Raw genomic sequence first — 144179 nt, 5'->3', positions numbered from 1 at the left:
GATGAATTAAAAACTCTACATAAGAACACATGCAAATCTACCTCAAAGTCGCATGCTAAGAATAAGGATTATTTCCAACTCATGACAAAACTTAAACACAATGGCACTGTGGTTATTAACAATTCAGACAAATGGGGGAACCTTGTTTTATGGGATAAACAAATGTATAGGACAGAAGCATTTCACCATCTTAACAACCAACACTGTTATGAAATGTGCGATGCAGCGTATGTCAGAAAAATTAACACAGAGTATAAAAATTACCTCCTGCTTTGGCAAAGAGGAGTACTCATCTCTAAAGATGAGTACAAATATCTATTCAAAGAGTATCCAACTTTGCCCACATTTTATCTCATCCTTAAGGTACACATAGGTATTGACCCTATGCCGGGAAGGCCAATTATCTCGGCAATTAACAGTACATTTGAGTGCACCTCTAAATACGTTGATTTTTATCTCCAAGAACATGTTATGAATCTGCCGTCCTTTTTACGGGATTCGAGAGACTTTTTATTGAAACTGAATACATTCAAATGGACAAAGGAGTATCGGTTTTTAACACTTGATATTGCTGCTCTGTATACTAGCCTCAAACATTCTGATGGATTGAATGCTGTGGATTTTTATTTAAAGCGCAGCAGTATCTCTATGTATAGACATAACCAAATGCTTAACCCCTTCCATGCTCATGATGAGCTCAGCTCGTCATGCAGCACAGTGCTCGTGTGCTTATGACGAGCTGAGCTTGTCATGACCACACCTGTTTTTATTGCTGTCCAGTACAGCAGGGGAAACTATCAAGCAGCGATGAGGTTAAAAAGATGATACATTGGTGCCTCCACAATAATGTTTTTATGTTTGATGGTAAATATTACAGACAAAAACAAGGTGTGGCGATGGGGATATGCTTCTCCCCCAGCTATGCATGTTTACATGTAGGCTGGTGTGAGGAGTATGTCCGCAAGTTGGACAACAAGGCAATATATGACAAACATGTAGTGGAAATATGGCGTTATATTGATGATCTTTTTATTGTGTGGAAAGGGACTCAGGAGGAAGCTAATAGTTTTGTTGATCTTATCAATAGAAACCATTTTAGCCTAAATTTTACTGCACACATTGACCCTATTAGCACCCACTTTTTTGACATCTCAGTTTTTATAGACAAAGGTAATGTGGAAACTGGCCTATTTAGAAAACCTACGGTGGGCAACACGTTATTACATGCCTCAAGTTTCATCCTCGCCATACTATTGCCAGGTTGGCATATGGCGAATTTTTGAGAATTCGCAGATCATGCTGTTCCAGTTCAACCATGGATGCAGCACAACAGGCGACCAAAGTGAGACTTATTGAGCGAAGGTATGATCCTATTAAGTTAGAGGCTGCCCTAAAGAAAACAAACCGTAGGGACAGACTGGAACTGTTGAAACCTGCATCAAGGCCCATTATCGAGGGACCTTCTACACTGGTCAATTTTGCTGATGCAATGGGTGAGAATAGATCAGGGACCGAAGTGTGCAGATTTATTTCCACATATAGCAGACAATCCAACAATATCAAGAAAATCATTAACACACAATGGCCCATAGTCCTTACTGACTTGATTCTCCAGCAAATTCTCCCCAGTAAACCGAATTTTACTTACCGCAAAGGACACTCTATGCGCAGCGCTTTAGTGAAAACTAGTCCGGAACTTTCCATCAAAAGCAGTTGGCTTTCCCCCAAAAAAGGCTTTCTTTAAGTGTAGCACGTGTTGGGCGTGCAAGTTTGGGGTCAATACCTCTTCATACACCACTGCTTTTTCCGATGTGCCCATCAAATTGACAGGGCATTTCACTTGTTGCACTGATTACGCAGTGTATGTCCTTCAATGTGTATGCGGACTCCGATACGTAGGGAGTACTAAACACCAATTATGGTAACCAGGTTTAGAGTTGGGAGCACTACTATTAGTTCGGGCAAGTTACCATACAAGTCAAAAACCAGTGCTACAAAAGGGATGTAGAGGTTGGTTACCTGACAACCTCACAATACCCACTACGTGGGTACCACACAAACTCAAAAATATTCCTCCTTGTGCACTCTTAAAATAACAAACATCAAACATCATCATACAATAATATATTTGGTTATTAGTCTATACATTTCCAATATAGGTACAGCTGTATTTACAGTTACACAACAAGTCCTTCTTAGCGAATCATATTTCAAATTGTAGATAAGTCCGACAGAAATTCTTCTTCCAATTGAAATATATAAGGTGTTTTCAGAAAAAATAGTTCATCCAGTAAAGATAAATTCGGAAAATTCCAGAGTGTAGTCAAATAATCGAAAAGCGCAGCCAACGTGTTTCGTCATGCACAAGTTAGTGCATCAATGACTTCATCAGGGCTGTTCTGGTTGATAGGAATCAAAATTTCTTTCACTGTTTATCCTACAAACACATAACCACCAGTACTCATAATCCAAAGTTCGTCCTGTCACAGCTACAATAACCTAATAGGTTCCCAACCTCACGAGTACGTGATCATCTCTGACGTGTTCATCTCCTTGACAGTATCGAATTCAGCTCGCGTGAAAGGAATTGTCAATTGAGCTCTTGAGCTCTGAAAGGGCAAACAACGCTCTCCCCCACCATCCAGTTGTAATGCCTTGTTGACGCTCGCATTCCTGACTTTCATTCAATATCTACCATGTCTGACGCGTTTCAAGGCTGTTCTGCCCCTTATCCATGGACAGAGGTATATGAAAACTCACAGCTGCTTACTTTGGCTGCAAAGCTTGGCTACGGCATGGCAAGACCTCTCTGCACCATCGGTCCAACAATGGCTCGCTCTTCTAATGGCTGTTTATCATAAGGAAGTGGCAGTATGTGCAAAAAAAAGACGAGGGGCTAGGAGGAAAGGGTCAAGGGTGTGGGCACCTCTGACGGGTGGGTGGCTACACTTGAAGAGGGATAGTAGAGCATCTTTCTATTCTCTATAAGATGTGGGAATGGTGGTCAGTTGGGTACATTTTTCCGCAGGTGTCTTCTACGTGGGAAAGATAGGAATATATGTATAAATGTTTGATCAGTTTATAAGACGTGACATGAATTAATCTTAAGAATGGACTGTCCACTTGGAGAGGTACGTTAAAACGTAAGCTATAACATGTGCAATAAAGAGATGTTTAAAAGGAAAACATCAAGTCATTTTCAAAGCTGTTGCAAAGGTAACCCATGAACCTTAGAAGAGGGGCTGTGAACTGTGCTTGGTAGAACCAAAGACCTATTTGAGGAATTATTAGCGTCAGCTTTTTGAGATTGGAAGTAAACCAGTTTTGCTCTTAGAATAATTGATTTACAACCACTGCAATGTATATGACAAGTGCTTCTGGCAAAGGGTATATTTTTAAGGTTTTTCTCTCAGTGTGGGTTCTCTCATGTCGAAAGACATCCATTCTACAACTCAAGTGTTTCTGACATTCAGAACAGTGATATGGATTTGGCACAGGACGCGTTCTTTCATTTTAAAAGAAATTAATTTATGAATAAAGCTTTTCTGGCATTCAGAACACTGATAAACACTTTTTCTTTATAACATGGATCTTTCAACTGAATCTTTACATGCCTTCATAACACTCATACATTTATTTTAGCTAGTGTGGGCTTTTACATGTGGAGTGAGAATTATTTTATAACTAAAACGTCTCTGGAATTCAAAGAACCGAAGAGGTTCTTCCCCCATTGTGTGTTCTCTCATGAACAGTAAGGTGACTTTTCACACTGAAGCTTTTCTGGCATTCCAGGCACTGATAAGGTCTTTCCCCAGTGTGAGTTCTCTGATGTATAATAAGACTGTATTTATAACTGAACATTTTTAGGCATTCAGAGCACTGATAAGGTTTTTGCCCAGTATGTGTTTGTTCATGGTGTGTGAGATTAGCTCTTTCACTAAAGTTTTTGTGACATTCAGAGCACTTATATGGTTTCTCCCCAGTGTGAGTTCTCTCATGAAATTTAAGACCACTTTTCAGGAAATAGCTTTTCTGGCATTCAGAGCAGTGATATGGTTTTTCCCCGGTGTGGGTTCTCTCATGTTGAGTCAGAAGGTATTTACGATTAAAGTTTTTTGGGCATTCAGAGCACTGATGGGATTTCTGCCCAGTATGGGTTAACTCATGCTGGGTGAGAAATATTTTCCGACTGAAGGTTTTCTGGCATTCAGAGCACTTATGAGATTTTTGCCCAGTATGTGTTCTCTCATGTTGAGTGAGATCTGTTTTAAATCGGTAACTATTTAGGCATTCAGAGCACTGATATGGTTTCTCTCCAGTGTGAGTTCTCTCATGGCGACTGAGATCGTTTTTTTGAGTGAACCTTTTGTGACATTCAGTGCACTGATAAGGTTTCTCTCCAGTGTGAGTTCTCTCGTGTTCAGTAAGTCTGAATTTATACAGGAAACCTTTGTGGCATTCAGAGCACTTATGAGGTTTTTCCCCAGTGTGAGTTCTCACATGTCGAGTCAGATAGTGTTTGCGAGTGAAGCGTTTCTGGCATTCAGAGCACTGATGACGTTTTTCCCCAGTGTGAATTTTCTCATGCTGACTGAGACTAGATCGCCTACTAAAGCTCTTCTCACATTCAGAGCATGTATGAAACTTCTTTTCGGTGCTAATATCTCCAAGTTCGGTTTTATCTTGTATACATTCCATTACGAGAAGATTTCTTTCTGAAGTTAATATCTCCAAGTTGGGATTTTGTAGCAGACACACCATAAGACAAGACTAAATCTTATTCAGCATGTGTTTAGCATCACTCACTCAAATGTGCTGCACTTATTCGACTTAACACTTGGACATTTATTTAGCCAAAGATCACTTCTTTGTAGAGTTCACAGTTTATAACCTCTGTAGGCAACTTAATTCACCCTACAACCTTAATATCAGCAGCCCCTGGTACTTATGGGGAAGCCTCTCATGGGATTATTGCATCTTTATTACATCCATGTGGATTATCTAACCTTTTCTCATACATATTTGTTCATGAGTTAATGAAGCACTGATTAGGTCTTTGGTTGGTGTTCTGTATTTCAAAGCTATGTACATATTCATATAATGTATTGGCATGAACATTCAGAATACTCTTGTGTATCAGTAGCAGCACATTGTTTCTTGTCACCCTTCTTACAGATGTCTCCTATGTCTGTATATAAGACTACAATGAGGATATTAAGGATTGTGCAGGTCTTGCCCAGTAACAAATACCTGAGGTCACTTCTAATGGGTAAGAATGGTAGTGGACATGTGGACCCGGGCTACAAGGAATAGGTCATTGGTCACAGAGGTGCATTTATTTTCCCTCATTCTACTTCCCTTGGTCCCAGATCGCTAGATCGTAACTAGCAGATATCTTAGTCCTAACCTGACTACCTGGTCTTCATTAACACTGTATAATTGATGAACAGATATTTGTTTTTGATTTAAAGACAATTCACTGTATATGATGCTCAAGTATTCTATTTGCTGAGGTCTGTTAAAAACTCCTCAAGGCCCACTTGTTCTGTGTGTATTATCTTCTCTTGGATCGGATAGAACTTTAGACTGATGCGTGTCCTCTCTGGTTCAGACAGATGGTTTTCCTGCCCTGGGTTAACATCTCCAGGGTATTCTTCATATACCATTACAGCAGCAGGAAATCTATTTAGAAAAACTGCTTTCACGTTCTTTATTTTACTCTAATCCAAGTTTCTCACCACATCTTTTCGTTAGATACTTTTCTCTTCTTGAAGCTCTGAAGCAACTTAACTTCTTTAGTATCGGTCCTTTAATAGTCTTCAATTACTTGCTTATTATTGATCACCATTTTGTCTTCTATGCCAACACTTCAATCACCTGTGGATTTAAAGCCAGAGATTGTTAAAGAATGGAAACTGGAACAAAGAAAAAACATGTATTAGCTAATACAGACATCCAGAGTCTGAGTTCCTCTTGAGAGAGGGATGAGAGGGCTCTAGGCATTCTCGGGATAGAAAGCTCGAGAACACTGGAACACTAGGTTGAGGAGGTCTAAAGATAGAAATTCTGATGTACAGTTTTGTGCACATCAGTAATCATCAGTAAGCTATTCAAGTGCCTGATCAAAACTTTCTCCCACTCACTGTGCGGTATACCTCTTTGCACAACTCCCCATCCAGGCAAGCAATATCTCAAAGAACATGCATGCCCACCCTCATAAGAGTCTCCCCTTCCCAGCACCACAAACAATGCTACTTCTCCCGGGCAAGCATGCGTTAACAACTTAGAGTCGACAATAGACAAGACAAGAATTATGGAATATCATGGACCCCTTATCTTTGTTTCTGCTGCCCGTTTGCGGAGTGTGCTGCTGCCTATCCCAGGAAAGCCTACCTCTCGCCGGACCCGCTCCGCGGGTCCCGCATCGCCGTCTGGAGACAGGACTGCGCCGGGGGAACGTGGTTGGAGTTACAGGGCGCTGGTCAAGCTTGCAGGGCTGCGAGCAGCGTGGTCAGGGACTCCATATCCCAGGAGTCCCTGATAGCCCGGCAGAGAACACCTGGGCCGCTCTCCCTGCAAGCTCCGCCCCCTCACCAACGGACCTAAAAGCCCTCGCCTCTACAGTCTCACTGGGACCCCTTATCTTTGTTTCTGCTGCCCGTTTGCGGAGTGTGCTGCTGCCTATCCCAGGAAAGCCTACCTCTCGCCGGACCCGCTCCGCGGTTCCCGCATCGCCGTCTGGAGACAGGACTGCGCCGGGGGAACGTGGTTGGAGTTACAGGGCGCTGGTCAAGCTTGCAGGGCTGCGAGCAGCGTGGTCAGGGACTCCATATCCCAGGAGTCCCTGATAGCCCGGCAGAGAACACCTGGGCCGCTCTCCCTGCAAGCTCCGCCCCCTCACCAACGGACCTAAAAGCCCTCGCCTCTACAGTCTCACTGGGACCCCTTATCTTTGTTTCTGCTGCCCGTTTGCGGAGTGTGCTGCTGCCTATCCCAGGAAAGCCTACCTCTCGCCGGACCCGCTCCGCGGGTCCCGCATCGCCGTCTGGAGACAGGACTGCGCCGGGGGAACGTGGTTGGAGTTACAGGGCGCTGGTCAAGCTTGCAGGGCTGCGAGCAGCGTGGTCAGGGACTCCATATCCCAGGAGTCCCTGATAGCCCGGCAGAGAACACCTGGGCCGCTCTCCCTGCAAGCTCCGCCCCCTCACCTATTTCCACCCCTATATACCAACGCTTACTCCTCGCTGCGCGGGAGCGCGCGGGAGCGCCGGGAGAAGCCCGGGACAAGGGCGGGACCGTCTGTGGCCATCCAGGGCCGCTGGAGGCCGGGCTGGGCCACCCTACTAACATTCTCAGCTCAGGTACTGTCCCATTGTTGGATATACTTATTGATTTGTGACTTGTGGTTTTAGTGTGGGGCTGAAGGAGGGTTTTCCACTCTATGGCTTCCGTAACAGGCACTTCTACGTTGCTGCCTTTAATGACAGAGACAGAACCGGCTGTCATGGGCCCTCTTGATTCTTATTTCAAACGCTTGCCACAGGATATTGACAAAGAGATTGCCCTGGCGGAAAGACGAGCTGGGCGTAGGCTCTCGATTGAGCTTTTGAAAAATCCGCCTGAAAAAAACCAAGGTTTGAACTTTCCTGCGCTGGTTACACCATTGTCATCTATTGTTCTACCAGTTACCCAGGACCCCCTCTTTGATATACCCCCTCATATCGAGCTAGTTGACACTTTTTCGCCAGTTACTGTGGGAACTGGTTTGTCTGTTGAGCATTCTGGTGGGTTGAGTCAATCATCTAACAAAAATGGAGTTTTAGTAAAACCATGCGTGCATTTGGAAGTGCCTAAATCCAAGCCTGGTGTTAAAAGGAAATGGGGAGTTACTACTAAAAAAGCACAACCACAAAAACCTGTGAGAAAGCATAGGAAGTTGGGTTCCAAATCACTTTTAACCCATGTCCCTGTAACGAATGATGTTGTAACGCCGATGGGGGAGGATATAGCAGTCCAATTAGAAGTGGACTCATTAACTTTGGCGCCCCCTATAACATTGGCAGTCACAGCCAACGATTCAACTCCTATAGAACTCCCGGGTTCACCCTCTCCAAACCATGACTTCCTGATAGAAGTGGGAAAAATAATGCGCTCCCTTCTGCACCCCATAGAGCTTAGAATGCAAAAGCTAGCTGAACAACTTGACCATCTCGAACAAGCTAGCTTAGATAATTTTTTTATTATTAAATCCTTAATCAAGTCTAGCAATAGATTGGGAGATAACGGGAAGCAAACGCAGATAGCTAATAAAGACCAGGGAGTTGTGTTGGTAGATTTGCAATCCCCGCCTGTAAGCATTACCCCTGTCCAGGAATCTAAAGGGAAGAACAGCATGAATGTATCTAATTTAATTTGCCCTAAAACTATTAGTACCAGTGGGAACACCAATTCCGTTAACAACACTAATAGGGGTTGTAAGGTTAGTGTAAAAAATCCACCAACAATAACTACCACAATTACCACACCTTTGCCGATTGGGCAGGGGATACCTATGGCCAAAAGGCCAGGAAATGATAAAATCCCTCCTAGTAATGTTCCTGGGAATAAGGTGGGGCCTATGACAAATATAGTAGTGGGTGGTGGTCCCACGAGGGATGCCCCTAGTAATGGGAAAGGGACCAATACTGTTGTGGCAGTGAAAAACATCCTCACACATTGCCGTGTTCCCCCAGACCAAGCACCCACAAAATCACATATAACCAAAGCTCCGACTAGGATCCCTCCAGTACAGCTCACCCCGGACTCCTACCCATATGTGGCCATACTTACCAATGTCCCACCCCTAATGGAGGGCCAAAGAGAAACTTTTGACATGCTAAAAAACAAGGCCATGCATTGGCTTGGTGTCAATAGACCTCTGCCAGGGGGAGTGGACGGCCTGATAATTGGGGCAAGAAGAGTCAATTGGATAGGGAATACCCTAAAAAAGCAGGGGGGTGAGTGCATTATAATCAACTTTCAGGATCCAAGGGTGGTGGGGCTGATAACGGGATCTGGTTGGAATATTAGTATTGGAGGGATTGGGGTTGTGGACCTAACCTTCTTCTATCCGAGACCTGTTACTCAGCTAGGGGGCTGCAGGGAACTATTGAGATCTAGTCTCTGTACTGGGGTAGAGGCTGGTCCCACTGCTGTGTCCACCGTAGGAACAAACAATTGTTATACACCGGCATTCTTCCCGCAGAATGGGCAGGGTCAGATGAGGTGGGGATATTGACAGAGTTCCGACGTGCAACTCCATCGGGAGGGGGAAATGGTTGGGGGAGGTAACCCTGTTGGAAAAGTGCTAAATAATGAGGATGAAACGAGTTTAACATCGCTAACAGTGAACGTGAGTGATGGGAGTATTATTGCAAGCCCTGTGGGTTTTGTGGGCGAACTAGCTACCCCAACCTCTATTTGCAGCAAGGAGGGAATAATTGTTAATTGCATAAACACTGTTCTAGGAGAGGATTGTGATTGTAGGACGCTGGAAGATTTGTTGCCCATGGTATCTATTGAAATGGGGACTTGTAGTGAAAATACCCCGGAGAGATTTTTGTCATGGAATGTGGCGGGGCTGGGGGCTAGATTATTGTCACAGCAATGGATTGATTTCGTAAGTGGGTTCGAAATGTGCCTATTCCAAGAGACGTGGGCTTGCGACCCAATATATTTCCCAGGTTACTTAAATTTTTGTATACCAGCAACGAGAGGCCCCAGGGGTAGACCCATGGGAGGCCTCACAATTTGGATCAAGCAAAATTCAAAGGTTAAAATAAAAATGATTGATCTAGGGTGCAAGGATATACAATTATTAAGATTATCTGTGGGAAAGGGTGGCATGATAGACATTTATAATATATATGCTAGGGGCACGAGTCTTGGTAATTCGGCTACCCTAGAGGTCTTATCCGCCTCCCTCGAATCCCAGTCACTTGGTAACAGAGTAATTTTGGCTGGTGATCTGAATAGGACATTTGAGCCTCTAGAAAATACAGCATATCCAATAGGAATGGAGGAAGATGCCCTTTGGGGCATCCCAAAGCTAAACCTTGTACCTGTGAAGCGGTGGTCAAAAGATATTCTATTGTTGAATGCGATATGTCTAGAGTATGGTTTGAGGGCTCTCAATGGCAGGACAAAAAGCGACCATGGTGGCAATTGTACATTCGATAATGGACATAACAAAAGTAGGATTGATTACGTCATCTGTAGTCTTGAGTTATGGTGTGGTGTGGGTGACATGGAAATTGTGGGGAGATTAGAAAGTGACCATAACCCCCTCTGTGTCTCCCACTCATGGTGGAGGGCCGCACGAACTAACTTAGTACCGGGTAGTGGTAGCATACCTGTTATGAGTAACGACTTAAGACGGGTGAGATGGCCATACGTTTTGGCCAATTTGTCCACTTTAGAGTCCATTAAATTGGAGACAGACAATGCTATCGATGCCATGATAAGAGCTGAGCCGGTAACACCGGACTCTGTTCAACTAACAGATATACACGACACCTTCTTCACTGTGATAAAACCGTACTTTACCAAGCCATTAAAGTCTAATAGAAAAGCACCAATCACTATGGCGACTTGGTTTAATAAACAGTGCAGGGCTGCCAGACTGGAGTTGGGCAGAGCACTCAAAAGCAGGGTTAAGGCCTCGATTAGCGCCTGTAGGAAACACTATAATGACAGTATCCGTATGGCCAAGAAGTTGTGGGAAGAGGAATACTGGGAGGAGCTACTCGAGGCCTCAGGGCAAAAGGATTCCAGATCATTCTGGAAAATTGTGAAATGGGGAAGAGGGGGCGCCCCCAACAAACCCGACAACTATGTCGATGAGGCATTGTGGGTCGAGTATTTTAAACCCCAGTATGCTGAGAGTAGGGATGTAATGGCCACAGAACCAATCCCTATGGTATTCTGCAAGGGTGATTTATTCTCATGCAAGGACACGGAAGTCGTAATAGCAAGTTTGCAGGGGGGGAAAGCCCCGGGGCTAGATGGAATTCCCTCAGATATTTTCAAACACGAAAAGGCCCAGTGGGCAAAATATGCGACCTTGTTGGGAAATGGTCTAGCGAAAGGGGCTAAAATCCCAAATATATGGAAGGGGGCAATAATAATACCGATCTTCAAGAAAGGCGATCGGTCACTCCCGGCAAATTATAGACCAATAAGTTTGTTGGCCACCATGCAGAAAGTGGTGGGGAAGATGCTGGTTGACAAACTTATGGCTTGGGTAGATGATAACAATGCTTTATCCCCCTTCCAGGCAGGATTCAGACGTGCAACTAGTACGGTCGACCAAATTTTTCGCTTCACCATGCTGCGGTGGGGGACTGTACTCCTGGGCAAAGGCAGGCTCTATGTAGCATTTGTAGATCTCAGGGCCGCCTTTGATCTGGTGCCCAGGAGCACGCTGTGGGAGGTCCTCTACAAAATAGGGGTCCCTCCTGATTTGCTCACGCTGATAATGCGTCTGCATGAAAGTAACTACGCAAAGGTCCAGTGGGGGAGGAATGGGGAATCCACCATTAACTTCCCAGTTGAGCGGGGGGTCCGGCAGGGATGTGCTATGGCACCCCTGCTGTTCTCCCTGTTCATTAATGGCATTGTAGAAAGGATATTGGACGCACCGGTCGATGCACCTTCGTTAGCGGGCATCAGAGTCCCAATTCTGATGTTCGCTGACGACACCTTGATCGTGTCTAAAACCCCGTCAGGCCTCCAGCGAGCCTTGAATATTTTTGACTCCTTCTGCAAAGAACGGGGTCTCGAGGTTAATGTAAACAAAACCAAGTTGATGGCCTTTGGGCAAAAGTGTCACTCTCGCCCCAATGTATCTTTGAACAAAATCAACCTAGAGTTGGTAAATGTTTTTACGTATCTTGGGGTCGAGATATCAAGTAAACAGGGTTGGTCACGACACATAGAGAAGGCGGTGTTGAAACACCAGCAGATCTCTGGAGCACTCAGGGTCGAGCAAGCAAAATCCAAAACCAGGCCCATAAAACCTGTTCTCATGGTTTATGACGCAAAAGCCCTGGGCGCAACCCTTTACGGGGCTGAAGTCTGGGGCTTTGAGAGTCTTACTACCCTTCAAAGATCTGAGAACAGGTTTGTGAGAGGGATAACTAGTCTTCCCCAAAGTACCCCACTTATACCGCTTGGTCTAGATCTAGGAAGAAGATCGCTCGGCGACCGTGCCCGACTGAGGCCTATCCTTTATTGGAGACGTCTATGGACAACCGTGGAAATAAGACACTATGCCGAGGGGTTTTTAGCACTAGTCAAACTTGATGTTTTTCACAAAATCACATGGCTAAAAACGTTAAGGGATGCCCTTGTAGAGCTTGGGCTCTCCAAATTGTGGGAAAACCCCCTTGGGGAAGTATTCCCTAGCAAATCCAGTATCAAAGAACTATACTGGAACCACATTGACCAAAAACTTTGGAGGAGCGTAACCTCGGAATCCTTGGGGGGTAGATTCATGGAAATTAAACAAAAACCATCCTTAGAAAAGTATTGGGACAGTATAACTGTCCCAATGGATAGGAAATTATTTTTCCAGCTAAGGGCAGGCTCCCTCCCCTTGAAGTGTATGACGTCCAGGTGGAAAACTGGAGGTAGCGCGTGTTGTCCGTCATGTGGGGCCCTCAATGAAAGCATTGCACATTTTCTTTTTGTATGTGTGGCTTATACAAACCCAAGGAAATCTTGGTTGGCTCCAGTTTGTAGGAATCTCGGTGTCCTAAGTGGTGTTGAGGGGCTAAGAATAATTTGTTCCTCCACTGAAATGTCCATTGTAGTCGGAACTGCCAAATATTTGGGGTGGGCATGGTCCTTAAGGAGGAGGGCTCTATCTACTAAGGTGTTTTGAATTTTACATTCTTCTAATATCCTATGTACGATTTCTTCTTGCAGATAGCAACTGGGAGACTTATATGAATTTTAACTTCAAAATGTGGTTAACATGTATGGCATGAGTTTTTTATTGTGTAAATTTGGGAATGGTCCGTAACGCGGAGGTTTCTACATTGTAACATGCATTTAGTTACCGCACATTATGAAAAAGCTTATTTTAATTTTTATTGATAAATGATTTTTATGTTTGTGTATCATGTATTTTTAACTACAAATTAATTGTCACAGAATGTTTGATGTTTTTAAGCAATGTATGTAATCTATATGTGTCTGCTTTTATGAGTGTATAACTCGAATAAAGCTTTTTCTACTACCGGAATATCATGGCCAACCTTAAGCTGGGAGTCGAAACAACTACGGCTCAGGAAACTAGGAGACCGCATAGATCTCCAACCACCACAAACACACAGTATCAAGCACACCTAGACGGATCTCTATGCCTTTGCCAAACACAACTATATGCCTCAACAGGACAACAAACCAGATGTTAGAGGTGGACATTGATGACCTTTGCCAATCTTACATAACATACCCTCACCACTCAGAAACAACATATAAAATATACACTATAGCTATAAATACTTCTCTCAAGCAATGAATCACAGCTTCTACTAGGAACCTCTCAAAAGTAAGACAGATCGCCTTCATCCCAGGTAATCAAGACAGAAAAAGAGAGCCTAAAAAGACACTGAAAATCTTACTGCACAACTGCAATCAGCATATAAATATGCCAAAGATATAGACAACCCCATCCTGTCACATAATCTAGACCAGGTGTGTGGTATTTACTAAAATATCTACTTGTCCAAGGGGCAGGTTGCTTCATAAATCTACTGGGCCTGTAACACAATCCACTTGTCCATATGTGCCATGAAGTGTGGCAACAAATTATGGCAGCAATCGCCTAATATAAGAGCTCTGATTATGCCAGGGCTCATACCATAGTAGTGTTTGAATACTTGCGGTCCCCTTATGTTGCCACATTTCTGTAGATCTATGTACTGGGGCTGAAGGTAGTGGTAAACAATAGTTCTAGGGTTAGAATGACCTTTTGAGTCTGTGCAAACCTATTAACTTGCATAGTTTATGGGTTTTCAACAACTCTTCTCTGATCTTTTCCCATACTGAGAAATGTTGGAAATTTACTCCTTACAATGGCAGAAGTAAACCTTCTTCCAGAGTTGGGGAAAAAAGTGGTTGGAGGGAAAGTGTACTTGCAAACACTTAGATGTTTACATGAGCAAAGATACACATGCATATTTGCTCATGATAAAATGCAGTTGACAAGTATTTTCTAGAGGTACTATTTTTTGTCCTACTTCTGTAAATTCTTGGGAATTCATGAAAGCCGCATAGCTGCACTCAATGCAAAGGAGATAGACATCCTTTAATAATTGAGCCCTTAATTTGGTCTACTGTTGACCATGACGCTTCGCATTTATTAAAATGTTTTCTCTCTCTCTTTATCGGCTGGCTTCACTGTGAGTGACCGCATTCTGCTTTCACAAGGAGCATATCAGCACACAGTATGTTGCTCAATGCCAGTAACTACTGTGGCAGTGTATGCTATTTGAGACCAAAAACAATTGTTGCTTTTGCCAAAGTTTGTTATAATGGTGAGGTGCCCGGTAGCTCCCACACCAATAAGGTTTTAAAAAACCATGCCAAAACAATTCGCACATTGACAAAACTAAAAAGCTGACCAGGAATTTCAGACCTACTGGCTTTGCCGTTGATTGTTTATTTTTGTTTCCCATAATCTTACTGAAACTGGTTACACTGATTTCCCATAATGAATATTTTTGGGAAATACTAGCATGCACTAACACATTACTAAATGATGGTGCAGCTGCAAAGAAATGGTACCTGAAATCTTAACAATAGTTTAACTAAATGTTTTTTTTCTGCTTTCATTTTTTTTTATGTAGATTTTATTTTGAAAGCAAATGTAGGACTTGGCCTTTTTGGCTAAAGTTCCCTAAACTTTGCTTTCCCTCTAGACCGTTTTCCTGACAAAGTGTTGCCAATTTAGATGCTTTGTGTACTTTGCCACTGCTGATCAGTGTCAAAGTACAAGTGTTCCCTGTGTAAAGTGGAATGGTAATTGGTGTGCCATGATTCAAATGTTTGCCTTACTAGTAAAGTCCCTAGTGATGTGCACTGTGTGTGGCAGGGCTAGTAATGCAAAGGTGCGCGGAGAAGAGAACTCAGGCTGGCAGTGTAGGGCCTGCGTGCAGTTTGCTAAGTTAGCATGTTGTACTGACAAGTGCAACCACTTATCAGACCTCATTTTCCTTTTTGCGTACACAGTGGGCACCCCTGTGGTAGGTCCCGGGTAACCCCTGAGCAGGGTGCAGTGTAAGTAAAAGGCAGGACATATACTGAGGTGTGTGCTATGTCCTGACAGGGAAAAACACTCCATTTAATTTTTCACTGGTGAAAGGCCATCCTGCCCATAGGACAGAATGGGGGAGGCTGGGTATTGTGTTTGTTAGCCTATTTTCCCATAGGTTTAAAATGGAGAGGTGAAGTGTAGTATGTACGAACTCACAGTGTCATAATACATCTTTCTATGAAAGTGGTTTTGACACTTTGTGTTCAGAAGCCACTCTTTTAGAAGTGGCTGAGTGTTGTGCTTTAAGCATTTCTGTGGGTCTCTGCTGAATGTGGACTGTCTGGATCTGAGAGGTGAGAGGAGCTGGGAGAGGCCTTGACCCAGGGAGGGGTTAAGATGGCACCAGCTGTCCTGCATCTGGGGAGTAGGGGGAGGAGAATCCCAGGAGGTGAAAAGGCCTGGGTTGCTGCTCTAAAATAATTGACCCATCTCCTGCTGAGTGATTAAGGATCCAGACCCCCAGTATCAAAGGGAGAAAGGTAACACTGGGAGGGAGACACCTAGAACTGATTTAGGCAGGGGTCAGGAACCCCTGAGCACAACGAACTTCAAAGACATTTAGGGGTATAACTATGAGAGCTGAGACCTCTGAAAGTTGGAATAGAAATGGATTGAGAGTGAAATGCTTGGACTCATTTGTGGTCAAAAGGAACCTCTGCTAAGGAGGGAACAACTGAAGAGACTGCTGGGAAGGACCAACCCCTGCTTTGTGATCTGGGGCTGGTTTGCAGTTTGCTGTTTTAACCAAGGAGGAGGCTGTTGGGACTGTGCTTTGTGGGCTGGGTCCCCCTGCTTGAAGAAGACTGTGCTTTGCCTTGTTACCCCAAGGGCCTGAGGTGAGCTGGGTCCCTGTTTGGAAACACAGGAACATGTGGTGTTATGAGACCCTCAGAAGGTATGTTCTGTGATCTTGGACACACGGAGGAGAAGCGAGACTCAAACACGCTGGGTGCATGTCGTGGTGCACAGAAAGCATTGGTGAAGAGCGCCTGGTCGACGTGTGCATCGAACGTGAAGTGAGTCTCGCACACGTATCTCCAATGAGTTGCAATGTAGGCGTTCCCAGTGGTAAGGTAGATGTTCCTATCACAATATAACATGGAAGAGACCCCCATAAAGAGAGAGTAGGTTTTCGTGTTCTTTCTTTCAAAATGCAAACCAAGTTTGATTTGGCAGGACGTGAGCCTCGGCTCTCACCCTGCCATAGGAAACAGCAGTGTTCAAAAAATCTTCCGGTAAGACAGCAAATGATTTTGAAGTCCATTATCACCATTTTAGTTGTACTTTGCTGCTGTTAAAGCAGCGATAATTGTAACGCTGTCCTCGTAAATATGCCCCTAAGTTTTGTAATGTCGACATTCCTGTGTGCCATTTAAATAGTGAAGTGCACACTGTGAATCGTGAAGCAACACTGTCTAATTGTCATCAACGAAGAATTGCTGGAGTACAGAGAAGGTACATTGTACATGGGGTTTTGTAACGTCAGTGGCTATTACTCCAGCCCTGTCTTGAGGTTAAATCGAAGAGTTGTATACTTCGTTTGCTTGTAATGTACATAGGGGCAAAATTTCAAGTTCCTTGCGCCACTATAGCGTCACTTTTAACATGGGACAAGTGACGCGAAAGTGGCACAACGGGCTTCTAAATCTGCTCCACAGTGTTCTGTTGTCTTAGTTTGCTTTCCCAGGTCATATAGAGGATCCTGGGTAAATATAACGGTTTTTGTACAGCCAGTACCTTTCAACTCTACCCCCAAACTGCTTACTGCCTGTTACCATAGTAACAGTTCATGGAACACTTAAGTGAGCACACAGGTCATACGTTCACCAACAATATTGGTAATCCAAACTGTAACTGTACTGGACTTTTTAACATGTTCCATAGGAACCGTTAATCACAGCTACAGACTCTGATAAAGAGGTGGTAAAGAGTGAGCCTCAGTATTATACTTCTTTTTATAAACATAATTTCTACTTTAATTGTTAAATTTTCTGTAATCATACGATTATCGCATTAAATAATAGTGAAATGTGGTTATTCGGGTATACTGTCGAATTTGGTACTAGAAATCAGTGTTCGAGGCTCGGAGTCGCATCCACATCTTGTTATTGTAGAGAAATGACGTAATCTATGCGAGCCTGAAAATGTACAGTAAATAGGGTGCTCATGTAATTTGCTAATATAGTTTTAAGTTGACTTCGCGCTATATAAATACGCTAAAAAAAAATTTAAAACACAATAAATAGCACACACTTATAAAATGATTATACAGTTTGTTTGCAGTATTGTAATGATCCACTTTGTACGTTTGTATTTTTAGAATGAGCGAGAGAAAGTTATATAATAGAGTTTTTGTTACTGCAGAGGTAAGATGGTTGCATACGTTGTTTACAGCACAATATAATGTGGTAGGGTGAAGGAGCTGCATTTTACAAACATAATAAATACACAGACACAGATAGATAGTTGAAGTGGGAACGGGCACATGCGCTCGACTCCATTTTTTCACGTTGCTGTTGGTAACAAGTAGAATAGTAATCATGATATCATACACAGATATTCAATCGTTTATGACTTCTGCTGTACAAAGAAAGGAGCACTACATGTGAAATAATACACAGAAGATTCTATTGTAAAGGGTTCATGAGTTGTGGTGCATTAAGATAGGGTTGGTTTGTGTGGTATCTGCGATGATGTGTGGTTCAGGCAGACCGCACTGGTAAGAATGTGTTCTGACCATTGAATTTTGCCTTAACAAGGGCATGTGGCGATTATTTACGGTGTACTGAGTTAGTGATATGTCTGGTGTTTAGCGTGTGCTCACCCTGCAATGATGCGTGGTCTGAACAGGCTGCACTCAAACCATTCACTGTTGCATACTGTGGACTGTATGAACTTTGAGGGGGGAAAAAAACCTATCATCGATGGTTATCAATTACTGCGCAAACTAGGTGTACTGATTGCTCCCCATAACAAATTAAATGTTTGCACTTCCCACAGTGCATTCTAACTTTCCCAAATTGGGGACGTATGTCTGGTGGAGATGTTGAAGGTGATACCCCAAAGGTATTTGGTATTGCCAGTGGTAGAGGTACATTTTGGCGCTATCTTCTACATTTCTTTGGGACCATAGTTCACAGGGTGCAGCGATTGAAGGTGCTTGTGCATACTAGCAGTGCGACAGCACTATTTTCTGTCTCAGTGTAGATCCAAAGCGGAAGTCAAGTTGTGAACCCTACTGTCCACAGTGTACATCGAAGCCAGTAGTCAGTACAGTTATAGAACAATGCTTTTCTTCACTTATTTCAACTAAATCTGAATACATACAGTATAATTGTCTCTGTATTGTATTACATAAATCAAGGCTGAATTCTTTACTTCTATCGTGTAGATGCAAAGCTGAATTCAAGTTGTAAACCCTGCTGTCCGCAGTGTAGATCTTATGGTGGACTGCATCATCTGTAATCATGATTGAAGTGAAAGATAGAACATATATGCAGCGTGAATTTTATTATTCAACTAAATCTATAAGTGATATAGAAGAAGTTTTTAAACGAAGCATACTAAAGGGATATTGTATAGGGGTTGATAGGTGTTATACTTAGTTTGGTTTGCACTGAGTTAGTGGTATCTGAAACAACAAGGTTATGTAGAGCCTGCGATGATGTGTGGTCCGGGCAGGCCGTACTGATAGTAATGTTTTTTGTCTTGTGAATTCTGCCTTAGTAAGGCCATGTGGTGATTTTGTGTAGATTTGAGGGACGGTACTTGTTTGGTACTGCACTCTATAAATAATGAATAAAGAATCAGTTGAACTCTGCCTGAATACGGCCATGTGGTGATGAATTATGGTGCACTGAGTTAGTAGTACCTTTTGGACTGAGCGTGTACATAACCTGCGATGATGCGTGGTTCGGGCAGACTAAACTGGTAAAAATGTGTTTAGACTATTGAATTTTGCCTTAACAAGGGCACGTGGCGATTATTTACAGTGCACTGAGTAAGTGGTACGTCTGGTGTTTACCGTGTGCTCACCCTGTGATGATGCGTGGTCTGAACGGGCTGAACTCAAAGCATTAAGTGTTGCATACTGGGCTGTATGTACTTTGAGGGGGAAAAAAAGTACCATGGATGGTTATCAATTCTTCAGCAACAAAATGATCAGAATCAGATTCTTCTAGTGGTGTAGACATTTTTGTCTCCAAAAAAGCATTTCAGGTTTCCAATGAAGAAAAAGTGAGGTTCAAATTGTGACCCTATGCTGTCCGCAGTGTAGAATGACAGTAAGTGTGCTTTTGCACTTGCAGCGGGAATTTTGTTATTCAACTAAATCTATAAGTGATATAAAAGAAGCTCTTAAAGGAAGCATACTAAAGGGATATTGTATTGGGTTTGATGGGGTTGGGGTTCAGGGGTGTGGGGGTAGGAGGGGTGGGCTTTTTGGGGTGGGAAAGGGTGGGGAGGGGGGTCGGGGTGAAAAATGGAAAAAAGAGGGAATGGTGCAATATTGGTCAAGGACAAATAGAGTTAACGAATATAAAAATATGTTAACAGCTTCCTGTTGTAGGTGGTCTTGCTCAATTAAATGACGAACATTAGAATCTGCACAATGAATGTGGGGGGCTTGAATGACTGGAAGAAAAGGCAGAGATTGGCATATGTGGTGAAGCACAACAGAATAGATGTCCTCTGTCTTCAGGAGACCCATCTCCCTTGGGCTAAGAGAAGTCTGTTGTTCTTAAAAGGCTTTGAGCTGGTGGCTTGCTCAACAGAAACCTCAACCTTCAGGAGAGTTGCCATTTTAGTAAGAACGGCTCTGGGAAAGGACAGAAATGTGAAAACTGATAATAATGGTAGATGGGTGATAGCCGAAATGGAACTGGGTATTACAATTTGTGGGATATATGGCTCGAATGATGACGATCCCAAAATCTTTGATTTCCTAGAAGTAGAGTTAGCAAACTGGCCTACCCCCTTAGTAATTGCGGGTGATCTAAATATCAACTCTGACTGGGGAAATGGAACATGCTATGTGGGTCGGAAAACCAGAGTCTTCAGATCAGTTCAGGCGCTTATTAGCTCGCACGGACTGCAGGATGTATGGCGAACTAAAGAGCCCCAGAATCCGGGTTTTACGTACTTCTCAAACCCTGCTCAGAAGTACTCAAAATTAGACTACTTTTTTATTTCCTCTCCGGAAATGGGTAAAGTTGAGATTATTAAACTCCCAAGAGTAATCTCAGATCATAACCCGTTGCTGCTAATGTATGATCTGGGAAGGGTGGAAAGGTTAAAGTCACATTGGACATTTGAAAGGAGATTGTTGGCAGACAACAGATTTGTAGATCATTTGAATAAATGGGTAGGAGAGTTTTTTGCAACAAATAGGTATAGTACGTCCCGTAACGGGGTCTGGGAGGCCTTCAAAGCCGCTTTAAGAGGAGAGACGATTAGCTGTTCTGCCAGGCTTAGAAAAGAGGATAGGGAGGAGGTAGAGAAACTAATGTGCCTGTTGGTTACTGCGGAGGAACAGCATATCAGGGACATTGTCTCTGGTGGAGATGGTAAGGAAAGCCATAATGTATTGCTGGCAGTCAAAGCGACATTACAGAAGGAGGTAACACAGAAGGCAATCAGGGATTTTCAATCTTCAAGGGCAAAAAGATATGAAACAGGAGAGCAAGCTGGTAGAGCTCTCGCCCTTCGGCTAAGGCAGGAAAAATCTAAGAATCTGATTACCTGCATTGAGGAGGATGGAATTGTTTTTACTGAAGTAAAGGATATACTGAGTGTGTTTGAAATTTTTTATCATAAACTGTATGATGTCGGGGACACTGAGAGTAACCAGGGGGAGGATTATCTGGATAGGGGTCCCCGCATGGATGATGTAACCAGAGCGGACCTTGACAAAGATATATCGCAAGCCGAGGTCCTGGCTGCATTGCGGGAGTTAGCGCCCGGAAAAGTCGCCGGCCCAGACGGGATCCCCCTGGAGGTGTACAAAGCAATGGAACATGAGATTGTCCCATTGTTGGTCGATCTATTCAATGGGATTGTGTACTCAGGGGCGGTCCCGGACTCATGGAAGTAAATCAATATTATAATCTTCCACAAGAAGGGGAAACCAGCAGAGAAACCAGGGTCCTACCGGCCGATTTCTCTGATTAATGCCGACACAAAGCTCTATTCAAAGATCTGGGCTAAGAGGTTGGGCAGGATCATTGGCGGTCTGGTCTCCCCTTGGCAGCATGGGTTTGTTCCTGGGCGGGGCACAACAGATCATACACGCAGAGCTATACCACTGTTTGATGCCCAGGATGCTGGGGGGGGGGGGAGGTGGAGATCGCCATGATCCTGCTCGACGCAGAGAAAGCGTTTGATCGTGTTGTTTGGAGCTTTCTCTGGGGTATATTGGCAGGGAGGGGTTTCGGGGAGAAAGTAATCAGAGCACTCAAAGCCATGTATGTGGATCCGGCTGCTGGAGTCACGGTTATGGGGGAGAAGTCGGATAAATTTAATATAAAGAGAGGGACGCGCCAGGGTTGCCCCTGCTCCCCTATACTCTTTTCTCTGTATATTGATCCCCTTATTCAGAGAATATTAGAGTGTCCCAGTATCCCTCCGGTGATTTTTAACGGCTATGTCAATAAGATATTAGCGTATGCTGATGATCTGGCTGTTCTCACGACGAGCCCCCAGCAGGCACTTCCGGCTTTGGCACAGATGGCGAAGGTCTTTGGTCAGGGCTCTGGATACCTTCTAAATGAATCCAAAACACAGATAATCGGTTTAAAAAATATTGTGAAATCTGACTCTAGATTTGTGGACTCAGCTGTCTATTTAGGGGTAAAAATGAATGCTTCAGTGGGTAGAATAATAGAAAAGAATTATCCCTCTCTAATTAAATCCATAGGGACGGAACTGAAAAGAATAGATCTGTTGCATCTTTCTTTGGTAGGCAGGGTTAATGCTCTAAAGATGTTAATGTTCCCTAGAGTTCTGTACCTCTTTAGGGCTATACCCCTTTTTTATTGAGGAAAAAATGAAACAGCTTGAGTTCGTTTTTATAAGGTTTATATGGCAATATGGCACGGTCAGACGTTCCACTAGCCTTATGTCATTGCCGAGGGAAAGGGGTGGTATGGCACTCCCTAATCTTAGATTGTACCACTGGTCATGCCTCCTGACTCAAATGTCTATTCTTTTTCAATTTGATGTCGGACATGCTGGGGAAAATTCAAACTCAGGCACCCAGGGGCCTCCCCCAATCTTTGAGATGTTGTTGGGGGGGAAAGCAGGCCTGTTGCTGTGCGAAGTGGAACGTAGGTTTTATAAGAAGGCCCGCTTAAAGACTTTACACGGGGCATGGTTGGTTTGGAAAGCTATTTTGAAATTTTTTAATGCCCCAAAGGTTAACTCTTATCTACATTTGGAAAACCCAAGTCTTCTTCCTCAGTTGAAGGCTGATAGGAATCTCCAGGTGTGGAAGAGAATGGGGGTTAAGACCTTTGGAGATGTTATGGAGGGAGATAAGATCATAGGGTTTGAGGACCTGCAAATGCGTTTTGGCATTCCCGCCAACCAGTGGCTTGTGTATGGACAAATTGCACACACCCTAAGGGCCTTAAGACTTAAACTGAAGCCTTCGGTAGATATTCCTGTGGTCGAGGCCCTAGCTAGAGGGTGTAGAAAGATTAAGTGGTTTACGATATTTTGGTGGTGAGGATTCAGGACGATATTGAAAAAATGGAAAGCGCCTGGGCTTCTAAACTGGAAAACCCGGATGTTGATCTGGATCTTGCACTTGGTTTAAATAAAAAGCTTTTTCGGGCCACTAACCTACGGGCTCAGCACTATAAAACAGTTTTTAATCTGTACCATACTCCGGCCAAATTATTTGCGTGGGGTGTCAGGACTGATGATTGCTGCCCGAGGTGTAATTCAGGTCAAGCCAACCTAGGACATATGTTTGTTACCTGTGACTGGTTGGGCCCACTTTTGGATGAGATCATGAAATTCTGGGAGGGGCTGCTAGGTCACAAGATCGATCTATCCCCTACATTGGTGTTAATGGGTACAGACTCAAAACTGGCCCTGACAGAGGATGAGGAAGCCCTAGTTTTTATGTCGGTAGCTTTGCTTCGAATCTTGATTTCAGCTGGCTGGAAAGATGTTATTGCATCCTCCTTCCAGATGTGGCTCTCGAGACTCTTGGGCATCCATAATATTGAGTCTTGTCTATATGAATTTTAAGGAGCTAAAAAACGGGAGCTGGGAAGACGATTCTGGGCCCCGGTTATGAAGTGGAGGGATGCCAGAATGTGATCTGGAATCAGTATTTTATTGGCATATTTATTTGATTGTATTGTATTTTATCCCCACATCATGAATTGTGCATTTATCTATTTATATTTCGAGTGTCATGCCCCCGTTAGTGCTTTTGTGTCAAATTTGATGCTTTGTTCATGTTAATCTAATTGTTAACTCCTGTTATTGCATCATATCCTTCAATAAAATAAAAATAAAATTTTAAAAAGGAAATACCGTTAAATCCACAGTTGACGGCCTACACTCAATGAGGGATGCCAAAGGGAGACCTCCCACTTGTTGGGCTGTGAAACCCCTTTTATGTTCTTAAGAAGACCCGCCATGACACCCTAATAACGCCTAATCAGGGTCGAAACGTCGACGATTAAACATGGTTCAGCGCTATCAAGTCTCTGGGTCTAAACCAATAAGCAAATGTGCCATCTACCAGAGATAATGTTTATTTTATCATCCTGACCATATTCCAGTTCTCTGTGTACATATTTGTATATAATGTCACTTTGTATATATGCACTGGACCAGCAACACTGAGCACTCAATGTCACTGTACCACATATCACTTTATCAGTATAATTTGTATTGGCAGCCCTTTGATTACTTGTATATATTGATATAAGCTTCAATCTATATAAAATAATGATTGATAGCTTTATTTCGATATGCGTATATCATAAAAGCATTACACAAAATATAAAAAACGACATATCAAAACTCATTGACTGTACAAACATCATAGTAAAAACAGAATAAATAGATAACTTTGTTAAGAAAAGCATTAAATCGATAAGGACAGTCTTCTGAGACGTATCAACCAAGCCCATTTTAAAAATTTAGACACAGCACAAACAATAGGGGGGGCAGTATTAGTCAATAAAATGCGTAGGGCCTCAGAATGCTTTGCGAATACCCAACTCGTTGCAGAGGGGTTTAAGCCAAACAGATCTTGGGCGCGCATAATCTGGACAATCAAGGAGAAAGTGCGCCACAGTTTCGCAACAATCAGAGCAGAGCGCACAGAAGCATGACACCTGATTTTGCAAGTTCCATCTAGAAACAAGGTCAGCTAGAGGTAGAGTTCCTAGTCTGAACTTGATGTACAGAGCCCGATCCATTGGGATGGTGATAATGTCCAAAAAGGGTTCAAAGGCAGTGACATCTTTAATCCTTAAATATGCTGTGGTGGAATTGCAGTGGTGATGGTTGCTCATAAGCTTAGTGGACACCCAACCCCAGTATATTTTTTTCAGGATCTCCTTTGGGGGGGCTGAGTGAGTAAGCCAACAATTGTCCAAACCTAGTTCCCCAAGCAGGTATTTAATGTCCCTGAGCCACTTAATCTTTGACCAACCAACCGAATGCATTATCTCTGCCAGCCCATCTGCATAGGATTTAAGTTCCGGGACTCTCCAAAATTATATATATAAAATAATAATTCTTTGTCAGCAAAAAAAAATAAAAAAAAATTGTATAGGGTTTGATAAATGTTATACTTAGTTTGGGATTGTACTCTGCAAATAATGAATCAACAGTCTACTTAATTGTGAGCTCTGATGATCGCAGTGTAGGCAGGAGGCAGCGGTTAGCAAGAGCCCACGGCCACGTGGCGTTGAGTAGAGCTGCACAGTGTTGGTAATTTAGTGTGTGTGCAGCCAGCGATGATAAGTGGTGCACAGAGTTAGTGGCAAATGAAGCAACAAGGTTCTGTGAAGCCTGCGATGATGCATAGTCCGAAAAGGACACACTGGTAGCAAAGTCTTTAAAATCAAGTTTTCTTAAATACTGGTTGTCCTTTTACGGGAGTAAGTTGCAGTAGATCTCTAAAAACTATGATATGTTTTCTTCCAAATAAGACATCTGTCTCAATACGGTCATGTGGCGATGAATTATGGTGCACTGAGTTAGTAGTAGCTTTGGCACGGAGTGTACGTAACCTGTGATGATGCGTGGTCCGGGCAGGCCGCAGTGGGAGAATTGTTTTTTGCCTAGTGAATTCTGCCTTAATAAGGCCACGGGGAGATAACTTGTGGTGCAGTGAGTTAGTGGTACCTGAAGAACTCAGCTTGTGCGCACCCTGCGATGATTCGTGGTTCGGGCGGGTCGCACTGGTACAATGTCTCTTGCCTACTGGAATGCGTCATGTACAATTGCCATTTCACCTGAATTGTGAAGCCCTCACATTGTAGATCGAAGGCAGTAGTCAGCACAAACATCAAGAAATTATTTTTGTCATAACCTTTAACAAAATCTGAGGACATAAAGTACAATTATCTCTACCTTAAATAAATCAAGGCTAAATTTCATGCTGTCCGTAGTATAGATTCAAAGCTGAATTGAAGTTGTGAACCCTGCTGTCCACACTGTAGATGCAAGGCAGTAGTCAGCACAGATAGACAAATGATTTTTGTCACTTATTTAAAAAAAAATCTGAACACATATAGTAGAATTGTCTCTGCAATAAATAAATGAAGGGTGAGTTCCCTACTGTCCGTAATGTAGATGTCAAGTTGAATTCAAGTTGTGAACCCTGCTGTCCGCAGTGTACATCGAAGGCAGTAGTCGACACAAACATCGACAAATGCTTTTTTGTTACATACATTAACAAAATCTGAGGACACTGTACAAATGTCTCTGCCTTAAATAAATCGAGAATGAATTTAATGTTGTCTCTAGTGCTTATGCGCTTCTGGTATCAACTAGTGAACTCTGTTGATCGCAGTGTACATTTGAAGGCAATACTCAGTACAGATATTGAGGAATGTTTTTTGTTGTATCATTTAACAAAATTTTCTCTGCCTTTCATAAATCAAGGCTAACTTCAATGCTGTCCATAATATAGATGCAAAGCTGAATTAAAGTTGTGAACCCTGTTGTCCACAGTGTAGATCGAAGGCAGTAGTTGACACAGACATCAAGGAATGCTTTTTTGTTACATACTTTAACAAAGTTCGAGAACATAGTATAATGGTCTGTGCCTTAAATAAATCGAGACTGAATTCCATGTTTTCTGTAGTGCTGATGCGCAACTGGTATCAAGTTGTAAACTCTACTGACCGCACTGTAGATCGAAGGCAGTAGTCAGCACAAATATCGACAAAGAATTTTTGTCACTTATTTTAACAAAGTCTGAGGTCATAGAGTATAATGGTCTTTGCCTTACACAAATCAAGGCTAACTTCAATGCTGTCCGTAGTGTAGATCCAAAGCTGAATTTAAGTTGTGAACCCTGCTGACCGCAGTGTAGATCGAAGGCTGTAGTCAATTCAGACACAAGTCTGCAGTGCTGTGGTGCTGAGTTCGCCATGGGCCTGTATGGAGGAGGCACGTGGTCATGGCGTTAGCCACGTGGCAGGGTGCGGACCTTCGCTGTGGCGGAGTCTCTTCTCTTTGCAGAAGTGAAACACGCCCAAGGTATAGGCTAATTATTTATAGTCTTACGCTGACGTTGTGTACGTTGGACTAGCCCACTCTGCTTCTGCTTCAAGAGGGGGGTGGGGGAGGACAACACAGCTACATGACCGAAATAGTCCCCAGTGTCTGAGATAATATGGTTGCGTCCACTGTGCAGTACACTGCATTAATAGTACATCTACACACAGAAATGTTTCTGGTTGCTATAGTGAGTTATGTATAGCATTTCACTGGTAGTCTTGGCATTGTGTAGATTATTGTTGATGTGCGAGTTCCTTCCCATTTACATAGTTGGTTGCCATATCTCTGAACATTGAGCTAGTGTGCTGTTGAGGGGATGTATTATTTTGGGAAGGTCCATTGTCCTGTTTTGCGCTGACTCGGAGGTAGAGGAAGAGCCTTAGATGTACAACCTTTATACTTTCTAGGGCCCGTGCCTACCAAATCCACATTCAAATTGATATAGAAACCCCTACACATGATAAGCGGGAGTGGCCCCAAGGATAACTCTGCGTTTAACCACACAAACAGCGCTGGGTAATCTAAGACTGACCCATATACTGAACAAAGTGTAAAACCCTCTTTGGGGAACTGACACTGAGCGATGACCCAGCGTCCATATTTGTCTGCCTGAACCCTTGGGAACATGCCCCCGCCACTCCAAAATTGCCACCCCCATTTACGTGCTCCTTGTGATGTACTACCTACTACTTGGCACCCTAAAGACTCTAACAGTGTCTTCCTAGGCCCCTCAATGGGTGTGTCTTGCACACATGATGCTTGCCTTGAGATAAAGCATATCAAGGGCTACCCTAAGCCTTTTCATGGGGTCATTTAACCCATAAATGTTAATAGTTGCAATCTGCAAATTACTCATTCATAATGTGTGAAAAGGGAATTGTCACCCCCCTTGTGCATGACTGTCCCTGTCTACTTTTATGACCTCCCCTGCACCTACCCCTCCCCAACCCACCCTACAGCACTCACCCCCTCACCAAGCTCACAACAAACAAGCAAATAGGTCAGATCTGACCCTGTTGATGCCAGCCACGTCACCTTCCCCGAAGTGCCCCAGGCTCCAACCCTCATGTAAAAACCAGGGCAGAAAAAAAGACAAACGAAGGAAAAGAAAAATACAGTTGTAAAGATCATATAAGTAAGAAGAAGAAAAAAAGAAAAGAAAAAAGAGCCCCCTTCTTAAAGTCCATAGAATGCCGGCTGCAGAAATCCTTACAGAGTTAATATTATGGTAAAAGTTTCTTTCTAATCCTGGCACCCTGGACCCTCCTTTGATCTCCTTCAGATACTCTTGAGCCTTCATTTTAGACGTAAAAATCTGCACCCTCCCATTGGAGATGACTTTAAGATGGGCAGAATTTAATAGACATGTCTCACTACCTAGTCCCTGAAAGGATGAAATCAGCTGGCGGAGTCGCCATCGCCTTTCCACAATAGTGTGGCAAAAGTCTGGGTGAACAAAGAACGTATGTACCTCATAGGTGCCCTTACCTTATGCTTGTTGAATATGGCTTACCGGACTAGGAAGTTACCCAAGAAAAATAAAAGTGCCCGAGGCCATTCAGGTCGTCCTGCCACTTTGTTTTTTCTTTGCGTCATCGGAAAAAGATGAGTTCGCTGCACCTCAGCGTCCCAGTTCCACTGAGGTAAGTCAAGAAAAACTCCCTTAGAAGTCCCGCCATAATACATCTGATATCACTCTCCTCAATGTTTTCATTGACCCAGAAACCTAAGATGGTTACGGTGCTGTTGGCTCTCAAATTCCTCAAGTTTCCACATTACATCCGTCATTTGCGAATAAATGTGCCTCCTTATGCTTTTAGAGTTTCCTGCCTTCCCCCTCTGTTACTCCAGCCCTTACCTCCAAGAGGGTCACTCTATCCTTGATTTCTGAGCAAGTTTTACTGATTTTCCAAATTGACCCTTGCGATTTTTTGCGGGTTAGTGAGCTGTGGAAAAGTAAATTTTGCCATGTTCTGTGTCCCTACGCCTCATCCATCATATGTTATGTGTGCATGACCAATATGTATATGTTATTCCCCATGTCCGATTAATGACGCAATTCCAGTTGTGTCCACCTCTAGTATGCTATTTTCCAGTCTTCGTGAATATTACGAATATCAGGCCTATGTAAAGTAATGTTGCCACGTTTCTTAGTGTGCACGTTATTCCATTATAAAGTCCCCGTTTCTAGGCCTCAAAAGGGCCCGGACCCTGGATTCAGCTCCTGTCTCCTGAAAGCCTCGCTAAGGAGCGATACAGCCCCCACCTGTATCCTCGACCCTTCACTTACTTCCTGCCTCGCAGTGCCCGGTGCAGCTTGGCTCTGCCTCTGAGTCTGCCAAAAGTATGTTATAGTTCCAGTTATCAGTTCAGTCCTCCTTCTGCATTCCTAAGCTACTGAACTGCATCAATAGTTTCCGTCATTGTCTAGCCTTCTCGTCTCCATGTTAGAGAAATACTGTATTTAATGGTCATTTAATATTCTTCATCACGCACTACATGTAGAATAATGCATGGTCCAGTCTTAGAATCAAGTTAGCTTTTCCCCTCATGACTTCTAGTTTATATCAACATGTTCCCTAAACATCAGATACCAGATAGGGTTTAGGTACATGTCGCTCCGACCCTTCAGACTCTAGTCTCTGCTCCTAGCACAGAGTTCATAGCCCCCAGTTTCTCCTAGTAACACGTCATTGCCAGTTTTCGCGCACCATTAGGTTAGAGGTCCCGGCTCCTTAGGTAGCCCCCTCCAAAGTTTCCGCCCATTCATGACATATTCTGTTACGTTTGCACCACATGTCTATGTATACGCCCAGTTACACCTACTTTTACTGTTATCTCTCGCGACTGCTACGCGTCACGCCTTCTGCTCCACCCACTGCTACGCCTACTGCAATGTAATGCTATGTGTTTGCGCTATGTATATATGCCTGTGTTTTGTTATTGAATGTTAGCGCGCTCATCCCAGATCAAGCCCCGGCAGCTGCTGGGTCATCCTATGCAGGTTGTCCTGATCCTGTCCTTATGCTGTAATAAACCTGCAGAAACTCCTACTACCTCGAATCTTGACTCTTATTTTATTGAGCTATCTGTTATTCATTCATTCATTAAAAAATAGATCCGGTATTATTTATTTATATACCACATAATGGCGCCCGAATAGGGACTTGCCCTTTCCCCACGCGTCGGTGAAGCCACGCCGACCCCCTGACCCTCTGCAGTCGTGACGGAACCATACCGTGCACTGGCAGATATTTCTGCTCCAAGTATCCCTCAGGCCCACGGAGGAGACGGAGGAGGCGGTCCAGCATCCAAACGAGACGGTGGAGGAACGCGGCGAGTCCCGACCAGAGCCCAAGCCGAGAGTCCAAGGTCCGAGGTATCCGGAGGCCCACCCGTAACTGAAGTCCGAAGTCCGTCGTAGTCCAGTCCCGTCCGAGGCTTTCCGTTCCGTACTGCCCGGTGAGTACCATTGCTGGGGTAGTATCTAGACAGGGTCAGTCTAAATTGACTCCTGGTCCGTGGGTTGGTGGTACCCAAGCCCACAAACGAAGTGTTCACCTAGGTGGATACGGGTCTTGATGCGTTCCTTTATGGGACCGGTATGTTCCGTACTGTTACAGCAGTGCATCCAGTAACTCTAGTCTGTTCCGTTCTCGAGAAAATCTGTTCTATTTCTGTTCTCAGTATTCCAGGTAATATTCTGTTCGAACTGTTATTTATAATGTTCTTCATGTATTTTACTGTTGTGGTATGAGTGCGATGTGATTTCGTGTTTTTATTGTGTATTGTATTGTGTCCAGATTACAGTTCAGTCATGCCTATATTTTCCAAGTTACGTCAGTTAAAAACTAGAAAGGGTCTGTTAGAGGAAGCAGTTCCTGTCCCGCCTAGGGACAGTCCAGGTCATTTTATGTATCAGAAACATGGCATAAGCGCCATAATGTATCTAGATTTATGGGTAGAGTATACCAAACAGTTAGAAGAAAAGTATAGATGGCCCGTATCGGGTACATGGGATGCCGAATGTATCATGCGAGTAGAAGAAGCATTATGGAAAAAGAAAGCCAGACAGTCACAGAAAGATGCCATCGAGTTATGGCGTAAAGAAGCGCATAGAAGAACGGAAAAGGAAGTCAGAAAGTCAGAGTTAAGTAGAGAATCCCAAGAACGAGCCCAAGAAAGAGAATTAATCGAGATAGGTGAACAAGTCAAAGCCGAACAGTCAGACAGACAGAGGCATGCCCTTATTAGGGGTATGTATCCTCTTCTTGCCGAAGGAGTGCCAAAAGCGACCCCAGAGGCATCTAGTAATTTCCCGCCACCATTAATTCCGACCAAGCTACGTCACAAACCGACCGCAGCTGATATTTTTATTTCGTCCTATCTGGACGACACAGTCCCCGAATATGCAAATCCTGTCCGCGCTCCGCCAGTCCCTGTAAACCAGGTAATTCATGCTTCTCCAGACACCGGAGTACCTGTTACGGTACCCCCGGTCCAGCCTACAGTTCCATTTCCCACTCTGCCAGGACGTAGAGCCTCAGTAGACGACTCTAGTCTAGGGGCCGCAGGAGGTCTTCCTCAAACCCCGCCGCCACACAAGCGTTTATCAGCACTCGAATTACATGCTCAAGCATCACAGCGTACTCCTAAAAGTAATAAGTCTGTTACAGAAATCAGGCAAGCCCTTAACGAATGTGTCTATGATCCAGTTCCAGGCGAATATACTATGGTTTTATATTCCTTACGTGTAAGGAGAGTGACCGAGTATCTAGTCACCTTGCCGAATATGAAAGAAGATCTAGACAGAATATATCGTTTCATCCGTACAGGGGATGATCCAGAAAGTATTGGCGAAATTATGTCTCAAAGGAAAGCCGAGATTCAGCTCATGATATTAAAGTTCCTGATCAATTGTTTAATAAGAGAACAAGATTACCCGTCTAAAGATCCCGCCGAAATGAGAATCCTGACAAGGTGGAGTGATAATATAGCCGAGGGTAAGCACAAGACCGTCAGTGCCATGGAGAGTATGTACAAGAAAATTCGTAAAGAAATAATAAGGTTACACGACCAGCGTAAAGCAGCACAAGTAAGCGAGAAAGAAAGTATCTCTGATCCTGAAGAGGAAGAGAACGAGAATCCCGCCAGAATAGCGTATGTAGGAAAATCCAGATTTCCAGATCGCCATTTACGTCCAGAACCCAAGTCTATTTTTCAACATCTAGCACCAGAACAAGGTTCCCTAGAACAAGTATTTCAAGCTACCGATCACATTCTGAAATCACGAGTCGGTTATAGTGAGTTAAGTACCATGCATGAACAAGAACTAGCCCGATCAGCAGTCCGATGGATTACTGATTCTACCACTTTTCCAGACGAAATAGTGGCACAAATGTTTCTGAAACTGCCCCCAGCCGAGCAGCGACTGGTGGGTATGTATATGATCCAGCACCTCATTACTCTGTACGAGGGTCAACATTCTGATCCAGGCCCGTTGCACGATATCCTGAACGAGTTACTCCAGTATAGATGGAGAGGTCTAGGTACCGATTTAATTAGTGTCATTCTAGAACAGCGTCACAAATATAGAACGTTTCTGAACCCGCATTTTGTTCATGTCTCACCCCCAGAAAGTAAATCATTTTACATAGACAGACAGAATCCGTTACGAGAAGTCCACCCAGTCCAAGGGGCGGGTGGCGTAATGCAACGAGTGTTTGTATACACTCCAATATCAAAGATGGAACTTCTTGAGATGAAGAAATTAATTCCCTGTCATGACAAAGATCCAGCAGGGTTCCATAGAGAATTAAAAGACATGCTCCGTATGGGAGAATACACTTACCCAGATATCATTAAAATGTTAAAGGTCCTGTTACCCGCAGGGGTGTATGAAAAGTTAAAGGAAAAAGAATGGGAGGTGGGAGAGAAAAAGATCGATTGGGCAGCTCTAGAAGCTGAAGACAAGGCACGAGTACCAGGTACCGGTCTTGGAGATAAATGTAAAGATTTACCAGAATTATTGATTCAAGTTTTACCCAGATTATTGACAACTAGGAAAGAAGACTGGGATGCAATCTCAGCCTGTAAACAGAAGCAAGACGAGGATATTAGTGATTTTTATTCTAGATTTGAAAAATGTTTCAGTATTAACAGTGGTCTTAAGACAAGTAGTGAGTCATACCCTCACCTTTTCGTTACCAAATTAGTCGAGAATTCAAGTCCACAAATTAAAAACCGAGTTTTGAAAGTCGAAAGCACCTGGCAAGCTAATACTCCGTCCCAGATGCTCCAGATGCTCCAGTATCACCAGAATAGAATCAGGGAAGAGCAAGAACACGAGAGAAAACGTATGAAAGACACGAAAATGAAAGTGCTAGTTGCACAATCTATTCCTCAAGACAGTCAGAAGAGGGGTCCGAATCAAGCCAGTCATCCTGCAGCTCCCGTTAAAGGGAACTGCAATTATTGTAAACAGCCAGGTCATTTTATAAACGAGTGTGCAGTTCTGAAACACAACATAGCTACTGGTAAGACTAAAGAAAGACCACGTCCGCCGAGACAAGAACAAGTTTCACAGATTCCTCAGCTACAGAATACACAACAGACAGTTTCCGTACCGCAGCCTATTGCTGCAACACAGCACGTTACATCACAGATGTACCAGTATGCACAGTCCGAGTATCCAGAGTACCAGTCATATTCATGAAATAGCCTAGAGAGGGAGGTAGGCTTGCCTCTCATCGAGATACCTGTAGATCAAGAAGGTCCCTATGTCCACAGTCAAGTATTGGGGAAAGACAGAAAGTTTTTGATCGATACAGGGGCAAGTAGGACCACAATTAGTCATGCCGAAGTACCAGGGGCTCCGCTCTCAGGCTCAAGAAATGTTTCCCTTGGATTTTCAGGAAAACCCATCGTTAATGAGATATCTAAGCCAGTTACTCTAGAAGTAGGTCCATTGTCCCGTACTACTGATCTGTTACTTACTAAGTCATGTCCAGAAAATCTATTAGGTATTAAGACACTGAAAGAATTAGGTGCAGTTATTTGCTGTTCCCCAGAGGGAATACGTCTGTTCCTACGTGACTTTAAGGGTCACTATGTGTTACGAGATTTTGATTCAAGATTGTCTAATGTTCCACAGCATTTATGGGCGCAAGGTCCAACTGATGTAGGTTACATGCAAATCACACCCCATCGTGTGACTCTCAAACCAGGTGTAGTGTTACCCCGAATCAGACAGTACAGATTGCCACCTGAGGCTGTAGCAGCCTTATCCAAAATTATTGACGAGCTCATGGCTCAAGGAGTAGTTGTAGAAACTGACTCCAATGTATGCAATTCTCCGATCATTCCAGTCATGAAACGTACTGATCCAAATGCACCCCCAGTATATCGATTAGTGATTGATTTACGAGAGCTTAATAAATGTATCATTCCTCAGTACCCAGTTGTTCCAGACATCTCTTCCCTGTTAACAGCCATTGATTCCGAAGCCATGTTTTTCACTGTCATAGACCTCAAGAATGCATTTTTTAGTGTTCCAATTCATCCAGACAGCCAGTTTCTTTTCGGATTTTGTTTAAATGGAAGGAGCTATATGTTCACACGCGCTCCTCAAGGTTTCACAGAAAGCCCTAGTATTTACAGTCAAGCACTCAAGAGACAACTAGACAATATTCACATGCCAACTGACACTGCCCTGCTCCAGTATGTTGATGATCTACTGATCACAGCCCGTTCTGAACGTGCTTGCGAGCGAGCATCACTTACAGTTCTGTATTTTCTAGCCGAGATGGGGCACAAGGTGTCACCTTCGAAGCTTCAATTCTGTGTCCAGCAAGTGGTATACTTAGGACACTTGCTGTCCAAGAGGGGTAGGCAGTTGACACCCGACCGTATTCAGTTAATAGCGAGTCTTCCCCAGCCCAGAACCCAGAAGGAGGTACGTGCTTTTATCGGCCTTACTTCTTATTGTAGACAATGGATTCCCCAGTATGCATTTCTAGCCAAGCCACTGATACAGTTAACGACACAGGAGGCAGCCGTATCGACTGTCCTCCCTTGGACATCTGACCATACACTTAGTTTTAATGAGTTAAAGAAAGCCCTATGTCAAGCTCCAGTTCTAGCTACACCGAACTACAGTAAGCCTTTTACACTTTTCGTTACTGAACGGGAAGGTACAGCATTATCTGTTCTCACACAAGATCAAGCAGGTCAATACAAGCCCTGTGCTTATTTTTCGAGCACATTAGATCCAGTCGCCCAGGCGTTGCCTGCGTGCCTCAAGTCAGTTGCAGCCACAGCACTAGCTATCAGACAAAGTGATTCCATAGTTTTAGGACACTCCCTGACAGTACAAGTCCCACATTCAGTAGAAGTTCTTTTAAACCGAACACAAACTCAGCACTTGACAATTGCACGTTTAACAGGCTATGAATTGACACTGTTCCAGCCACACATAGAAATCAGACGCTGCAACGTTCTGAATCCTGCTACACTGTTACCATCAGTTAGTTTAAATCCAGACCCACATGATTGTGTGGAAGTAGTTAACATTACGACAAAGCCAAGACAAGACCTGACAGACATTCCGTTACCAGATCCTGACCTGACACTTTATGTGGATGGTTCATGTATGAGAACTAGTACAGGAGAACTAGTCGCCGCGTATGCAGTGACTACCGACACTGAAGTTATTGAAACACACCGTATTGATACCCTGTCCGCTCAAGCAGCAGAGCTAGTCGCTCTGACACAAGCCTGTATACATGCCAAGAACCTGAAAGTTAATGTTTACACAGATTCACGTTACGCATTCGGAGTTGTACACGACTTCGGAGTGCTCTGGCAGGAGAGAGGTTTCATGACTTCTCATGGAACCAAGATTCAGCATGGTCTCCTTATTCAAGCCCTGTTAGATGCCATACATTTACCGACATCTATTGCTATCATGAAATGCAAAGCACATACGAAAGTCACTGACATTATTTCCCAAGGTAATGATCTAGCAGACCGCACAGCCAAGCTTACAGCACAGACTCCAGACATTCCAGTTAATATGACACATACTCCAGATCCGATTACATGCATGACAGTTAAGGACCCTACACAAGATGTCATAGATATACAGTTACATGCTACCTCCGATGAAATCAAGAAATGGTCTGAACAAGGAGGGGTCCAGACAGATCAAGGATGGTTAACGAAGGGTAGAGCCACATGGTTTCTCCCCGATTCTATGGTTCAAGTCATTATCAATACCGCACATAGTCCAGCACATTTAGGAGAAAAAGCTATGTTAGACAGTATCCAGAACATTTGGTTCAACAAGCATTTACGAGCTGCAGCCAAGCAGAAAGTCCGTACCTGTATGATATGTTGTCAGTTTAATCCAGGTAAAAGTGTCCCGGTGGAACAAGGTGGTTTCCAGCCCCCTGACCACCCTTTTGAGGTCCTCCAGATGGATTATATTCAGATGGAGCGATGTCGAGGTTTCAAGTATGTCCTTGTAGTTGTATGCGCTTTGTCCAGGTGGACAGAAGCATATCCAGTCCCAGATTACACAGCCGCGACCACTGCCAAGCAGTTGGTTCGTGAATTTTTCCCTAGATACGGACTCCCTAGAGTCGTATATTCTGATAACGGCCAGCCATTCTCATCTGAACTCATGAAACACGTTTCCCTGTTGTTAGGGTACCAGTGGAAGTTTCATTGTGTACGCCATCCAGAAGCAGCTGGACTAGTCGAAAGGCATAATCAGACTCTGAAAATCCGCATTGCAAAAGTCTGTAAGGACAAAGGTGTGGACTGGTTAATAGCTCTGCCAGTCGCTTTATTTTATATGCGTATGGTCGCACATTCCAGATCAGGTCTGTCCCCGTATGAGGTCGTATTCGGCCGCCCCCCTAACATGTGGGGTACTCCTAGACCCCGAAGTATTACCGATGTTTCATGTAATATGCTGACAGATTACCTAGCTTCCTTGATGTCTGCCCTCAACTCATGTCGTTCACAGGTTGCCGCCGCATTTCCAGACAATACCGAGGTGGCACCGCACGAGATCGTTCCAGGCTCCCTTGTGATGATCAGAAATTTTGACAGATCAAGTCCGCTGGAACCACGTTGGAAGGAGCCACGTCAGGTCCTCTTGACCACCCGAACTGCCGTCAAGTTGGAAGGCAGGAAGGGGTGGGTCCACCTTTCTCATGTAAAACTTTTCAAAGGATTGAAACCAGCGTCTAAAAACATTTTCCAGGATTCGAAAGACTGCCAAAATATTGCTCTTAAGGACTGTCCCGCACAAGACATTATTACAACCCCTCCCTTGTTAGAGAAAACTCCGCAGCAGGAGTATAAGTTAAAGCTCAGGTCTAGTAAAATAAGTCAGTCAGTTTGATTGTATAAGTCCTCCCCTAGGTGAAACGGTTAAATTGTTTCTGACATGTATAAAATAGACCCCCATAGTGAGAGAGTCAGTCGAAGTTCACTTCAATGTATCGTTTTTCTGAGTTTCATATTATTTCTCAGCATAATGATTTCCTGCACCAGCTACGCACTTTTCCTGTGTTTTCCAGTTCCTCATGTAAATATGTCTGCTAATGCTACAGTAGAGCACACGTTTAGTGATCTGCCTCCTCACGAATATTCTTACCGCCTCGCTATGCGCAACAACACATTTATCCGTATGTTACATTATTCACACCAGACCAGCAATGCTACTAATTGTTGGGTGTGTGGTCGACTCCCCCCTTTTCAGACACCGAAGGGAGTTCTGCCACTCTTTCCTTATCCATTCTCACACAATGGTTCGTGTGGAGCATGGTCCACGTTAACGTCATCCTCAACAGATATGTCTTTTCTTAACAGTACATGTTTTCCAGACAAGCAAGGTCTCCCCCACAGAACAGGTTTAGATCTAGAAAATGAAGTTTATAATTTAGGTAATTATTCGTCGAATTTCATGGTCCTGAATGTTCAGTCTGATGCTACTCCAGACTTACCTGCTATTTCAGTACTACCTGTCAAAGGCGAATTATGTGTCCGAAGTTATGGTTCTATACACATAGGTCATAGTGAATGTACTACTGTTATCAAGTATAGTGACAGTGGGAAATCAGTTTTCAAAGCTTCACGTCATTCTTATTTTGTTTGTGGTCAAACCGCATATGTCCGTCTGCCCCTCGATTGGGAGGGAACCTGTTACATTGCTTTCCTACTGCCACCTGTTTTCCTAGCCCCATCTGATTATCACAGAAACACACATCTAGTACACATTAGACATAGAAGGGAGTCCCCAATTGTCGATTATACTGAAACTACTCTAGAACAGTATACAGATTTCAATAAAGGTTTCTTCTTCTTTGTAGGACCTGTCCAGAATAGTAAACTGATCCGTAGGTTAACAAGAACCCTTGAAGCTGTAGTTAATGAGACTGCCTCTGCTCTAGGTAACCTAACCGAAGAACAATCTGCTATGAGATTTGTCGTTTTGCAAAATCGTCTCGTCCTTGACGTCATACTGGCCGATAGGGGCGGGGCCTGTAGAGTCATCGGATCTAGTTGCTGCATTTTCATTCCAAATAACGCGCCGTCTGTTTATTCAGCTATAACCAGACTTCATAAAATTGCCCATCTGTTACACCAAGATCCAGGCACCTGGACATGGTCCGGTTGGTTCTGGAATATAATTTCCGCATGGGGATGGAAAGTCCTGTCCTTTCTAGGTATTGCAGTAGCGATCATATTTAGCTGCTGCCTCTGTATACAATGTGGCCCTGCGATTTGCAGCATGTGTGCTACCTCTTGTATTCCTAGTCCCAAGCCCCGTTCTAAATCCCGTTCCAAGACAATTCGAGACGAGCAAATGGTACTGTATGAAATGATAGATGGTATCATGAAAATTAATGTTTCCTGATGGAAACGTAGTGACAAGGAGGGAATGTGGAAAAGTAAATTTTGCCATGTTCTGTGTCCCTACGCCTCATCCATCATATGTTATGTGTGCATGACCAATATGTATATGTTATTCCCCATGTCCGATTAATGACGCAATTCCAGTTGTGTCCACCTCTAGTATGCTATTTTCCAGTCTTCGTGAATATTACGAATATCAGGCCTATGTAAAGTAATGTTGCCACGTTTCTTAGTGTGCACGTTATTCCATTATAAAGTCCCCGTTTCTAGGCCTCAAAAGGGCCCGGACCCTGGATTCAGCTCCTGTCTCCTGAAAGCCTCGCTAAGGAGCGATACAGCCCCCACCTGTATCCTCGACCCTTCACTTACTTCCTGCCTCGCAGTGCCCGGTGCAGCTTGGCTCTGCCTCTGAGTCTGCCAAAAGTATGTTATAGTTCCAGTTATCAGTTCAGTCCTCCTTCTGCATTCCTAAGCTACTGAACTGCATCAATAGTTTCCGTCATTGTCTAGCCTTCTCGTCTCCATGTTAGAGAAATACTGTATTTAATGGTCATTTAATATTCTTCATCACGCACTACATGTAGAATAATGCATGGTCCAGTCTTAGAATCAAGTTAGCTTTTCCCCTCATGACTTCTAGTTTATATCAACATGTTCCCTAAACATCAGATACCAGATAGGGTTTAGGTACATGTCGCTCCGACCCTTCAGACTCTAGTCTCTGCTCCTAGCACAGAGTTCATAGCCCCCAGTTTCTCCTAGTAACACGTCATTGCCAGTTTTCGCGCACCATTAGGTTAGAGGTCCCGGCTCCTTAGGTAGCCCCCTCCAAAGTTTCCGCCCATTCATGACATATTCTGTTACGTTTGCACCACATGTCTATGTATACGCCCAGTTACACCTACTTTTACTGTTATCTCTCGCGACTGCTACGCGTCACGCCTTCTGCTCCACCCACTGCTACGCCTACTGCAATGTAATGCTATGTGTTTGCGCTATGTATATATGCCTGTGTTTTGTTATTGAATGTTAGCGCGCTCATCCCAGATCAAGCCCCGGCAGCTGCTGGGTCATCCTATGCAGGTTGTCCTGATCCTGTCCTTATGCTGTAATAAACCTGCAGAAACTCCTACTACCTCGAATCTTGACTCTTATTTTATTGAGCTATCTGTTATTCATTCATTCATTAAAAAATAGATCCGGTATTATTTATTTATATACCACAGAGCCCAACAATTTTCCAACCAGGCCTACCCTTGCATTGGCTTTAAGGTTGAGTAAATAACTTCAATAGGCGGAGGTCTTTTGGATCAGGGAAGTTGCCAGAGCCGACATCAGTTAAGCTTTTTCCTCCCCCGTCCTCACTGTAAACCTGATAGGTAGTAGAATAGTCCCATCTTAGTTTGCCGTCAGTGCTAGTATCCGTATCTTGACCAGTTCAGCATTTTATGGTCTTCTTTCTCCATTTTTGAGTAGCAATTTTGTCGGGGACTACCCCCAGGGATGACTGATGAGCCTCAGTCCTTAATTTTTCAGCTCCACATAAAGTTTATGCAGGGCTAGACAATTATTTTTATTTCCCTAGATCTTTTGCAGGGTAGCCGAATAGAGAAATATCCCATGGTCACGTCAGACCATCACCCTTTGGTACTAGAGGTCCTTCATCTGGATTAGTTGGGTCAGTTGCGGGGTTGGTCTTTTGAACGTGCTCCGTTACTGGATGATGCATACCTCCATTATATGCAGGACAGGATTCCAGCTTTATGTAAAAAAACATGGGTACTGCTCCTGTTGGGACAATCTGGGATGCCTTAAAAGAAGGGGTTCGAGGCGAGACGGACCAGTACAACTGGGCCTGTCAAAAAAGAGAGAGACTTTCTGGGTAACCTATAAAATGCTGTCACTCGCAGAAGCTATGGTGAAGGGAAACAGTGGACTTGGGTATGGAGACTCAGACGGCACAGCTGAAAGTGGCTGTGGCTAAAGCAGCAACAGTGAGTCTTTGGACAAAGCAGGCCGCAGACAAATTTCTGGCACAGAAATATACATTTTAGGAATACAGAGAGGGGTGGGTAATCTCTTGGCAGTGCAGACTAGGCAGCAAATAGCCCAGTCCCATATTCGGGAAGTTCAAGATCCTTTGTTAGAATTGTCTCAGATCGAGAAGGAATAAGGGCTGCCTTTTAGAGATTTTACCAAAGGTATATACCGAGGATGTGGGAGAGGAGTCTGAGGACTTGATAAGATATCTGAACTCAGTGATGATGGGGAATATAGGAGAGGAAGACCAGGAATATTTAGGTCAATCAATCACTGTAGAGGAAATTGAGTTAGCAACCTCCGCCCTCGCAGCTGGAACAGATCTCATTCAGGGAGAGTTCTATAAGATTTTGTCCTCCTGCCTCAATAAGTACCTGCTGCAACTTTTGCTGATAGTACAAGGAGGGGAGGCGCCCCATGGGTCTTGGGCCTTAATAAAAATTGTGGTATTCCCAAAATAAGGGAAGTCTCCATTAGAACTAGGCACATACCAGCCGATTACCCTAATGAACAGTGACTCTAAAATCTACTCCAAGATCTTGGCTACAAGGCTGTCTGGAACAATCAGAAAAATCGTGTCTTCTTGGCAACACAGATTTGTTCCGGGTCGAGGAACAACTGACCACATCAGGCGAGTAATCACACTTCGACACAGCAGCAGTAAAGGGAGACTCTATGGCTTCAATACTCTTGGATGTTGAAAAAGCATTTGACAGAGTCTCCTGGCACTGTCTCAGGTTTTTGATCAAGCAGATTGGATAGGGGCCAGGTCATATATGGTCTTGAAAGCATCTTATCAGCAGCTCAAAGCTAGGATTTCCATGATGTAAGGCCAGCCGGAACTTATAAAAATACAGTGAGGTACTTGACAGGGATGTCCCTTTTCTCCCTTGTTATTTACCTTGTATATTGATCCTATGATAAGGAGGATAGTAAAAAAATATGTTTATTCAGCATATTAGGTCACATGATTGGGAAACAAAAATACTGGCCTACGCCGATGACTTTGCAGCAGTTACTACAGATCCCAGGGAAGCAGTAAGAGAAATAAAAGAGGCTAGGCAGTTAAGCAGATTTTCGGGATATCCATTAAATCAGGATAAGAACTAAATTGTTAAAAACATAGAAGTGAAGGGGAAGATTGGCGAGTGGTAGAGGGGGCTACCTATTTAGGGGAAAAAATCAAAGTTGACTTAGATAAAATGATACAGACAAATTTGGATCCATTAATAAAAAGTACAAGGGTAGAAATTGGCAGAATAAAAACTTACAAATGTCTTTAATAGGTAGAATCAATTTGATCAAGTTTTTTTTGCCATCCCTCTTGAAGTGGGGAACCAATGGTTTAAGGATATTGATGGGGCTTTTTCTGGCCTTATACTTGGCCTAGAAGGGTGCTGAAATATCTGACACTCCTTAGGGAGCTCAGGGGGTTAGCGGTACCTAATATACCAATCTACTACTGGGCCACTGCCCTGCAACAGATGTCTATTTTATTGGGGATAAAATGAGAGGCTTATCAAAGTCCTAATCCTGAACAAGCTTCTGATAGGGAATGCGGCATGGGATGTACTTTGGAGCAGCTTTAGTATGGATACTATAAAAGAGTTTGATTTAAGACCCTCAGTTGTTTGTTCAAAATATGGGCCGTGGTCCGGAAGAAAGTAGGGCTGGGTTGGCTTAACATTTACACTGTTTTACATAAAAACTCTGTTTACCTGGTAACTTTTTGGGACTCCTATATGAATTGTTTGAGACCCTTCTGCACAGGTTTAACCTAGGGCATTACAAGCTTTTAAAAATATCTTCAGCTCCATGATTTGTTACTGAAGAAAGCAGGAGGGGCAAAGGCATTTCTAGGGTTGAACTGGTTGATAGAGTCTTGATTAGCAAACCCCCCATCAGGAAGCTTTATCAGTTGTTAAATAAGCTCATGCCTGATGATATAGAAAAGCAGTTAAAGTGGTGGGAAGAGAAGGTGCAAGCAGTTTCGTAGTCCTGAAATCTGGCACACACCATCCTAATTTTTGCCTTTCTGCAAGTACCTCTATAAAAATGTACCTTAAGGGTGTATTCAAATACTTATTCAATTTTTTAATCAAGTCATAAATATGAACAAAGAAATTTATTTCAACAGGGTCATATTCAAAAAAAGGTGTATTTATAGAATGAATTTAAATCAATCGACTACCTAGCAACACTGTCACTACTAAATCCATGTCACAGTTACTTACTGTAACACCCTGTTGCAAAAATAGCTAACTCACAGTTCACAAGTATTTTTCAATCAGAAACCTTTTTATAGTTTTGACAAATATATACAAAACCAGTGTCAGAAAATCTGACAAACATATACAAAATGGGTGAAAGGAAGTCGACGTTTCGGTCTTTAGTAGGCCAAACAGATCCATAAGACCATCCTCAGGACACAGCGTTGCTTAGTATCCAACCATTCTTGTACAGAATAAAAACACTAGACACAACAATGAATATCCCCTGGGTTCTAAAAGTGTTGTCTGCTCACACTTCAATGACTGACCCACCAAGCATGCCTAATTAGAAAGACAAGCCTCCAGATACTACAACTAAAACCAATTGAAAACACCCAATGTGCCCATAGTGTACAAGCCTGTGACCAACACCGCAACATAGAATCCTTACTCTATATTTCCAATTGCATTTCCATCCTGCCTTCTCAAACAGGTCTCTAAAGCAATGAATAAGGTCAATATTAAAATTCAGAATTGTAACTCATATCATCGTAGGATGCCAAAATCAATCAAAGGCCAACGCAGCAGTCATTCTTACCTGTGTCAACAACAACAATTTCGTAGCTGTAGAAAGGGAAGAAAAGAAAAATCAAACTAATCTAATCACTGCCGACTTCATCTATCCATATACTCTCCTACAAACCAGAAAACTAATACTGCACTCACATTTCGTATTATGCATGAAGAATCAATCTCGAAGCCCGCTTGAAACCGCCAGCCTCACGCTGAACTTTAACCCTTTTTACGTGAGAGACGGCGCAGCGTGACCGCCATCTTGGAAGTATTAACCCCTTCCATGCTGATGACGAAATCAGCTCGTCATGAGGTACACCTCTCGTACGCTCATGACGAGCTGAGCTCGTCATGAACCACGGGATTCCGCGATTCTCAGCGCACAGCGGGAAAACGCGTAGCGCGCATGTGGTTAATAGACTATTAAGGCAGATGACTGAAGCATTGCACTCATAAGTGCAGAGGATCGGGACAGTAAAAAGTCATGGATTACATAATCAGTCAAATACAACGGGAGAATAAGCCATCCCCCTTCAGGACAGATCAGCATTTAGGATATAAATTAGTCAGTGGCTCGATTCAACCAAAACTAAATATGTTTTTCACCTCTTGTGTAGATTTCCCAATGTAAAATAATAGGCACGGGCATTGGATACAGTAAATTACATTTCTCGACAAACAGAATGATGTTTCAACACCCATTGCTTATCGTTCAGAATGCATGATTTTACCACTAAAATGGTAGCACAGGTGGCACAGTGCCCACATGGGTAATGACCCACCACTGGCATAAGGCCCCACATATCCTGTAACGTGGTAGTTTTAGGTTCACTGTATGCCCTAACTAGAAGATCTCTAAGATTTCCCCCACATTTGAACGCAAAACGTGGGTTCTCTAATTGTGAGTCAACCTTGCTAATCAAATGCCAGTTCTTAAGAACAATCTTTCTGATATCATTGGATTCTGTGCCAAAAGTCGTCACACACGTAATCGCATTGTGATAAGCATTCTGTCCTTCTTTAACCTGTAACAGTGCCTCTCTATCATAATACCAGGCCTCTCGGAGTCCAGAAATCTTACACAGATAATCTTGATTTCTGCCTCTCTGCAAGTACAGCATTTTAAAACAGATTACAAGTTGTACTACACTCTGGGGAAAATAGCTAAATGGGGTGGAACCAGAAATCAGCACAGTTCTAGATGCCATTCATACGGGGCGCATTTGATACGCTGTTTGCAACCTGCCCAGACCAAGGTGGTCTCATTGGGGACATTACTGAGTTCCTGGAGGGAGGACTGGGACTAAGTATAGTACAGAGCCCGCAACTTATATTACAGGAGATTAGTAATGAATCAATCCCTAGCCAGGCACAGGCATTTGTTTTTATTGTAATGACAGATTTTCGGCTACGCTTGGCTACGGCATGGCAAGACCTCTCAGCACCATTGGTCCAACAATGGCTCACTCGTCTAATGGCTATTTATCATACGGAAGTGGCAGTATATGCAAAAAAAGGCAAAGGGGCTAGGAGGAAAGGGTCAAGGGTGTGGGCACCCTTGACGGGTGGGTGGCTACACTTGAAGAGGGATAGTAGAGTATCTTTCTAGTCTCTACAAGATGTGGGAATGGGCGCCAATTTGGTACATTTTTCCACAGGTGTCTTCTACGTGGGAAAAATAGGAATATATGTATAAATGTTTGATCTGTGTATAAGACGTGACATGAATTAATCTTAAGAATGGACTGTCCACTTGGAGGGGTGTGTTAAAAACGTAAACTATAAAATATACAATAAAGATATGTTTAAAAGAAAAAAGGAACACATCAAGTCATTCTCAAAGCTGTTGCGAAGGTAACCTATGAAACTTAGAAGAGGGGCCTGTGAACTGTACTTGGTAGACCCAAAGACCTATTTGAGGAATTATCGGCATCAGTTTTTTTAGATTGGAAGTAAACCAGTTTTGCTATTAGTATAGAAGCTGTACAACCACTGCAATGGATATGAAAAGTGCTATTGGCAAAGGGTATATTTTTAAGGTTTTTCACTGAGTGTGGGTTTTCTCATGTCGAGAGGCTTCCATTTTACCACTCAAGTGTTTGACATTCAGAAGAGTGATAAGGATTTGGCAAAGGACGCATTCTTTCATGTTCATTGAATTTTCTGAATAAAGCTTTTCTGTCATTCAGAACACTACTAACACTTTTCTTTTATTACATGGATCTTCCAACTGAATCTTTACATGCCTTCATAACACTCATACCTTTATTTTAGTTAGTATAGGCTTTTATATGTGGAGTGAGAATTATTTTATAACTAAAGCTTCTCTGGAATTCAGAGCACTGAAAAGGTTCCCCCATTGTGTGTGCTCTCATGAACAGTAAGGTGGCTTTTCATACTAAAGGTTTTCTGGCATTCAGAGTACTGATGAGGCGTTTCGCCAGTGTGAGTTCTCTCATGTACAGTTAGACTGAGTTTATAACTGAAGCTTTTCTGGCGTTCATAGCACTGATATGGTTTCTCCCCGGTGTGAGTTCTCTCATGGATTTTAAGACCACTTTTCAGCCAATATCTTTTCTGGCATTGGGAGCAGTGATATGGTCTTTCCCCGGTGTGGGTTCTCTCATGTTGAGTGAGAAGGTATTTACGACTAAAGTTTTTTGGGCATTCAGAGCACTGATGGGATTTCTGCCCAGTATGGGTTAACTCATGCCGGGTGAGAATGGTTTTCCGACTGAAGGTTTTCTGGCATGCAGAGCACTTATGAGGTTTTTGCCCAGTATGCGATCTCTCATGTCGAGTGAGATCTGATTTACATTGGTAACTATTTAGGCATTCAGAGCACTGATGCAGCTTCTGTCTAGTGTGAGTGCTCTCATGTTGACGGAGATAGCCTTTTTGAGTGAACCTTTTGTGACATTCAGGGCACTGATAAGGTTTCTCTCCAGTGTGAGTTCTCTCATGTTTAATGAGAATGGTTTTACAATTGAAGCTTCTCAGACATTCAGAGCACTGAAAAGGTTTTTCTCCTGTATGTATTCTCTGATGTTGAGTAAGGCTGAATTTACATCGGAAACCTTTGTGGCATTCAGAGCACATATGAGTTTTTTCCCCAGTGTGAGTTCTCACATGTCGAGTCAGGTGGTGTTTGCGAGTGAAGCGTTTCTGGCATTCAGAGCACTGATGAAGTTTTTCCCCAGTGTGAATTTTCTGATGCTGACTGAGACTGGATAGACAACTTAAGCTCTTCTCACATTCAGAGCATGTACGAGACTTCTTTTTGGTGCTAATATCTCCAAGTTCGGTTTTGGCTTGTATACATTCCATTATGAGATAAGATTTCTTTCTGAAGTTAATAACTCCAAGTTGGGATTTTGCTAGCAGACACACCATAAGACAATACTAAATCTTGTTCAGCATGTGTTTAGCATCACCCACTCAAATGTGCTGCACTTATTCGACTTAACACTTGGACATTTATTTAGCCAAAGATCACTTCTCTGTGGAGTTCACAGTTTATAACCTCTGTAGGCAACGTAATTCACCCGACAACATTAATATCAGCAGCCTCTGGTACTAATGGGGAAGCCTCTCATGGGATTATTGCCTCTTCATTACATCCATGTGAAGTCTCTAACCCATTTCTCATATTTATTTATTTATGAATTAATGAAGCACTGATTAGGTCTTTGGTTGGTTTTCGATGGTACTATTGGGTCTTGTGGAAGAAATATCCCCATCTGTTGGCTCAGCCCTTAACAGATTACCCATTTTACTCCTTTCGGCCTGACATTCGTGCCCTCCAGGATCTCCCTGGAGGGTTACTTTAACATCTCTATTATTCATTTTACATTCCCCTTCGTTAATACTAAAACTCTCTGGGGACATGGGGACTACACAGTTAGTAGCTGTCTTTCCTTCACACGGTACAATTTCTTCATTATTCGACTTAATTAAATCACTGTCCTGTGGTGTAGGGTACATAAAAATAACAGCATTGTCCCTAGGAAGTCAGTCCACCAGTTCAAGGCCTGAAAGTAAGTCAAACCGATTATATATTAGTATATTATAACTACCTGGTACAAGACCTGTGCTGCCACCGAAATGGTTGTTTTCTAATCGAGGATGTACAGATCACAGGTATGGTGCTCTGGGGTAGAAATCACCTAATTCCCAGGTTACTATAGAGCTATCTCCTATTTGGGGTTGCCAGCTTCGGAGGTAAGGGATAACATGTTTGTCCCTAAAATTTACTATGATCAAGTCACCTGCTATATCTTTTGGCATGTGTCCTAGCCATCCCACCCTTCTGGCATTCAAAATTCTCCCATCAATGTTAGCTGGCAGAGGTCTGTTTTTACTTAACCAAAAGGCTACTTTATTTTTTAATTCCTGTTGTCCTTCAGTTTTCCCATTTATGAGCTCAGGAACCCCCGAGAGGATACTCACATAAGGTTCCGCCTCCGGAGGTAAATCAATACAGTTTATTCTTCTGTTTACCCTGCCCTGATTACCACCCGTCCCATCTAGGTTGATACTTGTTTTAATCTGCCCTACCATAGGTGCAACATTCTTGGTTATTGTAGGTTTTTGGATTGATTTTGAATCCTGGGTATCTAGGGAAGATGTTTCCAGGGCTACCAGTTGATTTGAAGCAATATTCCCTGGTCCCATGCTTTTGGCCACAGTGGTTTCAATTGGCTTCTTAGTTTGCTTGTTTCCTATCATTTTCGTAATGAGTATGGCGTTTGCCTTTGTGATTTCCTCTATACTCCCCACCTTTTCCCCTATTCTCTTCACCCGTTCTACCAATGGTAGTATTAAAGATTTAACCAAATGTTCAATCTGGGCGAGTAGGTCTGATGGTGGGGTAGATACGGGGACTCGTGGTATTGGACAAACATTTGGTGATGTAAGGGGGCTGTTTGTTGCCGTTGGGGGACTTGAATACAATTTTTGTTGTTTCGCTAATCTCCCCCTATGTTTGGCACCTTTACGCTTCCTTTTAGCTAAAGGAACCTGAGCATGTGTAGAAGATTTTGTATTGCCTTTAGTAGGTGAGTTGAGAGCAGTACTCGGAAGACATAAGTCTGATATAAATTGTACATTGGGCTCAGCCCCTGTGTTTCCCGTGGTTAACTCACAACTTAGATCCCTGGTTGGCCCATAGTCTCGTTCTAGTGGGGTACATGAAATATTGCTAATCTCATTTCCATCCCCTAATGCAGATGGAGGTTGTGAAGATTCGATTAACACCAGGGAAGATCGTTTATTAGATGTACTTTCTACAGATAGGCGTTGTTCGGCTCTCACTATTTCACGTTCAATAGCAGATGTTGCCTTGTTAAGTAGTGGTCTATTGTCCCCTTGAGCGATCCCCCCTCGGAGATGATAGTTTTAGGGACCCCTTTAGTAGTCATAATACGAGTGATGTTTCTATATATGGCCAAGTAACAGAACAGGACACACAGAAAACCCACCTAGCCGGTGCGTAGTCCAGTAAGCAAGAACCACACAATAAGCTATCGTGTCCATATATAATTAAGTTACTCAGTTTTTCTCAATGTCCACAGTCAAATGGGGTGGCCCAGCCAGGCCTCTTTTGGCCTCTGAGGGCCATAGAGGGCCCGCCCTTTGCCCGGGCTTAGCCCGGCTAGTCCCGCGCGCGTCCCGCGAGGCGGGAGTCGTTCCTCAGCTTTCAAGCGCTCCGGGCGCTGCGATGACGTCAGGCGTGCGCCGTGGCCGCCGGAGCACCTGGGGATTGTAGTCCCTGCCCTCGCGGCGTTCATCTGGCCGGTTGCACTGCCGTTCTGTTTTGCAGATGAAACGGGCACTGGGAAGGCAGTCCGGTCCCCCCACAACAGTAGTCACCCAAGGAGCGTCGTGGAATTCAGCCAGCTAGCCAGGTAAGGTTCCCAATGAACACTCGGCGCTCCTCAGCTTTCAAGCGCTCCGGGCGCTGAGATGATGTCAGGCGTGCGCCGTGGCCGCCGGAGCACCTGGGGATTGTAGTCCCTGCCCACGCGGCGTTCGTCTGGCCGGTTGCACTGCCGTTCCGTTTTGCAGATGAAACGGGCACTGGAAAGGCAGTCCGGTCCCCCCACAACAGTATTTACCCAAGGAGCCTCGTGGAATTCAGCCAGCTAACCAGGTAAGGTTCCCAATGAGCGCTCGGCGCTCCTCAGCTTTCAAGCGCTCCGGGCGCTGCGATGACGTCAGGCGTGCGCCGTGGCCGCCGGGGCACCTGGGGATTGTAGTCCCTGCCCTCGCGGCGTTCGTCTGGCCGGTTGCACTGCCGTTCCGTTTTGCAGATGAAACGGGCACTGTGAAGGCAGTCCGGTCCCCCCACAACAGTATTCACCCAAGGAGCCTTGTGGAATTCCGCCAGCTAACCAGGTAAGGTTCCCAATGAGCGCTCGGCGCTCCTCAACTTTCAAGCGCTCCTGGCGCTGCGATGACGTCAGGCGTGCGCCGTGGCCGCCGGGGCACCTGGGGATTGTAGTCCCTGCCCTCGCGACGTTCGTCTGGCCAGTTGCACTGCCGTTCCGTTTTGCAGATGAAACGGGCACTGGGAAGGCAGTCCGGTCCCCCCACAACAGTATTCACCCAAGGAGCCTCGTGGATTCAGCCAGCTAACCAGGTAAGGTTCTACGCTTGTCACTTCTGGAGCAGAATGACGTCGACACTGAGCTGCATGATATCTTCTACTGCGTGCAGCAGGACTGCTTTAAGGTTTGAGGATCCAGTCTGGCGTGTTGGGAATATTCACACGGTAAGGAATCTGCAGGTAAAGGAGTATCCACCAGAAAGAGCATTATCGAAGGCAAGTAACTGGTTTGTTATGTTTTCCTGCTGTCGTATATTATCTCATTCTGGGTGGTGAACTCTGCTCGCGGTGTTATCCGTACTCCTTGGAGCTCGCATAGTTCCTAAAAACTCTGCTCCAAGGAGCGTAGCGAGGTTTTTTTCTACGCTCGCGCTCTTCAACGTCATGTGCCTGAGCAGGGAAAATCCACCTCCTAATGAGATTTTTCCTTGCTTGCGCTCGCCGTAGTCTAGTTGGTGAGGAAAATCAACCTCCTGGGGCGATTTCTCAAAGCAGGTCGTCGGATTTCTCAATGCAAGTGGTCGCGGCAGGTCACAACCACTCGCGTTGAGAAAACTTCTTTCGCATTGAAGAAGCAGCTGCACCCTCTTGTGCTGAACATGGTGCCATTCGCGATTATTTTTACAGGGCGGGACAAACACCAGGAGATCAAAATCAAATCAAATTATTCTTGTGATTTTTTTGGCAATTATTTGATTTTTGCAAGCACTAATACTTCTCTGTGTAAAGTAAAGACCTTGAGAGTTTTGTAACTTTCAGATATTCAAATTGTGGATTTAATTGCAATTAAAAATATTTCCAGGCCTGAAATTGTTTGGGGAGGTTGCATGAGGGCAGCCTAAGTTATCCTGCAAGAGTTTCTTGATTAAACCTATTGCAACTACAATATGTGCTCTCTCATGTAAAGTTAGGTTGTGAGAAGCTTTTCTGCAACTCAAGCTACGCGTTACTTTTCACCTGGTGTGGATGCATTTCTCATGTGTAGTGAGATCTCCTTTCTCAGTAAAATGTTTCTGGCTTTCCCCTCCTGTATATGGCTTTAGTCCAGTGTGAATTCTCTCATGTGAAATGACATTGTATTCGAGACTAAACCTTATCTGACATTCAGAACACACATAAGGCATTTTTCCCCCGTGTGAGTTCGCTCATGACAAATGAGAAGTAGTTTGTAACCAAAACTTTGCTTGCATTTCGAGCACTCATAAGGTTTTTCCCCTGAGTGGGATTTCTCATGAAGCATAACACTGTCTTTCAGATACAAGCTTTTATGACATAAGGATTTTCTTCAGTGTGGAGTTTCTCAAGGTGAGATCACGTTTTTCTCTGCAGCTTTTCTGGAATTCAGAGCACTCATAAGGGTTTTCATCAGTATGGAGTCGCTTAGTGAGGCTGTGCCTATCAAATAGGAATTTCTGGCATTAACAGCATTGGTAATGTTCTTTCCCTGTGTGCGTCTGCTCATGTAGATTGAGATTGTGTTTAAAATTGATGCTTTTCTGGCATTCGTAGCACTGAATTATTTTTGATGGTGTGTTTTCTTATGGTGCTTGTAACCATCTCTACCTCTGAATCTTTTCTAACATTTAGAACACTGATAATGTTTTTTTTCCAGTGTGGATTCTCACATGTTCAGTGAGATGAGATTTAAGGCTGAAACATTTTTGCCATTCGGAGCACTGATAAGGTTTTTCCCCAGTGTGGGTTCTCACATGTTCAGTGAGATTAGAGTTTTGGCTGAAACATTTTTGGCATTTGGAGCACTGATAAGGCTTTTCCCCAGTGTGGATTCTCACATGTTCATTGAGATTAGATTTTTGGCTAAAACATTTTTGGCATTCGGAGCACTGATAAGGTTTTTCCCCAGTGTGGGTTCTTATATGCATAGTGAGACTGCTTTTTACACTGAAACATATCTGTCATTCGGAGCACTGATAAGGGTTTTCTCCAGTGTGGGTTCTTATATGCATAGTGAGACTGCTTTTATTACTGAAACATATCTGGCATTCAGAGCACTGATAAGGGTTTTCTCCAGTGTGGGTTCTTATATGCTGAGTGAGACTGCTTTTTTCACTGAAAGATTTGTGGCATTCTGAGCACTGATAAGGTTTTTCCCCAGTGTGGGTTCTTATATGCTGAGTGAGACTGCTTTTCTTTTTGAAATATCTCTGACAATCAGAGCATGGATAAGGTTTTTCCCCAGTGTGGGTTTTAATATGCAGTGTGAGATGGATTTTTTCACTGAAACATTCCTGGCATTCAGAGCACTGATAAGGTTTTTCCCCAGTGTGGGTTCTTATATGCTGAGTGAGACAGCCTTTTTGACTGAAACATTTCTGGCATTCAGAGCACTGATAAGGTTTTTCCCCAGTGTGGATTCTTATGTGCTGTGTGAGACTACTTTTTCTACTGAAACAGCTCTGGCATTCAGAGCACTGATAAGGTTTTTCCCCTGTGTGGAATCTCACATGTGCAGTCAGAAGTGATTTAAGTTTGAAAATGTTTTGGGCATTCAGAGCACTGATAAGGTTTTTCCCCAGTGTGGGTCCTTGTATGTTCAGTGAGTCTGCTTTTGAAACTGAAACATTTCTGGCATTCAGAGCACTGAAAAGGTTTATCCCCAGTGTGGGTTCTTCTATGCTGAGTGAGACTGTTTTTGTATATGAAACATTTCTGGCATTCTGTGCACTGATGAGGTTTTTCCCCAGTGTGGGTTCTTGTATGCAGAGTGAGAGTGCTTTGATCACTGAAACATTTCTGGCATTCAGAGCACTGATAACGTTTTTCCTTAGCCTTAGAGTGGTATCTTGTATGCTGAGTGAGACTGCTTTTGTCTTTGAAACATTTCTGGCATTCCAGGCACTGATAAGGTTTGTCCACAGAGTGGGTTATTGTATGTCGAGATAGACTCCATTTGTTACAAAACCTTTTCTGGCATTCAGAGCACTGATAAGGGTTTTCCCCAGAGTGGATTCTCATATGTTCAGTTAAATAAGATTTTTGGTTGAAACTTTTCGAGCATTCAGAGCACTGGTAAGGTTTGTCCACAGAGTGGGTTATTGAATGTCGAGATAGACTCCGTTTGTTACAAAACCTTTTCTGGCATTCAGAGCACTGATAAGGGTTTGCCTCAGAGTGGATTCTCATATGTTCAGTTAAATAAGATTTAAGGTTGAAACTTTTCGGGCATTCAGCGCACTGGTAAGGTTTTTCCACAGAGTGGGTTATTGCATGTCGGTATAGACTCAGTTTGATTCTAAACCTTTTCTGACATTCAGAGCACTGAAAAGGTTTTCCCCCAGTGTGGATTCTCATATGCTCAGTGAGATAAGACTTACGCCTGAAACTTTTGTGGCATACTTTGCACGGAGAGTGGTTTCCCCCAGTGTGGATTCTCATATGCTCAGTGAGATAAGATTTACGCCTGAAACTTTTTTGGCATACTTTGCACTGAGAGTGGTTTCCCCCTATGTGCATTCTGTCAAATTCTGTGAGATAAGATTTATGGCTGTATCTTTTTGGGCACAGGTAACTTTTTTCCCCAACTTCGGGCTTGTTTAGATAATGTTCAGCACTTATCTCTAAAAATTGTGTGTAATCTTCTTAACACTTGAATTGAGCAAACTATGTCTGGAAGCAGTCCTGTAACACCTGTTGAAAATTTTCTAGCAGATAATAGTCTTTAGCCTCTCCGGCAGCAACTTAATTTGTGACTGAAGTTTTTCTCAAATCTATTTGTATAGGTTCTTAGCAATGCAGTAATAAGGTGTTGGTTTGATATTTAATGATTAAACTGATAAGGTACGTTTTGTACTGACGTAATGGCAGTAACTGAGGGCGTTTGAACGTGCAGAGTACTATTGTGGATCATTAGTCGCAGAATATCAGTTCCTTCTACCCTTTCTATGTTTGGTGTAAGGTTAAGGTTTGTAGTCCTGAAGACGAGGCTTTATTTACATTAGCTATAGCGCAACGGTGCTCCTTTAATCCATTTTTATATTTAACAGTTTTACATATGACTCCTGCACAACAGATAATGTTGAGGCGATTTACATAGAATTACAGAACAGTACACAATAAAAAGGAAACAATCTGAGATGGTCATGAAAACAATAAAGTGGTGAATTTTTAAGGTTTTCGCCAGAGTGAGTAGAGTGGGTCGAGGTGTCATATCTCGAGGCAGTTAGTCTCAAACTTGCGTAACTGGTTAAAAACGGTTGTTGAACAAAGGTGATTTTCTAATCTTTTGGTTGTTAACGTGTCAGCTTCGGAGTCTTCTTTCAGCGTCTTTTCTTTGATGGTATCCAGAAGAAACCTTTAGTTGTAAAAAAAAATGTATGCAGTGTGTGCTTCCTCTCTAGAATTACATGGTGCTTTAGATGAACGTTATTCTGTCATGCTGAGGCGATTTGTCTTTCTGATAATATTTCAGATGAGGATGCTGAAGTGGTCTTTCTACATTATTTCTGATGCTGTGTGCACAGATATGGCTTTGCTGTGGGTTAATGAAATGCTAAATTAGAAACTTCACTTACAGGTGTAGTACTTTCCTCGCCACACTTAGATTTTTCGAAATTGTTTAAACGTAGAATGCTGGATGTCCTTCAGTTTTTCAAAATATTCCTTCTTATGGTGCCGACATTCAGTTGCTTAGTGCTAAATCTTGCTTTCTTCGTCCGTAATTTCAATCACCTATAGTATTAAAATTAAATAGTTGAACCATGTACATTTCCAAAAATATAATTTACAAGCCAAATCAATGCAGAATTTTGAAAATGTTGAGCTGTCTTTCAGACAGAGCAGAGTGTAGAATGGTAGCATTAGAGTACTTGGATGGAAGAGTGGGGATTTCTAGAATTTTCAACATTTTATTAAGTTCACCAAGGATACATGTACCCTATGAAGTTGTAACATAGAATCCCAAAGGCAGATATTAAAGTCATAGGGACTGGCACCAAACAGATATTAAAAAAATATATACTATTAATTAATTTGTAATGTAGATTTCTAGGACGGTAATTACTCGTCCACGGGCAACAGGTGTTTCCCCTGCCCTGAGTTACCACCTACTTGTATCTGGTATCCTGACTTGAGATTTGCCCTCTGCCTCAAGCAAATCTATTGTGTGCTGCGAGGACTATGCCTAGACCAATCCCTCAACTATGGTCCAGAGTGTGAATGCAGGGCAATGAAATGAAGGCGGACTTTCATGTGTTCATTCTATTCCACCTGGTTATCAGTTGCTAGGTTTTTCTGCACCTGGACCAGGACACAATTTTTTTCCGGACAGAAAAATTAGACTGCAAAGATGCATAAGACGCTGGGTGCAGCAGAAGCAGCCAAGACTTATGCTGTTTTTTTTTACTAACTGGGGGAAACACGCAATTCTTCCCTCTGTTGGTGTTCACAGTTGTTGTTGGCCTGTGATTCAGCATTGAGTGCAGAGCATACCGAGTAGAGCTGAGGGGCCGAGCCGATGAGGAGTTGACGAGCAAGCGGAGCAGAGCCTGGGACGACTGCCCCGGTTTGTTTTGTGACCAGTTCCCGCTCCCGAAGGTTTCTCCCGCTTCACCCGCGTCCTGTTATACGGGCGCTTTAAGTTCTACAGATCTGCTGTGGGGGCAGGAATGGCCGCTGCCGGCAACGCGGTGCTAAGGCACTGCTGGTGCTGCTCGTGCGGCGGCTGCTGCAGGGGTCAAAGGAGCCTTGGCCTGCGGTGCTGCTGGTGTGGCGGCTGCAGCAGGGCACAGAGGCACAGAGGAGAACAGAGGAGCACAGAGGGCACAGAGGAGCCTTGGCCTGCCGCCTGATTTTACTTATTTACTAAGCATTGAGCAGAGCAGAGCTGAGCCGAGGAGTGGAGGGAAGTGCCTACATCTGCCATCTGTAGTGGGACTGGCTCTGGATCCCGCTCTTGCTCCTGAACGATTGCCAGCATTCTCCCTTGTACTCTTGACAGCGATGAATAGCAACGAACAAGCAATGAACAGTGAGTGGTGAGTGACAAGTGGCAAGAGGTGTGTAGCGTGTGGCGGGTAGCTAAGGTTGATCGGTCCTTAAGTCGCTGAGCCATTTCAGTCTGTAATAAGTCTGTAATACAAAATCTGAGAAATTATGCAAAGGGAAAAGTGACAATAGACTTTGACCCTCTTGAAGCACCCCTCGACCCCTGAATTACTCTGCATGCCTAGACTACAGCCCTACCCGGACCCCGGATATTAATTAATTGGTTAATTAAATAATTAAGTAACCAGCAGTACCGGCGGATTCTGTACCGAGGTGTGCTTTGGGGGTGTTTTTCCTTGGAGGTGTTGGGAGGTGTTTTTGTCCTATCAAAGCACCGTTTGGTCTTGTCACTGGCCCGTTTGATTCTCTGAAAGAAGCAAGACTTCTTCACCTTAGAGGGTGTATTATGAGGTCAGAAAAGGAGCTGCCACCTTTCCCTCCTATCAAAAGGAAAAGAAAAATACAACACACACTAATACTAGATACATTTAAAATAAAACAGGCAGGTGACATATAGTCCTTTAAATCATCTAAGGTCCATACATTTGGGAAACTGGGAAAGTCGCTGTCAAAGTTTGATTTTATGAAAGATCCAACTGGTGCTATGCTAACATTGCTAACTAACCCATGTGATCTCCAAACTCCAATTAAACCACTGAGTTGAACAAATATTATATCCCCTAAGCAAGGAGTAAGTGAACCAGGCCACCCTGAGTCTGACGCTTAAGTCGAGCGAATGTCAAATTCAACTATGGACCAAGTCAACCATTGGGGTCAAATAACGGACCTAGAGATGTTAACTATTCCACTTACTGGTCGTTCACAACAAGATAACCCAAAATTCACAAATCCAACAATGGGAGATACTCAGCAATTACTACCAACTAGGCAGCCAATGCCAATAGAAGTGAAAGTAAAAATCAGAAAAGCTAACGGGATAGGGGAACCATCTAATTTGGGCCAAATAAATCAACGAGAGCAAGAAGCTCCAAATGAACTAAATGGTGGGGTGAAAATCATAAGGGAAGCCAATACCTCACTGAAATCGGATCCTACTCTGTCTAAAATAAATTCAGTTAAAAAACTGGACTAGCCGAAATCTAATCAATATAACGGATCTCAAATTAATAAGGACGAATACAACAGCAACCCAGAAGCTCTGCAGCATTGGAGTACTCCGTATGTATAAGACGTTTTGAATAGTAGTCCACAATTCATTAATTCTTTTGACGAGGGACATTATTTTCAAGGAACCACAAACAGAGGAGTATAAGGACCTATCATTCATAAATGGGCAACACCATAGCTCAGGTACTCAGGTACCAGGAAGTGGGAACGGGGGAGCAATTTGGGATTTATTCTTCAAAACCTCGCAATTAACTCTGGAAGCTTTAACATATAAGTCCAACAAAAAGGAGGTCCAAATAGATCTCTTGAGCAATACGGCATCCTCTGTTGCCGGAACTGAGCAGAAGATAACAACGCAAAATAATCTAATTGTAAGGGCACAATCTCAGCCAATATCTACGTATGCCGAGTGTAGTTGTGCCCCACTAATTAACAAATTGGCTACCATTCAGGATATTTTAAAAACAATAATTGACGATGTAAAAGGGAATTTTCCTAATGTGGGAATTCAACCCATCAAGACCAACTGCCCCTCTAAAGATACAATAAAATGTAAAGACAATACTGTTGTTGTTAAAGAAAAAATAGATGATAAAACAAAAGATCAAGAATTGATAAACCAATGCTCAACACAATCAACAATGACAGGCGCAGCTCCGGAAGTTTAACTATCAAAAAGACAGAGGAAAAAACAACGGAAAGCAAGAAATAAAGCTTCTTAAAGTATAAACAAAATACAAATGCATCAGATATAGTGAGATTGAACACTGGAAACAACCATGACCAAATATCATATTGTTAAGGTGAGAGTAAACAAATGTCTCCAACAAAACGCTTTTACCCTTTATTTAATAAAGATCTATTGGCGGTACAAGCAGTTATGAAAAATAAATGCCTAAACAAGCAAGCTGATAGTATAAAAATGATAGAGTATGGGAAAATTCAGTTCTTAGAAATGCTGCAAGTGGAGGAATGTAATAAACAGGTGGAGAATAAGCCATCACAATTGGAAACAAATAGAGCAAAGAGTGAGAGTATCAGAGGGGATGAAACGAATAGAGGTTTGTTAAAAACCTGGAAGGATATTAAAATACCACAAGATCTGGGAACCGAAACGAAGCAGTTACATAAATAATGACAATCTTGGTCTCAAACTGTTAGTAATCATAATGGAAGGTTAATTGAACATGCTCAAGGTGAAAATAGCCTGCAACAAATTAAATTAAATAACCCAGATCAAAAAGGAGTGGTGCAGGTAATTTCTACGCTGGAATATAAATCTAGGGGTAATAATGACATCTTGACTCGTGGGAACATATTAAAATTGTGCAATGCAGTACCCTTATTAAAGAAAATTAAATGTACCGACATAGAATCAATTGAATTCCACACTTCAAGAATAATAATCGCAAATCAACATTAGTAATTTGGACATCTTCTACTGCCGCCAGCCTTATTATGGACGAACATAATCTCTTTCAGGACTGGGGAATACAAATAACAACTCCCCTGCAACCTTCCTATCCAAGCCCTTTTGTTTCAACAAAATTACTAAATCATAACCAATGAGAACCGAGAATAATAAGAAATACTCAATATTAAAAAACCCACAGGTATGACCAACGGGCATCTTTTCAAATCATTAGAGGAAAAAATAGCGGACCTATTATTTGACACTGTCAAATTAGGTTGGCTAACAGCAGCCCTCCATATTGTCAGGTAGGATTGACATCTACAATCTGAAGTTCCTTTAAGAGGGCCAACAATTATGAATGAAAGTGTCAGATTATGTTTGTGGAATATAAATGGTGTTCAAGCAAAGATTCAGAATAACCAACTAGCTACTTTGTGCTGTTTTCAAATCATTTGTTTACAAGAGACTTGGGCTTTAGTTCCTTTTAGATTGGAAGGGTATAGGGTTATTACTCATTAGCTAAGAGAACAAGTAACTATGGCAGACCTTGTGGGGGTTTGGCTATTTTTATATCAACTGAGCTAAAAATGGAAAGTGAAATGGACGTCCCAAGTCAAAAGGATTATCTAATTGTCAAAATATGATACAAAGAACAAAAGTTAATTAAATCTCTTGTAGTAATCAACGTATAGAATTACGAAGAACAATGGCGACCAATTTGATAATTATGATATTGCAGCAACTTGACAATGACATCCAACCTGAGATTATTATTACCGGTGATTATAACATGAATATGCTATGGTCTTACGATAGAGATGTTGAAATACAATGGCAAAATTACTTATGGTCAATTCCATAAGTAATTTTGCCATATCCAATGTTGATTTTCATCAACAATGGATATGTTATGTTATGTTATGTTATTTGGATTTTTTGAGCGCACAGCTGCCCCAGCTAAGGGGCGTCCCGGCGCTGTCTCTAGAACAGATAACACAACCAATAACACAGAAAAAAGTAGGGAACGATTAATAAGACAAAGGGAAGAGATGAGTTTTGACAGCTCTTCTGAAAGCAAGAAGGTCCTCCAAAGAACGAATGTGGGCCGGGAGTGCATTCCATAGTTTGGAGGCCAAAACCGTAAATGAACGGCCACCCAATCTACATTTTTGGAAGCGGGGAACAAGTGCCAAATTTTGGCCGGCAGATCGAAGGCTGCGCGAAGGAGTGTACAGAGACAAAAGGCGCTGAAGTATGATGGGGGTATTAAACTTAAGAATTTTAAATGCAAAGCAGAGGGCCTTGAACTCTATACGTCTGGTTACTGGCAGCCAGTGCAAGTTGGAAATTGTGCTACGGACTGAGCAGAAACGCGGCAGACCCACCAGGGCCCTAGCTGCTGCGTTCTGCACTCGTTGGAGTCGCAGGACTTCCGCCTGGTTGGCGCCCAAGAACAGTGAGCTCGCGTAATCGAGCCTCGATAGTACGCTAGCTTGGATCACCATCTGGCGGGTGGGAGCATCGAAAAATTTGAGGATAGGCCTCAACCCACGCAAAATGCCGAAGCACATGGATGCCACCTTCTTAGTATGGAACGAGAAGGTTAGTTTGGAATCCAACCAGACGCCAAGATTTTTAAGTTCGGAGACAGGTTTTGGGGGGGGTCCCAGCTCCTTAGGCCACCAGCTGGCACCCCACAGATCAGGATGTTTCCCCAACACCATCACCTCAGTTTTGAGGGCGTTGAGTTGTAAACAGTTGGCCGTAGGCCAGCTAGCAACAGCCCTCAAACCATCCGCAAAGTTCGATGCCAGTTGGTCAGAGTCCCCATTAAGAGCCACCGCCAACTGGGTATCATCGGCGTAAGATACCATAGTGAGACCCCAACTCTTCGCAACCTCCGCCAAAGGTTGGACGTATAGGTTAAAAAGAGTGGGGCTCAACGCCGAGCCTTGCGGGACACCTTGAGTGATAGCGTGGGGCTTGGATCTGAACGGTGGCACCACCACCTGAAAAGATCGTTCCGAAAGGAACGATTGAAACCAATCTAACGCCCTGCCTGAGATGCCTGCCTCACTAAGCCTTCGAATAAGAATGGTGTGAGATACAGTGTCAAAGGCGGCACTAAGGTCCAAAAGGACCAGTGCCGCCGTTTGACCTGCATCTAGTACAGAGCGGAGGTGTTCAACCATGAATAGGAGTGCCGTCTCTGTACTATGATAAGAACACAAGGGAACCACATTTCGATTCCCATCAAGCTGCACAACCATTATTTCAAAACGAATCCAATGAATTAAATCCATAAGTCGCTTATTCCACAATTTTATCCTTTTATGTTTATCCTTTATACTTCTTTGTTTCCTTCAATTCATTTTACTCATTTCTGCTGTGTTTCATGATTCTTCAAAAAAGCACAAGAACGCAGCATGCTTCCACGTGTCACGCTTTATTTCAAAAACACCCAATGCATTTCGGGTATAAAACCCTTCTTCGGGGGTATCTATAAAAATAGAAAATATACATCACCAATAATTACAATTATCACGCTCATACTACAATCTGAAAACTACATGCACTCAACTTTAGTACTCTAAGCACTTATGTTCACTTTCTGAATGTGTTTGATGCTACTGTCGACATAATTAGCATCGTCCTTTATTTGTCCCTTTCTCCCCAGAAGCCCATTATCTAAAGTCTGTACAGCGAAGTTGTGCTCTATGATTTATTGCCTCTCCAGCCAGTGCTTGCTGTTTAATAATAACATTCTTTGCCGAAAGCTTACTGTGACACATGTTCCTTTCTCTTTAAAATAAACATTTTCAGAGGTTTCGTGTTTCTTAAATCACTCAGCTCCCTTCTCACTCGCGGCAAAAAACGCGAAATACTCCCGCTTAGTCCGTTGATATCAAACAGCCTAACTTGCAGTAACTGCCACCCACTTAAATGTGCTCTGCTATCCCCAGGTGAATGATCACGTGCGTTTAACTCTGCACCTACTGTCCACGCATGCTCATGAGCTTGCTCTGTAGTTCCAGTTTTTTGCAGAACTCAATTACCCTTGATGCACCTTTAAAACCTTGGCACAGCGCTCCCGGCTCAATTAACACAACCCTCCCAGTCTCTTCATATCGTAGTGTGTAAGCTCAAATGACAATGCCAAAAACGGCTCACAATAGCTTCTGCATATAAACTGTTTTTCACGAGTGCATGATAATCACTTAAAATCCCGTTGCTGATAAAGATACTATTCCACAATTACAATTATGCATGGCAGGGAAACAAACATTCTTGTGCAATATCTTGATGTTAATGTCCAAAAGTTTTAAACTTATTCATTTTATCCATTGTCCTTTTTCGGGTGCAAACTCTCCTTTAGGACAGAAAGTTCATTCAAATATGGATACAGAATGGTGAGTTGCACACCTATATAATCACATTTCTCCAAGTAAACCGTATTTCATGTACTCTGTACATGAAATACGGTTTACTTGGAGAAATGTGATTATATAGGTGTGCAACTCACCATTCTGTATCCATATTTGAAGTCTCTGTACTATGTCCACATCTAAAACCATTCTGTGTCGGGTCCAAAAGATGTGCAGATGCCAGATGGTTTGTTAAGATGTTGTTAACATGGGCCTCTGTAATCTTTGCCACCCAAGGAAGGAGGGAGATAGGTCGATAACTCTCCGGCTTCAATGGATCCAATCCAGGCTTTTTTATGATAGGCATGACACAGGCAGCCTTCCAACTAGGTGGAACTGAACCGATGGTAAGGGATTGCTCCACCAGATGACGAATAGGAGGAAGGCAGAGGGACGCCGAGTCCAAAAACTGGGCAGGTCTCAAAGGGTCATCCGGAGAGCCAGACTTGACCTTGGCCGCTAGGAGGTTAAACTCCTGCTCCGATGGTATGGAGAGAGAGGCCAAACACTGTGGAGTTCGCAATGTCAAGGCCGTACTGTCAGGGTCAACTTTCGGAAAAGAGCGATAGATGGCATTTACCTTTTCCACAAAGAAGCTGGCTATCGACTCACAGTGGGCAAGGGAACCGATCTCCGTAATGGGAAGTCTGTTCACTGTGAGCTCCTTCAAGATTTTAGAAACCAGTTTGGACGGGTTAGAGCTCGCCTGGAACTCCCGTGCATAGTAATCAGCACGGGCCCGGCAGACAGCTCTATGGTATAGTTTTACCTTGGCCAGATAACATACTTTCAGATCTTTATCGTAGTTCTTCCTCCACGCTCTTTCGGCTTGTCGGCAGGTAGCTTTAATACACCTGAGCGCCTCTGTGTACCAGGGATTAGGCTGAGAATGTCGATTCCTACTCCAGCCGGCTGGGATTAATGCGTCAAGGGCTTTAACAATCCAAGCGCAAAAGATGGTATAGCCGGTTGCAACGTCATCTGTATGAGCCAGCGGTGTAGTGATCAGGAGACGGTGGAAATCCTCTAATTTGAGCTTTTTCCAGGGCCGCCTGAAAGATGTTTTACCAGGCTTCCCAATAGATTGTGTCACCATTGTGACAGAAAGCTCAATGAGGTGATGATCACTCCATCCCATGGGTCTAGGGGGTGAGACCTCGACCAGTTGCAAGTTAGTAAAGACCGGATCGAGGCTATGGCCTCCCTCATGGGTCGGATGACGGACCAGTTGGAGTAGCTGTACTGCTTCAAGATCGTCCAGCAGACCTCTAACCGCTGGTAACTCCATGGCATCAAAGTGTATATTGAGATCGCCGACGATGGTAATGTTGGAGGAGAACAACGAAAGAGAGCTTACCAGCTCAGGGAGGGCTTTCCTGAAGGCACTATCACTCCCTGGAGGGCGGTAGATCAAAAGATCTGACAATGTATGATGTTGACTGAAACCGATGGAAAAATGGGCACACTCCGCACCGGCCAAATTCATGGGCTTCCAGGTGCAGGTGAAGCAGGTTTTAAAAGCCACGGCTATGCCTCCACCTCTCCCCTTACGATTTAATGTATAGATTGCATAACGCCGGAGGGAGGGCCAGATTAATAATGGCCGTATCCTCATCACCCAGCCAGGTCTCCGTCATAAAGAAAACATCGGGGCTTTCCAAGGAGATAAGTTCATACATATCTCGATGATGTTTCGACAGCGATCGAATATTGAGATGCCACATTTTGGCAGCACTGGGGGGGGGAGGTTCCTTCTTACAATGCAATAGTACCTGGCTAGGGGCCATCGTTGGTGCCGATAGTTCCCACCAACCACATGAACAGGTATGAGGACCGCACAGCGGATGCCGAGCCGAGTGCGAGCAAGGGGGCAAACATCGTCTGATCAGATGAAGAGCCTGGCTGGAATATTGACGGATCATACATGCGGCACGATAGAGTCCCGCCACGTCCTGCGTCTCCCTTGCGCGGACGAGCGCAGACGGGCAGGACTCTGGCACGACTCAGGCACAGCGAAGGCGTCCTAACTGCGCGTCCCGCTGAGCGGGAGGGGACGACTTTAAATAGGCGCTCCCCGGAAGCAAACGAGCGTAAGAACGCTCCAAGATGGCGCCCGCCGATCTTGCCAGAGCCCAAAGCAAGATGGTGCTGGAAAACGGAGCCCCGAACCTCCCAAGGGACCCAGGACCCACCAAACGGTGGTGCAAACTCCTTTATATGCGGTGAGTGGAGGGGGGAGATAAAGCCCAGCCCGGTCCGCTAAAAGCAAGGAAAACGCACAAATGAAGTAAACACAAATAATAAAACAGGGAAATTTAAAAATAGCAAAGCGCCAGCAGCAGCGCGCTATCAGCAATGCAATACCTGTATGAGAACGCAGGCATCAAAGGGTCCGCCTTAAATAGGCGCTCCCCGGAAGCAAACAAGCGTAAGAACGCTCCAAGATGGCGCCCGCCGATCTTGCCAGAGCCCAAAGCAAGATGGCACTGGAAAACGGAGCCCCGAACCTCCCAAGGGACCCAGGACCCACCAAACGGTGGTGCAAACTCCTTTATATGCGGTGAGTGGAGGGGGGAGATAAAGCCCAGCCCGGTCCGCTAAAAGCAAGGGAAACGCACAAATGAAGTAAACACAAATAATAAAACAGGGAAATTTAAAAATAGCAAAGCGCCAGCAGCAGCGCGCTATCAGCAATGCAATACCTGTATGAGGGATCATCTATCAAAAAGATAGAGGAAAAAACAACGGAAAGCAAGAAATAAAGCTTCTAAAAGTATAAAAAATACAAATGCATCAGGTATAGTGAGATTGAACACTGGAAACAATCATGACCAAATATCATATTGTGAAGGTGAGGGTAAACAAATATCTCCAACAAAACCCTTTTACCCTCTATTTAATAAGGATCTATCGGAGGTACAAGCAGTTATGAAAAATAATTGCCTAAACAATCAAGCTGCTAATATAAAAATGATAGAGAATGGGAAAATTCAGTCCTTAGAAATGCTGCAAGTGGAAATAAGCCATCACAATTGGAAACAAATAGAGCAAAGAGGGAGAGTATCAGAGGGGATGAAACGAATAGAGATTTGTTAAAAACCTGGAAGGATATTAAATTACCACAAGATCTGGGAACCGAAACGAAGCAGTTACATAAACATCGACAATCATTGTCTCAAACTGTTAGTAAGCATAATGGAAGGTTAATTGAGCATGCTCAAGGTGAAAATAGCCTGCAACAAATTAAATTAAGTAACCCAGATCAAAAAGAAGGAGTGATACAGGTAATTTTTGCGATGAAATATAAATCTAGGGGTAATAATGAAACAACTTGCAAACATCCGGACCCAACACAAGATGGCAGGAGTATGCAAAGCATGTGCATCTACAGCATACATGCCTGAGGATTAATGGCCCCAAATCCCTGCCGTGGTATCTTGTCATGTTGTGGGTGAGTGTGCCATGTGATGTGGCAGGCTATAGTGCTTGGTGTGATTTGGTCATTTTTGACCAGGTGGAGTGCTGAATGGTTAGGCAAATTTTGATTTTCTTTGTTTTTGGGATCGTGTGATATAGTGCAGTACCTACCGTATGATGTAAATAAATTACATTGCTAATATACCATAAGGATGTGGGGTGAGAGCTATTAGGGCCGAAGCCTTGCTGATTATATGCAGAATAACAGGTCTGGGAGGTCACTACTGACTAGAGCAGGTTAGAAGCTGCACAGGTCTTGGGCATTGATCCTATTGAGGATATTATGTGACGGGCACTGGTGACTGGAGCTGGCTAGCAATAACGCTAGCCTCTGTTATTTATTACAAGCAGTGTAACAAACATGTCAATATTGACTGAAATTGGTTGGCAGTAGAGTTAACCTCTGGTTATGAATATTTGCAGGATTTAAGGTACAGGGGTCACTACTGACTGGAGTTACTTAGCAGGATAATAGGTCTCAGGGAGCCAATACTGACTGAAGCTGGTTAGTATGATCACTAGTCCCAAGGTGCTACTAAAGACTCAAGTTGGCTAGAATGATAACAGGTCCCAGGGGCCAGTACTAACAGGAGCTGGCTAGTAGGCTTACATACAGGTCCAAGGGGCCACTACTGACTGGAGCTAGCTAAAAGAATAACAGGCCCAAGGGTGGTGGGGTGCGAGTGGCACCAGTGACCGGAGTTGGCTAGAAGCATTGACGACCTTTGGTATTGATTAAATACAGGATTCCAGGTCACAGGAGGCACTGCTAAACACAGCTGGATAGCAGCAGTGGTGGCCTCTAGGAAGAAGGAATTGAGAAAACATAACTGGATATACTGGTTTCTTTAATACCGATAATTGTTTACACATCATACACATCAATGCCACAACCTGCATTGATATATTACATTACCAAATTACAATCTTCTTATATTAATTTGATGTGTCTGTTCGCCTTAATATGCCTGCAAAGTTATATGATTCTATTAGGGCCCAGAACCATTTTATTTAGTGATGTCCATCTGCATACTTTCCTGCATCTTGTAGTAAATTGAATATTGACAAACGGAAGTGTTATTTCCAGAAACAGTGAATTCTGCAGGTTGTCTGTGTATCTTTTATCTGCACCTCACGGACTCCTCACATTCCTCTCGAGAGAAGATCCTGCCTCCTACTCATTAGTGTTGTTTCAGTAACTGTTTCTATCACGTGTTCACGTTTCATTGACTTGTATTAGGAAAAAAGTGTATAAAATACATTGTGTAGCATTAGCTTTATATACTCCAACTTGCTTTAAGGTGGATGCTGTCGTCCATTGCAACGACAATTGTCACTTCTTAGTTTGCTTGGCCTTTTGCTATTTTTGCATTAAATGTATGATAGATGTCTTCGCCTCCAGGTGTGTTGTGTTTCATTTTACATATCATAAGAGATGATGAGAAAAATGGCAGTCCAGAATACACATTCTTCATATAAATCAACTCACAGAATACTGTTCTGGAGGTTCAGTCCCACAGACATTATCTCTAACTGAACGCTGGCACCCTAGGAAGCATGTGCTTTTCAAACCAGGTGCCGTCTGATGCGGCGTCTTCGCTATTGGATAAGTCAACATGTCCTGAATTTTAGGAGGGTTACCGTATCTAGTGCACTCTGTTAGACAGTGCTCACCTGTGGTAGTAAGATGTTAATAGCCACTTTATCACCTATGCACGGTGCAGGGCTTTGAGTTACAGAGCTCCTCACGCTGTGGAGAAGATTAGGTCACATTTACCCATTTTCCCATATTTGGTCCTGATGAAATGCCAACAGATTGCTCCATGACCACACAAGGCATGAAAAACGTTGACCTGAAGTATAGACCCCAGCTTACCAGCAGGTCCATAGGTGATTGACACTTTCACACAGTGATAGGGGCCATTAGTTCCTCAATTTCTCTGCCACCGTTTTTAATCTCAACATACACCAGGAAGATCACATTAACCGCATCGATGCTGATGACGGAACCGCTCCGTCATCAGCCGCGGTGTCGCTGTGCTGATGACGGAGCGGTTCCGTCATGGCCCGCCGGACGCGCCTGCGCGGAGCTTATTTCGCACCTGCACGGCGCGTTCTATTGAGCGGGCGGAGCCATGACGGAACCGCTCCGTCATCAGCACAGCTCACCCGAGGCTGCTGACGGAGGGCTTCCGTCACCAGCGTGTGGGCGCTGAGCGCCCCCCCCGCCCCCTTAGCGCTGCGGCGGAATAGCTGCCGCAGCAAAGGGGTTAAGTATATTGTGGCAACTGGTCGATAGTTGATCTTATATTCAGACTTCACCAATCTCACATCTTTTGACACAACATCCTCTGTCCTACTATGCTCATCCGGCGTACTTAATAAAAGATGTGCGACAGAGTGCCCTCTAGGGGTGCCCGCCAGGATTTGTAGTGCCAGCCTGGTGAGGAGTATAAACCAATGATGAGGCATGTCACCTTCAGGTGAGTGAACGCAACTTGTCTTAAAAGCACATGCTTCCTAGGGTGTCTGCGTTCAGTTACAGATAATGTCGCTGGGACTGAACCTCCGAAAACAGTATACAGTGATTTGACTGTTTTATGTTGCTGCTACAAGCTCCTTACCTGTGCGAGTTATCTGGAACGATGCAGGGGCCGACCCAAACCAGCCACATGGTGAGATCAATGACAAATACTGAAGATTTAACAGAGCTTCCAAGCTGGAGACCATTACTTAATTGACCTTCAAAATAAAAGACACGTTTTTAGTATTCTGGTGACTCATGACCATAAAAAACAAAGATTATAAATTCAATATTATGTCAAATACTTAAAAATGGAACTGGATGTGATGAATCGGATTCTGTCCCAGGTCATGCGTGACACCTTCCACGACTATAGCCTTATAGCCCGCCGTAGCGGGCTATACCGGCTATTAAAGGCCCGCTGAATCGTTAAATGCCCGAGCCGTAGGCGAGGGACTTTAACGAAACAGCGGGACTTTAATTGCCGGTATAGCCCTGCTACGAAGGGCTATAAGGCTATTAGAACATTCTGCCACTAGAGGGCAGAATGTTCTAACAAATTAAACAAAGGGTTCTCGAAGCTCGAGGGGATATGTATCCCCTTGAACTTCGAGAAGCCTTTGTAGAACATTGGAATGTTGCTCTGCGGGCCTTTACCGGCCCGTAGTAGCAGGGAGCACTCCATTGTCTGCAATGGAGCTCCCAACATTCCAATGTTCTAATATTGCTTATGGGACTTCTAGTTTTGTTTTTCCCATTAAAGGATGGGCTCTAAAGTCCCAGTGTTCTAAGCGATGTTGGTCAAAATCAGAGGCCTGATGGAGGATGAAGCATGACACTGCTCTGCTTAGCAGTGAGATGACTGACAGTTCCCCAGCCCTTCCATTCTTTGACAGACAGAGGCTCGTTGGCGATTCATATTTTTTTGCAATGAAAAAGAAACTTTTATTGCAGCTTGAGTCAACTGAAGGGATAAAACCCCTGGGCGTGTTTCATTAACTACTGACAAACATGAACAATCAAGAACATGAGTTTCTGGAAAACTATCAAGCACCCAATCAGAATCAGCCGCCCTTCACACCCAGGAATTCTTGAGGCTTTGGAGAGGATGAATTGCACGTGGTATAAGAGGAACACTACATCGACTCAAAGCTCACTTTTCAGGGATGTACTGAACTGCCAGCCTCATGGCACACTTAGCCAGCTCTTCACCTCCTCTTCCTCAAACTGTTGACCAGCTATCAGGGCAAATGAGCCTGCAGCAAAGCATCGCTGGCTTGTTTCCACACCGGACCAGGCAAGGTGGTCAACTCCATACTCCTCCAAGTCAGCAAGCACTCTGGTCGAGCCAGTCCTAACCCCACATGAATGTTCCCCATCACAACTATTTTATGGGTACTAGGTTATGTTTCTACCAAATGATTGAGTCAAAAATTGAAAGGTTTTACTATGAAGTGACGAAAGAGAAATCATGAAGTTTTTCAATATTTCAGAGTCTGCCACAGTACACAGGACCATTATTTCTTACCAGCAGCAAATCATGTATGTGACCTGTAGAAAGCACGTTTGAATGAAAAATGGAATGCATTGCAGCCAACAATCTATCCAACATCATAGCAGAGTGCAAGATAACTTGTGTTATTATTCCAGCAGAACGAAATGCCATTCCTAATGTGTACGTCGTTTTAAAGACAAACCCAGGAAAATGTATGGTCAGTGTTGTTTTTCTGCCAGTTAAAAGACAATCTCCATTAATGTGTCAGGAAATAAAATACTATGAGAAATCCTACTTATACATACATACTCCAGGGTGCTGCCAGCTATCGGGTCTGCACACAGCAGTCTGGAGCCACTCAGGAAGGAGGTAAGCTCTTCATTTCATCTTAAGCCCTTAGGTTACATTCACAGCCTGATGGGTCCGGAGAACTTTATCCTCGCTCTAACTGCGCCGAGCAGATAGACGTAGCCCATCATAGGCTGTGTTGTGTGCTGGCATCTTATTATCGTTGGCGGGAGAATGAAGCTCTGATAGGAGCTACTACAAGAAGAGCAGAGAAACAGGACCACAGATCGCCACAGAGCAACAACTGCCCAGAAGCTGAAGAAAGAACTCTGGAACAGCAAAACTCCTCCACCCTGGAGATTCTCCAGGATAAGCAAATGATGGTAATGAAATGCAAACTGCAGCATTAAGGTCACACGCTACAACATCTTTCCCTTTAAACAGAATATAACAGCCTACAATAAAAACTAACCAAAAAGCAAGAAAATAAGAAAATGCATTTCCAAATGCTGCAAAAGAGAAACAGTTAATACAAATGAATAATATTAAACTTTGTTGGTACCTTAGTAATGTGCTTACTTCTTGACTTCACTCCATCTGCAGCAATAACGCTCTGAAAGGAGAAATTACTGCTGTGAGTCTCAGAGTCTTCAGTATTACTGGTCTCAGTCACGAAGACTGCGGTGTCGGAAGATAACTTTCTCTTATTTGGCTTCATTGTTCCACCAGTCACGCCATCGCTTTTAGCAGACACGCTACTGTCAGCAGCATCATAACTTCAGGCAGACCTGCAATGCGGATATCACCACTCACATTGGGTGAACAGACTCGTCACTGCTACATACATCCACTCTGTTCTCAAATCTACTTGGGACTGTCAAAATGCAAAGAGCTGCAATACATTAGCAACACTTTCCTGACTACCTTGTTTTTAAAAGTTGTGACATTCAAGCGTGATTCTTGGTTTGTCTCCAAGCTGAATTTTTTTAGAGGTTCTATTGCCACACAATACTCATCCCATATTCCAGTTTGTCCACAGGGTGCTTCAACCCTGGTAGGTTATCAACTGCCTGTTTTGCAGATAATTTCAGATAGTTTCTGTAAGAAACTGAATTATTATTTGAGGTAGATGAGGAACAATCACAGCCGTTGTCAGAGCGAACTTTCAAAGCCATTCAATTAACCTAGGATCCACCCCCTGGTACCTAAGCACCGAACAGGCAGGCTTAACTTAAGGTAATATGCAAAACATTTATGCAGAAACCAAAAAAGTTCAAGTCAAAATGCAAAAAAATAAAAAACCGAAACTGAAATAGAAAAATTAAAGTAAAATGTATTGAACACAATGACACTAAAATGACAAAATCCAATAAGGGGAATGAGATATGAACTGTAACGCTGTAAGAATCACAAGGTGCCAATGGATGAGGGGTCCGGGCATGGATTAGTCTCTCTGGAGCTGACTGCCAAGTCAGAGGAAACCGGAGACCAGGGCCTGCAAGCACATAGTGCAGGAATTAGACGCAGTGGTCCAAGAAGACATCTAGTGCTCCAGGCTCAGATAGGGCTGCTAGCCTACAGGGAGATTCGCGGCAGGTTCGGGCACAAAGTGCTTAGAGTATTGAGAACAAGCAGCAGATGACCAGCAGGGCTATAGCAGACGATCGAAGGCAGCAAGGCCCGGATGAGACTGATAGGGAGTGACACCTAGGGCCCTCACCATCATGCAACAGCGTAGTGGAGCTCAGCGGGAGGACAACCCGGTGACAGCCACCCACTGGGGCTCCCCACGACAAGGCAGGCCGGTCTGGTGATGTGGTAAGAGATATAGCAGCCATGTCCTCAGCGAGAAGCAAGAAGGATCAGAATTGGGGGGCGTGGCCAAGGCAGCCAGCATGGCGGACGCGGCTTGAGTGAGCTCCGTCCCGCCGTTTCAAAATCCGACTGATTCTCCTGCTCCTCCCCTACCCTGACCTGTCCCGACGGAGTGCCCTGTTGTCCCGATCGGTCGGTGAACCCAGTGGCGGATTGGGGGGGTTTGGAGCACCGGACAAGGTGGAGCAGAGTCTGGACCGGCGGGGCCTAACCCGCCCCGAGAAGCCGGGTCCTTGAGTGCTGGGTAGCTGGGCAGCGGAGTGGTGCGGCTGCACGGACCTTGGACAACGCCGCTGGAGACTCGGGCCTCCGCCGATGCAAGACGGCCACTGGCGACAACGGACGAGCAGCGCAGGAGGCAGGGAGGCGGTGCGGCCTGGAGGACAGGACACAGCCGGGGCCTCGATTGGGCGGCTGAGACGCCTTCCATCAGGCGTGGCTTGGGCCATCTGGATTTCCCTCACGAGGTGAGCGGGCCGAGAGGAGAGAGGAGAGAGACCTAGTAAGCCAGCGGCCTGAGCGGGGTGGGCAATAGTTTGTCGGTGATAACATCGGCCCGCGCTGGTGCTGTGGGGCGAGCGCTCCGCTTCTTCCCCCCCCGTGTACAGCTGGGTGCTCTGACTGCGCGACCCCCCCTACATGGTATCACAGGTGACACAGCAGCCTGGGGGGGACGTTGCGCTGAGACGCCCTGAGAGCGTGGCTTGCCGGGGCTGGTGGCGCCCTTCACTCGGCGGTTAAGTCGGACCGCAGCGCGGGCCCGGGCGGACTTCTACTTGGTGGGCCTACCTGGGCCGCCGACATCCGAGATAGGGCGATAACAGTAGCTGCCGCTGCAAAGCCCGCCAGTCTTGAGCATGGGGGAATACAAGCTCCCCATTTGATATTTGTGGACACAGGCCTCAACTGGCGCTAGATCATTGGGATAAGACATTTCATGACTGCAATGCCAGTTTGTGATCGCAGAGGGGGACCTGTTGTGGTTCTGGAAATCCGGACCCTGTCATTATCCCGATATCGAGGTCCAATACCCGTGTCACAAAACGTCAACATACCATGACGAATTTAGTATCGACGAACCGATAATGACTAGGACATCATCCCTATGCATTTGCGTCATGATCGGAGGTTGCCAACACCCCTAAATCATAGTTTCCGTTCCGACCCTTTAAACTCCATTTTGTAAGCGGCATCCATCTTGTGCCTTGCCCTCATGATAAGTCAATTAAAGGTCGAGCTTGATCCAAAAGGACACGTCCACCTTCCCTGACTTCCCCCTGACCTGTCCCAACTGACTCCACTGCCTTCAGCCAGACCTGTTTGGGCAGCTCCTCGCCCAGTGGCCGAATACGATAGCATCAATGCATAACATTCCACAAACCATTCACTACATACAGACCATGCTTTCTGCAAACATGCACCTGTCCACGTTCCTTGTTTATGGCCAGTTTTATGACTAGGAGGTGCCCTTCTTTATTGAGGTTTCATCGATATCTGATGGGAGTTCCGGGTCTAACTGGGTAATCTATCACCGAACTGGACATCTAAAATGTGGGCTTGCTTACATGACTTCGCTCTTTGTATTATTGTAGAAATATGTGTATAGCCATATCATAAACTCAAGAATTCTTGCTCGAAGCCATTATTTTTGTATATAAGGAGAAGGCTGGTTCTGTAAAAATGAACAGTCTCCCGAGAACCTACTATCCGTGTGGTGTACTTCTGGGACACGTGTTACTTGGTAGCTACCAATAAAACTTGATCTTTGACTGCGACTAGAAGACTCCGTGTTTCTGTGGTCCGGAACAAGGGAGAACTCAGAGGTCTACGGGTGTTATCCCCTGGCACCACCGGGTTCCTAAAAACCCGGCACCTCAGTTGGCGCCCAACTCGGGGCGATATCAAGCGGCGACGGTCCAAGCCAGATGTTCGTGAGGAGCTTCGTGTGAAAATTCCGGAGGACGGCCAGCCACTTCAGCGACCCCTGTATGTCGACCTGGTTCCGAAGGTCTTTGCTGCGAGGTTCCCCGCGTTCCGACGGCTACGAAGGACTGCTGCCCTGACTATCGCCTTGTTTTGGACCCAGTGATCCTTGGTAGAGCGAAACGATAGACGAGTCTTCTAGCGACGTCATCGATCTTCAAATACTTCAGTTAAGTATAAGTGGAGCGTCTCCCAGTCCTTAGTTTGTCCTTAGTTTTTGGTATCCTTGAGATACGCTTTGATTTGGTACTTGCAAGCCCCAAACCCGAAGGACTCGTGTATTCACGAGAAGTATCGTAATAGATCATCCTTTGAAGTTTGAAGCTAGACTAGTGAGCAAAGATGCCTGGTTTTAGCAGACTTGGAAACTTGTTTTGTCTTGGTTGTAGTAAGGACTCCCGATTAGAGGATTCTTGTCCGGTTCCTCCAATTGGAACTCCAACGTATGAGCTCTATGTAAAGCACGGCGTAGGTCCTATCACATATAATGAAGCATGGATAAAATACACCCGCAAGGATGGTGTTTTAAAATGGCCCCAATATGGTAGTTTTGACTCAGAGATATTAGATAACCTAGAGGTCAAATTGTTCAAGAAGAAAGCCCGGCCGGCGATGTTTGACTCTTTTCGCTTATGGCGCAAAGAAGCCAAACAGAAAGAAATAAAATTAGCAAAAAAGAATAAAAGAGGAATGTCGATGGTACAAGCTGCCATTGCATACAGAGATAACGAGGAAGAGCAGGAAAGCGAACAAACACTAAGGAGAAAGAAACTAGCAGTAGATAAATGTTACCCGATGCTACCAAATAAGGGACAAGGTCAAGAGGAAAGATCCGAGAAAGATCCATTAATGTCCCACTTATTGAATTCGCCACCACCCTATGCACAAAATGCCACAGCACCTCCGCAACCTTTAGTTGCGCCTCTGGTAGCTGTTATACCGGCTCCTTCACAACACCCACCAGCTGTTCTTCAGCTGGCTCCTGTTTCTCTGGTGCAGCCTTCTCAAGGCTCACCGATCACATCTACTTCTCCTACTGTTCCTTCTACAACTTCGCCTAGCGCACCTTCTATTTTTTCTGATACTAGTTCTACGAATGTTTCTGTTTCTGCTCTGCGTGACTCTGTTCTACCACTAGTTATTCCTCCACTTTCGCCTTCCGTCTGGCATAAAATGGCCAGCATTATTACTCACTTTCCTTCACCACTTTTTCGGTCGCCTAAAACGACCCCTAATACGGAACGAAGACAATTACGAAGCCAAATGCCTGATTATCAGGAAAGGGAGTCATTGAATAAATTAGCACGGAATTGGGCTATGGATACAGCGAGATATGATGTAGAGTCTGTCATGAACGTTTTCCGTCAATGGGATGAACCAACGCAAAGATACGTCTTTGAGCAGATGTGTGTTTTTCTGTGTGAGGATTTGGAAGATAATGGTCAGAAGGGCAACCAGCAAGAATTGTGTAGTGTACGATTTAAATTCGTGGAGGGTATGATTGTAGGTCCCGATGTTGAAAAAGCAGTTGAGATATTATTATCACATCGAAGTATGGGTGGTAATTCTGGGTCATCATCTGAATGTGGTGCATCTAGTAGGAAAAGAGCGAGACAGTACCCCATGAGAGAGGTTCCTCCGGTTTGGAGGGAAGGCGATGCGAATGCAGTACCGCCAATTCCGCCTCATTTCCAGCGTGTATGGGTACATGTCCCCTGGAAAAGATCCGAAGTTTTAGCACCCAAGCAGACACTACCCGATCCTCGTAAAAACCCGACTGGGTATTATAAGGAGTTGTCGCAAACTGCAAGCTCATGTATAATGAATTTAGCGGATATAGACATGTTGTTTGGGAACGTTGTTCCACATCCTTTATGGAGTAAAATACGTCATACGGATCATGACCAAGAATTAGGTGACTCATGGGCAAACATTGCAACTACAGATGCTAGACAAGTCGGTGGTTTTAAACCTGAGCCGTTAATAGCTGAACTTCCCGGTAGAATTATAGCGTACATGAAGACAATAATGCCTGAAGTACGCGTCAACTGGGACAAGCTCTTTGCGTGCAAGCAAAAGAAAGATGAGAATGTGTCTGACTTTTTCACGAGATTTGAGGAAACTTTCACCGACCATAGTGGTCAGGATATGGCTACCGAGGGTGGCCAAAGATTGTTCGTAGACAAATTTGTACATAATTTGCTCCCTGAACTATGTACTAAACTAAAAGATTCAGAAAGTGCTTGGGCTGTCTCTACGTCAGCGCAGATTTTAGCAACAGCCCAGTACTATGAAAATAGGCGCAAAGACGAACTAGATAAAGTAGACAAAAAGACGAAAGATTTAAAAACTAAAGTTCTTCTCCAGCAGGCCTATCCGCCTCGTATGGCTAGTCAGCCCAATTATCAGCAACAACAGCAGTATTCGAGAAACGCGCAAGGAAATGAGTTTTCCCATCAGCGTGTTCCATATGGCCCGAATCAATGCGCGTATTGCAAGGAAGAGGGTCACTTCAAAAGTAATTGTCCGGCTCTTGCGCGACGCTTAAACGGTGTCTCAGGTGTAAGGGGAAGAGGTGTTCAACATGCCCCTAGAGGTAGGGGCCGTGGAAATTTCTCCCAGAACACAGCTTCTTTTCCGCCTCAGAATTCCATGAATAGCTTTGACCAACAGAATAATGCATCGTCTAAATCAGCTCAGTACTATGCTGACGACTATTACACCGAATACGAAAATGACGGTAACGATTGCTAGGACAGCCATGGACAAAGAGAGGGAGTTGTTTCAGTTCCAGTAGATCAGAATGGACCTTATGTCGAGGTAATTACATCAGGAGTGTCAGAGCCATTTCTGCTGGATACTGGTGCTACAAAAAGTTCTATTATGCACTCGAAACTTCCTGGCGCACCTTTGTCTGGCGAAATGAATGTCTCAGTAGGTTTCTCTGGCGCCCATGTTAGAAACCCGATCTCTAGTCCTATATTACTTTCTGTTGGCCCATGCGAGTTGGAAGCACCCCTCATTCTTACGACAGGTTGCGGTGAAAATTTGTTAGGTTTGGATTTGCTAAAAAGATTATATGCGACTCTATACTGTTCCCCCTAGGGAGTACAACTTACTTTAGGTAAGAAAGTCATTTCTCCAATGTATTTGTCAAAGGAAAATATTCCAACTGAATTGCTATCACTTCCTGATATACTTTGGGCTAATGGTTCTAATGATGTAGGTCGTTTGGAGATAGCACCGTATGTCATAACTTTGAAAGCCAACGTTAGGTTGCCATGTATTCCCCAATACAAAATATCTAGCGAATGCGAAAAGGCGTTGTTGACGATCGTTTATGATCTGATCGATAAAGATGTTATCGAAGAAACAACAGGTAACGTTTGTAACAGTCCAGTTTTGCCAGTCTTAAAACGTACTGATCCTTCACAGCCCCCTGTGTATAGGTTTGTGATTGACCTGAGAGAAGTAAATAAGGTAGTTATCCCACAGTTTCCAGTTGTCCCCGACATTACTGCTTTATTGACAATGGTTCCAGCTTCAGCAGCTTGGTTCTCGGTGATTGACCTGAAGAACGCTTTCTTCAGCATCCCGATTGCTGAAGAGAGTAGAGACCTTTTCGGCTTCAATTTAGGAGGACGAAGCTTCCGCTTCAAGTGCGCTCCTCAAGGCTACTGCGAAAGCCCATCAATATTCAGTCAGGCTCTGAAAACACAACTAGACACAATTGTGCTGCCAGATGGGTCAACTTTGATTCAGTACGTAGACGATCTGCTGATCGCTGCAGACACTGAAGAAATTTGCAAGCAAGCCACGTTGTCATTATTGCATCACTTATGTGACATGAAGCACAAAGTCTCTCTTTCCAAACTACAATTTTGTCGACAAGACGTAACCTACTTAGGTCACATCTTATCGAAGGAGGGAAGGAGACTGACACCAGAAAGAATACAGGCAGTCGCGGAACTAAGTGCCCCAAGAACACAGAGAGAGGTTCGAGCCTTCTTGGGCATTACATCGTACTGTAGACAATGGATACCGAATTTCTCATTACTAGCTAAACCCTTGCTGACACTACTCTGTAAGGACACGCCCAATCCTATGCCCTGGTCTGAAGATTGTCAGACGAGTTTCCTCGAGTTGCGTAATGCATTATGTTCGGCTCCTGTGTTGGGAAACCCCAACTACAGTAAGCCTTTTACATTATATGTCCACGAAAAGGAAGGTTGTGCATTATCAGTCCTAACACAATACTTTGGGGACAAACAGCGCCCATGCGCGTATTTTTCGGCAACTCTAGATCCTGTGGCTAAAGCCTTACCAAGTTGTCTGAGAGCAACCGCCGCAGCAGCTGTCTGCATTCGACAGTCTGCTGGATTAGTCATGAATAATACTCTGATCGTTATGGTCCCGCATGCAGTAGACATTTTGCTAAATAGGACAAAGACACAACACCTCACTAGCGCTCGACTATCCAGTTACGAACTTACACTGCTAGCGAGTCACATCCACATAAAGAGGTGTGATACACTCAACCCAGCTACGCTAGTTCCCATCCCGACAGAAACAGACACAGACAAGATTGATAACCATGACTGCTGCTTTAGGACAGAAGAAGAGACAAAAGGGAGAGTAGACTTACAGGACACTCCCCTTCCCGAATGCAACAATACTTTATGGGTTGATGGTTCATGCTTCAAGTTGCCGAATGGTGATGCGACTACAGCATATGCCGTAACGACATTACACACCATTATAAAAACCGCGCGCATTTCCCACAATTCTGCACAAGCTGCAGAACTTATTGCACTTACCAGAGCATGTGTGTTGGCGAAAGGAAAGCGAGTGAATGTGTACACTGACAGCCAATACGCCTTCGGTGTGGCTCACAGTTTTGGGAGATTGTGGCGTGAACGTGGATTCTTTACGTCACATGGTACAAAAATACAACATGGTCAGCTAGTTAATGAGCTCCTTGAGTCACTGACCTTGCCACTACAAGTCGCCATTATAAAATGCAGTGCACACAAAAAGATTCAGGATGATGTTGGCCGCGGGAATGCATTTGCAGACGAGGTTGCGAAAGAAACTGCAAGGAACACAATAAGTCGAATGTATGTTGTGGGTCCCGCTAGATGGATTACTGACGTGGGAATGTGTGAGGACACCATTGAAAGCGTGAAATCGATACAAGCCGAGGCCACTGAGAACGAGGTGAATGAATGGAGAGAAAGCACAGGTAGATTAGATGCGAATGGTTGTTGGGTCGAACTATCAGAACACCAGCGATGGATATTACCTAATGCATACGTACTTGCAGTAGTAACGATGGCTCACGGAATTGCGCACATCAGTTCGAAAGGAATATGTAAACTATTGGCCCCAGTATGGCAGAATAGTAATATCCCAAAATATGCAGAGAATGTGGTCAGAAAGTGTATGGTGTGTTTGAAGTACAATCCCGGTAGGGGAACCCCAACTCCAGCTGGTCATTTTGCGCCTCCAACGTACCCGTTCGAGGTTTTGCAGCTCGATTTCATCCACATGGAGAGGTGCAACAATCTGAAGTATGTGCTCGTCGTTGTTTACGCCTTCTCCAGGTGGGTGGAAGCGTACCCCCTAAAGGACAATACCGCCTTATCAACTGCCAAAGCCCTTGTCAAAGAGTTCTTCCCGAGGTTTGGTATGCCTAGAATTGTCTGGAGTGATAACGGAAGTGAATTCGTAGGATGCGTGATGAAGAGAGTGTGTGAGTGTCTAGGCATACACCAGAAATTCCGCGCTGCAAATCACCCCCCATCAGCTGGATTAGTAGAGTGCTACAATGGCACTTTAAAACTCAAACTAGCCAAGATCCAAGCCAGTACAGGTCTTAAATGGCCCGACGCCTTACCTCTAGCACTCTTGTCAACCAGAATGACCGTGCATTCCAGATTAGGACTTAGCCCCCACGAAATAGTGTTTGGCCGCCCAGCCAACGTCTGGGGCGTGCCAAGACCAAAAAAACTCCGCGAAATAGAACACCCCGTACTGCTTGACTATTTGTGCGAATTAACAACTAAATTACGTGTGTTACACCAACAGGTTCACAGTTCCTCTCCGCCAGCCTCTGACGATCCAGGCCACCTCATCGAACCCGGCACGTGGGTCCTGGTGCGGAACTTCCAGCGCAACAACAACGGACAGCCGCGGTGGACCGGACCGCACCTGGTACTTCTTTCCACAAGATCGACTGTTCGGGTGGAAGGCAAAAAGAACAGGGTACATGGGACCCATTGTAAACGGGTCCCTCTACCCCTTCCATACGACCGGTGGGTCAGTAAAGGACTTGCCGGCTCCGAGACGGAATCCGTACCTCATTTCATCCCTTTCAGCGATGCACGTTTGAAAGAAACTAGTACCGAAAAGGAGAGTGATCATATTTTGCAAGGACTTGTGTCACCGTCTATGCAATTGGACACTACCGAACGTGAGACATTATTTGAAGACCACACCGTACCTGGGAAACGACGGTACAACTTTAGGTCTAGACAAAGAGACTAATACAGCTAATATGAATTTCTTTTTCCCCTAAGAACTATTTTTGACTTTTCAGCTCTCTCGTCCCAGGGAACTTGCTCATTTTTGATTTTCGAACCGCCATCCGGTTCTGCTGCTAGGGTCGCGGTTGAAGTCTGGGGAGTGCAACTGGGAAGTTTTAGGTCCACGGTTCTGGTTGGTCCACAGGAGTTACCCCGGACTGAACGGAGCGCGCTCCCTGGCAGAATCGACCTACCACCGCGGGCCGCAACTAGAGGATGGAGTTTCCTAGGGTAGAGAGACCTATCAGACTCACGAACTTCGAAAAACAGTTATGCACGATACTGTCCAAAAGAAGATTCCTGATAATATGTGTTTTAATGTTATGTAGCATAATTGTGTTTTTGACTGGTTATACTCTATTCGTATTTAAAGTTACCTTTTCGAATGACACCCAGCCACCACCTCCTCCTACTATTTCTCCACACTACTTTCACCCTCTACCTGAACACGAGTCTGCCCGAAGACTCGAATTTGTAAATAACTCTTTCATTCAACTTCTACATCAACACCAGTCCATAATGAACACCTCGAACTGTTGGATATGCGGACTCATGCCACACACAACCGATAAGGGGATCCCATACTTCATTCTGCCATTCAGTTATTACGGTTCTCTGTGGGCTTTCCAGACCATGTTCCTATTCGCCCTAGAACCATACCCGACCCGTTCCACTGAGAGCGACTCCAGTAACAAGGCACTAATTGCAGGGATAAGAAATATGAGTAGGGATATCGACACATATCTGACAATCCCCAAAGATGAACTCAGTCCCTACACCCGTTGGAACGTGACCAAACATGGGGTTTACTTGATCAAGAGCCAGGCAGCAAAGAAATCTCGTCCAGTTTGGGTAGTGCCCCACCGAGGTCATCTATGTCTACAGGGTATTGGTAGAGATCCCACAGCACAGTTAGGAAAGAGCATTTGCACAGAAACATATGTGTTCGCTTCCCGAACTTCCCCTATACTCTTAGCAGCCAAAGGCACGTATTTCGTCTGCCACGACCAAGCCTACACATGGTTGCCTCCTGACTTCTCAGGTACATGTTTCCTCTCATTCCTGCTGCCTCCCACCTACACGGCCAGAGCAGATTACCATCGGACAAGGATAGCTAGGGGTGTCGTGAGTAAAGACGACACCGCGAGTCAGGAATTCGCTGACTTCGCCAAAGGTTTTCTGCCATTTTGGGGTCCTATGGTAAACAGCAGGAATATTCGTCAGTTATCGAGGATAGTTGAATCCACCGTGATTACAACGGCCGAAGCCCTTGGCAATTTGACAACCGAGCTTCAGTCGGATCGACTTATGACCCTTCAGAACCAAATTGCCCTAGATATCATACTCGCCGATCGTGGTGGTGTGTGTAGAGTCATCCAATCCAGTTGTTGTATATTCATCCCTGATAATGCGCCGACAGTATACCAAGCCATCTCTAAACTACATGAAATATCTGGTTCCCTTCACGTTGAGAAAGGTGATTGGTCCTTGCTGGGGTGGTTCTGGGAACTGGTCACCGGCTGGGGATGGAAAACACTGATCTTCATTGGGATGATCTTAGCACTTCTGTTTATGTTCTGCCTATGTGTACAGTGCGCTCCTGCACTATGTGGCCTCTGTGCTACTTCGTGTGTACGAAAGCCTGTGTCAAGGGAGGAACGGAGTAACAGAATGATGTTACAGCAGCATCTCCACGAATTTCTCCATACCGACTTGGACTCAGATTAACGTGAGTTATTGCCTTACATAAGGGCAAAAGGAGGGTCTGTGGTTCTGGAAATCCGGACCCTGTCATTATCCCGATATCGAGGTCCAATACCCGTGTCACAAAATGTCAACATACCATGACAAATTTAGTATCGACGAACCGATAATGACTAGGACATCATCCCTATGCATTTGCGTCATGATCGGAGGTTGCCAACACCCCTAAATCATAGTTTCCGTTCCGACCCTTTAAACTCCATTTTGTAAGCGGCATCCATCTTGTGCCTTGCCCTCATGATAAGTCAATTAAAGGTCGAGCTTGATCCAAAAGGACACGTCCGCCTTCCCTGGTTTCCCCCTGACCCGTCCCAACTGACTCCACTGCCTTCGGCCAGACCTGTTTGGGCAGCTCCTCGCCCAGTGGCCGAATACGATAGCATCAATGCATAACATTCCACAAACCATTCACTACATACAGACCATGCTTTCTGCAAACATGCACCTGTCCACGTTCCTTGTTTATGGCCAGTTTTATGACTAGGAGGTGCCCTTCTTTATTGAGGTTTCATCGATATCTGATGGGAGTTCCGGGCCTAACTGGGTAATCTATCACCGAACTGGACATCTAAAATGTGGGCTTGCTTACGTGACTTCGCTCTTTGTATTATTGTAGAAATATGTGTATAGCCATATCATAAACTCAAGAATTCTTGCTCGAAGCCATTATTTTTGTATATAAGGAGAAGGCTGGTTCTGTAAAAACGAACAGTCTCCCGAGAACCTACTATCCGTGTGGTGTACTTCTGGGACACGTGTTACTTGGTAGCTACCAATAAAACTTGATCTTTGACTGCGACTAGAAGACTCCGTGTTTCTGTGGTCCGGAACAAGGGAGAACTCAGAGGTCTACGGGTGTTATCCCCTGGCACCACCGGGTTCCTAAAAACCCGGCACCTCACTGTGTGGCGCTGAAGGTGTTGTCGGCTGACATTAGCGATGGAATATGGAGGCAGCGAGCCTTGAGTGTGACTCGGATGGCGAGATAAGGCCACCCTTGGAGCCTACAAACAGAGTAATAATTTTGGGACGTGGCTCCCCTCCAACGATACAGCAGAAACCGAGTGTTGCGCCCCGGGAGGCCGGGGCAGGGATACCCGACCGTGTCCAGCCATGACCAGAGGAGGGAATGGCGGTGGGGCTTCGAAACAGGGGCCCATGGACAAGTTTGCAGGCCCGAGTGGGGGATCGGGAGCATACGGAGGCCCCCAGACATCGGGCCAGACAATGCGGCTCTTATGTCGGCAATTACGCAATACAGAGATATGCAGGATGCAAAGATTGGGGCGGTGGGGGCTGACGTCACCCTCTTACGCCAAGACCTACGGAATGCTGTGACCCGCATTACTAAAGCCGAATCCAGACTTTCGGAGGTGGAGGATGGCGTAGCGACCTTGAAGAAAAAGGTGGACAGTATGGAGGGGATTAAAAAAGGGCCTCGTGCACCGAGCCGAAGATGCAGAAGGGCGGGCTCGGCGCAACAACTTGCGATTCGTTGGCTTTCCAGAGGGCTGCGAGAAGGACAACATGGAGGCCTTCCTGAACCAGTGGTTGGAGGGGTGGATGTCGACGGACTCCCTCTCACGCTGCTTCATAGTCGAGCGGGCACATAGAGCGCTCATCAAGAAGCCACCGGTTGGCGCCCGCCCAAGACCTGTGATAGCTCGGCTGCTTAACTATCATGATCGGGACACTATCCTGCGGCAAGCACGAGTGAAAGAACCCCTCCTATACGTCAATCAGAAGATCCTAATATTTACGGACTATACTAAACAGGTACAACAGCAGCGGCAGTCCTTTACAGCAGCCAAGGCACGGCTGCGAGACCTGAAGATTCAATACGCCTTGCTCTTCCCGGCCCGCTTACGAGTGGTGTTTCAGTCCCGTACCCTTTTCTTCTACACACCGGAGGAGGTGTTCACCTGGACCGACGAAACTGTTAGAGTTCGAGTACACACTCCACCGGGACACGACTCGGATTCATCCTCTACGGCAGCGCAGAGGCAACCTTCCCGGAGATCGCGGAGTACAAGCAACTGGAGATCCCGGCCCAAAAAATGTTCTCCTTCTGAAGATGTGCTAGACGAGGGGCCTGATACACCAGGCACTCTGAAACCAGATCCAGAGGTCACTTTCTACGCTCAATTACATGTGGTGGGCACGAGATGTTGAGTTACTCTTACTGGAGACGACGGAAGGACTGGAGGTTCCATTTGATGCTGAACTGTTCCTGACAAACTGAGAGGTGATGGGGTGGGTATGGGGGGGCAACGGTCTGACGGGCGGACAGGTTCCTCAAGTTCAGAGACGTTTATTGCCCCCAGGGGGTAAGTTGGGGGCTGGGTGAGTAGTTCATGGGGATCCACTGGAGTGGGTGATCACCGGCCTCCCGTTGGGGGTCGGGGCACACCTACACTGTGACAGGTACTTCAACGTTGCTGAGGTATGGGGGGAGGTTGGGAGTTGAGGGGTTGTTGGGCTGGGGGTTGTTGGGGGTGGGGGGTGGGGGGAGGCAAGGGTTTGGGGGGTGGGGCAGTTCTCTACGGCACGATGGTTCATCAGGTTCTACTATGGACATGTCTACGGTTGCAATCCCTGACACCCAGGCACTTGGTGTTTCAACCAATAGATGGCGGTTAAGATCCCGAGCCAGTGCTCCCCAGGGTGTCGCTGCGAATAGTGAGCTGGAATGTAAGGGATATGCTGGACAAAATAAAGAGGGGCGCTGTTCTGCAACAGGGGAAGACAGAGAGGGCAGATATCCTGCTGCTACAGGAGACACACCTCCTGGGAACTAAAACCCTTAGTCTGCAGCGCTATGGATATCACCAGGTGTACCATGCCAGTTTCGTTAGGGGCTCCCGGGGAGTGGCTGTTTTGATCCACTGCAGGGTGTCCTATGTCCCCTCGACACAATGGGTGGATGCTCAGGGCAGATATATATTTGCAAAGGAATGATTGGAGACGAACCTGTGGTTTTCGGAAGTGTGTATGCCCCTCCCCCGCTGCAGTGGTCGGTTGTTGAAAAACTGTTTACCATATGGGCTGAGATCCCAGATGTGATGGCTGTGATTGGGGGTGACTGGAATGATATTATGAACAGTCGGATGGATCGCCACAGGCCTGGGGGTGAGCAAACGGCAGACGCCCCTACCAAGTTGAGTGATATGGTGAGAGGAATGAGCTGGATAGAAGCATGGCGCTATCAACACACGCACCGCCTGTGTTGGACCCGGCCGCCTGGCGTGGTCCTACCCCTCCCGCATGGCGGGCCCAGGACGACATCGGGCCTCCACCGAGCCTCGAGCAGCCCTTTCGCCCGACCCTGCACGCCCCAACACTACCGGTCCGGCTACCATCCCGGACCCCCACTACCGGCCTGGCTCCATCTTGGGCCAATCACGTCATGAGCACGAGGCCTCGCCCGACTCCATCTTGGGCCCAGCACGCCACGACCACGTGGCCTCGGCCCCGGCCCAGGCCCCAGCGAAGCCCAGACATCGAGGCACCATGATCCACCCAGGTGGTCGAGTGGCCACTCGACAGATCCCGGAGGAAGGGGAGTTTCGATGGCCCTCCAGCCATCCCCGGACGCCTGGTATCGATCGCCCTCCGGCCTCCCTGAGCGCTGGCTCCACCCCCCTGCTGGGTGTCTGGACACCATCATCCCGGCCCCTCTGGCCCCCAGGCGCGAGGGTCCGGACATCAAGGGACCCCAGTCCTATAGCTGGGCCAGCCCCGGAGTAGGACGGCAGTTGTATCCTGGACTGGAAGCCCTGCTGACGCTGTCGCGGCCGACACCAGACGAACTCATCTTTCCTGTAACCAGAAGCTACCTTGAGATCCTGCTGGCGCTGCCGCGGCCCACCTTTGCTGAACCATCTTGGGAGCCTGCCGGCGCTGCCGCGGCCCACCTTTGCTGAACCATCTTGGGAGCCTGCTGGCGCTGCCGCGGCCCACCTTTGCTGAACCATCTTGGGAGCCTGCTGGCGCTGCCGCGGCCCATCTTTGCTGAACCATCTTGGGAGCCTGCTGGCGCTGCCGCGGCCCACCTTTGCTGAACCATCTCGAGAGCCTGCTGGCGCTGCCGCGGCCTCCCCTCCGACACCGACCACCTGTCGAGTCCTGCTGGCGCTGCCGTGACTCGACCCCTCGGAACCCCCGGCTCGAGGATTGAGAGCTGTGCGCAAGGTATCACTTCTGGCACCCCTACCGAGACTCTCCCGCTACCCTGACCCTTTTACGAGACTCTACAGGTCCCTCGATCTGCTTGTACATATCGCTGAGAACCAGCAACCTTTATTTCCTGATAAAGCTTACGAACTTAACCTCTGGTGTGGTGTCCATTTGTAGTGTTGTGATCTCGCTGCTGTATGATCCTGGGAGAGGACCCTCACCCAGGAGGCCTCTCGGCAACGCTCGGCTACTTCTTGACGGAGAGGTGGGCCTAGGGGTGGCCAGTCAGACATCTTCTGCCTCCCCCGGGGTTGCCTTTCTAACATTGGTGGCAAGCGACGGGATCCGAGCCGACGCAGATCGTACAGAGAGTGATTCACGCACTACCGAGAAAAACACACTACGACCATGTCTACGCAGGAGACTAGACCAACTACGGAATTCCAGAAAGAAAAAATGGAAGATTACAGCCACAAAGAATTAAAACAATTCTGCAAGGACCTAGGCATCGCTACCACGGGCCTCAACACAAAAGAGGACTTTAAATCGGCCCTGCAAGCATGGGTGGACGCCGATGACGCGCCACCCCAGAATGAAGACAACCCGGGCCCGAACGGACGCCCGGAGACCGTCGAGAACCCAGCGGGGGAAAGACCCGCAAACCCAGACACGGGCCTCTCCCACGAAGACGCCCGAGAACGAGAGAGGAACCGGCTCCACGAGTTGGAGCTCGCCCGACTCAGACAAGAAGGAGAGATACAGCTGGCAGAAAGGAAGTTAGCCCTCGAGCAACTACGGCTAGAAGGAGACCTAGAAGAAAGGCGAAGACAAAGAGACCTCGAAGAAAAGAAACTCATGCTCGAGCATGAGCGCGGCCTCAGAGAACTAGAAATCAAGGCCAAGACAAACGAGACCGGCACCTCCGGAGGCAAGACCTCACCCCCTCCGGTGGACACGAAGGTGCACATACCCAAGGATGTCGTCAAAGAGTACTATAAGAACGACGACATCCAGCAGTGGTTCAAAGCCTACGAGGTCGCCATGACCGCCCATCGAGTACCCCTCAAGGACTGTGGCGCCGGCCTATGGGGGAAGTTCATCAACGAGGGGAGAGACACCCTGCTAGAGCTCCCCGACGCCGAGATGACCTCGTACGAGCACATGAAGACCACCCTCCTCACTCGCTACGGACTGACCCCCGAAATGTACCAGCAGCGATTCCGAGACTGTAAAAAAATCCCCGGTACCACATGGGTGGAATACGTGAACTTTTATAGCAGAGCATTCGAGGGGTGGATCAGAGGTCGCCAGGCCACCACCTACCAGCAGTTGGTCGACCTCATTCTATGGGAACATCTTTCCAATAACTGCTTCATCGAACTCCGGCAACACCTCCTCGACAGCAAACTGACTGAGCCACGAAAACTCGCTGTCGAGGCTGATAGATGGGTGAGCACCCGAGTTCCCCGGAGTCCGATGGGAGACTACGGCCGGGGATCCCTGGGGAACCACCGACCACGAGGCGGCGGAGGAGGCCAGAGCAGGGGCCGAGACGCCCCCACGGGGTCCTCCCCGGCCTCCACGTCACCATCCCTGGGCCGAAGAGGGGGCCCCCCAGCCAGACCCGGGCCCCGCCCGAATGTTACGTGCCACAGATGCCAGCGACAGGGCCATTACGCGAACGACCCTCTCTGCCCAATGAACCAGCGACCCGGCACCACCGGTCCCCCGAACCGCCAGATCGCGGCCGCCGCCCTGGGGGAAGAAAGAGGCGAGGAAGAAGATGACGACCACGAGCAGGCCGAGTGGGAGCCCGCCGCTATGATCTTAGCATGCCTGGGTGAACGAGACATGATCCCCCGAGACCCGATCCCAGGCAACACCCAGAAATACCGCCAATGGGTCACCATCAATGGACCCCGGGCCGAAGCCCTCCGTGACACTGGAGCCAGCGTGACGGCGGTCCGCTGCCACTTGGTGACCCCCGAACAAATTCTTCCCAACGTTTTGTGCCCAGTACGGTCGGCGGACAACTCTGAGAGTTTGTGCCAGATGGCCCGCATCCCCTTCGAATGGGGAGGGGTGTCGGGCATGCTGAAAGTGACTGTCCGAGACGATGCCCCCGTGGACTGCCTCCTCGGGAACAACCTGGAAAGTTCCCCCTGGGCCAGCGTAGAGCGGAGAGAGCATCTGGGGATGCTAGGCCTTCCCGAGTGGGTCTGTGCGACCACCCGCTCCATGTCCGCACAGGCCTCCCCCCCAACGGAGGAAGCCCCGACCGAGGAGCCGGAGTGGCCCGCACCTCCGCCGCCCGCCGTCCCCGAGGACGCCGACCCTGAACCCGGCCCCCAGGGGCCCAGCCATGAAGATCTCTCCGAGCTCGGCCACCTTCCACAACTAGCTCAATGGCGCCAAGAAGGTGGCCCCACCCGCAAGCAATTCCGGCAGGAACAAGAACACCTGTCCCTCCCTCGAGGGAATCCGACGACAAGCCTCCACTCAAGCCACTGGGGACCCTGCGGGGTCCCACTGGATCTATTGGGACAACGACCTCCTCTACAGTGAGCAGAAGATTGCCGAACTAGGGGCCAGCCGGGTGCTGGTCGTTCCCCTCCGATTCAGAGACTTCCTCTTGAACTTAGCACACGATGTGCCCCTCGCCGGGCACCTGGGGCAGGACAAAACTTACAACCGCCTGGTGACCCGTTTCTACTGGCCGAAAATGCGCCACGGTGTGCATCATCACTGCAGAACCTGCCCGACCTGTCAAGCCAGCGGGAAGAGCAGGGGGAAAGTCAAAGCCCCGCTCCAACCTTTTCCGGTGGTGACCACCCCCTTCGAGCGAGTGGGGATAGACATTGTGGGGCCCCTGGACCCCCGCACCTCTCAAGGGCACTGCTTCATCCTCGTTCTGGTGGACCATGCCACCCGCTATCCTGAAGCCATCCCCCTCCGAACCATCACGGCCCCGGTCGTAGGCCGAGCCCTAATGGGGATCTTCTCCAGAGTCGGCTTCCCCCGAGAAGTCGTGAGTGATCGGGGCACAAACTTTATCTCCAAGTATATGCGATCCCTGTGGCAACAGTGTGGGGTCACATATAAGTTCACCACCCCGTATCACCCCCAAGGAAATGGACTGGTGGAACGGTTTAACCGAACACTAAAGGGGATGATCAAGGGCCTAGAAGAACCGCTACGACGTAAATGGGATGTCCTGCTGCCTTTCCTCCTGTTTGCATATCGCGAAGTACCCCAGAAGTCCCTGGGGTTCAGCCCCTTCGAACTATTGTATGGGCACCCGGTCCGAGGCCCCCTCAGCCTGGTCAAAGAAGGCTGGGAGACGGCTGTCCGAGGGGCTCCCCCAGATGTCTACCAGTACCTCCTGACCCTCCGCAACCAAACTCGGAAGTTCCGGGAACTAGCCGAAGCCAACCTGGAGGCTAGTCAGGAGGAGATGAAGCGCTGGTATGACCAGAACGCCTCATCCATCGAATTCGAGCCGGGCCAGCGGGTCTGGGTCATGTCCCCGGTTGAACTCTGCGCCCTCCAGGACAAATGGACAGGGCCCTTTAAGGTGGTGGAGCGCAAGAGCCCCATCACTTACTTGGTGGACATAGAGTCCCCCAGGAACCCCCTCCGGGTTCTACACGCTAACCGGCTCCAGCCGCACTTTGCCCACACTGAACTAAGTCTGCTGCTAGCGACCGATGACGGAGCTGAAGACGACTCCGAACCTCTACCAGATCTCCTGAGCACTACTGAGAAAGACGGCTCCGTCAAAGGGGTCACGCTCTCATCTACCCTGACCCCAGAACAGCACCAAGACTGCCGGAAGCTGCTGGGACAGTTCGCAGACCTATTTTCCCTCACTCCCGGGGGGCACCCGATGGTGCGTCCACAATGTAGACACCGGAGACAACCCACCTGTAAGGCACAGAGCTTTCTGAGTGCACGACCGAGTGCGGGCCTGCATCCAGTCCGAGGTGGCCAAGATGCTGGCGCTGGGGGTGATCGAACCCTCCGACAGTCCGTGGGCCAGTCCAGTTGTCCTGGTCCCTAAAGCCGCTCCCCCCGGCACACCCCCGGAGCTCCGGTTCTGTGTTGACTACCGGGGGCTGAATGCAGTCACCAGGACCGACGCCCATCCCATCCCCCGGGCGGATGAACTGATCGATCGCCTGGGGGCTGCAAAGTATCTCAGCACCTTGGACCTCACGGCTGAGTATTGGCAGATCGGCCTCACCCCTGGAGCGCAAGAGCGATCGGCCTTCTCGACCCCTGATGGCCACTACCATTTCAAGGTGATGCCCTTCGGCATGAAAAACGCCCCGGCCACCTTCCAGAGACTCGTGAATAGGGTGCTGGCCGGTCTAGAAGAGTTCAGCGCCGCCTACCTAGACGACATTGCGGTGTACAGCCTCCACTGGGATGCACACCTGACCCACCTCCGGGAGGTCCTGACGGCCCTCCGCCGGGCCGGACTGACAATAAAAGCCAGCAAGTGCCAGATAGGCCAAGGGTCCGTGACCTATCTGGGACACCAAGTAGGGAGCGGCCAGGTGGCTCCCCTCCAGCCAAAAATTGACGCTATCCAGGCCTGGGAGCCCCCGGCCACCCAGACCGCCGTCCGAGCCTTCCTGGGGCTCACTGGATATTATCGGCGCTTCATCAAAAACTATGGGAGCATTGTGGGGCCCCTCACAGAACTGACCTCGAAGAAACTACCACCAAAGGTGCGCTGGACCCCCGAGTGCCAAGCCGCCTTCAAAACACTGAAGACTGCCATGTGCACCGCCCCTGTGCTCCAAGCCCCCGACTACAGCCGAGAGTTTGTGGTCCAAACCGACGCCTCGGAGCACGGCATTGGGGCGGTCCTCTCCCAAGTGAACCCTGAGGGGGCCGACCTTCCCGTTGCCTTCATCAGCCGGCGGCTGCTGGCCAGAGAACAACGATGGAGCACCATCGAGAGAGAAGCCTTCGCCGTCGTGTGGGCCCTAAAGAAGCTCCGGCCCTACCTCTTCGGCACCCACTTTCGGGTCCAGACCGACCACCGGCCCCTGCGGTGGTTGATGCAGATGCGGGGAGAAAACCCGAAACTGTTGCGATGGTCCATCTCCCTGCACGGGATGGACTTCACTGTGGAGCATCGCCCCGGCAACGACCACGCCAATGCTGACGGCCTGTCCCGATTCTTCCGCCTCGGCGAGGAGAATCCCCAAGAAGATGGGTGACTCTCCCCTGCCTTCAGCTGGGGGGACGCGTGTTGGACCCGGCCGCCTGGCGTGGTCCTACCCCTCCCGCATGGCGGGCCCAGGACGACATCGGGCTTCCACCGAGCCTCGAGCAGCCCTTTCGCCCGACCCTGCACGCCCCAACACTATCGGTCCCGGACTCCCACTACCGGCCTGGCTCCATCTTGGGCCCATCACGTCCTGAGCACGAGGCCTTGCCCGACTCCATCTTGGGCCCACCACGCCACGACCACGTGGCCTCGGCCCCGGCCCAGGCCCCAGCGAAGCCCAGACATCTAGGCACCAAGATCCACCCAGGTGGTCGAGTGGCCACTCGACAGATCCCGGAGGAAGGGGAGTTTCGATGGCCCTCCAGCCGTCCCCGGACGCCTGGTATCGATCGCCCTCCGGCCTCCCTGAGCGCTGGCTCCACCCCCCTGCTGGGTGTCTGGACACCATCATCCCGGCCCCTCTGGCCCCCAGGCGCGAGGGTCCGGACATCAAAGGACCCCAGTCCTATATCTGGGCCAGCCGCAGAGTAGGACGGCAGTTGTATCCTGGACTGGAAGCCCTGCTGACACTGTCGCGGCCGACACCAGACGAACTCATCTTTCCTGTAACCCGAAGCTACCTTGAGAGCCTGCTGGCGCTGCCGCGGCCCACCTTTGCTGAACCATCTTGGGAGCCTGCTGGCGCTGCCGCGGCCCACCTTTGCTGAACCATCTTGGGAGCCTGCTGGCGCTGCCGCGGCCCACCTTTGCTGAACCATCTTGGGAGCCTGCTGGCGCTGCCGTGGCCCACCTTTGCTGAACCATCTTGGGAGCCTGCTGGCGCTGACGTGGCCCACCTTTACTGAACCATCTCGAGAGCCTGCTGGCGCTGCCGCGGCCTCCCCTCCGACACCGACCACCTGTCGAGTCCTGCTGGCGCTGCCGCGACTCAACCTCTCGGAACCCCCGGCTCGAGGATTGAGAGCTGTGCGCAAGGTATCCCTTCTGGCACCCCTATCGAGACTGTCCCGCTACCCTGACCCTTTTACGAGACTCTACAGGTCCCTCGATCTGCTTGTACATATCGCTGAGAACCAGCAACCTTTATTTCCTGATAAAGCTTACGAACTTAACCTCTGGTGTGGTGTCCATTTGTAGTGTTGTGATCTCTCTGCTGTATGATCCTGGGAGAGGACCCTCACCCAGGAGGCCTCTCGGCAACGCTCGGCTACTTCTTGACGGAGAGGTGGGCCTAGGGGTGGCCAGTCAGACATCTTCTGCCTCCCCAGGGGTCGCCTTTCTAACAGCCGGGAATACACATATGTCTCTGCGGTACACAAATCCTTCTTAAGGTTAGACTACCTATTTGTTCCCCACGCTCGGATTGGGAGAGTGGACTTGACGTCTATACTGCCATGAGGTCTCTCAGACCACTCCCCAATTACTATTGTCCTTCTCCTAGATAGGAGGCGGCAACCGTGGAGGCGGCAACCGTTTCGATGGCGTCTCTCCACATGGCACCTACAACAAGACGACTACCAGTCTCACATGAGGGAGGCCATAGCCCACTATTGGGAGGACAATGATGGGTCAGAGACAGACGACGTGACCCTCTGGGAGGCTCTGAAGCCCACACTCTGAGGAGTGGATATAGCCTAGTGTGCGGCGGCCCGTAGGGCGCGTAGGGAGGGCCTGGAGAAGGCGGCGGATCAGGTCCATACCTCAGAGGAGCAGTGCACGGCGACCGGGGATGACGGCGACGTGCGACGGCTACTACAGACGCAGCAGGCTTCTGCGTCTTTACACCTTGATGAGTCACAGCAGGTATGGCTAGCTACACAGAGCAGAATATACCAGTGGGGGGATAAGTCCAGCACACTGCTATATAGGCTCTGCCAGAGCACGTTCCAGGCGCAGCCCCTGCCAGGTCTTTGAAATGAGACCGGAGATTCCTTGTCAGCCCCCCGAGGAGCTAGCAGACAGCTTTGCGCGCTATTATGCAGCACAGTATGCCCCTCGGAATCCCTCCCAGCAGATGCTATTGATAAATTTCTTGCAGACCGCCCGCCACGGCCTATATCGGAAGAGGGGCGGGATCGTCTCGAACTCCCGTTATCAGCAGAGGAATTGGGAACGGCCCTTGGGGAATTGAAGGCAGGGAAGGCCCCCCGACCCAACGGGTTCCCGTGCGAGTTCTTTAGGAAATATCACCTCCAGTTGGGGGCGTATTATAAGAGAGCGCTAGAGGCAGCCAGGGAGTGTGGCCGCTTGCCGGCAGATTGGAGACATGCTGAAATCATGGTCTTTTGTAAGCCCGGGAGGCCCCCCGAACGTCACGAATCATATAGACCCATATCGCTTCTAAATGTAGAGGCGAAGATATTAGCTAAGGCACTCGCCAATCGCCTTCTTCCATACATCACCGACTTGGTCCATCCGGACCAAGTGGGATTTATGCCTCACAGAGCGACGAGACACAACATTAGGCGTGCTCAGGTGGCGGTGGAGATGATGCGGGCCAAAGGAACCCAGGCGGCACTTCTGCTGTCCGACATCGATAGAGCTTTTGACTCGCTGAGTTGTGTTTACTTGCATGCGCTCCTGCCTCGCCTGAATCTTGGACCCCTGTTTTTATCATACTTAAAGTTGCTGTATACCGATCTGACGGCCTCTGTGAGAGTGGCTGGGGCTCTGTCCGGCGCCTTTACTTTTGGACGGGGCACTCGACAGGGGTGTCCCCTCTCGCCGTACCTGTTCGCCCTTGCCATGGAACCCTTGGCGGCGTGGGTTTGAATAGACGCACAGATGCGGGGCTTCAAATGGGAGGCGGGACCAACAGACAGAATCACGCTATATGCCGACGATGTTCTTTTCTTCCTCATGGAACTCAAAAGGTCAGGACCGAGGGTTCTAGAAATTATGCGGGTGTTCGGGGAGGTATCGGGGCTCAATCTAAATTTGCGGAAGTCCACACTGTGGGCACTGGGAGACCGTACGGAGCTGGGGGCCTGGGCGTTAGCATTGCAGGGGGCGACGAGAGGCCTTAAGTATCTTGGGGTGTTTCTGACGGACATACCTGGGGTCTCGTGGGAGCTCAATGTCGTTCCTGTCTGGGACCGGGTCCGGTCGGAGATGAAAACATGGTCGCGTATGCCCCTGAACCTCTATGGCCCCTCGGCCATTTTCAAGATGGTGGCCCTCCCGCGTCTACTTTATCAACTGCAGAACCACCCCTACCCTATCGCGCCACAGTGGTTTCGTCAGGTCAATTCGGCGCTGGGCCAGTTCCTCTGGGCCGGGGGTGCGGTGAGAGTGGCGCTCTGCACCTGTTTCCTCTCCACATATTGCGGTGGATTGGCATCGTCGGATGTCTTGTCCTATTATCAGGCGTCCCACCTACTGATATTGAACGAGTGGTGGTATGGGGACCGGGGAGATCCAGCGTATGCCCTGGAGAGGTATCTGATGGAGCTGGACACTCTACATACAATATTATATTCGGCCAGAAAGAGGAAGAGGCTCCCTGTGGTCACACAGGTGGTCTTCCAGATTTGGCGACAGGCGCTTCGCCGCATGGGCTGGTGGAACAGACTGACCGATGAGACCCCATTGTGGCAGAATGGTCGGTTACCGGCTCTGGCATCCTTACAGGGGTTCCGCGGCTGGGACGTGATAGGAATCTCGGCGTTGGGCCATGTAATGAAAGGCACGATCCTAAAATCGTTCTAAGAGCTGAGGGACGAATATGGCATGCCCCGAACCCAGTTCTTTAAATATTTTCAGTTCCGACATGCCATCTCCCCTACCCTTGAGGGTCTGGACTCCTTACCTGAATTCAGCCCCCTGGAAGCTCAAGTGTTCATGGGAGAATTGGAGGATAAAAAGATATCCCGCATATACCAATCGTTGGTTACGCACTGTTCCCCTTCGCTTGATAAGCTGCGGACCACGTGGGAGGGAGATGTGGGTGGGCTACAAGAAGAGGATTGGAGAGAGGCTCTTGCTGCCCCCAGGGGAGCGGCTGTTGCTGTACGCCTTCGATTTATCCAATTCAAATACCTGCATAGAGCTTACTATACTAGAGAGAGGTTATGGCGAGCTGGCTTGATTGCGTCCCCTGAATGCCTGAGATGTGGTCGGCAGGTGGGCACTTTCCTGCATACAGTATGGTCCTGTGGAGCACTGGAGAGATTCTGGACAGGTGTTTGAGACTGTTTGTCTGAAGTGTTGGGTTGGGAGCTCCCCCATATGCCGCAGCTGGGCCTTCTCCATGTAATGGAACAAATGGAAGGTAACATCTATAAATGGCATTTATTGCTCCTTACCGTGGCCAAGAGGGATGTAGCTAGAGCCTGGAAGGAGTGTGAAAAAAGGGCTTGGATTACTGTATGGGGCTGGAGCGTCCAGTATTTGAGGCCCGAGGCTGCGCCAGGAAACACTACAAAATTTGAAAGAGATGGGCAGACTACAGGGGGCTGTGGCTGGAGCCGCCAGCACATTGTGATTTGGATGCAGGACAGATGCGCTTAGATCCTGGGTGAGGGAGAGTATACATTAAATGTTTCATAATTGTTTTCTTTCTTAGGCCAATGTGGACATCGTGCGAGGAGATAGGGTGGAATCCGGGAGGGAGTAGCTAGTGGGGAGGCAGGGGGGTGGGAGAGTTGTGGTAATAATGCTCCATTGAATTATTGTATTGATTGGTATTCAGTGCATTTTGCTTATATGCTCGCGGCTCCTCCGGTGCTCGGAGTACCGTGGTTTTTCTTGCAATCTCTCTCAAAGAAAACAATAAAATTTTGTACTGAAAAAAAAGAAGGATCAGAATCTAAAAAAGATGCTGACCAAGCTCCCGATGACCAGCAGCAGAGAAGGGAGGCTCTCCCCAACGACACAAATCAGCCAAGATGCAGACATCTCTGAAGCCCCAGTTACCCACGCCTTTTTAGAGTCGCTATTCGGTGCATTACGAGGCGACTTGCAGACGCTTGCAGACGCTGAAAAGGGAAATAGCGGGGGAGATGAAGGAGATAGCCGATGGAGGCCACACGTTCCCAAACGGCATCAATGATGAGGCGGGACGTCGATGCCGTCGGGGACCGTGTGGCCTCCATCGAGGATCAGGAGCAAGCCAGGGAAGTGGAGGTGGAGCATCTACAGCAAGAGATACTCCGGCTCAAGGCTCAACATAGCGATCTCCAGGCACACACAGAAGACCTGGAGAAGCGGTCTTGGTGAAACAACATCCGCGTTAAGGGAGTTCCACCTAAAGAAGAAGGGCCAGCCATCACACAATACCTGTAGGGTCTCTTCAGGAGCATACTGGGCGCCCCCACCGGATACTTTGGCTTACATTCCAGACTTTCAACTAAAAGAGTGTTTGCTACGTGCTGCCAGGGACAAGCAACCACTAAGATATCAGGACCACTCCATAGCTTTGTACCAGGACCTGGCTCTAATACCCCTTCAAAAGTGTAGGGAGTTCCGAGTAGCAACTCTGCGTCTTCGAAATCAAGAAATACCGTATTCTTTGGGTCACCCTTTCCAGTTGATTTTCATATGACAGGGCAAACTCCTCCAGCTCAGATCCATGCAGGAAACTTGCCAGGTGCTGGGCATCGAGAATCCAATCCAGGAGGAGACTGAGGGCCCACAGACCAAAACTTCTCGAGAAATATGGCATAAGGTCTACAGGAGACCGGACCCCAAGACCATGGCACAAGAAAGACTGGCAGTTCTGGAGACATTCCCCCATGATGACACCGTGAATGACTTAGAGACAGATAAGTGACATTTGCAAGGCTGGGTGGGCGGCGAAGAAGTCTTCGGGGAGCGTAGAGACATGGGGATTGTAGAGACACGGGGAACTGGCCACACACGTTACCAACTATTCCGACTTCCAAGGACGCGCACGCATGAATGGCGGGCCCTGGACAATATGTGGTTAATGGGTTTCTAGTTGGGGTTAGGGAGGGGAGGGTGGAGAACTGGTATGCAGGTTAAAGGCGTTGAAGAGAGGATCAAAGGGCAATGGAGGCCGGGCAGACATTGGGAGCTCGACTGAAGAGGGATCACAGGGACCCAAATACAGGCCAAAGCTGGTGCACTCACTATGACACGCTATTTCCCAGCCCAGCTAAAAATTCGCACTCTCAATGCGAGAGGTCTCAACAATCCCAATAAAAGGAGGACCATCCTTTCCTACCTGGATAACATGGAGGCAGATGTGTGCCTTCTCCAGGAGACGCAGCTCCTCTCCAAAGATTGGCATAGAATGAGGTCACGACTCTTTCCCCAGCAGTTCTTTTCATCTACCCTCAATAAGAAGGCGGGTGGCTATTTTAGTAGCCACGCGTTTTAAGGGGACAATGGGAGAAAAGGTGGCCGAAATCAAAGAGGTTGATGGGAGCAGGGCCATCGATAGCGTAGGTGTTGGTATGAGTATTTTAGATGCCAAAATTGTGTGTCAAACCGCTAGAGTTACTGCTCCCGCAATCACCCTTCACCCGATATACAATCAATCCAGGAGCTGACTCAATAGCCAATAGATAGAAACGGGTCCTCCCCCCGCACCCCCCTGTACCAATAACCATTTCAAATACCAACCCCACCAGGGATGGTGCTAATAGGTTAAACCGGCCCAGGGGCTCGAATCAGAACAGGTTGTCTAGTACCTCGTGCATTAATGTTCCTGCCGCCTCAAGTATCAATGGCTAATCAGGATGTCCTGAGTCTGCCGCCCGCTGCTTGCCCTTAGGTGTTGGTACTTGCAGGAGTACCTACTTTGAAGAGGGATCAGCATGAGTCATGGGGCCAGCTACGCAATAAATGTGCGGACTGGCTATCAAGGAAAAGAAGCTTCCATGTATTCGAATTAAAGGAAAATACTGATCCCGCTAATAGATTACCTCATGCCCTGCCAGTAACTGAGTGTACTATTCCCATAACCCACTTATCCCCCCTATGCAAACGAAGGCCTCAGCAAGTTCAGACCTCTGTATCTTAAGCTGGAATGTTGCAAGGTTGTACTCTAAACTTCACCAGTCAGATTGGGTACAACTTATTAAAGACCAAGATATCCTTTTATTTCAGTTAACATGGGCCACACAAGAATTGCATATTGAGGGGTTTGAATGCCATAATATCCTAGCAACAACCCCCAAGCAGGAGGGGGGGGGTTATCAATCTGGGCCAATATTAAGACGGGGGATGCATAAAAACTGTACATACAGATAACAATAATTTTCTAAGCATATTATTTAATAGGGGAATTTCCTTTTTGGATAATTAATTTTTATAACAATGATTTTCATTCTGTTCCAAATATGCATTTTATAAATGTGTTTAATTTTATTGCATCTATTGGAAAATCCAAAGACTCTTTTAAGTCAGTAGGAATCTGTGCTTTACAAATGTACATAGCAGATATTGGCCCTTCCTTGTTTCACAAAAATGATTGAATACCTGCCTCGGAGCGCACTTCTACAGACGAATACAGGGTTATCATGTTGCTGCTATAAGCTTCTTACCTGTGCGAGTTATCGGGAACGATGCAGGGGGCAGACCCAAACCAGCCACATATGGAGATCAATGACAAATACTGAAGAATTAACAGAGCTTCCAAGCTGGTGACCATTACTTAATTGATCCTGAAAATAAAAGACACGTTTTTAGTATTCTGGTGACTCATGACCATAAAAAACAAAGGTTATAAATTCAATGTTGTGTCAAATACTTAAAAAATGGAACTGGATGCGCTGAATCGGATGTTGTCCTAGGTCATGCGTGACACCTTCCACCACTATTACTTCTAGTTTTGTTTTTCTCATTAAAATGATGGGCTCTAAAGTCGCAGTGTTCTAATGGATGTTGGTAACAATCAGAGGCCTGAGTGAGGGTGAAGCATGACACTGCTCTGCTTAGCAGTGAGATGACTGACAGTTCCCCAGCCCTTCCATTCTTTGACCTACAGAGGCTCGTTGGCGATTCATATTTTTTTGCAACGACAAAGAAACTTTTATTGCAGCTTGTGCCAACTGAAGAGATAAAACCCCTGGCATGTTTAATTGACTACTGACAAACATGAACAATCAAGAACATGAGTTTCTGGAAAACTATCAAGCACCCAATCAGAATCAGCCGCCCTTCACACCCAGGAATTCTTGTGGTTTTGGAAAGGATGAATTGCACGTGGTATAAGAGGAACACTACATCGACTCAAAGTTCACTTCTCAGAGATGCACTGAACTGCCAGCCTCATGGCATACTTAGCCAGCTCTTCACCTCCTCCAGCTCAAACTGTTGACCAGCTATCAGGGCAAATGAGCCTGCAGCAAAGCATCGCTGGCTTGGTTCCACACCGGACCAGGCAAGGTGGTCAACTGCATGCTCCTCCAAGTCAGCAAGCACTCTGGTCGAGCCAGTCCTAACACCACATGAATGTTCCCCATCACATCTATTTTAATGGTACTAGGTTATGTTTCTGCCAAATGATTGAGTCAAAAATTGAAAGGTTTTACTATGAAGTGCTGAAAGAGAAATCATGACGTTTTTCAATATTTCAGAGTCTGTCACAGTACACAGGACCATTATTTCTCTACAGCAGCAAATCATATATGTGGCCTGTAGAAAGCACGTTTGAATGAAACATGGAATGCATTGCAGCCAACATCATAGCAACATCATAGCAGAGTGAAAGATAACTTGTGTTATTATTCCAGCAGAACGAAATGCCATTCCTAATGTGTACGTCATTTTAAAGACAAATCCAGAAAAATGTGTGGTCAGTGTTGTTCTTCTGCCTGTTAAAAGACTATCACCATTAATGTGCCAGGAAATAAAATACTATGAGAAATCCTACTCTACGGCAGGGTGCTGCCTGCCACTATATTGCAGGTTACTTTCAACATAATCTGATTTATACATACATACTCCAGGGTGCTGCCAGCTATCGGGTCTGCAGACAGCAGTCTGGAGCCACTCAGGAAGGAGGTAAGCTCTTCATTTCATCTTAAGCCCTTAGGTTACATTCACAGCCTGATAGGTCCGGAGAACTTCATCTGCACTCTAACTGCGCCAAGCAGATGGACTTAGCCCATCATAGGCTGTGTTGTGTGCTGGGTGATGCCTGGCATCTTATTATCGTTGGCGGGAGGATGAAGCTCTGATAGGAGCTACTACAAGAAGAGCAGAGAAACAGGACCACATATTGCCACAGAGCAACAACTGCCCAGAAGCTGAAGAAATAACTCTGGAACAGCAAAACTCCTACACCCTGTAGATTTTCCAGGATAAGCATCTTCTATTGCCACACAATACTCATCCCATATTCCAATTTGTCCACATGGTGCTTCAACCCGGGTAGGTTATCAACTGCCTGTTTTGCAGATAATGTTAGATAGCTTCTGTAAGAAACTGAATTATTATTTGCGGTAGATGATTAACAATCACAACCGTTGTCAGAGTGAACTTTCAAAGCCATTCAATTAACCTAGGATCAACCCCCTGGTACCTAAGCACCGAATAGGCAGACTTAACTTAAGGTAATATGAAAAATATTTATGCAGAAACCAAAAAAGTAAGTCAAAATACAAATCAATAATTTTTTATTTTTTTTTAAATAGAAAAATAAAGTAAAGTGTATTGAACAAAATGACACTAAAATGACAAAATCCAATAGGGGGAATGAGATATGAACTGTAACGTTGTAAGAATCACAAGGTGCCAAACGGGTGAGGGGTCCGGGCATGTATTAGTCTCTCTGGAGCTGACTGCCAAGTCAGAGGAAACCGGGGGCCATGGCCTGCAAGCACATAGTGCAGGAAACAGCTGCAGTGGTCCTAGAAGACATCTAGTGCTCCAGGCTCAGATAGGGCTGCTGGCCTACAGGGGGATTCACAGCAGGTTCGGGCGCAAAGTGCTAGAGTATTGAGAACAAGCAGCAGATACCCAGCAGGGCAATAGCAGACGTAGTAGAGCTCAGCGGGAGGACAGCCCGGTGACTGCCACCCACCGGGGCTGGGATCCCCACGACAAGGCATGCCGGTCTGGTGATGTGGTAAGAGATATAGCAGCCATGTCCTCGGCGAGAAGCAAGAAGGATCAGAATCTAAAAAAGATGCTGACCAAGCTCCCGATGACTGGCAGCGGAGAAGGGAGGCTCTCACAAACGACACAAATCAGCCAAGATGTGGACACCTCTGAAGCCCCAGTTACCCATGCCTTTTTAGAGTCGCTATTCGGTGCATTTCAAGGCGACTTGCAGACGCTGAAAAGGGAAATAACGGGGGGGATGAAGGAGATAACCTTTTGATAAAGCGGGACGTCAATGCCGTTGGGGAACGTATGGCCTCCATCGAGGATCAGGAGCAAGCCCGGGAAAAGGAGGTGGAGCATCTACAGCAAGAGATAGTCCGGCTCAAGGCTCAACAGATCGATCTCCAGGCATACACAGGAGACCTGGAGAATCGGTCTCGGCGAAACAACATCCGCGTTAAGGGAGTTCCACATAAAGAAGAAGGGCCAGATATCACACAATAGCTGCAGGGTCTCTTCAGGAGCATACTGGGTACCCCCACCAGATATTTTGGCTTACATTCCAGAATTTCAACTAAAAGCGTATATGCTACGTGCTGCCAGGGACAAGCAACCACTAAGATATTAGGACCACTCCATAGCTTTGTACCAGGACCTGACTCTAATATCCCTTCAAAAGTGTAGGGAGTTCCGAGTGGAAACTCGGCGTCTTCGAAATCAAGGAATACCGTTTTCTTTGGGTCCCCCTTTCCGGCTGATTTTCATATGGCAGGGCATACTCCTCCAGCTCAGATCCATGCAGGACACTTGCCAGGTGCTGGGCATCGAGAATCCAATCCAGGAGGAAACAGAGGGCCCACAGACCAAAACTCCTCGAGAAAGATAGCATAAGGTCTACGGGAGGCGTAGCACAGAGCGAGCAACGAGACCGGACCCCAAGACCATGGCACAAGAAAGACTGGCAGTGCTGGAGACATTGTTGAAGGAGACATTCCCCCAGGATGACACCGTGAACGACTGAGGGACAGATACGTGACATTTGCAAGACTGGGTGGGCAGCAAAGAGGTCTGCTGGGAGCGTAGAGACACGGGGAGTGTAGAGACACAGGGAGTGTAGAGACACGGAGAACAAGCCACACCCGTGCATGCACGAATGGCGGGCTCTGGACAATTTGAGGTTAATGGGTTTCTAAGTTGGGGTTAGGGAGGAGAGGGTGGAGAACTGGTATGCAGGTTCAAGCCGTTGAAGAGAGGATCAAAGGGCAATGGAGGCCGGGCAGACGTTGGGAGCTTAGGGGTAAGAGGGATCACAGGGACCCAAATACAGGCCAAAGCTGGTGCACTCACTATGACACGCTATTTCCCAGCCCACACTGAAAATTCTCACTATCAATGCGAGAGGACTCAACAATCCCAATAAAAGGAGGTCCATCCTTTCCTACCTGGATAACATGGAGGCAGATGTGTGCCTCCTCCAGGAGACACAGCTCCTCTCCAAAGATTGGCGTAGAATGAGGTCACGACTCTTTCCCCAGCAGTTCTTTTCCTTTACCCTGGATAAGAAGGCGGGTGGCTATTTTAGTAGCCAAACGTTTTAAGGGGACAGTGGGGGAAAAGGTGTCCGAAATCAAAGAGGTTGATGGGAGCAGGGCCATCGATAGAGTAGTTCTAGGTATGAGTAATTTAGATGCCGAAATTGTGTCGCAAACCGCCAGAGTTACTGCTCCCGCAAACACCCTTCACCCGATATACGATCAATCCAGGGGCTGCCTCAATTGCCTATAGATAGAAACGGGTCCTCTCCCTCACCCCCCTATACCAATAACCATTTCAAATACCAACCCCGCCAGGGATGGTGCTAATTGGTTAAACAAGTCCAGGGGCTCGAATCAGAACAGGTTGTCTAGTACCTCGTGCATTAATGTTCCTGCCGCCCCAAGTATGAATGGCTAATCAGGATGTCCTGAATCTGCCGCCCGCTGCTTGCCCTTATGTGTTGGTACTGGCAGGAGTACCTACTTTAAAGAGGGATCAGCATGAGTCATGGGACCAGCTATGCAATAAATGTACGGACTTGCTATCAAGGCATAGAAGCTTCCATGTATCCAAAATAAAGGATATTTTTATGGCACGCAGGGTTGAGTGAGTTGTTGCATCTACAAAAAATTTCAAAGGGGGCAGTATTATAATTAACTTCCGCCGACCTTCTTTGGTGAGACACCTCCTAAGGGGTTGCAAATTCATAACGTCTAATAGCACTAACATATGCGCACTACCCCATGGTTATTTCTACAAACCAAATCATGCTCCTTTCACCAACAATTCCTCTTGAATTACTACCTCTAATAGGTTTAAATTCCGAACGGCATCATAGTGAATGTGCTGGTGTTTTTCGAGCGAATCGATATACACAACCCTTTTCGAAATATATGGTAAAACTGATAAAGGTGTGTTCTTTCATATAAAACTCTCCCTGACTATGGCCAACAGAACAAAGAAGTGAATTATGAAGATAGAATAGAGCCCAAATTTACACAAAATATAAGAAAATTTGTGCTGAAGAGGAAAAGTGGTTCAAAAGCTGAATAAGTGAAGTCGCTCGTTTAATAGCTTGGATTAAAGATTACAGCTGTGATATGAGGAGCCCAACTTAATATGAGATCTCCCTGGAAAGATTACGTAGTTCACAGTCACATGAATTGGAGGATATCCTGTATCCACCCGATAAGCAGAAAGTGATTCTCTCAAGGTCCTGAGGAAGGTGGTAAAAGCCCACCGTAACGCGCGTCGACCTAGCGTGTAAAACTGATAAAGGTGTGTTCCTTCATATAAAACTCTCCCTGACTATGGCCAACAGAACAAAGAAGTGAATTATGACGATAGAATAGAGCCCAAATTTACACAAAATATAAGAAAATTCGTGCTGAAGAGGAAAAGTGGTTCAAAAGCTGAATAAGTGAAGTCGCTCGTTAAATAGCTTGGATTAAAGATTACAGCTGTGATATGTGGAGCCCAACTTAATATGAGGTCTCCCTGGAAAGATTACGTAGTTCACAGTCACATGAATTGGAGGATATCCTGTATCCGCCCGATAAGCAGAAAGTGATTCTGTCAAGGTCCTGAGGAAGGTGGTATAAGCCCACCGAAACGCGCGTCGACCTAGCGTGTAATCCCACATAACACTCTGTGGTTGTTACTCAGTCAGAGTTGTTCTCTGTTAAACCTTATGCACAGAAGGAGTAGTTGGTTGTTAAATGGTTTGTATGCAAGTATATGTATGAATGACTGGTGAATGTGATTTGGGGGTGGGTATCTGGGTAGTTTTATTAAGTTTTTTGTATTGTATAAAAAAAGAAAACAAGTATCATGATGATGATGTATGTTTTTATATCTGTCCTAATTGTCTAAAAAGAATACAATGAATTTGTAAGAAAATAAATGTTGCTATATGAAAAGTTCTTGTGATATATATACTCACTTTTTACCCCCAAAAAAAGAAATACATTTTGATATATACATAAACACTTGTTATTGGCATATCTTGTAGGACATGTACTATGTATATGAACTAAGATACTATGTTTAAAATATGAAAGCCACAAGGGAAATTCGTTATTTTTTGTGTATTGATATTTCCCCTCTTTTCCCTGGCTCTAAGTAAATTGAGAGGGGGTCCTTATTTTCATACTACCTCTAATAGGTTCCAGGTCTTGTCTGTATTAGAGACCCAAGACTGACTATCAACTTTTGGGGAAAATACTGATCCTGCTATTAGGTTACCTCATGCCCTGCCAGAAACTGAGGGTACTATTCCCACAAACCACTTATCCCCCCTATGTAAACGAAGGCCTCAGCAAGTTCAGACCTCAGTTTCTAAAGATGGAATATTGCACGGTTGTTCTCTAAACTTCACCAGCCAGATTGGGTACAACTTATTAAAGACCAAGATATCCTTTTATTTCAGGAAACATGGGTCACAAAAGAATTGCATATTGAGGGGTTTGAATGCCATAGCATCCTAGCAACAACCCCCCAGCAAGATCGACCATTTGGGGGTTTATCAATCTGGGTCAATATTAAGACAGGGGGATGCATAAAAACTGTACATACAGATAACAATAATGTTCAAGGCATATTATTTAATAGTGGAATTTCCTTTTGGATAATTAATGTTTATAACAATGATTTTCATTCTGTTCCAAATATGCATTGTATAAATGTGATTAATTTTATTGCATCTATTGGAAAATCCAAAGACTCTTTCAAGTCAGTAGGAATCTGTCTGGGGCGATTTTAATGCTAAGCTATCTTACTCATGGTCAAGCGAATATTCACACAGCAGCAGACAAACATGCAATAGGGGTAGAGAGCTAATGGACCATTTGAACACCCTTAACTTAATTAATGTTATAGAAATTGATGCAACTACAAAAGATAATGCCCCCCCTGAACCGATATTCAGAGGAAGGGGCTGCTCATCTACAATTGATAATGTTTTTTATCTCCCCCGCTTTTGAAGCAGCTAACTTAAAGCCGAAATTATGGCCACAATCTTTGGGGACCATAACCCAATACAAGTAACGTTACGGATGTCTCCAGTTCCAACGCCTCAGACAGAATGTGGTGCTGGAGATCTATCACCATCCACAGATAATCGCAGACTGGTATTGTGAGGCATTAATAACGCAGACCGATTCAGTTCTATGGTTAGTGGAAACATGAATCTTATTACCATCTGCTTAGAGGCCCTGTTCCACACCCAGTGGCTATCAGCGCTTTTACCGAACTCAGTGGAGCCATTAAATCCTTGCTGTCTAAACCCATTTGTACAGTACTGCGCCAACCTAGATGGTTCAATCAGGAGTGCTCAATTGTCAACTGGAAGCTCCGCAAGGCCCTATCTCAAAGCCCTAGGTGTAATGATTTGGTCAAGTGCTTAAGGTTGACATATAAGCAGGCTATTGCTAATAGGAAGGAACAGTTATTAGGTGAGTACTGGGATGCGCTCATTAATGCTGCCAGCTTAAATAATGGGAATATATTTTGGACTACCATTAAAGAGTTATGATCAATAGGACAACCGTTAACTCCCATCAGATGCAACATAATGAGCGCTACCTGGGAAAGTCACTTTTCCACTATTTACCAAGAGCCTGCTTTTTAATCCGACCCTTTTATTACCAGGGTGCCACCTGGAGTTTCATTATCAATAAACAAGGTTGAGGAGGCTATACGTCAGAGTGTGGGCAATAAAACTCCAGGCCCTGATGGGTTGCCCATCAATCTTATTAAATATATACCAGATTTTTGGGCCCCACTGTAGTTAAATATTTTTAATAATCTAACCAATGCCCCACTGCCTAAGACATGGTGTACCAGCACGATCGTTCCCATTTTTAAAAAGGGTGATTGCACACAACCATGTTGCTATAGACCGATCTCCCTCATAGATAACACCCTTAAAATTTTAGGCAGAGTTTTATACACAAAAATGTTAACCTGGACAGAGGACAATCCGATTTTAGAACAATGCCAACTAGTTTTCAGGGGTAAAGTTGGCACAAACGAGCAATGTCTTAATCTTAATTTGATGATAGGGAAGTACACTTTTGCACAGCACTCGCCACTTTACTTAGCTTTTATGGACTTGTCCTCAGCTTTCGATTTTGTCAATAGGTCCTGTCTATGGCCCATCCTTTTAGAATATGGACTGGATGAGGCCCTTGTTCATTTTTTTGCCTATCTCCATACGGACCTGAAAGCGCGCGTCAGGATTGGTGGTGGGGGAGAAGTTTCCAATTACATCAGTGTAGATAGAGGGGTCAGACACTTATAAGGTCCCAAAGGCGAGACCTAATGGCTATGCCAATGCTTGTTTACCTGATGGGCATTGGCTGACCGCTACCTGGTTACTGAGGGCCTAGTGTGGTTGAGACATATTAGGGGGGGTTTTAGCCACATCAGATGATGCTGTGCACGCCCAAGCCTAGGTAGCAATGAGGCGCAGTCGGTAGTGCTGACTGTGAGTGTGTTCTTTCACTTTCAATTGACGGGGCTGCCCCCCATTAGTCTGGTGAAAACCAAAAACGGAATTCAAGTCGATCTTCTCATCACACAGACTTTTCAGGCGAAAAAATTGTCAATGTTTGCTGAGGCCCTTCAAAATAGTTACCCAGCTCCAGAAATGAGGATCAATGAACATTCATTGCAAAGACAGTTTTAGTGAGATGCACACCTTTTTTGTTGTTCGCTTCTAGCTTTCTCCACATTCATTCATTTTCAACCTTAGTCGGCGTGCAAGCTTGCTTCGCGCTCCACCCAATTGCGCTGCAATTGTGAAACCAAACTGAAGAGGAGCCAATTATGACCCCGTCAAGCTGCACAGCCGTGCCTTCAAATTAGTCCAATAAATCAAACTCATGTTATACTTCCGTTAATCCATATTTACTCCATTGTTATCAATCTTTTTATCCTTTGTTTTCTGTGATTTATTTTACTCATTTCATTTCTTTGTCAACGTCTTTTCACAACAACACAGGAGGAACGTGTTTCCACAGGTCACAATTTATTCAAGAACACCAAATGCATTTCGGGATTACCCTTCGTCAGGGGTTTATCTGGGTGAAAATATATACACAACTATCAATAAAATCCAACTTCTAAGTTTCTGTACATAAGCATCAAGCCAAGTGTAAAGCGTCATTTATCAGTGCTATCTACTATAACAGTCAAACAGTGTGCAACATTTCATTGCTCATTTTTCAAACTCCACAGCTCGGTCACAATACCCTCCTCAATTTAATACATCACGTAGCTCCCTTTTTGATGTGGAAAACGAAACCGTTAATATAATTTACATGTTAGTGGATTGGCAATCGCATCCTTTGGGGAAACTTTAAAGTACATCAAGACCCCCAGTTTCCCCCTGAGCCCTCCATCTAATCTCTGTTCCAGTTTAAGCAATCGAAGAATTAAACCCCATACCCCACTTACCGTGACTAGTGTTCGTTGGCTATTTAAAAGCATCATTATAATCCGCTTTACGCGTTTTATCAGAACTTTCCCGTACCATCTCACGGTCTATCTTTGGTTACTCCTTTACAATCAGTGTCATGATTAGGGGTGTCCATAGATACAGGGCTCACAGATTCATATTGGTATAGAGAAAGGTCTTCAAGGCCTTACGGAATGAGTTTCCAGAATCAAAATTGAAAGAGGAAGGGAGTTCAACAAATTGTCCGCAGCAAGCGAAAAGGACCTCCCCCATCTAGATTTTCTGAATCTAGGCACAGTCACCAAATTACTTTAAACTCAATTCTCCGACCCAAAGGAAGCCAATGAAGGCTCTTGATGGTAGCCGCAACAGAGTGGAATTTAGGAAGGCCCATCACCAGCCTGGCAGCAGCATTCTGCACAAGTTGGAGTCGGTGTAGGAGACCCTTATTGATCCCTACATAAAGGGCATTGCAGTAATCCAATCTGGACAACACAAGGGCCACCACTGCCTGTTTCCACGTGGAGGGGGAGAGAAATTGACATATCTTTCTAAGAGTTCTTATCATTCCGAAGCAGGTGGAGACTTCTATTTATTTGGGGGCCCAAGGAGAGGGAGGTATCAACTATGATGCCTGGATTTTTGGCACTGAGGCCAAGGCGAGGGCAAGATCCAAGCGTATCTGGCCACCAGGCCCTGGACCAAATCTCCTGATTGTCTCCAAAAATGTAAATCTCAGTATTATCCCCATCGAGTCGTAGATAGTTCTCTGTCATCCATGCAGCTACGGCCTGCATGCAGCTTTTAACATTTGCTGCTGAAGCTTCAACACTCTCAGGGATGCTAATCATGATTGGAATGTCATCAGCATAGGATAACACTTCTAGGCCAAAAGATCTTACAACCCTGGCAAGCGGGGCTACATAAAGGATAAAAGGGTGGGACTCAATGAGGATCCCTGGGGAACTCCGCAGAACAGCCGTTTAGGAGCAGAAAGGAATTCATCCATTGTAACTCTTTGAGCCTGTTCCGTAAGGAAAGATGTGAGCAAATTAAGGGCGGAGCACTCAATCCCTATTTCCCGGAACCTCCCACCCAATCTAAGGGGAGAGATGGTATCGAAGGCTGCCGTTAGGTCCAGAAGGGTCAGTAAGATGGTGTGACCTGCGTCAACCTGTTGTCGAATGTTGTTAAAAACAACAGTTAACGCCGTCTCGGTACTGTGCTCACTTCTGAACCCATATTGCGGGCCATCGAGCAACTGATGATCCTCCAGATAGGTGCTAAGATGGAGGTTCAGGTGTTTCTCCAAGATTTTAGCTGGGACGGGCAACAGGTAATTGAACTGTAGTTCTTTCGTTCCGCCGGATTCAGAGAGGGCTTCTTTAAGAGATGTTTAACCGCGGCCGTTATCCAGGCAGTGGGATACAGGCCAGAAGTAATAGCGGCGTTAAGAACTACGGTCAAAGGAGGAACAATATCCTCCATTCCTAGTTTCAGGATCTTCAGGGGACAAGGCTCCATAGGGGAGCCAGATCTAATTCCCCTTAACATCCGCTCCGTGTCTTCTTGAAGTATGGGGGGAAAGGTGCTCAAGCGGCAATCCTTTGGAGGAGCTACCAGAGAATCCGAAGGACGATCGGCCTTTGACCCTCCGACATTGGATATCTCCAGGGAGGAATATATGTCCTTGATTTTGTCATACAAAAGCATGCCCTTTTATCACTTAGCTCCTGGGAGACCTCGGTGTTGGCAGAAGCCGAGGGGGCCAGGAGGGAATTAATCACAGTGAAGCGTTCCCTCTGGGATTTGATGGATTCCGTCATCTTGGAATAGTAGATAACCTTTTCCTCATTAATAGCTAGCCTGTATTCCTTCAATCTGAGTTTATGCAGGTCCCTTTTGGCTGGGATAAGCTCACAGCGCCATATTTTTTCCTGCTGTCACATACCTGCCTAAGGTTTCTCAACCTTTCGGTGAACCAGGGCGCCGAAGGGTGTTTTCTGTCCACATAAAGCTCCATAAGAGCGGCAAGAGAGTCCAGAGCCGGCAAGAGCCAGTTGGAAACATCATCATAGATTGAGTTAACATCCAGGTGGGTGAGACAGCAATAATTGCTAAGCTTAATTAGAAGACCCTCCTTATTTATGCGGCTACGGTTTCTCAACATCTCCACCCTGTTCTTAAAATTAGGATCTGGGTGGGATTCTGCAATTCGCAGAAAAAATGGAATGGCGTAATGATGAGACCAAGGGAGTGGGATAGGATCATTCAACCCTATCCTCGGATCGTTAGCGAAGATCCCGTCCAGAATGTGTCCCGCCGTATGAGAGGGGCTCCTCACCAGCTGAGCAAGGCCACAGGAGTCCATAGCTTCCAGGAAAACCTGTGTTTCAGAGCACAGAGTTTTCTCCAAATGGAAGTTAAAATCACCTAGCCAAGATCTAGCCAAATAAGGCTCAATCCGATTGCTGAAGTCCTGATTAAACATTCCTCTGGGTCCGGGAGGCCGGTAGCTGACCACTCCCACAAAACTATCAGTGGGAAGGATCTTCAAGGAGAAATATAGGGCCTGATAGGGATCTGAGGGAGCGGTGAGGGCCGCAGTGAAGCACGAAAAGGTGTCTTTATAAAGTACTCCCACCCCCCCCCCCCTATCAAGTCTGGACAGAGCATACCCTGAGGGGATGGCCTCCACCAGGTCAGGCTCTGAGCAATCTCTAGCCCAGGTTTCAGTAATAAATACCCAATCAGACATACGGAAGGAGACAAAATCATTAAATTCTGCCCTATGTTTAATCAGAGATCTGACGTTCAGGAGATACCCATAAAAGGACTGTTTCATGAGTAAGGGTAGGGCTGACACGTTTCCCCTTGGGTTTTTTAGCTACCGCAAATGGAATGACTGTCTTACACTCATATAGCCCAATGCTCACAGTTCATCGACCTGCAGTGCACATCCTTCTGTCATTGAAGCTCCAAGAGCTGTCCTCTTGCGTAAACAAGGGGCTTAGCAGGATCTACAATAAAAAGGCCAAGGCGTAAACTTGGCACGGACGGGCACAGACAGGCGTGCCTTTGGCTCGCCTGCTGCGTGCGTTTGCAGCTCGTCCGGCCCGGCATTCAGAAAAAACAACTAGAGCGCTGCCCATCGATCTGGGACAGGAAGTGGAGTAGAGAAGCAACAGTGAAACACTCACTAGGAGGCGCTAGGGGGTGCACAGCGGAATGGCTGTATGACATGACAGCTCCGCCGGGCAGGCACCAACAATGAGGGAATTCAGGTGTTAAATGGTCGAACTTTGATGTGCCACACACGAAAAACGAAATGGGAAGATACCGGGACTAGGACACAATAACTTGAATAACTGAAGGACCGCGATTCCAGGAAAAAATGGAGACTGAAGCCGAAAACGTCAGGAGGGTAAGATGGCAGCCGCCAGAAAGGAAATGTTCGGAGAGCTCAACTGCTGTCATATCTGCTGCATCGGATCTATGCAGGATGCCTTGTAAAGTGGCGGTAAGGCGCAAATGTGTTACGAGACAAAGCGCAGGGAACCATACTGTAAGGGCAGCGAGACCCAAAATGGCGGCACCCATAGGCAAAGCAATAAACCGATTGTAATAGAGATGTGCGTCAACACCCGCAAACTTTAAACTCAAAAACATTGTATGGCACGTACAGGGACAGCAGTGGTACAGTAATTGTGTAATTTAACTAACGAGCAGGGATAACGGTGCGCAATATACACCGCAGTGGCACTTGGATGCTGGGACAGCTGGGACCACGAAATGGCGGTCCTAGGACGCAACACCAGAGGCAATGAAGGAAGGAACCGGGAAAACACAGATTTGCCGTCAGACTAATGGGCATAAACCTCACACCTTTACACAAACAGGGGAATAAGCGGCGTTCTCACAGGCGTGAATCCTTGCATGCTGGCGGCTTATATCGAATGAGGGTATTGAACACACGGCAAGTTACACAGCATAGCGCTGAGAGAGAGGACTGGCGAAAGGGCGACTTTGAGCGGACCAAACATGATCAGTGTATGTAATCGATGAAGGAGACTCTGTGATATATAGAGTACACCACCAGTTACGTCCAGCCAATTGCGCTGAAGGTGGCCCAAGGGGAGTTGCATGTAAAGACAATGGTCGGATTCCAGATCACTTGCCTTGGAAGCCCCACCTATTGAAAACATAACGACGAGAAAACAACAGCAGGTGGAGACGCATGGCGCTGTGGGCTAAGTGAGGCAGGTCGCAATCAGCCCGGGCCGAATAAATAAAAGTCCGCTTCCTGTGTAGGAGGCACATATCGGGACACTACAACGCTCAACCCTGCCCTCTCAAGTGTATGCAGGGTGATATATGTGAGGACAATTGAACGTCGCATTGGTTTCCAATAGTGCAGCGCAAGACATAGTAACGGTCCTTCTGGATAGACGAAGTCACATAGCACTTCACGATGGTGCGACCAGACAGGCAGCAACCAAAGATCACTTTTGAAGCCAAAAAGGCGCCAAAGGGAACTGGAGAGCAGGTGGAGGGTGAACAACCTTCAGATATGCTGGCAGAAAGCAGTATGGAAGCCATCCTCAAAGCCATACAGTCAAATCTGCAAGACATCAACGGAAAACTAGATCACTTAGCGTGTCGAATGGACAGCATGGCGGTGAAAATGGACAAACAAGGGAGCGACTGGACACGGCTGAAACACGTATCTCGGCAGTCGAGGACGAGACACAAGCTAAGGCAAACAAGTGTAATGGCATGGAAAAAGTCCTCGACGTGATTAAGGCCAAGGCCGAGGAGTTGGAGGCTCGTTCCAGACGTAATAACATAAGGATAGGGGATTACCAGAATCGACAAATACAGGCCCCATGGAGACCTACAACAAGCAGCTATGTACAGACATCTTTGGAGCGGAAGCACTATCGTCAATCTTTATCATCGAAAGGGCGCACCGAAGCCACCACCGGGCGCTGCACTGCGGCCAATTGTGGCTCGCGTGTTGTACTATAGGGATCGAGACAATATTCTACGACTTGCACGTGAGAAAGGACAGATAAATCATCAAGGGAACAAGTTGGAGTTCTATCCAGACCACACTATCACAGTTCAGCAAGCACGAAGAGAGTTCGCGGCGGCAAAAGCAAAATTACGAACAATGCAGATAAACTATGCCATGCTCTATCCTGCTCGTTTGAAGGTAACGTGGGAAGGGAAATCGACTATTCTCTCAAGTCCCAAGGCAGCTCAAAACTTTATAAAGATGGTGTCAAAACAGAATAAAACCGCGGGAAGTAGGGAACAGAGGCGAGATTCGGTCTAGAGGGATGGTGCTACAATGGACAGGCCTCACCTCCTCTGCACCCCTGGACAGGCCTCTCCTCCTCTGCACCCCTGGACACGCCTCACCTCCTCTGCACCCCTGGACAGACCTCACCTTTTCTGCACCCCCTGGACAGGCCTCTCCTCCTCTGCACCCCTGGACAGGCCTCTCCTCCTCTGCACCCCTCTGGACAGGCCTTACCTCCTCGGCACCTCTGGACAGGCCTCTCCTCCTCTGCACCCCTGGACAGGCCTCTCCTCCTTTGCACCCCTGGACAGGCCTCTCCTCCTCTGTCCCTGGACAGGCCTCACCTCCTTTGGACAGGCCTCTCCTTCTTTGCACCCCTGGACAGGCCTCTCCTCCTCTGTCCCTGGACAGGCCTCACCTCCTCTGGACAGGCCTCTCCTCCTCTGCACCCCTCTGGACAGGCCTTACCTCCTCGGCACCTCTGGACAGGCCTCACCTCCTCTGCACCCCTGGACAGGCCTCTCCTCCTTTGCACCCCTGGACAGGCCTCTCCTCCTCTGTCCCTGGACAGGCCTCTCCTCCTCTTCCCCTGGACAGGCCTCTCCTCCTCTGCACCCCTGGACAGGCCTCTCCTCCTCTACACCCCTGGACAGGCCTCTCCTCCTCTGTCCCTGGACAGGCCTCACCTCCTCTGGACAGGCCTCTCCTCCTCTGCACCCCTCTGGACAGGCCTTACCTCCTCGGCACCCCTGGACAGGCCTCTCCTCCTCTGCACCCCTGGACACGCCTCACCTCCTCTGCACCCCTGGACAGACCTCACCTTTTCTGCACCCCCTGGACAGGCCTCTCCTCCTCTGCACCCCTGGACAGGCCTCTCCTCCTCTGCACCCCTCTGGACAGGCCTTACCTCCTCGGCACCTCTGGACAGGCCTCTCCTCCTCTGCACCCCTGGACAGGCCTCTCCTCCTTTGCACCCCTGGACAGGCCTCTCCTCCTCTGTCCCTGGACAGGCCTCACCTCCTTTGGACAGGCCTCTCCTCCTTTGCACCCCTGGACAGGCCTCTCATCCTCTGCACCCCTGGACTGGCCTCACCTCCTCTGACCCCTGGACAGGCCTCACCTCCTCCCCCCTCTGGACAGGCCTCACCTCATCTGCACCCACTGGACAGGCCTCTGCTCCCCTGGACAGGCCTCTCCTCCTCAGCACCCCACTCAGCCTCAGCAGCAGGAATCTGAATTGCAGCCAAGAGAGTTTGCAGCTCTCCTACCTGATCAGAAACCTGTCCAGGCTCTCTCCTCCTCCTGGGGCTGCGTGGGGTGGGGGGGGGGGCAGATCTGGGGTCTGAAGGGCATCTGAAGATGGAGGTATCTGCCCACCAGGCAGGGCTCCTTCCTCCTCTGCAGCAGGCTGAACACACCAGGAGAGGGAGGAAGTGATGTCAGCACCGCTGCTTGTGCTGTCTCTGCCGCCTCTGACCTGGAAGAGGAAACCCTTCTCTCTTTCATCCAATGTGCAGCTCAGTGATTTCATCTGCGGGCGAGCAGCGCCCTCTGGTGGCCACTGACGGAACCGCCGCCTCCAGGCTCCAGCAGTGCATACATTTCACACAAACAAGCATTTATACCTGTAAAGACCTGGGATTTCAGGCATGAATGTTTTAAAGAGTCAGACAGTTCAAGTACAGTGCCTCACACTTGGTTGCTGCTGTAAAAAAGTATTTATAGCTTCACTTCAGATGAGCATCTTCCAAACACGGATGTAAAGGACTAAAGAGTATTTACAGAAAGGTGACAACTGGAAGTGGCAGTCTGTATTTCAATGAACATATCTGAATTTCAATGAATATATCTGAATTTCAATGAATATATCTTTATTTCAATGAATATATCTGTATTTCAATTAATATATCTTTATTTCAATGAATATATCTGAATTTCAATTAATATATCTGAATTTCAATTAATATATCTTTATTTAAATGAATATATCTGTATTTCAATTAATATATCTTTATTTCAATGAATATATCTGTATTTCAATTAATATATCTGTATTTCAATGAATATATCTGTATTTTAATGAATATATCAGAATATTAGTCAGTTTTCCAATTAAACTGGGCTGCTTATGTATTCTTTTAAATAATTTATTTGCAGTTTTTCAAATCCCCAACGTACTAGATAGCAAAGTAAACAGAGATAAATACCATGGAGTTTAAGACACCAGATCAGTGACAATGAGGCATAGGTCATGTGTCAAAGCGACAATTGAAGGAGCTTATTTCTAATTTTCCTGTGTCTGTGGTTTATTCCTTATATTTAATTCGGTTTTATATCCTCGAACAAGACTGAATTGTAGGTTCTAATTAGGTTTTGAGTTTCTGGTTTAAAAGCACAACTGTCTCCTAAAATATTAAGATAGCGGCCTCTTCCAGGCTTTGTTTACAGTAACCACCATCCTCTCTCAACAAAGATTCACTGACAAAAATAAAGCAATATATGTTTGAAACTATTAATTCCTAAGATAGGGCAACCAAGTATGAACCAGAAATTTCTCACACAGTTTGCATTGTATCATAAAAATGAGTGGGTATTACTGGTCTGAGGAACAGGGGAGGGGCATTTCATTACTCAAAAATATTCTACTGCTTCACATAGGCCCCTATATCATAGTTCACTCGTCATCAATACACCGCTGATTAGTGAGTGTGTCAACTCTTTGTAGCATTGTCATGCAAGAAGCCTTGAGTGCCTCGACAGCAACATTAATTTGGACGTGCATACATCAGAGCCCTCAAGCCTCACTCATCACGAGTGACACTCACACATTTGGAGGTCGGCCTGAAATCTCACACAAACCTGGCCCATTCTTCCAAACTATGGGGATTAACTAGAAATTCACACATGACTATTCGACACAGAGCAGACCCTCTGTCCCACATTTTATTGGCAAAAACTTCTCGTATTTCACCTTTAGTAGTACTGCACACAGTTCAGTAGAATGTTAAATTGAATGTTATGAATGTTAGTGAGACTTGGTTGTTAATGTTATCGCTTTGCATGTGTTCTCATCATTTATTTATTTATTTATTTATTTATTTATTTATTTCAAAGGTTTTATATAGCGCTGCTGGACCCAAGAGTATCAGAGCGCTTTACAGGGAAGGTAAAACATAATAATAGAAAATAAACAAACAACAATGTGCAGAGAATTTACAAGGGATGTAGCAATGCATTCAGAGGAGCAATGAGAGCTTTAAAGATCGGAGAAAGAAGGGGGTGCAGTGGAGGGGAGGGAGAATGAAAGGGGGAGAGGGTGTGGGGAAGAAGTGGGTAGGGGAAGAGTAAAGAGTGAGCAAGTTCAGGATCAAAGGCATTAGCTACACCCATATTTCTTGAGAAGAAGTACTTTGAGTTCCTTTTTGAAAAGAGGGTAAGATGGGTTGCAGCGAACATCTTTTGGGGAGAGAGTTCCAAATCGTAGGAGCGTTACCAGAAAATGCCCGGGATTGGGTCTTTTTACATTTGAGTCTAGGATGGATTAGGACAAGGGAGTTAGTGATCCTCAGGGACCAGGAGCACCCTGCTTTCTGTAGTTTGACTGCAAGGAAAGAGGGAGTGTTTTGGTGAAGAGCTTTATGAGTGATACAGGCAATCTTGTAGGTGGATCTTCCGTCTATTGGGAGCCAATTGAAACTTTTGAGGACGGGGGAGATGTGGTCAAATCTTTTACAGTCAGAGATAAGTCTAGCGGCTAGATTGAGAACAGATTTAATCGGTGCAAGATGGACTTTAGGTGTGCCGGCAAGTGTGGCGTTGCCATAGTCAATCCTGGAAAGGACAAGCGATTGTACAACGGTTCTAAAATCATCAGCTGGAATAAAAGGTTTGATTTTTTTGAGGTGGTGTAGGGTGTAAAGAGCACTTTTGGCTTCATTTTTAATGTGGGGGGTGAGGTTAAGATTCTGGTCAATGCTGATGCCTAGGTGGAGAGGGAGCAATTAAGTGCTTTGATATCGTTGATCCAGAGTTGAATGGGAAGGGAATTGTTTTTGGGAGTGAAAAGGATGATTTCAGTTTTTTTCGGATTCAGTTTTAGATGGATCAGATGGAACCATGCTTGAACTCTAGTCAAGGTGTCATTGAGGTGAAGAATGTCATTGTGAGATTTGATCTTGTAGTATAGTTGGGTGTCGTCAGCATAAAGGTGGTAACTGATTTTGGCTTGTTTGAGAATGAGAGTGAGTGGTTCCATGAAAAGATTGAATAGGGTTGGGGAGAGGATGGATCCTTGAGGGACACCGAGTGAGACAGGTTGTGGATTAGAGAGGTAGTGGTTGAGCTTGATTTGCTGTGATCTGTTTTGAAGGAACGAGGAGTACCAATTGAATACAGTGCCTTCAAAGCCGAATCGATTTTTTGAGAGTGTTGAGAAGGGTGGGATGGTGGACAGTATCAAAAGCAGCCGAGAGGTCAAGTAGGATTAGTAGAGATGATTCACCTCTATCTAGGGAGCGATGGATATCATCTGTGATGTTAAATTAACATAGCAGTTTCGGTGCTGCATCCCTTTCTAAAACCTGATTGGAAAATGTCCAGGAGATTAAAGGAGGAGATATGGTTCTCTAATTGGGACAGGACACATTTTTCAAGGGCCTTAGATAGGAAAGGAAGGTTGGAGATAGGGTGTAGGTTGTTAAGGTCATTAGGGTCAGCCGAGGTGTTTTTAAGAATGGGGGAGATTTGGCCAAGCTGAAGGGAGTCAGGGACAAAGCCAGAGGAAAAAGAGTTGATAATATTGGTCCAAATAGGGGCAATGATGTGTTTGAGTTCTTGAACCAGATGGGCGGGGAGGGGGTCTTTGGTATGGGAGGAAGGTTTAAGTTTGGAAATGATGTTGATAATCGTGGATACAGAAACTGGACTGAATTCACTCCATGAAGCGTTGTTTTTAGCTGGGTGGACCTTGGGAGAGGAGTCAGGTTGTGGGAGTACGGGGATGGATTGAGGGGGGTCGTGAAGTGTGGGAAGGGAGGAGGAGGAGAAGAGAGAGTTAGGAGAGTTGGTGAGTGTGTGTTGGTTGAGGGGAGGTTGGAGTGAGATGGGGGAAGAGAAGGATAGTTCTCTCTTGTTGCTTTTGTCGTCGAAGAAGCTGGCAATTTCTTCGCATCTTTCCATTGAGGCTAATATTTTTGGATGGCCAATAGACGTTTGTTTTTTAACTATGTTAAAGAATTCTCTGGGGCGGTTTCTAGCCTGGTCAAGTTATGACTGGAGAAAGGAGGCTTTGTCGTTGAAGATGTGTTTTTTGTAATGGGCTCTAGCAGTTCTGAGGAGAACCAGATTATCGGGGGAGGGATGATTCCTCCAAACACGTTCAGATTGTCTGAGGGCCCGTCTTTCATTATTGAGTTCAGAATTGAACCAAGACTTGGGAGGGTTGTTTTTTTGTTGCTTGTGTTTAATTGGAGCAATTTGATCAAGGGCTTTAAGAATAGAATTATTATAATGCTTGGTTAAGTCATTGGTGCTGTCAGAGAGAGGGGGGAGAAGTAGGCATGTTTTAATAGAGGATTCCAATTTGCCAGGTGGGATACGGTGAAGGTTGCGTGTTAGTTTCAAAGGTAAAGTGTTGATGGGGGCGGGGCGAGTAATGGAGCTATTCAAGGTGAAGAGGATAAGGTGCTGGTCGGACCAGACAACAGGAAGTATATTAGAGAGAGAGGCCAGATCCTTGCTAGTCATTATAGCATCAAGGGTGGCACCTTTGGTATGAGTGGGGGAATTACAGAGTTGGGTCATATTGGTGATGTCCATGACATCCTTAAATAGGATGACAGCAGGTTCATCCTTTTTGTTCCAGTGGATGTTGAAGTCACCAAGGAAGAGATTCTTGGAGTGGGAGAGCGATGATTGAATAATAAGATCAGATATCTCTTCAGTAAAAGAGATACTATTCCCAGGGGGGGTGATAGATAGTGTGCAACCGAAAAGAGGGGGAGTTAGGAATAATGAGATCGGTGCAGAGGTATTCAAAGGATGAGGGGTCTTGCCGCTGTATAAGCGAGATGTTAAGTTCAGCTTTTAAGATTAGGGCAGGCCTCCTCCTGTTTGCTCGACTCTATCTTTCTTGATGATAGAATAACCTGGGGGAATGAGCAGGTCGAGGATGGCGATGGAGTGGGCGGTGAGCCAGGTTTCAGTTAGGAATGCGATGTCTATGTTTTCGCTGAAAATGGTTTCCGCAATCTCAGTTGCATGGCAGGAGGCGGATCGGCAGTTGATCAACATGCAGCAGAGGGGAGTAGGGTCTGGTAGTTGGGTGGGCGGACAGGGGGGGATGGGTCTAAGTTATTGGGGTGGCCTAAGTGAAGGTGGATGAAGGGGGAGTCTGCTCGTTCCTATGAGAACTGGGATCGTAGATTGACAAGTAAGGGGGATAGAGGACGAGGATGGAGAGGGAGAGGTAGGTAATTTCGTGAGAGAGTTAACTGCCGAGGTTATCAGGTAAGTATCAGGTAGGGGCGGGAAAGTAGTGTTGGTGTAGGGTGGGACGCTTAAGGAAGGTTGAGAGGGTAAGGAACTGGACATGTGATTACTAGGGAGAGGAGGAGTGTTGAAGTTGGTGATAGCACTAGTTGGGCAGTTAGAGGGTGGATTGATATGAGTGTTGATGTGGGATGGAAAGGTGTATTGTGGAGGGATCAGTGTGTGGGCGTGAGCTAAGGGGTGGGCTTTAGAAAGGAGTGATATCTCGTTTCTGAGTGAAGAGAGTTCTAAGACGAGGGGGTTGTCAATGTCGGTAGGACGGAGGGGAAAACCTGGGGGGGAGGGGGGAGGAGTTATAGTGTGGGGGAGGATCATTTTTGGAGAGAGGGGGTGTACAGGAGGTAGAAATAGGAAAAGCATCATTTGTGGGTAGACAGTTAGATGGAAGTTGCGTAAAGGCAGTAAGAGTTGGCATATCAGTTGATGTCAGAGGGAGAAGTGGTATGGAGGTCAGAGGGAGGGTGGTGAGTAGAAGAGAGTGTATTATTAGGAAGGGGGATAACAAGGGGTAGGTGGGGGAGCGGAATAGTGAGGAGGAAGAGGGGGGATTGCTGAATAAGGGAACCAAAGGAGAGGAAGGCTCAGCAGAGCGTAGAGAAATCGGGGTGTGAGGGGGAGCGAGATTAGGTGTCAGGATAGCATGAGAATTAGACAATATAGAGGAATCGCGAGGGGGGTGGGGGAGTCATTTGTGGAGGCGGATGGAAGGGGGACAAGAGTATTAGGGGACTGGGAGACAGGGGGGGTCACATGTTATAGTATTGAGAGCGAGTGTGGTAGGTAGTGAATGAGAATGATCAACATGATTGGGGGAGGTGGAGGGAGTGGAAATAGAGAGAGGGGATAATGTGGGAGGGGGGTGAGGCGAATCATAGCTAGTGTTAGTGATGAAATCCGGGGAGGTCTGTTGTGGTTGGGAGGGGGTAACAGTGTTGGGAGTAGGCAGGGTGGAAGGTAAATAAGGAGGGGGATAAGGGGGATCAGTACTAGTATTAGTGATGTAGGCAGGGGAGGTCAATTGTGGATGAGAAAGGGTACCAGTGTTAGGAGTATGAGAAGATAAAAGTAGATCAGGAGGCGATAGGGGGGAAGGAGAAACGAAGGGTGAGGCAGGCAATAAAAGATAGGGTACAAAAGAGATAAGAGACACGGGTGGCGGGGATAAGATGGGTGGTGATGTGTCTAGTGAAGGGTTCAAGGATTGTGTGATGGATTGGGATATGGAACTTAAGTGGTGTTCAAAGATATCGAGGTGTTTCTCAGATGCTTGGATGTGACCGTCCTGAGAGCCTCGAAGGCGGTTGCTCCCCAGCTGCTCCCAGACCCGGCTTGGTATCGTAGCGCTGCGCACACTGCTACTGCTGCACTCGTCTCAGCTCAGTAACCTGGAGACATCGCACTGCCATTACCGAATTCGAGACTGCGCATTGCTGTGTATTAATTAATTAATTGTGCATTGCTACCTCTGCCTTCAATTGATTAGCCCCGCGGTGCCGCCAATCTGCGCTTTGTTTAATTATTGATTGCACATTGCTGCCTGTGCCTGCCTGCCGTTTTGTGCCTGATTGTACCGTTTACAGTGGTGTTCTGACCGCCATTTGCCCTACCTGTGCCCCAATCTTGTCCTGGTCGCCTTTTGGCTTGCAGCCATTTTGTTGTTGTTGTTGTGACCCCCAGCCCGGCTCTCCGCCCCCGCTCCCGCCTCCCAGTTGATCCTCCCTCGCCCCTCCCCCTCCACCATCCACCATCCACATATGACAGATGCTTCTGCGCGCAGCGTCCACGCGCAGCGGTCGCGCCCCATGCGTGCCGAAGGTGCGCCAAAGGTAAGCCCGTCTACGCCCGTCCGCGCCTGGACCGCGCCCAGCGCCAGACCCCCTGGTCCCTGCAAACCACACTCCACCCGCATAACGTACGACGCCGCCACCCTCCTAGCCCTTAACCCCGGATGCACACCACAATGCTATGAAGCTGCCCCAGGATGTACCCACGGTCCCTTCGCCTGCCACTCCTGCAAGTTCACCTGCATCAAGACCCACACCAAATCCACTATCTCCAAACACAGCTCCAACTCTAACCACCTGAAGTGCATCCTGCTGAACACCCGCTCGATCCACAGACATGCCACAGAACTCTGGGACCTACTCGACACTGCTTCACCGGACATCGCCTTCCTTACAGAAACCTGGATGTACGCATCCTCAGCATCCGACATCGCCATAGCCATCCCGGACGCTTACAAGATCATCCGAAAAGACCGCACCAACCAAACAGGAGGAGGCATCGCCATCGTCCATAAGAACACCATCAGAATCAAGACCAGCTTCGACGATAACCTTGCAACCGCCGAACACCTCCACTTCCAGATCCACACCGACCCCAGGACCACACTTAGAGGCACCCTCATCTACAGACCACCAGGAACCCGTAAACAATTCAGCGAAGACATCACTGACTTCATCAGCCCACACGCCCTCACCTCCAAGAACTACATTCTACTGGGAGACCTCAACTTCCACCTGGAAAAGAAAAACGACAGCAACACCACCACCCTTCTGGACAACCTGGCCAATCTCGGACTCAAACAACTTGTTGACACCCCCACCCATGTAGCCGGAAATACGCTCGACCCAATCTTCACCTCCAGCAAGCACATCTCCTTCGATGACACCACAGCTCTCCATTGGACGGACCACAGCTGTGTTCACTTCAGCTACAAAACTACCTCGACCCACAACCCCCCACAACCTATTCCGCGAAGAAACTGGAACAAAATCACCACCGACCAACTCCTCACATCGCTCCAACAAACCCCTCCCGCCCTCTCATCGGACCCAAACCAAGCTGCCACCATACTCAAACAATGGATCACTCACAGCGTTGACGAATTAGCACCCTTGAAAAACCACCAAACCAAACAGGGTAGCAAAAAGGCGCCCTGGTTCAACGATGACCTTAAGAAATCCAAGAAACTATGCCGTACTCTCGAGAAAACATGGAGAAAAAACCCAACCACTGACAACCTGACCACCTTCAAGTCAGCCACCCGCAAACACAACCAATTGATCCGATCCACCAAGAAATCAGCATTCAAGGATCGACTCGACAACAACACCCATAACAACAAGGAACTATTCAACAACGTCAAAGAATTTACCAACCCCACCGCAGCCTCAAACGACATTACTCCCTCCCAAGACCTCTGCGATTCGCTATCCTCTTTCTTCTACAACAAAATAGCCGACATACATAACAGCTTTAAGAACATTTCCAATGAACAGTCCACTTCACCCACCTCCGAACCTAAACTGCCCTCTAACAACCTTAGCGCCTGGAACCCAATCACCACTGAAGACACCATCCGCCTAATGAACTCCATCCATTCAGGTTCGCCAACCGACCCCTGTCCCCACCACATCTTCAACAAAGCAGACTACATCATCGCACCCCATCTCCGTGATGTCATCAACTGCTCCTTCAACTCCGCTACCTTCCCAGAAAGCTGGAAACACGCCGAACTCAGCGCCCTCCTGAAGAAACCCACAGCAGACCCCTCTGAACTTAAGAACTACCGCCCCATCTCCCTCCTCCCATTCCCTGCCAAAGTCATTGAAAAAGCCGTCAATAGCCAGCTCGCCGCCTTCCTTGAATCCAACAACTCCCTCGACACCTCACAGTCCGGCTTCCGAGCCAAACACAGCACCGAAACCGCCCTCATTGCTGCGACTGACGACATCCGAGCGCTTCTGGACAACGGAGAAACAGTTGCCCTCATCCTACTCGACCTCTCCCCCGCCTTCGACATAGTCTGCCATAGCACCCTCATACAACGCCTCAGCAACATCGGCATACAAGGAAAAGCCTTGGACTGGATCATCTCGTTCCTCGCTGGGAGAACCCAGAGAGTCCGACTCCCCCCATTCAAATCAGAGGACACCGAAGTCATCTGCGGAGTACCACAAGGATCATCACTCAGTCCCACCCTCTTCAACGTTTACATGAGTCCCCTCGCATCCATCGCACAACATCACAACCTTAACATCATCTCTTACGCTGACGACACCCAGCTGATCCTTTCCCTCACCAAAAACCCTAACACCGCCAAAACCAATCTTCACGAAGGCATGAAAGAAGTAGCCGAATGGATGAAAAACAGCCGCCTAAAACTTAACTCAGACAAAACGGAAGTCCTCATCCTAGGATCATCCCCCTCTGCCTGGGACGACTCATGGTGGCCATCGGCCCTGGACACTGCACCCATACCCACAGACCACGCACGTAACCTAGGCTTCATCCTAGACTCCTCCCTCTCGATGACCAGACAAGTCAACGCCGTCTCATCCTCTTGCTTCAACGTACTTCGTATGCTCAAGAAAATCTTTCGTTGGATCCCCACCGAAACAAGAAAGACTGTCACCCACGCACCGGTCACTAGCCGACTGGACTATGGAAACACCCTCTACGCCGGAACCACAGCCAAACTACAGAAAAAACTCCAACGCATTCAAAATGCATCAGCCAGACTCATATTGGACATCCCTCGCCAAGCTCACATTTCTGGTCACCTGAAAGACCTCCACTGGCTTCACGTCAACAAGAGAATAATGTTCCGCCTCCTCACCCACGCACACAAGGCCCTTTACAAACTAGGACCCGAATGCCTCAACACACGACTGTCCATCTACACACCCACCCGCCAACTAAGATCCTCCAATCAAGCCCTCGCTGCAGTTCCGTGCATCCACAGATCCACCATGGGAAGAAGATCCTTCTCCTACTTGGCGGCCAAGACCTGGAATTCTCTCCCCACTCACCTCCGCCTTACACAGAACCACATTTCCTTTAGAAAAGAACTTAAAACCTGGCTATTCGATAAATAATGCACCCCCTCCCCCAAGCGCCTTGAGACCCTCTGGGTGAGTAGTGCGCTATACAAATTCCTGAACTTGAACTTGAACTAGAATGGTTCCAGATTTGAAAATGGAGATATCTATTTCTCCCGGAAAGGAAGGAGATGGGGTGGTGGAGAGTTTCAGACCGTATGGGATATTGTGTGACTTAGAGATAGGGAGGTGACGTAGAAATAGGCTTTTCCATTTAGAAGTGCGTTTGGTGAAGAATATGAAATTGGTGATAAATGAGGAGTTAAGGTTGTTATGATGATCCGCAAATAAGGTTTCTGGGTGGAGACAGAGAATTTTGTGTTTGAAGTTTTTCTTCCCATGTTTGGTAAGATGGGAGGGGTAGAGGATGGACCAAGAGTTAGGTCCGAGTTTCGAGATTTGTGAGGAAGAGATCGGGGGGGAGGAGTGAGGGGCGGCATGATTGGTAGAATGGGGAAAGAAAGAGGGAGAACAGTAGATTAGATTACCATTGACCACCAACAGAATATTGGAAGCTGAAATAAAAGAAAAATTGGAAGCTCCCTGTGAGGTCATCAGTATTCTAATTCATTTGAAAAACTTGAGAGGTCTTTTTTTTAATATCTCAATTCTTTACTGATTTTTGATATACAATCAGCATATAACATGTATGAAAGATTATCGAATCAGCAGAGTCCAAGATACTGTGTAAACTAGAACTTGTGAGAATACATTGATAACAGGAAAAACAATAATTAAAATAACCCTTCCAGATAGAGTTGATGTGGCCCAGAATATCCCGCAGATGATCAGGGGAGGAGGACGAGGGGGAACACAGGAGGAGGGGACATGGGAACAGGAAGAAGAGTCAGGGTGCCAGGCCCCATGGTCGCCCCCAAAAAAGCCAACTCCCACCACGGAATTTGTCAAGGGCCAGGTACAGAAAATGAAACCAGGCTGATTGGTGTCAGTGTCTACAGCTATCCATGTAGGAAGGAACCCCCAAACTTCTTCAAACTTCCACCGTTGGTCAATGAGTTAACAAATATATCTTGTGTAAGTGGCCATGTTGTGCATGTCAGAGAGCCATGTACTGTGAGACGGTAGCGTGGTGAATGACCAATGGTGCAAAATGTCCACCTTTGCCTCTACGAAGGCCGTAGCCAGCCAACTCTTACCATGGTGCATTAAATCCTGGAATATTGACATTTTGTGAAGCGAGGTCAGATGGGTCGTCAATTGCGATGTCACCCCTAGGTTGGTCATCAAGGTATCCCAAACTGAGCCCCAGTAGCACAAAGTACTGTTCAGTCCCACAGGAAATGCAAAATGTCACAGGCTGGTGCACCACACCGTCAGCACCTCCAGCACTTGGAATCCTCTGCCATATCTGCTTTATTGATCCACTCCGGTGCCCAGTGCCAGTGGTGTAGGACCTTGAAATAACTGAATTTCAACCTGACCTCCTGGAGGAAACTGCCATGGTCTTTCCAAAGGTCATGGAAGTCCTCCTCAGACAGTGAGAGGCACAGCCTCTGCTCCTACAGACAGCATAAATTGTGGGTGGTCGGGCTCCAAAAAAAGGCTGTCCATAGTGGTAACATACAATCCCACCATAGTGTCATTGTATCCCTTCCACATCAGGATTTAATGCAACATTGGGACAGTCTCTAGATCTAGGGGGAGCACCCGGCTGCAGCAGCTGTTGATACTGTCAGTGTTGCGTCTGTGGCAGCCCATAATCACGCATGAGAGTAGCAAAGGGCCCTCTCAGTGGCAGGAAGGTTCTCGCTCATCAAGATGGTGGTGCTCCCTCGTCTCCTTTACTATTTTACAAATCTGCCGTTATACCTGTCATCATCCTTTTTTCGACCTATTGATCGCATGCTGCATAACCTCATATGGAACCCCACGCGCTGTGGGGTAGCACGTGCAAAGCTATATTTACCGGCGGGTCAAGGGGGGCTGCCAGTACCTAACCTAGAGAACTATTATCTAGTGCCTCAGCTACAGTGGATACGTCAGGAAACGAGACTCCACAAACACTGCACATGATCCTTATATGTCTCACCCGTGCAGCTGGAGGGATGGTTCATTCCCCCTGTTGTTGCAGGTGGCCCACCACTGTTTCCGCAGAGCTCTGTTCCTCACCAGGCACATAAGTCGTTACGCTCCAGAGATTCCATTGCTTGGAAAAGCCTGTTGAAACAGAATTGCTGCTCGGCGTGATGTAGCGGATTGGCATAAGGCGGGTATACATACATTGGGAGACCTTTATTTAGACGGATCCCTCAGGCCATTCAATGCCTTAGTGTGAGAGGAGGGGGTGCCTCCAGGACATGTCCTCACGCATGCCTCATGCATTAGTCAGCGGCAAAGCAGATGGGGAGATATAATGCAAGAATTACAGACACATCTGGTACCCCAGTATGTCCATGTTATGGTAAATGGTAGTAACCCCACCCGCTGGTTTGCGGATGCGCGCCGCCAGCACACAGCAACAGATCCAACCCCACTATGCACAGACACAGAATGGAATACAGTACGAGCCAGCCCTACATATGTTACTCGTAATGCTAGGATTAAACTAATTCAATATTAAATAATACACCGAGCATACCTCACCCCGGAGAAAATCAATCGTTACATTAATAGAAACAATATACAATGCACTTGATGCTTCCATTATGATGCTGCTATCACACACAAGTTATGATCATGTCCCAAATTACAACAATACTGGGAGGGGGTAACACTACACCTATCTAACTCTACAGGTAGGCACCTCTCGAACGCCTGGGAAATATGTATACTGGGCTTAATCCCGAGAGATAAAACGCACAGAGCCAAGAAGTCGGTTTTTAGATCCAGGTCTTGTAGCAGCCAAAAGACTCCTAACAAAACACTGGGAATCTCATGACCCACCACCTTTATAAACGTTGAAAATATATTTATTACTTTACCAATTCCAAACGTATACAGCAAAGAGCAGTTATCCATTCGTCATTTCAGTATCTATTTTTCACCCAAAGATTTGTTTCTATGCTGCAGTGATATCCCAGGACAGCCTGTGATCCATTCCAGCTACATTCAGTTTGTACTGAATATTTTCCTCTGCTATTTCTGCACAAATTCTCTTACTTCCACAATATCACGATATGACGGGGCTCTGGAGTAAGAAAGGAATATGTATCCTCACATTCAGGAAAGGTACCAGCTTGATGGGTGTGCCAGGTGATCTGCTGAGGTCATCTTCTGTACAAAAGGGGGTGGTGTTGGACGGAGCATCTGAACCAATCAAACACTCACACCCAGTCAACAGATCTGGGTTTAATCCATCACCGTTCTTTAGCCCACTCTGCCACCCCAGTTCATTCATGGCCATATGCAAATCAGTCTGACCCTGTGCCTCATGGGAACAGTCCAGCCCGAACTGCCAAGGTCATCTTCTGGGCTGATGTCACATCACTGAAGTGAAGTTTGTAGGCTTTCTTGCTTCCCTACCTCAGTGACGCCCTTACAATATAATATATCTACCTTTCTACATATGGTGTTCATTTCATAGCCAATTGACTTTTATTTTATTTTCATATTCTGCTTATTGGTTATAGAACAAATGACAAAGATCAGACAAACTGAGGGCTCATGTCCCCTGTAAGAAGAACAGCCAAGCAGAGCCATTATCCACATTACATAGTATGACAATATGACAAAGGCATATCTGGGGCAATTAATCCCAACCAATGCATCTTTGAATCAGACCCATAAAGCTTTGATAGGGTAGAAAGACAGATTGTAGTGTCCCCCCTAACGCCAACTGTCCTGGGAGGATATACATTCCAGCAAGAGGCTAAAAACACTGAGAGGAACCCACAATACCCCCAGCAATATATGGGGTCTACTGTTGGTAAATCAATATAAACTTTAGTGTCGAGCCTTGTGGGACAGTTCAATATAGACATGTTGTCCTCTGATCTTGGGGCCCTTTAATCTATGCAGGCAACAAGGACCCGTCATCAGTGTCATGTATATAAAACATGAAGAAAGAGAGAGAAAGAAAAAAGAAAAAAAAAGGGGGAAAACTCTCTAAAGGAAAAAGAGAGAAAGGAGAGGATGCGCTGAGGGGGTCAATCTCCATGGGAATGTCAAAGTCATCAGGAGGGAATAGAGGAAGTCTTCCAGCCTAAGTGGACCTGCCTGAAGACTTTGGCTTTCGACCCCTGGCGTACGGTTCAAATGGCTCCTCAAACAGTTGTAGAGCTCGTGGGCATGGTGGAACCAGTCTGAAGTGTCTAGTCATGGTAAAATAGTGTATGAGGGGCTTTCAGATCCGAGTGAATTTGGCATCTGTGTGGTTAATGCGAGCAGCGAGTAATTTAAGGGCCAATACATTCCCCAAACAGAGGAACCAAGTGGCGATGGGGCGAGGGTGCGATTTCTTCCAATATAAGGCAATGGACTGCCTAGCCACCCCTAGCAAGTGTAAAATCAAGCGCCAGTCCAAGTGTGTCATCGCAGTTAGTGTTAAAGGCTTAATGCCCAGTAGGGTAACTATTGGTGCAGAAAGATTAGGAAACCCCACTATCTCCCTGATGTGACTAAGGACTTCCTTCCAGAACATTGTGTGGTTCGGGCATGATCTCTATATATGAAAAAAGTCTTCTCTACCTCCCTGGCACCTCCAGCACATCGGGGGTAAAGTTGGAAACATTTGGTGGAAGCGAGTCGGTGTGTAGTACCTTCTCGTCATTACTTTGTACGCTGATTTGCGCTTTAGCGTACTCTGATATATTTTCGGGATATCCCGCCATAGTCAGTCCCAACCCTCTGGCGGTATATCCTCTTCCATATCTAAAATCCATTCTGTTTGATATCCATGAGTTGTGGGGCTCTGGGAATGCTGTAGTACAGAGTATGCGTGAGAAATCAAACCTTTTGAGCCCTCAAATGTATGAATCAGAGATTCGAAAGCAGTAAGTTGTCTGGTGGCCCCTTGGGTGTGCAACTTGGAGTTGAGCCAGTGTCGTATCTGGTAATATTGCATTCATGCTCCTTCCGTGAGATGAAAAACCTGCCTACATTGATCGAATGTAAGAAAGTTATCACCATCAAAAAGGTCCTGAATGACTCAGCATTCGCCTTCCGTCCATGCAAGAAGTGCCTGTGGTTGCAGGGCAGGAGGAAACATAGGGTTACAAGCTATAGTGGTATTGGGGAGGGGAACATAGTCAGATCCCGGGGTATTGCTAGCTTACCCCAGATCTCCAAGACTGTCTTTGTGGGGGTAGCTATGTATGCACTGTGAGGGCAATCCCCGCGCTGAAGCCAAGCCAAGTCCTATAAAGGTCTACAGGATACGGCATATTCTAAGTGAAACCAACGATTTTCGCTCTTGCAAACCACCCATTCCGATATGTACTGGAGATGGCAAGCCCAATAGTATTCCAGAAGGTTAGGACACACCAGTCCTCCCCGGTCCCGTGCAGCATCAAAATCCTTTCAGAGAAGCGTGGTCGGGAGTTCTTAAATATAAATTTGGTGAAATCTTGTTGTAAGGATAGGATATCAGACTGTGGTATTGCAGTAGGGAGGGACTTAAAAAGATACAATATTTTGGGAAGCAGGAATATTTTAATGGTGTTAATGCGGCCAAGCCATGTGAGAGAAAGGTCCTTCCATCTATGTAGTTCCTCCCGGATAGCGCACCTATATCTAGGCCAATTGGCCGAAGTCCATGTCGAGAGCGTGGGAGTTAGATCGCGGCCCAGGTACCTAATTGTTTCATCAGTCCACTCTATCAGGATCAGTTCCTTCAGATCTTGGACCTCTTTGGTCTAAAGAGTAAGGTTAAGGGCATGGGACTTGGTGAGGATAATCCGGTATCCCGATGCTTCTTCGAAAGACCACAAGAGAGTAGCTACTGCTAGGAGGGAGGTAGAAGGAGAAGAAAGCACCAATTGAAGCAAATACGAGTGGTAGGCCGAGCATAGGGCGTCATCAGTTTGGACATCATCTCTGGACCCAGCCCCACCCTTTGTAAAACCGCCCTGAGGAAACCCCAATCCACTCGATCTAAGACTTTCTCCGCATCGAGGGACACCAGACAGGTGGGAATGTTTCTAAAATGCGCTTTTTCCACCAGGTGGGCTCTCCGCCTGATATTATCTGCCCCTTGTCGCTGGCGGATGAATCCCACTTGATCAGGGTCAAAGAGACCCGGAAGCTGGGGTTCCAAGCAGTTTGCTGGAATTTTCATGTAGATCTTGGCGTCAGTGTTTAAAAGAGCAATAGGGCGAAATTTCGCTGGTAGGGAATGATCCTTATATATCACAATACTAGACCTGATACTTTTGGTGATCTGATTATCCTTGGCTAGATCCTCCTATGTCTCCATTAGGATGGGGGCATTGCCATATCTACAGGCTAATATTTCTAGACCAGGTACACCACTTTTTGACTCTTTAAAACAGAGAACACTGCTGGCCCATCTGATTCTACCAATCTCTACCTCACCTGCCACCCACATCTAGTGAGAAAAGCACAGGTAGGGGGGGTTTATACACTGTAGTCAAATGAGAATCAAGAAGAGAAAAACGTGAGGAAACGAAAAACGTGAGAAAAAGAATGGTGTCGCCTCACGGGAGTATCACCATGGAGGCTCTGCAGGAAGGTACTTGCCTGCCGCCTAGGTTCTCATCATCAGCGTACACCACTCGAACAGAAATTGTGAAGTGTTAAAGAAAAGAATAAGAGTAGGTGAAGGGGCTCGGGTGCCAGTGCCTGCTTATACACCCAGATCTGTGTATAGCAAGATGGAACTCTTACTCCGTTAAAAGTGAGCTACTACCAGCTGGCCTCCTGTACTTTATTCTAGGCTGCTGGTCTGCTCATGTTTAAAATGCCGACATGTTTCATTGCCTATTGGAAAACTCACGGCAATTTCTTCAGGGCTTGTATATCTTCACCCTACACCCATTCATAGGTATTTCTGTGAATAAAAAGACAACAGTGTTCTCTGTGTTAGTTAAATTAAAACGGCTGTCACACTCTACAGTAAGTTGTGTGTTCGTTCTTGGGCACATAGGTTGCCCTTTTCCCTATCTAGTGAATCATTTACCATTTCTACTGTGTAGGAGGGCATACCTATACCTCCCTTTCAATGGTCTCTGTGTCACCAACTTGAATGGTATTGTTCCCAACTGCTCACGTCAGTTTCTGCAACATATAAAAATATATATCAATAATCATTCTTTTTGTTTCGATTGATATTGTTTCAGCACAATGTATGCAAGGCAGTTTATTCAACCTCTCTCCATGCGTGATGATAGTATCTATCATGGGCCATCCTGTTAAAATGTCTTATTAGAATATCTGCACTCATAGGCATGTAGAGTGTTCAATCCCTGTGTGTGCTGCAAGTCGTATATGTTTGTAGTCATCTAATCTTCTAGGTGTATGCCTCTCTGCCCCTCATGTGGACTAGAGCGTTATGAAGTCTCACTGTTCTTCATAATAGTATTGTGAAACCCTCGGTATGTGTTGAAAGCCCTGTTGCACTTGAATCGTTTTACATGCATCTAGGGTCGTCTATCTCACTCGTATTGTAGTAGTGGAGCAGCCCTCTCCCGCTTCTATTTCACTTAACTTCGGGCACACGCTGACACATTTACTACCCCCTCTAATCCGTTTCGCGCTTCAGTGGGCTTACCGGTGCAGGCTGTGTCCGGGCGTTGTCTCGGCAGCACCCGGCGCTTAGACTTGTTGGCTTATGAATGTTCATGGAATTGTCGCGCGCCATGTCGCGTTTGTGACTCCGCCCCTCTCGTACCTATCATGTGGCCGCCATCTTGGAGGGTGTTAGTAAGGCGTTAAAGTATATTTAAGTCACTCGATAGTGTATTATACTATGGAATTTCTTCTCATAGTTTTGTGTCGCCTAATGTTCTTTCCGTGTGTATCCATTCTAGACGTTTTACCCGCTGTGTCGGTCATTCGGCCACATTGCGTGACCAGGCGGGGGCCACAGTGCTGCCTGTGTGTGTCAGTATTTTGTGAGTCTGGCCCGATATTTTCTTTTTTCTTTTTTTCTCTCCTAGCGCTTATCTCAATCCCCATGCCGTGTCTACTAACTAGCATGACACTTTTGCTGGATGTAATTTCTGTGGCTATTGATGACAGTCGCTAATATGATATTTTCTTGGGAGTTTTGACATTTACAGCGTAATTGTGGGGGGAGTTTCTTAAGTACACGTGTACACCACAAGGATGATATTTTCCTGGGAGTTTTACATTTTCAGCGTAGTTGTGGGGGAGGGTTTAAAAAAAAAATATATATATATATACACGTATACACCACACAGGTGTTTTTGTATAAAACACAGTCTCTATTGTGCTCTGTGGTGTGCTGGTTCATGGTTAATCAAACCAGTGTATGGCATATCATATGTCCTATATTGCACATCACTACTATGTGGATGAGTATGCTCTGGGGGTGATGCACCGTTACATCGCAACTTTTACAACGGGAGTCTATTACAACGGAACTTTTACAACGCAGGATCCATTACATCGGATGCCATTACAACGCATGGCATTACATAGCAGATGCTATTACAACGCATGGCATTACATCGTAAGTATAAGTAAGTATTTAATTTTTATTTAATAAATTTAATTAATATTAATTATAATTAAAGGGTTTGGGTTTTGGGATACAGGGGTGTTTTTAGGTTTCAGGGCAGGGTTTGGGTTTTGGGGTACAGGGGTGTTTTTAGGTTTTAGGGTAGGGTTTGGGTTTTGGGGTAAAAGGGTGTTTTTAGGTTTTAGGGTAGGGTTTGGGTTTTGGGGTACAGGGGTGTTTTTAGGTTTCAGGGCAGGGTTTGGGTTTTGGGGTACAGGGGTGTTTTTAGGTTTTAGGGTAGGGTTTGGGTTTTGGGGTAAAAGGGTGTTTTTAGGTTTTAGGGTAGGGTTTGGGTTTTGGGGTACAGGGGTGTTTTTAGGTTTCAGGGCAGGGTTTGGGTTTTGGGGTACAGGGGTGTTTTTAGGTTTTAGGGTAGGGTTTGGGTTTTGGGGTAAAAGGGTGTTTTTAGGTTTTAGGGTAGGGTTTGGGTTTTGGGGTACAGGGGTGTTTTTAGGTTTCAAGGCAGGGTTTGGGTTTTGGGGTACAGGGGTGTTTTTAGGTTTCAGGGCAGGGTTTGGGTTTTGGGGTACAGGGGTGTTTTTAGGTTTCAGGGCAGGGTTTGGGTTTTGGGGTACAGGGGTGTTTTTAGGTTTCAGGGCAGGGTTTGGGTTTTGGGGTAGAGGGGTGTTTTTAGGTTTCAGGGCAGGGTTTGGGTTTTGGGGTACAGGGGTGTTTTTAAGTTTTAGGGTAGGGTTTGGGTTTTGGGGTAAAGGGGTGTTTTTAGGTTTTAGGGCAGGGTTTGGGTTTTGGGGTACAGGGGTGTTTTAGGGTTCAGGGTTGGGTTTGTGCTTAGGGCTAATTAAATTATATTTACCATTTATAAATTAATTAAAATATATTTATTAAATTAAATTAATTATATTATATTAATTACATTTTTTAATTAAATTAATTAAATTAAATAATTTATTTTAATTAATTTAATTTAATTACAATTTTAAAAATATTTAAATTAAATTAATTTCATTATATTAATTAATTAAAATTAATTACAATTTTTATTAAAATTAAATTAAATAAATAGATTTAAATCTATTAAATTAAATTAATTACTATTTTAAAATGTATTTTAATTAAATTAATTAAATTAAATTAATTAAATTAACTTAATTACATTTTTTTTAAAAGGTATACTTACCTATACTTACGATGTAATGCCATGCGTTGTAATAGCACCTGCTATGTAATGCCATGCGTTGTAATGGCATCCGATGTAATGGATCCTGCGTTGTAAAAATTCCGATGTAACGGAATACGTTGTAAAAAACCGCGTTGTAGTGACACCAATCCGCTCTGGGTGCATGAACGTATGGCTAAATTAGATGTCTACTTTGCCCCATTCAATGTAATCGTTCAGGCCCATTTGATCTGAGCACTCCTGGTATATCCATCGTGCTTCCCTGGTGCTCAATTTCCGTTCGATATTAAACTGGTCTCCTTGTACTTTTTCAAGCACTACCCATCGCATTTGTCTCGGGTTATGTTGCATTGTTTTGTAATGCTGGACTAGTTTAGTTGTTAGTTTGCCAGCTCGCAAGGTGCTCAGATGTTCTTGGATTCGAATTTTTACCTTGCGTGTAGTTAACCCAATGTAATGCAATTCACACAGGCATGTTATTCTGTATATTACGTGTGTCAAATTGCAATTGCTGAATTTATTTAGGTGCCATGTCTGGTTACTCCTCAGAGTTACGCTTTTCGTGGTGTTTGTCAGATCACACACCGAACACCCCCCACAAGGATGATGCCCATTGGGAAGGCTGGACACTTTGGGTGTTGGTTTGGGACGTGTATGCACCAACCGGTCGCGAAAACTCGTCGACCGTTTAAACGCAAATCTGGGTTGCGGCATTGTCATATTCCTAGTGCTGAGAAGATGCCAATGACCAGCCAATGACCAGCTTTCCCCAATGCAATACGAGGGGCAGTACAGGTTTATAAGGATATTGCGGTATTGCAAAGACAGCCTTGCCCCTTCACAACTTTTCAAAGGTTCACAATCAGCACGCCAACAAGTGAGGAGGCATAGAGGGTAGCTCTTGCTCAAGCAAGGTTCAAGACAGCTTTACCCCTTCACATTTTCCAGGGTTTCAAAATCAGCCTCAGAGTCAGCACGCCAGTAGATGAGGGGTCGCAAAGGAGGGCGCGGTACAAGCAAAGCGAGCGCGAACTGGGTAGAACTCTTCCCAGCGCGCATTACCTCGCAAAGCAGACCAGCGTCCGGACCAGCGTCCAATGACCAATGCCCCCGGTTTCCCAGTAGTTCGCCGTCGAAGGTGCAGGTACCAGCGGCGTTTGCGGGCGCTTTCAATCACTCCGAATGTCCGCTGAACAGGGCAGGGCGCGGAGCAGAAACATCAGCGTTACAGGAGCTTCGGTCTCTCCATATGTCAGCAGGACAAGGCAGACAGGCAGGGCGTGGAACAGAAGCGCAGGGGCTCAGAGAACTCCGAGAGGCCGTCGGATCCTGTAAGACTTGCTCAACTTGCTCAACTCAATAGTTTTCAGTTTTCAGTATTCAGCGCATAGCTCTAACGCCCCGGTGTTTGGCTCCGGCATCTAGCGAGGGAGCAGCGGCGGCGGCGTTGCTGCTTGCGTGGCTATGCTGATTGAGGAAACAGGAAGCACAGCGTCAGCCGTTCACCCCCCTCGTTGGCCCCGCAATTCAGCAAGAAGCCGTTTATTGCGGAGGGATGGTTGCAAGTGATCTTTCCATGCTAGGGTTTCGATATCCCTAGAGAGGGTGTTTTCTACTATCCCAGCCCCCCCAAATCTGGCAATAGAGATTGAAGTAATAACCCTTTGAATGCTGGCTTTAAAAGCGTCCCGCTTAGTGGCTTCATAGGTGTCAACAAGGGTATTAGTAAAAAAGAAAGCCTCTATCTCTTTTCGAATGTCTGCCACATCTACAGGATCTTGTAGGACCTAGGGGGGTAGTTTCCATCTAGGAATGGGCTCCCTACATGGGTTGGGGCGTTGTATATATATTAGAACATGAGCATGGTCCAATTGGGATATATCTGAAATACTTGCACTTCTCAGTGCGTATAACAGGGAGAGTGAGAGAAAGTAATAGAAAAGACGAGAATATGACCGGTGTGCATGAGAGATGAAAAAGTAATCTTTAGTGGATTTAGATGTCTCCATGCATCAACTAAGCCTAAGTCTGTATTAACATTACTCAACGATGCTGACATCGCCCCATCCCCCTGATGTGCCTGCGCAGTACGGTCCCATTTTGGGTCCAACTCCAGATTAAAGTCACCTCCAAGAATAATCAGTGTTGTGACAGTCTGCAAGAGATCCCTGGGGTGTAGTCGTAAGAAAGCATCCTGATTTTGGTTAGGAGCATATATGTTAACAAAGGTCAGGGACCACCAACCCCATGTCATGTGTGCTCTAATTAACCTTCCATCCTCGTCCATCCTTTTCCATCACAGTCCTGGTATTCATTGACTGCCATCCAGGTTTGAGAAAGATTGCTACCCCCCGGTTTTTGAAGAGGAGCAGGCCCAATATTGAGTGAGGTATTTAGGGTGGAACATGAGGCGAGAATCTGAGGAAAGCAAATGAGTTTCTTGGATAAAAATAACATCGGAATCTTGCTGCGTAGATATCACCAAACTTGACGCCTCTTATAAGGGGAGTTAAATCCTTTTACATTGAGGGATGGAAACTTTATAGGGCCAGCCATGACATTTCCGAAGAAGAAAAGGACTCTCCATAGCCTCGACAGCAAGACCATTAGCATGCATCGTCCCCTGCAAAACGCCACCACAGGCAAGTAGGTACCCCTCACGAAGCCTTGCAACAACAGAACATTCTTGAATCTGTCCATACATGTCACCATGAAGCACTTCCATCTCGTAATCCCCCCAGAGCAGCGCATCCAAAAAGAAAAAATAAAGAGGTTGGGAGGGGAGATAGGGAGAGATTCCTCTTCAACTAAGCTGGCTTTGCACGTCCTCTCAAGGTTCGTTTCGGGACACTCTTGTAGTATCCGAGCGCGATATAAATGGAAATAACATAACATAAAAATTACAAGAACAACTGGGCCACATAATCTCAGAGTCCGACGAGAACAGCCCATTGTCAATCTGACGGACAATTGAGGAGTAGTGGCTCTCCTAAAAGACTCTGAGAGAGGGGGGTGGGCGGCAGCGATCAAAAGAGGTGTGCTGGTCTCCGCTACCACTGGCCCATCACAGTACAAGAAAAGGTAGTGGTTGCTCCCACCACCGGGCCATCCCGAAGGAATTCACAGCAATGTTGATGTCGGGGTCACCCCAAGTCATCGCTGTACCTTGTTAAAGGTTCGGGTGCCACCCTCAGGTGTATGCAACATCTCACACCTCATCAAGGGGCAGGTGCAGATGAAACTTTATGTCACAGGAAGAAGATGAAGAAGATGAAATGTCATCGGGAATTAGTTGTAAACATCGCCAGGGAAGATCCGATAACATGCAAATCAAGAAAACATCACTCCCTGTGGTCTGGCGATCGAGCCAGAGAAGAGGAACAGCTCAGAGAATGAATGTGGCTTATGATGTCTTGTTTAACTTGGGAAGATTTGAGTTCTTGCATGCGGCACTTGGACCTAGACGGCAGGACTGTGGACCAAATAGGGCGGAGGGGCCCATCCCGACGATCCTGTGATGACAACAGGTCCTCTCCCTCAGACTCCAAAGCAAGCTGCAGGAGATTTTGTGCTTCTCTCAAGGACCTTAGGACATGTTGTTTGCCCTCCCAGACAAACATCAGAGCAAAGGTGTGGCCCCATTGGTACTTAATGTTGAGATCCCTGAGCTTGTTCATGGCGGTTTTGAAGTCCTTCCTCTGCTGGAGCGTGGCCAGGGCCAAGTCCTGGAATATTTGAATTGAGAGTCCATTATACGAAACAGATTTGATCCCTTGGACTGTTTTCAAGATGGCTTCCTTATTGTGTAAAGTAGTGAACTCTGGTAAGGAGGTCGGGATGAAATCAGGCCGATTGTGAGGGCCAAAGACTCTATGAGCTCTATCAAGCAGAGTCTTCGTCCTCCCTGATAGCCTATAGGAGCTCCATCGTGTTCTCCATAATGTCTTTTCCTTCTATCCCCAATGGCACCCCACTAATATGCAGGTTGTTTCACCTACTGCGATTTTCAAGGTTTTCTTGTTTCAGCTGTAGGATGATATTTTGCTCTTCAATTTCCATCAGTGTTTTCCACAGGTTTTCATGGTCCTCTGCCCTTGTGTCCATGGTGCGTTCGAGGTCATCCACTCTGCCACAGATTTCTCTGACCTCCCGGCGGATATCCTGTATCCCAGCCTTGAAGTCCTGTTTAAGGGTTCCAATTTCGTCCTCGATTTCCTGCAAAAAGGACGCCATGAATGCCTGGGTGATTGACACTTCCGAGGAGGATTTTCCTGATGCCGGCATGGAGGAGTTAGAGTCTTCCTGAAGCTGCAAGTTTGTTTTAGACTAAAGAAACATGACAAGGTTGTCCCGTGATGCGGCAGGTTCTGCATCCTTATTTGCTTTGTTTTTGGGAGGAATGATAGCTAGAGACCAAAGTTCCAACCGCAGGCAAGAGTCAACCCCCAGGGCAAACTGAAAGGGTGGTTGTTAGATCTGGGGGTCTCTAGTTGGCACAGGTTTGTACTTGTGACAAATAGGGACCCTTGCCTCTAATCAGGGTAAAGGGGTACACTCCTAAAATAACCCCTGCTCACCCCCTTGGTAGCTTGGCACAAGCAGACAGGCTTATCTCAGAGGCACTGTGTGAAGCATTTGTGAACACATGCAGTAATCAAGTGACAACACTACAGATGGACACCACACAAGGTGTATATTGAAAACAAGTATTCTTTATATAGACTTATCACAAGACCACAAACGGCAAAAATCCACAATACTGTGCTCAAAATGCTAGTTTTAGCTTACTTCTGTTCAGTTCTTAAAATGCAACACTTTGAGTCAAAGTACCTTACGATGCGTTACGCTTCCACAAAAAAAGTGTTTCAGCGATGGAAAAGCGGCAAAGTTCTGGGGGAAAAGAAATAAAGACGTTCAGATCTTCCAGATGCGGCACGCTTCTCTGATGATGCGAGAAGTCTTGATTCGATGCATCAGCTGCAGCGCAAACCCCTTGTTCCGCGATGTGACGACAACAGCTTCGGCTGCGACACTCTTCTCCGACGTTGCGAGACGGTTCCACACAATGCGACAACTACAGCGGCGACATTCAAGAATCGATGGCAGCAGCTCCGACAGCAGCACGCTTCTCTGTGGATGTGAGGCGCTTTCCTTGATACGGTGCAATACAACAGCTAGAGCGGCGACATCCACGATACAACGCCAGCAGCAGCGATGGAGACACGCTTCCTCTTCGCTGCGAGACGCTTCTCTCGATGCGGTGCAATACGACAGCTACAGCGCTGATATCCACAATGCAATGGCAGCAGCAGTGACGGCGACACACTTTCTCTGTTTTTTGTGAGATGCTTCTCTCGATGCAGTGCAATACGACAGCTACATCGGCGACATCCACGATGTGACAGCAGCGACGGCGATACGCTTCTTCCTCTTGAGTCGCACTTCCACCTCCTTGCGACACGCAGTCCCTCAGGAGGCTCAAATCAGCAGCAGGCACTTCCAAAGAAGTCTGGGGAGCTGGTGGTTGAAGTCTGTTGTCCCCGAGTCTTTAGCAGGAGGCAAGCTCTGTTCCAAGCCTTTGGAGATCCTTACAAGTTGATGAAAGCACACAAGGTCCCTTTCTCCTCTCTTTGGCAGTAAGGCAACCACTGCAGGCCAATCCCCCAAGCAGCACTTCAGCTTCTTCTGGTTCAACTCCTCAGCAAAGGTTTCTTCTTGTTTGTCTAAAAGTGATCTCTTTTCTTGGGATCGGGGTCCCAATATTTATACCTCAAAATCATTTGTCCTCTGAGGGCAAAGGGGCCTTTGCCCAGTCCAAACCAGTTCTGGAGCACTCTGTTTACATGACTCCTCCTTTCCTTTCACAGTGCAGGGCAGAAACATAAGACGCCCCACAGGAGGTGGAGCCAGCATTGTGTAGGAATGGCACAGCCCTGGAGCACTTTGTTGACATGATTCCTTCTCTTCTTTTAAAGTGCAGGGCAGAGACATCAGCTGCACCCCAGGAGGGGGAGCTGGCATTGTGGAGGGAAGGCACAGCCCTATTCAGGTCCCAGGTGCAACTCCTCCCTCCCATCTAGATGCAGATCTCTCTATTCACCACTGGACTGACTCATTCTGTCTCTTGGAATCCCCAAGCCCTGTAACTCAAACTCCAGACAAGGAATACGCAACCTAGCAAAGGCAGGTTTGGATAGTTAGACAAGAAAATACCTACTTTCTAAAAGTGGTATTTTCAAACACAGAATGTTAAAGCCGACTTCACTAAAAGATGTATTTTATCATTATGAGTTCAGGCATACTACACTCAAATTTCTACCATGTTCCCTGAGTCAGTTAGGATTATAAGATGTAATAATCTAACTGTCCATTCTGGCCTATGGAGAACAGGTTGCCTTGCAACAGTGAAAAACATAAATGGCTGTAATTCCCTATTAGGACATGCCACACACACCAGTGCATGTCCTACCTTATACTTACAATGCACCCTACCCTTTGGCCTACCATAGGGGTGTCTGATATGAAGAAAAGGGGAGGTTGAGGGACTGGCAAGTGGGTGCACATGCTCAGTCAAAATGGCAGTAAAAGACTGCCCATAGGCTCTGCAATGACAGACCCGAGGCACACGTTTATAGGCCGCTTCTGTGGGTGGCACAACCAGTGCTGCAAGCCCACCAGTTGCATTTGGTTTACAGGCCCTGGGCACTCCTGGTGCACTGTACTAGGGTCTGACAGGTAAACCAAACAAGTCAATCATGGAATCACCAATTTATACATCAATTTATAATAGGGAGCACTTGCACTGTGGCACTGGACAGCGGTGGTACAGTGCCCAAAGCATCTAACACCAGCAAAAACACATGAGGCAACAGCAAAAATGGAAGAGAGACCAACGCCAATGGTGCCAGTTCTAACACGTGTCCCCTCCAGCTGAAATGTGGGGAGAAATACCCTACCTCCTGGGAGTTCTCATCACTAAGGTAGAAAAATCTGGATAGACCATCAGCGATGGCGTGTTCTGTACCAGGGCGGTGTTCTACCGTAAAGTCCATACCGTGTAGGGAAATGGACCACCTCAACAGCTTTGGATTCTCACCCCTCATCTGCATTAACCATCTGAGGGGCCTGTGATCTGTCTGAACACGGAAGTGAGTCTCAAACTGGCATGGTCTCTGATTCTTCAGTGCCCAGACCACAGCAAATAACTCACGTTCAATTGCACTCCACCTCTGTTCCCGTGGACGTAACCACCTACTGATGAAGGCTACTGGTTGATCTAGGCCCTCCTCATTCATCTGTGACAAAACAGCCCCCACACCATGCTCTGAAGCATCTGTCTGAACGATAAACTTTCTGGAGAAGTTGGGTGCCAGGAGCACGGGCACCATGCACATGGCAGCTTTCAGGGCCTCAAAAGCTTTCTGACAGGTGGCAGTCCAAATCACTTTCTTGGGCTGCTTCCTGGAATTCAGCTCTGTCAAGGGTGCAACAATGTTGCCATTCCCCTTGACAAACCTCCTGTAGTACCCTGTGAGTCCTAAAAAGGCTCTCACCTCTGTCTGGGTTTTGTTGGGGTTCCCAAGCCAGGAGGATTTCAATCTTGGGTTGTCGGGCGCCACTTGGCTGCTCCCAACCTGGTGTCCCAAGTACACCACGGAAACCTGCCTGATCTGGCACTTACTCACCTTGATCGTGAGGCCTGCCTTCCGCAGTGCCAACAACACCTCCCAGAGGTGGCACAGGTGTTCATCCCAACTGGTGCTGAACACTGCGATGTCATCCAGGTAGGCGGCACAGTCCAACCAACACCTGGTTGACCAACCTCTGAAAGGTGGCAGGGGCATTCTTCATCCTAAAGTGTATAACTCAGAACTGGAAATGCCCATCTGGTGTGGAGAATGCTGACCTCTCCTTTGCCCCATCAGTCAAGGTGATCTGCCAGTACCGAGACGCCAAGTCAAATGTGCTGAGGTACCGTGCAGACCCTAGCTGATCAATGAGCTCATCAGCTCTGGAGATGGGGTACGCATCAGTCTTCGTGACTGAATTGAGCCTTGGTAGTCCACACAGAACCAGAGTTCGGGTGTGGCACCCGGCACGGCAGCCTTCGGGACCATGACCACTGGGCTGGCCCAAGGACTGCTAGCGGCCTCAATCACCCCTAACGCAAGCATCTTTGAGACCTCCTCTTTAATGCAAACTCTCACCCTGTCAGTTACCCTGTAAGTTTTGTGCTTCACAGGTAAACTGTCTCCTGTGTCCACATCATGGATGCACCAATCTGTGACACCAGGAACCAGGGAGGACAGATCAGACAACGGTCCCAGCAACTGGCAGCAGTCATTCTGTTGCTCAGGGGTCAGGGTGGAAGAGAGGTTAACACCATCCACTGACCCATCTTGCTCTGTTGCAGACAGGAGGTCAGGAAGAGGCTCAATCTCCTCCTCCATTCCAGCATCAGTTGCTAAGAGCATGCCCACTTTGGACGCCTCCAAATGGGGCTTAAGGCGGTTGACATGCAGGACCCGCAAGGGGTTCCTGGGAGACCGCAAGTCCACCAAGTAGGTAACTGGACTCTTGCGATCCACAACCTAAAATTGTCCCGTCCACTTATCTTGGAGTGCGCAGGGCTCCACTGGGGCCATGACCCTCACTTTCTGACCAGCCTGAAGCTCCACCAGAGTGGCATTCTGGTCATACCATCGCTTCATCTCCACTGAGCTGGCTTCCAGATTCGCCTGAGTGATTTGTCAGAAACACCGAGTCTGGTTAATGAAGGCCAG

At 46.4% G+C, this 144179-nt stretch overlaps 1 long non-coding RNA gene across 1 annotated transcript; it reads right to left on the bottom strand.

The window, feature by feature from the left end:
* Nucleotides 1-68545: 68545 nt before the first annotated feature.
* LOC144806125 (uncharacterized) lies at nucleotides 68546-115493 on the bottom strand. Its single transcript, XR_013605698.1, has 4 exons — nucleotides 115436-115493; nucleotides 99363-99482; nucleotides 70793-70843; nucleotides 68546-68665 (listed from the first exon to the last, which is right to left on the bottom strand). It is a non-coding gene; the product is annotated as an uncharacterized LOC144806125 (long non-coding RNA).
* Nucleotides 115494-144179: the final 28686 nt, after the last annotated feature.

Source organism: Lissotriton helveticus, assembly GCF_964261635.1.
Source record: "Lissotriton helveticus chromosome 1_1 unlocalized genomic scaffold, aLisHel1.1 SUPER_1_unloc_47, whole genome shotgun sequence".
NCBI classification, from domain to species: Eukaryota; Metazoa; Chordata; class Amphibia; order Caudata; family Salamandridae; genus Lissotriton; species Lissotriton helveticus.
The sequence above is the reverse complement of the archived record's forward strand: the minus strand, read 5'-3'. Positions and strand labels throughout refer to the sequence as shown.